The sequence below is a fragment of the Euprymna scolopes genome, chromosome 8 (assembly GCF_053919585.1).
Source record: "Euprymna scolopes isolate OS-2025 chromosome 8, ASM5391958v1, whole genome shotgun sequence".
Classification (NCBI taxonomy): Eukaryota; Metazoa; Mollusca; class Cephalopoda; order Sepiida; family Sepiolidae; genus Euprymna; species Euprymna scolopes.
Window position 1 is genome coordinate 77382658 of NC_136489.1, and position 144179 is coordinate 77526836.

Here is a 144179-nt window from a genome sequence, read left to right on the forward strand (position 1 = left end):
ACACAAACCTGCTTTCCAGGTCGGTAGTACTTCGTGAACAGTAGCCAAAGATGTCGGAAATTTTCTGTTTCTATATCTATCCTTATGGTGCTGGAGGTAAATGTTTCATCTGGGCTGGTGTTATCCGCCTGATAGCCAGGGACCCAAACTGGGCTGGCATTATCCGCCTAATAGCCAGGGACCCAAACCTTGTATTAACCACAATGGAGGGTGTCCTATCAGCAGGTGCAAAGTACCGAGGCTTTTGTATTACCATTTGGTGAATAGATTCTGGGCCATGCTGTAGTTTCTGGTAAGGCCTCTTGATGGCATACTAGTGGGTAATTGTCACGGCTTTATCTTATCATGTGCTACAAAAAATCCTGTCCTTTTCTCTCTCCCTCTCCCTCTCTGTCCTTCTCTAACCAAGTTTATCGACCTGTTACACAAATCCCAAAACCTACACATGACAAATCTCCAGAAAAAACACGAATAACGCTAGAACCCTATCTTCCAACGTAGACTCCTACTATTATGTCTCCTGCTCCAACACCAGGGGTTTACGTTCTAACCTTCCAGAGGCTGAAACACAATTATAGGAGACGAAAGTGGGAATATTATTTCTATGTGAAACTGGCATAGGTCCGACCATGCCCCTAGATGAGTTCATAATTCAGGGACACTCAAATTTAACATATAAATCTGACCCCCAAATCCCCATGGGCATGGAGTATGTGCCTACATAAAAATTGATTTCAATCCGTAGAGATATCTTCAGAGAAACCCCTAATTCACCTCATATGTGCTTCCGGTTTGCACTAGCTTACACAACTGCATATATATTTGCCCTCTACTGCCCCCACAACAGTGGGATTAATATCATTAAGAGTATATCTGATAAAAGTTACCACATCCTGTCTGCCTATCCTTCGGCTAACATTCACATTTGCGGTGACTTCAATGTCCATAATGTGGAATGGCTGACCGACTCAAATAAGACAGATGGCGAGGGGAGGTTCGGTCATGATTTTGCAATTACCTATGATCTCACTCAGATTGTTCACGAACCCACCCATGTGCCCGATACTACAGGTCAGTATGCAAGCCTTCTAGACCTTTTTTTCACAACTTCACCTGAGCTATGTTCATGTTCCGTTCTATCTCCTCTGGAATCCTCAGACTACTCGGTTGTATCAGTTAAGATAAAAATGAAATGTAATAAGTAGTCAGACGTACCTCTCCACCGTACTGTATATTGATACTCTATTGCTGACTGAGATAGCTTCCTTAGTTTTATATCTGATCTACCTCATCATTCTATGTTTAAAAAGGATGTGGCCTTTATAGAATCAAACCTGACCGAATAGTTAATTGTAGGCATAGACCGATTCATACCATCCACAAATTTCCAAAAAAAACTAACAGTCAGCCGTGGACTTCCCCAGAATGTTGCTGCCATCGCGCACAGAAATCACTTTTTCCAAAGCTACCAATGCAATAGATGTACTGAGACTAAAGCTGCTTTCAGGATTGCCCGTAACCACTGTAATAGAGTAATAAAAAATGTAAGATATCTAAATGCTCAGTCCATTCAATGTAAAGTAGCTGAGCAGCGGCTTGGTTTCCACTATTTCTGGCAAATAGCAAAAAGGATCCTGAATGTCATCTCAATGGACCTGAGGTAATCTCGTCAGCATCAGACAAGGTCAAGCTACTTGCCATGAACTTTGCAACTAATTCTACCCTAGTCGACGTAGGCCATCAACTCCCAGTATTTCATCCTATAACAGAAAAGAAGCTATGCAACATACAGTATCTGTGCATGAGGTCGCCAATTTAATCAAGTCCCTTGATTCCAGTAAAGCAACTACCCTGACGGCATTCCAGTTATAGTGCTGAAAACGCTCCAAGCAGAAATTGTCCCCATACTTATAAAACTGTGTAGGCGTTGTCTTAACTAGAAGTGCTTTCCAACACCATGGAAAACCTCATTAGTATGCTCTTTATTTAAGAATTCAGGCGAAAAGTCATCTCCCTCTCACTGCAGACAAATAGGTCTCCTGTGTGTCATGAGTAAGTTGTTGGAATCCATATTAAATATAGAAGTCTTCAACTACCTCAGTATAAACAACTTTTTTGTGACATGCAATATGGTTTCCGCTCCGCAAGTTCTACAGCCGCTGTGGTAACGGCTATATCTCATAGGATTAGTGAATCTCTTGACAAAGGCTTCCTTTCTAAGGCAATTGCTCTTGACATATCAAATGTCTTCGATAAGGTATGGCAAAAGGGCCTACTTCACAAGATTTCCAGCTAAGGTATTACTGGAAATGTTTTCTCAATCATTACATCATTTCTCTCTGATAGGTTAATAAGAGTAGTGGTTGATGGGCAGAAATAAGAGGGCAAGAGTAGTAATGCTGAAGTCCCTAAGAGTTTCTTACTGGGCGCAACTCTCTTCCTGATCTACATCAATGATTTCCCAAAACAGATACTTAAATCATTCGTTGACATCTATGCTGATCACACCACCCTCTATGGCAACACATCAAATACCGTAAATTACAAAGTTTTCTCTGATTCTCACTCCTCTGATCTCGAGCGTGTGGTACAGTGTGGAAGAGGTGGCTGGTTGCTTTTAATGCATACAAAACCAAACTCGTACCTTTACATCATCAACACTCTGATCCGCATCTGGCAACAAATGAAAGTAATTGCTTCTTTTGGGGAAGGGCCCATGTTTTAACAAGCTTCTGTGTTTAACCTTTACTCCTGATCTGAAATGGAACACGTATGTTAGGTCTGTTGCGCAGGGCGCTGGGAAAATAGTGGGCTCCATCTATGGCTCTAGAAGATATCTCAATGCTGATGCACTTCTCTATCTGTATGAACGCCAAGTACGTCCAAGGATGTAGTACTGCTGTCAAACCTGAGCAGCAGCTGCTAAAAGCAGTCTATCCTTCCTTGACAGATTACCAAATTGACTTCGTGGTTTAGTGTAGGTTGCTCTTTTCTCTTTTCTGCAGCCGCTCTCCCACAGAAGAGATGTTGCGAGCCTGTCTTTGTTTTATCGGTTTTTCCATGGCAAGTGGTCATGTGAGCTTCAATCTCTGGTCCCCCCACACCAATCTCTCACGAAAAACACACGTCTAGCCGAATTTACTGCCATTAATTTTCCAACTCTTTATCTGTGCCTAAATCCAAACGTAGATTCCATGAGCAGAGCTTCTTTCTTAGAAGTGCACGACTGTGTAACTCTCTTCCGTTTGCCTGGTTCCCACCTGACTACAACTTGGATGTCTTCAAGTCCAACATGAACATATTCCTGACAAACCACCCCTTAAGTAAGACACTCTATCAAATCTCAATTACTAATTATTACTACGATACTATCCTATTGATTACTATACACGCAATAATCCTTATCCCCGAGAGGCTTCCGCGACTTGATAATGGTGCCCTACAGGTAAAAACAAACAAAAACAAAGGCAGACAAGCTTGTCATCGAAGATTATTCACTGAACTGTATACTCTCAATTATCAGAACCATAGAAGCAAAGGCTTTCATACGATATTGAGTCAGGTATATGCTAAATAAAGAAAACAAATATATTTATCCTTATAAAAACTTCCGTGCATACTATTCACAAATGAATGTGAATGGCATAGGTTCGGAAAGTTAGGTCAAAGCAGAAAAAACCAACAGATCAAGAAAAATAGAAATAAGCACACAAAATTCAAGACGTTTGGATGTTTAATTTTTTACGTGCGTTTTTATATTTTCAATTTTGCTGTATAAAAATTAACAACTAAACAACGACGAAATAAAAAGATGTTACTGACAGAATAAACATAAGAACCTGTCTCAGCAAAGTCTTCTTCAATATGGGAAGGTGTGTTTGGGCTTAAAACACAGGATCTATTCAAGGTGAATGTTCCTTGGAAGACCAGTCCGAGCTTGAAACACAAGAAAGTCCGTTCGATGGAATGTGTTCCCGATCATCTAAAGGGAAGGCGATACACATGAATTTAAGGAAATAAGAAATATTGCGTGGGTGTATTATCACCAATTTCATTTATATCCAATTTATAGGAATCGGACGCAATGTTGGGTGTTTCCGATCATCGTGCTTTCTTGACGAATAGATAAAGCGAAGAATTGAACATAACAAACCTGAGCTTGAGTAGGCCAGAAATCAGGTTTTAGTCCAGGCATACATGCAGAAATTGTGTGTAGCAGGCAGACAGTATTTTGCATTTTTGTGTTCTCCTAGATCCATGATCTTAGTACTCTAAAATGATGGCTACTGTGATATTCAGTTAAAAAAGTCGACTTCTCCAATTCTTCAACACGTGCCCATTATAGTTTTGTTGCCAGCAAATTCGACCGGCACCTTGTTTTGGCGTTTACCGCAGTCGAACACGAATCAAACATGTTTCCATTATCTCATCCTTTCATTGTGTTGCATTATTAGGGATCCGTTTCTCAATATTACGCTCTAGGTTCCTTGCCACGCCGTTTGACCGACTCCGTTTCGCGTCCATTATCGTCGAACACATATCAAGCAGTTCCTAGAAATATTTTAGTTTCTCACTTAGGCCCCCAAGTGCGTGTGGCCATTTCGTCGGCGGGTCCTTGCCTACATTACGCAATTGTCTCTTGCTATAGTTGCCACAACCTTAAAACCTACGACGCTTCGCTTCCATTCGACCGTGATACCATGGGAATGCGCTATTATCTTGTTATGGCAAAAAATTAAATGAATTGTCTGACCAACTAGGTACCGAAATAGTATGAGTAAATTAACGCGAAGTGTGTGGATAATGAAAGGCCATGGACTGCCACAATAAATGGTCATGTCATATGGTCATGAATTAACAATGAATAATAAGATATTGGTACAGACGCCTTACCTTCGGTGCACTACTGGAATTAAATGGAAGCGAAAAACACCTAATGTTAATTGGAAAATTATTAGAAAGGCGGAAAAATTTAGCTCATTAATTTCACCGTGTCATTTATGTTTAAAAGAGAAACGTGAAGTGATCAGATTTAAGGACGGCGAAAAATGATTAAATGTTTAGTAGCTGCAAACACTTCAGAGCATATGCATTAAATAAGATAGAAAAAATAGCTATTCCCTTCATTTTGGTAATATTACAATCCATAATCATCACACCCCATATCTCAATTAACAAATGAAGCAATTGATAAAGCCGAAGGAATACGAAGTGATCCCAGTGCACATCTCATTAATAACTATACTAACAAAAAAGACGCACCAATATAGTAAGCCATTTTATCTAATCCGATTTATACTAAAATAGGCGAATGAAACCAAATAGGACATTGGCTGCACAAAATTACTATTTTTATATTTACTAATAAAATATCCGCCAAGAATTAACTATAATAAACTATGTTGCTAACATTCTACACATCGAATGTTTATATATATATATATATATATATATATATATATATATATATATATATATATATATATATATATATACCTGCGAGAATTATTATCATAAAGCAGCATTATAGAACCTTCACAATTTTTACATGCTTGAAAGATCACTGCTTATGTCAGAACATGGAACTTGATTATGAGACTTCATATGAAGCTAATTGAACTTCGTTGGGCACAATTATTGTTGACCTAAATGGTTTTCTTTGCCTTGCATTTAATTTTAACTACTTTTGGAAATAATCGTCGTGTTATTTGAAAGAAGCATAAGGTGGTTCTAGCAGCCCTTGCCGAGATGTAGCAACATGACTTCATATTAGAATGTACACCTAGAGAATTGCATCAGCAGAGACATATCTACGACAACGGTAGAATGATCCCATAATTTTTCAGCAACCTTGCCGAAGTATTTGATGCAAGTATTTCATTTCAAATCAGGAATAAATAACAAACCCAGAGGCTTGTCAAAATATAGGCCCCCCCATAGATCAGAGCCATTAATTTCAATTGCTTCCAGACGGGTGTAAAAGCAGATATGATGTGATACTAGGTTGGTTTTGTAGTTAGGTGTCTTTATATATTATTCGGAACCATTGCCCCATTAAAAACATTTAGTCGGACGCAGCATACAGCAAAGATGGAGTATGTGTATCGCCAATCCAGTAAATTCCAATATACAAGAAATCCTTACTATACACCGGTTCACTTTTTAAAAATGTATTTTTACAATAATTTTTGCAAATTCTCTTATTCCTTTAACAAACTTGTCGATAATTAAGTATAAAGTGAATCTAAAATTTAATAAACAACTAAACAGCTTCTATCCATTAATCATATATTTTTAACACATTTTCGTCATAAAACCTAAACTTACAATAACTAAATATGAACTTTTAAAAAAATCCGTTTATATTCTAAACAGCATACATATATTATATAAAGCCTACGTCAATAGTAACAATTTTTTATCGAGAAATTCAGAAGTAACATACAATTGAAAACTAACGATTTATTACATATACCTTTTTTCTTTGTATATCAAAGTATTAACATAGTGTAAGTATGCAACAATTTCTGAGTTAATATATAGATAGATATAGATATATGAGGGAGCGTACGTGTTTGCGCATAATATACATATATTGTGAGTGCAGTGTATAGTATATAATAATAGAAATATATTTATCATACATATGTATGATATTGACAGATAATATAATATGTGTGCGTGTGTGTGTGGGTGTGTGTGTGTGTAAGCTAACGAAGGAGGGGTTGAAAACAGACATTATGGCAGACAATAAGAGCGACTGGGCAATATAGCGATGGGTCTTCTGTTACATTTCTTGAAGACTACGTGCAATTAATAAGTGCAAGCGCCTAAACTATTTGCAGAATTATACTCATCCGATGCAATGCTTTTACCGCATTTGATCCTTTTCTCTTCAGAACGCCATAGTTCTCTGGAGTTGCTTTAATTAAGGTGGTATTCAGTTTATGTCTTATTAGTTTAAGGCTCTCGGACTTTATAACATAGTTTTATCTTTTTGGTTCATGAAATATTTTCACACATAAAAGTGCAAGATAAGAAAACATTATAAATGTATTAAGTGCTTTAATGCCTGCATTGTTAACTGCAGTCGAACGATAAACAAATGTGTTTCTAATACTTTGAATATTGCCTGCATAGATAAACATAAACTAATACGAGTAACGTGGGTAGAATAAAGATTGACCTGGGAAAACATGTGCATAGACTACACGGAATATAATATTTCAATATTTTTGATATATATTTAATATCTCATATAGAAACTCGTCTATGTAAAGCCTATACTTGGAGCATAACATATATGAGGCTATAGAATCATACTATAATAGCATGCGTTTTTTAGAGATGGTCCTTTTACAGTTATATTATAAGGCATCGTGTATAATCATTTTCTTTTAACCAAACGTAAAACGCCTAAGCACTAGTAATACTCTATAGACTTCTTACATGTTTCATTCATGTACGTGTAATTGCATATATGGTGATATAATACATATACATATATCCACATATATAGCCATATATATATATATATATATATATATCCATATATATATATCCATATATATATATATATATATATATATATATATATTTATATATATATATATAAACATAATTATTCTCTGGTTACACAGACGTAGCTGGAGGCACAACAAATAGCTTATCTATATCTCATTCCCTATCACGGTTGGTTAGATTTCCGACACGTTTCCCAGACCAGCAAGGTCAACATGCATCACTTCTAGCTCAATTCCTTACCACAGTTCCCGATGAGTGTACAAAAAATGCCCACATCCTACTCGGGAATACTGATCATGCTGAGATAATCGTAGAAATCGCCCTAAATATCATCCTACTACTTAACAGACACTCCTAAAAAGAACGATATATTACAAAAAGGCCGACTGGGAAGCAATCAGAGAACTCATCGAAGATGACCCATGGCGAAATATATTTTCATTTTCAACGGAGCAGTGCGTGAATGAAACCACCGAATGTTTCATACTGCAATTGAAGCACATAATCTCAACAGAAATTTTATAGCAAGCCCCACTCTCCTTAATAGTTGAATTTTACTCGTGCAACTGCCATTTCTCAAAGGCAGTATTCGTACTGCAGATTCAACCGACATAACCCAGTTCAAACAGACAGAAGTATATAGAATTGTAAGAGAGAAATCGCGCAGCTAATATAGAATACACTGAAACCAGCAGAAAACGCGTCGTAGCACAAAAATTAGGAACCCGTGATGTTTGGAAAATCTATAACAGTGTGGTAAATAATGGGCAATCAACGATTCCCCCACTATCAAACTATCAGGAGGTCGTTTGCACGGAAACCGACATGACTAACCTGCTTGTCAGTCGGTTGCCTCAAACTCCACACCCCTCCCTCACCGAGTGTCCTTTGCGGACAGACGCAACCTTAGATGAGTTGAAAATCACCCCTATCTCGGGTACATGGTATTATAAAAACATATACACCTCATGAGAAAGCGGACCCGATCACATCCCGGTGGTGCTATTAAGAAAATGATCTGTTGACGTTGCTCCAGTTTTCTCTAAACTTTACAATAAATGTCTACGAGTTTGCTTTTCCGACTGCTGGTAATTCGCTTCTGTGGTACCAGTCTTCAAGAACTCTGGTGAAAGAACTGACCCATTAAATTATTGCCTCATTAGCCTTCTTCCGCTTGTTCTCCAAAATATTTGAGTCCTTAATTAATAAACCCCTAGTCCAACGCCTTACTTCTGCTAAACTCCTGACCGACAAACTGTATGGATTAAGGCAATCCCGTTCCACAGCAGATATCTTTACTGTAATTTAATTTACAACATAAACGATTTCTGCACAACGACCTTACCTTCATAAACTCTTATCCTCGAGTAGTTTTCCTGCTTTAATAAATGGTAAATCTTAATGGAAATTCTAAAATATGTGTCCGAAAATTTTATAGAAATATGTATATATTCGTTTACATAGTCACATACACACGCATTATACTCACACACATACACATAGACATCTTTTTTTCCAAAACTGCAAATGTAAGCTAAATTTAATGTAACTATGTAAACCAACTATACCTCATGTGATTGGCCTTTTATTCTTCTATAGTGTTACCTGTTCCTATTTGACTTTTAATTGAAATATTCTTGTGTGTACGTCCATTTAAAAAATAACTTCAAATTGAGGAGGAAAATCTAAAGTCACCACAATGGAAAAGTGTTAGTTAAATGTAACTTTAGTATATAAATGCGACACAGTTACAGAAGAGAAATAATGAACTGGTTAATATTTAGTAGCATAGTCCTTCTGCATTTGTACAACCTGCAATATTTTGGGGATGCCTGTAATTAGAATGCAGCAATACTCCGGGGAAAAGACATCCTAGTTTTCTTTAATTTTTTTCAAAAGTTCTTTCAAATTTGAAATGTTATCATTGCCTAGCTGTTACTCGATGTAATGCCACACGTTTTCAATAGAATTGAGGTTTGTGGATTGTGCAGCGTAATCCAAACACCGAATATCATGCTCTTCCCGAAACCTCTTGGCATTATTAGCTGTGTGGATAGGAGCATTGTCCTGCATAAATATGGGATTATCATCGCAATTCCCACTAAATTAGGGTAGAAAATCCTCAGTCAACATAATAATGTACTTGGTCGAATTAATTCGACACTGCAAACAAACTACAAGCCCTGGACAATTGGTACTAACATTACCCCACACCAAATCCTAACCGCTACCACCTTGCAGCGTTTAAACTAAGCATCTAGGATTTAATTCTTTGTCTTTACTCTGACATAGCACCTACCATCAATGCCTAGCCTATTTAACTTGCTTTCGTAGCTTTAGACCAATATGAAGAGTCATTATCTTCACTGCATCTGACGAAGTCCATACGCCGCTTTTCATTCTTTACAGAAATCGTTAGCTTGCATCTTGCAACATATCCTCGTATATTAAATTCCTATAATATGTTGTTTACAGTAGAAAGATAGCACTTTGTACAAGAGTGCACTGTTGTTGAATTTGGGGAGTCTTAGGCTGCGGATCTTTATAACATTGTCTTCCCTCGTAGAAGTAACTCTAGTTAGACGAGGTTTATGGGCATCATATATATTAGATCTTACAGTATCACTGGTAGAATACTTAACATAATTAAATCCTTCTTAGATAAGAGAAAAATCCAGGTTGTCCTCGACGGTCGTACATCTAAACAATATGATATAAATGCGGGAGTGCCCCAGGGATATATCCTTGGACCTCTGCTGTTCCTGATATTCATAAATGACCTCCCAGACAAAATTGCCTCTGAGATGGGTTATATATGCTGATGACACCACACTCTATAGCAGGCACGACAGGAAAACAAATGAACATATATCTAAAGTAATGGCAGAAACACTAGAGAATGACCTCCAATCAGTAGTGGAATGGGGACAAAAATGGATGGTAACGTTCAATGCCACCAAGACAAAACTGGTTTCATTCAATAATTACAAGAAAAGTTCTCTACCACCTATAGCAATGGCCAACGACTCTTTAGCTGAGAGTACGTCTCTCAAGCTCCTTGGCCTAACGTTCACAGGAAACATGAGTTGGAACAATTACATAGAGGGCATTGCCAGGGCCGCTGCAAGGAAGGCGGGCTCTCTCTACCGTGCTAGAAAACTTCTAACACCCGAAAGTATCCTGTACCTCTATAAGGCCACTATTCGCCCATGTATGGAGTATTGCTGTAATATTTGGGCCGGTGCATCGGCTACTAGTCTCTCGCTCCTTGACAGGGATCAAAAGAGAGTCGCAAATCTGATAGGCCCAAAACTGACATCTAAACTTCAGCCTCTGTCCCATCGTCGAAATGTTGCATCCCTCTGCCTGTTCTACAAGTATTATAATGGTGAATGCTCTGAAGAACTGCACGCACTTGTGCCCCCACGACGTGAACACCCTCGTCAGACCCGACAAGCTGCAAAATCCCACCCCCACACTGTAGAAATCCCTAGATGTAAATGATCTTTCTACTCCAGTAGTTTCTTCCCCAGAACTGCTAGACTTTGGAATTCCATTCCAGGTCACTGCTTCCCCAACTGTACTGACATCCATAAGTTCAAGTGCAACGTAAACCAACATCTCGCTGCCCTAATCCCTACATAGTACCCAGTAGATGTTTCCCCTGATAGTAGCCCCCTACACCAAAGTGGCAATGTGCCTTGTTTTGGGTGAAAATGTAATAATAATAATAATAATAATATATATATAAGTCTGTGCAGGTTCATCCATTAAAGGCGTTTAGTAAAAATTGCAAAATAACAACGCGAATGTTTATTTTTTTAAGAGAGAGATATATTTCGGAGATGTACACTCTTTTTTCAATCCGTATATATATATATATATATATATATATATATATATATATATATATATATATATATATATATATATATCCTCTTATTCCTCGTCATGATGTTTAATGGAAGAATTTCAAGTAAAGTTCACTTGATGTTAGCTGTGGGGGTTCTGCATCCGGATACTTAGGTGTGGTCGCGCGTGATTTAAAAGTATGGGTAGATTTACTCATTTATTTTACAAAGGTTAAAAAATCGCGTTGTTATTTAGCTTTAAAGTGTTAAACGTAACATATCTCTTATTTTGATATATATATATATATATATATATATATATATATATATATATATCGTTTGTCTTTTGACTTTCTGAAATTGTGTAGTAATTAGTTTGTGTACGTATATATGTTTACATACATACATGCATATATATATATACATACATGCATATATATATATATATATATATATATATATATATATATATATATATATATATATATATATCGGCTGATCAATGACTCCTTCAGTGTGAAGAAACAAGGGGAATTTCTGTTAGGGTAGCATTGAATATAACTGTGAGGCTACTGTTGCGTAACCAGCAAAGGTATATCTACGGAATCAATAGTGTTTCCGACCAGTTGAAGTAGTGGCTGATGATTGACCGACGACAATGCCGAGATAAGCGGAGTTCATACAGCAGTTAAATGGCCTAAGTGTTACCCATTTGAGTACTGATTAGGTTTAAGATTCAGTATGTTCCATTATCTAACGAGAACTGCTGCTTCGACGTATGAAGTGTATATCTATCTATCTATCTATTTACCCATCTATCAATCTATCTATATATATACATACATATATAGATTATATATATATATATATATATATATATATATATATATATATATATATATATATATATACCATTGTATTCACGCCTGCCCGAAAATACACTTTGCTACCATTGAAAACAATACGCAATTTCACGCGCGCGAAAAAATCGAATTCACGGTCCAACGAAAACAACATTGCGACCAGTGAAAACAATACGGAATACATTGGATCATGACCATGTTTACATAAGACCCTTTGGATTAAATAAAAAAAATCTTTCATATAAGATTATGTACACCGTTGAAAATATTGAAACAAAAATAAAGCGAAAAAATATGTATAAGGTGGTAGTTTACATGTCTACCCTAATTTTTTTGTGCGTGTTTACATCTTTAAAAATGTTAGAGAATAGATCGAGAAAGAGAGAGGGGGGTGTAAATTATATTGTGGACACGTTGACCGGAAGTCAGTGTCAGTTGATCGGATTGCGCGTTGGTCACGTGATGAAGTACGCTGAATCGAGGAGATTTGGTTTGGACTTTGAAGGCGACAAACGGCTTATCATAGGTCTCCTCTCCTTCAATGGGGGAACGATGACATTTACCACGCAAGCCAGAGATTCCCTTTCCATTCTTCTTCTCGACATCTGGAAAGTGAAATAAAAACTATAAAACCAATTCATCGTTTAGAGTGAAATGAATCTTCGTCCCGAAACAGGTACCAGTCTCCCCTCCAAGACGAGAGGAATTCAGATGGATCAACATCGGTGACGCGCGAAGGTATGTTGTAAAATACATGTAACACACACACACAACTGCATATGAACATATCATTTAATAGACTGGAACACTAAACGATCCCACAATGTTAACCCTGATTAGTCGATCACACACGATCCCCTTTATGATCAAACAACACAACAGAAATACCAGGTAATAATAATTTACTAATGAAGTAATAGTTAATGGTAAAATATTTCCAAGCCAATCTTCAAAAAACAGAAATTTCCCCCAACATACCTTTTAGTGTGTTTCTCGTCATTTTTACAATGTTTGGAAGTTTTAACCCAACCCCACATCTTTTCCTTTTTTTGCCACCAAACTTGAAAACAAATCGTAACCATAACATGTTTTGCTACGTCTCCAACAACTGGTGTCTCATTTTGTTTTAAATTTTCATAGGAAAGTTATCCCCGACGCTAAAACTATAAATTGTAATTATTTAAAAACAAGTATTCTATTATATTCTCTTTAAAAACCGTTAACACGTATTGTCACAAAGAGTAGATTTTGACACGAAAATCGTGTTTTCTAATCTAGCTCTAGTTTTAATCTTGCACAACATGCGTCAACACAATGTTTATTTCAAAATATGTACGAAACCCCTTATTTTTTTTCCATTCGTCTGTTTTCAACTATTTCTTCGGATAATTGTACATTACACTACAAGATTATTTTAAAAACAATTGAAAAAAAAACAATATGTAAAAAGTTCAGTTTTACAAACAACGTTCTAGTAAACCGATCCCCCATTTTCAGAACCGATTTACAGCCTCCGATTTTACGGTGACTTTGTCAAACAAACCATCCATTATTATTATTTTATGTTATTTTTGTGACTTTCACTTTGAGAAAAGTTCGGTCTGCCCTCATCGTCATAATTTCATATTTATTTATTCACGATTTTTTAAATGTGTTTTTGCATTTAAATACTCGCGCTATTGTAAAGAGTCCTCCAACGCTCCACTGTTGGCACTTATGAAATAAAAAGACGCATAATGTTTCTTCCTCTTTCCTCACTTAAGAGAAAATACTTTTTAGTAAGGCCTGAAAACACACACATCATCCGAACTCGTAGTAACGCTAATAAAAGCAGCAAATATTGTAAAAATAATGTTATATATATATATATATATATATATATATATATATATATATATATATATATATATATATACTTACAAAAGTTTTTTTTTTTTAATTTTTACTCAGCGGGCATCAATTGCATTTATTTGTAAGGAAACGATGTCAAAATATGTTAAAACAAAAAAAAATGTCGTTGCATTTGTGTATGCTTTGACTAACAACCATTGATTTTAATAACGGATTTAAGACATGCGTCTATGAAATGGTTAAGCAGACAATCTTTGAAACCGAAAGTATGAAAGCAAATAGACCGTTTAAACACCTACACAAAGAAGCTGATCATAGTTTTATAATTATATATGTATATATATATATACATGTACATATATATACACATACATATACATATATATAGATAGATAGACAGATATAGATATATTTATATATGCATGATTGAAAAATGTTACCTAATTACAGTAATAATTATAATATATATATATATGTATATATATATATTCTTTTATATATATATATATATATATATATATATATATATATATATATATATATATATATATACGCCTCTCTTTCTCTGTATAGATAAATGTATTTGTGCGTGCGTGCCTGTTGGTATACACATCTACATATATCTTTTGAGTTTATCGATGTTAGAACGAACGTGCCTGTGATGTCCAAATTGATCTATTCATTATAATGACGCGCACATTTTTATTTTTCCCATTTCTCCTTCCGTTGAGCGTTTCATCAGTCGTAGTTGTGCATATACATATATTAATACTATTGCACGTGTTCGGATATCTTTGTGCTTTATGCCGTGTTTAAGCATTTAAGTTTGTGAACATGGATTTGTATTTCGGTTTCCTCTACTCTTTCTTTTCTTACTGAATTTGATTGATTTACTGCTATTTTCCTTTTAATTTCTCAGTCTCTTACATAATATTGTCCTTAATTTTTCCTATGTTTTAACTATATGTGCTTACATTGGTTTTCATCTACTCGACCGTTATTACAGTCATTTATTTTTTATGTTTTTCGATTCAGTTGTTTTTCTTACTAGTGTTCCATTGCCCATTTTTGGGATCATGTTCTTTTCTTTTTCTGTTCTCTTTTTCTAGTTTTTTTTTATATATATATTTTTTCATTATTAATTACAGCAATCAATTATTCACTTATTTGCTTGTAGTACACCTTTTCCTTTGTGCTTTCATATTTGGGGACGAGTATTTTTTTAGTAATTCTATATTAATTGTGACGTCTTATATTTTTAGTTTTATATATATATATTGATATATTTCCATTCATATATATATAAATATATATATATATATATATAAATTTTTCATCCGAATATATATAAAGTGTGTATTTTTCTAATCTGTTTTGTACTGTTTCATAGCATTTTCAAAAGTAAAAAAAAATATCGACCTCCAATAAAGCGATACACAGGGCGTGTATATATTTAATCAAGGTTGAAAACAATTCAAAAGATTAGAATCGTTGAATTACAACAAGAACTGGTCATAAAAGAGAGCAAATTATAATCTAATATGTTTTATTTTCTTTATGTAAATGTAGCCATATCTGATTATGATTTGCCACTGTTTCGATAATTATTTATCAATAAAGATTGAAAATTAAAAGAAATATATATATATATATATATATATATGTATATATATATATATATATATATATATGTGTGTTTGTGTATGCATATATATATATATATATATATATATATATATATATATATATATATATATATATATCCGATTAATTTTTTGTTTTGCGTTTTTCTCAAAATTGCTAAGGTTTGATCCATAAGTGTTTTAAGGGAGCGCTTTCAATTACAATACTTCCATCATCCTCAGCTATATTTTGTTGTAAAAATTACGTTTGCATATATATATATATATATATATATATATATATATATATATATATATATATATATATATATATATATACATATATATATATATATATATATATATATTGTAACGGTCGCGTAGTCGCTTATTACGACGTACGTTGGCGTACAATTTTTTATATACATATACACATCTATACACATTTTAAATTAAATATTTTCTACTCTAGGCATTTCTAAATATTTCGAGTGTACAGGTTATTAACATTATTGATCTGCCGCTTTTTTTCTTATGTTATAATGCTTCATATATTTTTAATCTATTAATATTATTTTCGTTGGAAACACCTTATTATCCTTTTTCATTATACTTTGGATTTAAGAATGATTGCAGCCATGTTGTCTCAGATTCTCCGATATTGAACCAGAGTCGGACAGGTGGAGACTTACTCTTCGCGAAAACGTGTTTCTGGTATAGTCTATGTTGTTAGTTGTATTAGAGATACACTATCCTAATGAGCATTTAAATTGATAAACCACATTGGTTTTTCTAACAATTATTTTTCTGCGATTTTTTTGCGGGGGGTGGGTTACGAGTCTAGTTGTCTGCAGTTTCTTTTTTTTTAATATAAAATGAAGTTTACTTTTTGTTATCACTGGAAATACCTATCGAATGATTATATTTTTTAGAATGTGGAAAATTCTCTTGATTGATATAATTAGTTTTCTTCAAGCTGCAGATAGCTTGTTTTTTTTTGTTTTTCTACAAAATGTTGTTGATTATTGACTAAAACATGTTATATATTTGTTTTAATTCGTTTAATATGTATAAGGTTTTTAATTATAGAGGTTTTATAACGGGAGGGGCGTTCACTTTTAAATTTTTAAATGCGGAAATTAACGTAGGTTCTTTAAAAACCACGGTGCTAAATTTCTTGCTAGTAGAATCAATGATAACGTCTTACAACAATATTTTATTTTCAGCATTTGGTTCGTATGTAAGGTAAGGCGGAGTTACTCTAAAATGCACCTTTTAACTCTATATTATGTGCAAGAATAAATACATCGTGCACATACCAAACATTAACAGAAGCCCCCTCTATTGAATTAAATACCTTGTCTTTCAGGTTGATCATATAAAAGTTACTAAATGTTGGTCCAAATACGAAATGCATAATTACGCTATACACCTGTGTATATATATTTGCCAGATGATCATAAAATGGAACTTTAGCTATGCACATTATTAATTACTTCTTTAGGATTTTTGAACTCATTTTAAATGGAGGAATGGTTGGATTGTATATACGTTTTGAACGTTAATGTCAGTTGTTTGATTTTATTGGTGTATTTGTAAAAAAATTTTCGACATCTAGAGCAGCGATGATTTTATTGTTGATTTTAGTGGATTGAAGAAACTACATGGGGGATTCTGTAGATTTTTCGCTGTATTGGCAAGGTAAGTACGGGGTAATATGTTCATTGATTGTTTTAGTTAAGTAATATATAAGGGTTTTCAATTGTGAGATTATAGGACGAAATGGCAAATCAGGTTTATGAGTTTTTCTGCTGCCGTATGAATATCGGAATTTCTAATCTAAAATTTGTAGGGGGAGGTTTACATTGTCTATTACATTATTCGCTGTGATGAGTTTATCTACTTAAGTTTTTAGATCATTAACAGAGTCTTTTATCTTTCTGAAATTTTCAAAGAAATGAAGTTTTAAAAATATTCAGTTTTAGTTAGTAGTACATACAATCATGTTGTCTCCTTTTCTAACAATATGCGGTGGTAGTTTCTCAGTTTATTGGCAACATTCTGTAAGTTATCGGATAATTAGTATTATATGTTTGGAATCTATTTTTGTGGTATTGGCAATCCCAGAGGTAATGCTATATATGAAGGTTTTAAAAATAGAAAGTTATGGAAGTATATTTTCATTTCCCATCAGCGAATTGGCAGGGTCAGAAAAAGGTCAGGTTTGACAGGTAACAACCTAGAGAGAATACACTGGAAATTAGGGGTGACACGAGGATTATGGTCGTAGGTTTCCGGCTGACAACATGGGGGAGAGTTGAATTTGAGCAGCAGATAACGAAGTTGCGAGATTCGTTTCTCCGATAACCAGGGTCCGAGATGATAGGCTTGCCTTGAAATAAAAGATTGAAGCTTCAAATCCATCTTGTTGTTTACCGATGCATCTGTCTTCAGTGACCACTTTCCAACGTGATGGCAGACCAGTGACCAGAAGATATCCTCCGCTGGCCAAGCAATCAGGTGTGTACGCATTATACATTGCACGTACACGTCTCGAAGACTTTAAACGCAAGAAACGGTGTAAGGATAAGAGCACACACCCACACACACATATAACAGTGAACTGCACGTAAGGTACGTAATAGCATACACACACCTATATATGGTAGAACACAGACACTTAAAAGCACCCTTAGTAGTAAAAGTACCCGTAAAATAAAAAGAAAACGAAGTAAAAGTAAACGATTAAATAATAGTAATACATAAGTAATAAACAGGACAGCAAACATTTACGGTAACATTTTCATGGCCACAGGTTTTAGTATATCTTTAATCCATGGATCTGTTGTGATTTTCTGTTCATTTTCAACGTTAACAAGATTTACATACAATAGTTATATTTCGGTCTTTTTTTTATTTTGGGGGTTGTAAGTGCGAGATAAATGAAAATTGGGTTCGAAAGCGAGAAACCCTTTTGGATGCTCAGTTAGTTCTCGGTTGGAAAGATTAATATAACGTTTCGTTTTTTGAGGGAGTAATATATTGCGTTTGTACAAGGCGTTCAATTTCTTCTGTAAAGTTTTTCTATGTGTAAGTTCAAATTGATTGATATGTTTGATACAGGTAAATTGATCAGAAGTAATCACATTTTTCGATAGTTTTCTAGATCGAGGACTTATGAGTTATATTTCGTGATAGTTTCATGGCCAATGGCAATTTGCTGCTTGATTAAGTTTATTCTGAAATTCCAAGCGTTGGTTTAATTCATTGGGTATATTTAGTTAAAATATGTTCATTGAGATAAGTGTTATTTAAAGCATGTAATTTTGTTTCACTATTTTTTTATCTTCTCCAATCTTCGAATAATTCTTTTTTGCGTTTTTGACAAAATTGTTTTGGATGGATCCATAAATGTTTTTAGCGAGGGCTTTCACTAGGAACACTTTCATCATCCTCAGGCAGGCTGTTTTGTAAATTATTTCTAATAATAACAATAATAATAATAATATATATATATACATATATATATATATATATATATATATATATATATATATATATACAATGCCACGCAAAATATTGGATACATTACATTTTTCTTTATAATTTGATCAGGGTTCAAGATTTTACCTGAAATTTGGTCAGTATATTACTATTACTATTCTTAATTATATTTAGAGTAGTACTTACAAAATCTTAGTTTAGAAAGTTTATATTTAAGGAAAAATATAAATTTACAAACGCAAGATATTGGATAGACTTAAAAAAAAAATTGTTCTGAAATAAATTCAATGACTTTTGCTTAGCGTGTTGCAATAATTCAAACGAGTTATCACTGACCAATCAGAATACGTTATATTAAAATATATTTATAAAATTCTTCCAGTTTGGCGCCACGCCTTCCAAGTCTACAGTTCCTTTATAAAATTGCCGAAAACTAAAGAATTGTAACTAGACATTCGTCAAAAATCATTGATAAGCAGAAAGAAAGAAAAGGGCGCCGAATAATATAAAGGGGACTTAATCTACTGCTAAGTAGAGTTGGAAACATGATAAAAAGGTTTTAAAATCCTGGTGAAGATGTTGCAAATCTTACTAAGATGTGGTCGGCCAAGGAAATTAAACGCAAAAAAAATCAAGGTGGACAAGCAGAAAGGTACAACATCCCCATTTCTTACTCATCTTGAAATTCAAACCGACCTCATAGAATCTGGGATTAATGTAAGCAAAGAAACAATAGGTAGAGTTCTAAATCGTGCAGGTTTTTTTTTTATCAAAGTCCCCAGGAAAATGTACATTATCGAAGCTTAAATATGTCAGATCACGTTTGAATTATGTTAAAACATATAGGGAATAACCCCAAGAATTTCGGAACAAGGTAATATGGTGAGACGAAACGGAAATCGAAATATTTTGAAGAAACACAGCAACACATATATGTCGTAAAATGACCCGGCCTATAACAAAAAGAATACCATTCCTACGGTAACGTTTGTGGGTGGTTCGATTATAGTTATTTTTGTTGTGCATCAAAAGGTACTGGGATACTAGAAATCGTCAATGGTAGAATGAATGTACGAATGTACACGGGAGATTTTGGATAAAAAGCTCCAGAAATCTGCTGATTTGTTGGCGTGTAATAGCAATTTCGCGTTTCAACAGGACAATAATCCCGAGCATACTGCCAAACTAACAAAGTAATGACTTAAAAATAACGGATTTTACGTTTTTTATTTGGCTCAGTCAGTCTCCGGTCTTCAACCTAATTGAAAATTTTTGGAAAATATCAAGGGTCAATATTCACAAGAGTAATCCACAAAATATTCAACAACTAGAACAGTTCTGCAAAGAAGAATGCGCGATATACCCGTATATCTGTGCAACTATTGAAAGCGAATGTATCAAATAATTTTGCTTTCGTTTATTTATATTTTTCCTTTAATATAAACTTTCTAAACTTTAATGTTGTAATTACTACACCAAATATTAGTTAGAATAGTAATATGAATATACTGACCAAATTTAAGGTAAAATCTTGAACCCTAATTAAAGTTATGAAGAAAAATTTTATGTATCACAAACTTTTGTGTGCCACTATATATATATATATATATATATATATATATATATATATATATATATATTGTTAAGGTCACGTGGTTGCTTTTTAAAGGTTAGGTGGGCAACCAATTTAAATATATATATATGTATATGTGTATACATATATATATATATATATATATATATATATATATATATATTAATACCCTAGGATTTTCAAACTATTTCGTCTGTAGTCGTAATAAATATTATTTATCTGAGATTAGATCTTTGAAAACTCTATCAAACTCCCCTGCCAAGTTTGGGTTGTAACACTTAAAATGTTAAATGTAGGTTACCTCCAAATGGACAAAACCTTTTATTTTTATTTCAACCAAATTAACGTAAAGGCGTAAAAATTCGTACCAAAATTAGAAAAAAAAATTGCCCTCTTTGGCCCCTACTAAATTACTTAGCCAATCTCTAGTCTAAATACTTGAAATTTAACATAAACGATATTTAAAGATATGGCAAGCTTATTAGTCCGTTTGGGTGAAAAATCTGAGCCGCCAACAAGGTCAAAAGAGTTGACCTTTGCGGTGTCTAGCAAACTACTCAGCCAATTGTGTGTGTATAAATATTGGAAGTTATATATAATGTGTGTTCACACATGCGGCAAGCATTTTAATCTGTTTTGGGGCAAAAATGTGGCTGCTAAAATCCCAAAGATTACAGAGTCCACCAATTTTGTATCTCAAGACTTGAAAGTTTAAATGTACGTAATTGGACATTCGTAAAATCTTGTATTTTGATTTGAGACCAAAAGTTATATTGGTAAGAGGGCATAGTTGGGGTAAATTGAAAATATTCACCTCTGCGGTCTCTACGAAATTACTAAGAACAATTTAGGTCTAAATATGAAATAAAATTACATTACTTACGTTATTACTAAATCTTACATTAGATTAAATCATTATTACTAAATCTTACATAAAATTTAATCCACACGTACGGCAAGTTATGAAAAGCACATAGTGCCTAAGCAAAGCCGGGCTGACCTGCAAGTAAAAAACCCGAGTATATATATATATATATATATATATATATATATATATATATATATATATATATGTATATATATGTATGTATATATGTATGTATATATATGTATGTGTATATATATGTATGTATATATATGTATGTATATATATATGTATGTATATATATGCATGTATATATATAAATGTATGCATATATATGTACGTATATATATATATATGTATGTATATATATGCATGTATATATATGTATGTATATATATGTATGTATATATATATGTATATATATATATATGTATATATAAATATGTATGTATATATATGTATGTATATTTATATATGTATATATATGTATGTGTATATATTTGTATGTATATATATGTATGTATATATATGTATGTGTATATATGTATATATATGTATGTGTATATATATGTATATATGTATGTATATATATGTATATATGTATGTATATATATGTATATATATATATGTATATATATATATGTATGTATATATATGTATGTATATATATATATATGTATATATATGTATGTATATATATGTATGTATATATATATGTATGTATATATATATGTATGTATATATATATGTATGTATATATATGTATGTATATATATATGTATATATATATATGTATGTATATATATATGTATATATATGTATGTGTATATATGTATGTATATATATGTATATATATATGTATGTATATATATATATGTATGTATATATGTGTATGTATATATATGTATGCATATATGTATGTATATATATGTATATATGTATATATATATGTATGTATATATATGTATATTTATGTATATATGTGTATATATGTATATATACATATGTATGTATATATATGCATATATATATGTATATATATATATTAATTTTATTTTTACAAACATTAATGGCTACATATGTGCATACATGTTTCTGTAATCACCCACGTTGGGGGATTACGTCTTCAGGCCAAGAATTACCTTCAAAAGTGGCATTTCCACCAAATACATTTTTCTATTTCGTTTATCAAGTTAAAATACAACCTGGGTGGGAGTCAAAAAAAAACAAAAACGGTAAAAGGATGAGTGAGGTCTTTGAAGATAATAAACATCTTTTTTCTTTTCCCCTTCCCCCATCCAACCTAACTTTTGGCTTTTTATTGCATAGGGTACTTGAGAGTTTAGTTTTCTTGTCTTAGAGTCTGTAAGTTAATAAGCTTAGCTATGGTCAACCAAGTACTGACCGGTGCCTTTTAATCTACCTCCACCCACACATACATGCAACACACATATAACACACACATACACAGACACCGCCAACACACACCTACACGCATTAATACATATATTCAAAAGCGAATCCATGCTGAACGCTCTTTGTTTTATTTACTGAAACTAGACAATAATTCTGAAACTACGTAGAAATAAAGTAAAAATTACATTAAGGTAAATAAAACAAAACAAAAACAAAAATAAAAAAATAAATAAATAAGAATAAAAAAAAATTAAAAATAAAATTGAATTAAAACAAATAAACCAACAAAATATGAATAAATATAAAACCCGAAAGTTATCTAAACCCCACATGTACCTATATGCGTGTATCAATTCACTTATAAATGTCTACATTTATCTACATCCGCGCATATATACACACACATTACAGACATACGGAGACAAATAATAGTATTTTTCTTTACTTATGTAGCGTGGTAACCTCTTCGTATATGCAATAGTATGCTGCCCGACTACAGACGGGTGTATATATATACATACATACACACATATATATGTATATATATATATATATATATATACACACATGTATATATATATATACATACATAAATACATATATATATATATATATATATATATATATGTATATATATATACATATACACATATATACATATAAACACACACACAACAGACATACACATATATATACATATATATACATACCCACACATACATACATACATAACATATATATAAGCAACATTCGGACATCCATACATTTTTGTAATCTATATTGCTACAACAATTCTATACGAGGCAGCCAATTCTAATAGTTCAGAAATATAGATGTATATACATACATCTACATACAATATACACAGAGATACATCCACATACAAACATACACACAGATATATAGATGCAGATATATATATATATATATATATATATATAAACATACAAACATACATGCATACATAAAATACACTTATACATACAAACTCACACAAATATAGACATATACATACATGTATACATGTACCGTGCCACCAAATGATCCATCTAAAGTAGAAACAGACATGAAAAAAATCACTTTTTCTATCAAATTCCACACGTCTAGTTATGTTTCATGGCCCCATCCGCTTGTTACACTTTCCTAAGTTGTAGGTTGTTTCCGTAAAAATTGACACTACGCAAAAATTTATATTGAATTCAGCCTGAAGTTCATAGGGTTATCATCATATTTAACAAACATTCTTTTCAGGGTAAGGCAGATATACATAAGATGTATCACGATACAATAATAATATATAATAACATATGACAGAAATCAGAGTATTTAGGTTATACAAACCGAGTATATAAGCTTATATATTGTAGTGCTTACCTTAATCTTTGTTTATTCACTCTAATACCCTTATTCCCTTCTCTTCCATTCACCCTTCATTCCTTACTTTCTTTCATCTATTTATTTCTTCATTTTTTTTTTATATTAATAAATTATTTTTCCTACCCGGGTATATAAAGATCATATATCCATACATGCACACACCCAAAAATATCCATATGCATACATTATTACGAGCTTCACTCAAAACGATCTATTACTCATTTGGTTCAAATATACCTTCAACAGGTACTTATTTCGGCTAGTAATACCATAACTGCTCGATGAAGTAGAATATTAAGTGACTTACGTAACCCATACGGGGATGATTATAGTTGCGACCTCACTTATCCTCTTTGTGGGGGGTTATTTGATGGGGGTTAGTTGTACTTATAGCAGTTCCAGTCTCCTAATTTAGAGTTCCTTAAGTGCGTGTATTCTGAAATGTTTGCAGGATATAGCAGTTTCTTGTTTAATATTTAATAATTTTTCTCTGTCTTTAAACCTAGTTATCTCAAGTTTTTCTGATAAGCATAATAGACATGGTGAGTTCAATGAGTGGCAAGTATTGGCCCTCCTAATAATCTTCCATTCTATACTAGGTGTTTTATTTTCTCTAACTAATTTCCAGTAATATAACGATAAGGAAGTGTCCTTTTCATATGTTTGATTATTCATCGAGCGTGTATGGCCATAGAATCTATTTTTGAAAGTCATTTGGGTACTCACTATGTAGAATCTTTCGTCCCTTGGGTTCTCGACCGGGAATATCCTTGCTTGGTATACCACCAATGAGGTCAGACATTAATTTTTAATGGGCATTCCTCAGGCTTTTTACAGTTACATTTATTTACCGCAGTGTTTGCGCTAGTATTCTCCCCTTTTCTATTAGTCGTCTTTAAAATTTTTCCATTATGCTTTTTTATAATCCTTTCCAAATTATCACTACAGCTATAACTTAATTTTAATGTATTTTATTAAATATTTTATGTAATATATTATTTGGTGGGAAATGCTTATTAATAAGTTGTAAAAATTTTGCACCAAGTTTTGTTTTTAACATAATGTTAAAAGGGGGTGTGAACCAAATAATTTTCCTACAACGATTTCTAGATCCATTTGTGCTAGTGTTATTTACTTTATATTTTATCTCTATGTCCTTATACCCACTATTTTTAAGTGCTGTATTATAAATAGCTTTGCAATCATTGAAAGTTACTTCATTAGATGAATTGTTACTTATTCTACTTTCAATAGATAACGGTATATGTTTAATAATGTATGGTGGATGGTTAGACTGCGGGTGTATATAAATAGGATTAGCATTATCCTTCATATATGGTTTATAAGCATTCAAATCAAGATCTAAAGTAACGTCAAGGAAACCAACCTGTTTTAAGTTAGCATTAACTTCTACTTTTAGGCCAAAATTTTTCATGTCCTTATGGATTGCTCTCCTAATCTGATCGCATTTAACATTTGTAGCATTCTTCACTATTATTAGCCCATCATCACGATATAAGCCCATGTCCCTTCTATCAATAATATTATCTTTCGTTAAATTATGAATGATATAAAGTCCAACAAGATCGGTTGCCTCTGCAGAGTCCAGCGATCCCATTGATACCCCGAAAAAGTTGTTTTGCCCATTTTTTGCCCATTGTTCCCCGTTATAGACAAGGACAGTTGTGCGGCATTTCATAATAATATCCAAATCATCCTCGGAGACTTTAGTATAGGTCTTGGCAAATTCAATTGCCTTTCCAAAGAGATCCTTTGTGATTGACGGGTAGTAATCCATAATGTCAAATTGCACAAAGGCACATTTTTTCTTGCTGGCAATGTTAAGAAACCATTTTACCGGATCCGCCGTATTTATCCACAGGTTCAGGTTGAATTGCCGTTTTAATTCTAGATTGATTGTTTCTAATATTATTTTACTAATCTTTCCAATTTCGGGTCTGGTTGGGTTAATCAATCTTGTTGTTGGTTTTGTGTTGAAGCTAGGGTTTATGATCCTTTAAAAGGATATACGCTTCGTTTTCTCTAAGTTTATTTACTCTATCGCTGATTTGTAATTCATCCGTGATTTTTTTACTGTCCTTATTTATCAAATCAATTACGTTGTTATTTTTTACCTTGTGATAGTCTTTTTTCAAATTCTTCTGGACTAGGTCATTATATTTCTCCCTGTCTAATTTGTAAAAGTTTCTGGTCTTATCAGCCTTAACAAGGATATGTTGTGACTTGTTGATCTCCTTTACAATATTGTCGAGTTTTTTTTTTTTAATTGATTTTTAGTTTTGTGGAATTCTAAATTTCTAATTAGTGAATAGATATCCTTCTCGAATAGCACTAATTGTGGAATTACTGGTGGTGATTTAATGCTTTTAAATCCATATCTCTCTTTCTTGGTGTTTTCATTTTTATCCAATAGAAAAAAAGTTAGCTTTCCATTTGATCTTTTTGAGTAAATCATCCATTTTCATTATTATGTTTAGTAAATAATCCTTGGTATTTGGTGTGGGGATGTTCTTTAGTGACGTATCGAAGTTAATTCTTTCCATGTTTGCGTTTTATGAAGACACGAAGTAAAGTGCTCAACTATGCAGGAGCGTTTATATATAGCCAGTAGAGTTTAGTTTCCTAGAAGTACATCCAATGAAACAACATGTGTCTACCAAAATAGTGCTCAATGAGTGAACAGAGCAGGTATATTAATTTTATTTATACAAAATTTAATGGCTACATATGTGCATACATGTTTCTGTAATCACCCCCGTTGGGGGATTACGTCTTCAGGCCAAGAATTACCTTAAAAAAATAATTTGCGGTGACGCTGTCGATGTCTTAATTGCAGGCCTCTTAAAATGTTGTTTTTTAGCTAAAATGCAATGTTTAATCATTCGAACTTTATTTTTTATTATATTTTTCTGTCAAAAAGTAATTAGAAATAACACATCCTAGGCACTAAGCATCAAATAAATTAATTATTTATCCACATATTCAGCATTTTTTAAATAACTTACAACAACCCTTTTTTTCACGGCGTAAGTCAATGTTTAATCTCAAAAAAGAGGTAAGGCTCTAGCAATATCAACTATGTTCTCAACAAGGCATCCTTTGCAGTTAATTGCTCCTAGCAAGTTAAGCATTACATTTTCAAAACATGACCTGCAATAAAGCGTCAAAGATTTTGTCGGTAAATATATCATAGAGTATTTCAAGTAATTTATATTCTTTGCCAAAAATTGCCGGGTAAAACCTGTTTCATCGCAGGACTCAGAGAGTAATCGTAAATGAAGAGAAATTGCATTGTTTTGTCTTTCGTAAAGTATGAAATGAATATTGCCTCATGTCCAATTTAGTGTTTCACAAATTAATCAACATTACTAATAAGAATTGTTTTGCCTTACAGATAATGTAAAGAAAATGAATCATCATTTATTTTTTGAACTACTTTACGTAAAACATGTATGAGCGATTATTATTCTTCGTATCTGCTTAATAGGTTAAAAGCATTTATATACAAACTTCTGACAATTATCAAAATAAATTATGCTTTTCAATGTCATTTTCTTCGAAGGTATGAACATCTTTCTAACCGAGACAATTCATCAATTAGTTTTAAGACTGCAAAAATTAAGTAAGCTGCTTTACTATTGTTTATAATTTATCTGTTTTTTTTATTCGACTTGCTCTCCTATAATATTACGGACAAAGAAATAAGTTAATATTTCAATAGGTCATTACTTATATATGGAAAAAAGTTTGCTTGGCTTTCGATGTAATTGTTTTGACGTTAACTTCAATTGTGTTGCAAGAATTTATAATGTTTTAAATTAATTGAATAACGTAAAATATTTTATTTTATCTCACCGCATGTAAATACTTTTTCCATCACTTTCAAGGAGAATTAAAATTTCAAACAGGATTTGCGAAGCATAGTACTTGTAATGTGAGGCGGCATTAAGAAAAACTCATCAACTTTTATGGGTCGAAATAAGGTAGCCGTTATTTTAGTCGAAATGTAAAACTCTAAGAAAGATAACTGTTAAAATGAAATATTCATTTCTAGATCGAATTTACATATTATCACGCGAAGAATGCAGGCAAACTTATTTTATATATTTAATTAATAAATTCAGATATATATTTAATTTATAATTCAATGATTGTTTAAATCCCATTTATAATTCACTATATTATAACTAGTAATACGTTTTGCTTATGTTCATGAAATTAGTTTTCCCATAAGCTTCATTAAAAAATGATACGATAGGCAAATTTTCGAGTTGAATTAATCCAAATTGATATAATATATTGATGCAGGAAATCTTTATTTCATTTCTAATAATATTTTAGAAACTAAAGATTTACCCAGAAAGAATGGCGAAAATTTTAAATAACAAATGAATGAACACAAACGAAATTATTGTTTTCCCATTAACAATTGTATCTATATCCAATAACATAAGTGAGTGGTATAGCTAATGATTGAACGCGTTTTATGGTAAACAAGTAGAATGCATAGTAAAACTGATATATTTTATCTTAAATCAGAGTAAACCAGAATAAACGAAGCAACACAACTGCAAATGTTAAACAAATTAGTATTGAATTCTCCTACACAATTATATTTAATTGCGAAAAATACTCAAATGACGCTTCTGCTTTCATAAAGTGTAGGAATTCCGCATATTTATCGAAATTATATTTATAGAAAATTATTTTGTAAAATTCAAAAAAACCCAAAAAACTTTTAATATATATGATACATCATATTTTTTGTCATTAGCTCTGTATATCAGAACCTATTGTGGAAAGGACGAAATACAGTGTATAGAATTCCATCAAAACCTGTTGGCAAATAAAAGTAGGGTAACAGGGGTGTTTTCTTATTCCAGTTGACATAAATGTAGCCAAGAAACAATTCAAATAGTTAAGTCCTCTATGTCTTTTATCAAACAGTTAAAAATTTACTAAGATGGAAGTAGTAGCATCAACACACCAGATCTTTTGTTCCACAGAGAATATGGTTGAAATAGTCATCACCACATCCAATCAGCTTTTGGCAGCACTGAACGATGTCTGTACAAGAGCATGAACGTAATAGATAGGCAGTGTGCTTACTGTTGAAAGACAACTCTATCCACAAGATAAAATTAAGGTAAATGGATATTATTGACATATAATAACACGAAGAAAATGAATTAAAAAACACGGAAAAGAAGAAAAATAACGGAGGAATATAACCTAAAGAAACACGCTCGAAAAATGCAATTAACACACATGCAAATAATCAAAACATAAGGTGCCGTTTTTCATAACGACCCTGATTTGAATAGAACAACTATTTTGCTATTTATATAAAATAATGAATTATCGAAAATCTAATATGTCAGTGTGTTAACACTTGTTATGCAACGCAATAAACAGCATATGGTGAAAGCGGATTCTTCCATAAGTAAAGTTCTTTTTTTCATTTTTTACTCTAAATATTGAAGAGCTATAAGGCCTTCAATAGTGCCATTGATACTAGCAATATTTCTTTTTGCTCCATGATATATTTTATTGATAGTCAGCACGAATCATAACGCACTTTTAACAGTGATGACTAATGGATGTGTATGGTCGTCCGAAGCGCGCCTTGTTGTACAAAGGTCATTACAAAAATAACGACTCCTATATATTTATTATTAAAAATATTGAACAGCTACGAATGTAACAGAACTAACTAAGAATCAGCAGCCATATGTTAATGCCTCGCGATGTTACGTCACAGCAAAATAAAAAGGATACATGTGTCCAAAATATCACACATTCCGGACGTTTTCGAGCATTAATCGGGACTGAGACGCGTTCGACACGATAGTACGTAACATGATGTATTCGAAACACGGGGCGCAGGAAAAGATGTGTTCGTGAAACAAATAATCGGAAAAGAACTTTTTGGGGACACAGATCTCCGGAGAAGTAATATCTAAGCCACGTGAATTGCGTAAGAGCATATGTGAGAAGTAACACGCGGTTGGGTAGAAAAGAAGTATGTAAATATTTGGAAATATGTGTTGTTGGTAATACTAACCATAAAGGCTTTTGTTAAAAAAAAAAAACAGTGCGTTTTGTTGTTTTTTCTTCCGTTACTTTGTCTTATAGATTTGTTGATCAAAAGAGAAACTATCGCTTATCTATCTACCTATCGGTATCCCTAGATATCTATCCTTGTATTTGTTTATCAATACATTAATCGATCTTTGTGTCTAGCTATCAATCGATCTATATGTTTCTCCAATTGGAAGTAAACAAGAGATAACATGTGAAGATGTGTTTTGATATATCAGGAAGAACATGTCAATATCACATCAAATACGGTGACTGATCAATTGCACCGTAAGAGTATCTGATCAACTGACCGGCAGTACGTGTCTGTTGTCAGGTGTTCTAGTAATCTGACAAAATTAATGCGTTGGAAATGGTGACGTAAATCAGAGTTGATGGTTCAACAGGTCGTTACCTGACAGGGGGCTGACGTGTTTCACAATGCAGACAAGAATCAGGCACCCAAGGAAATATATTCACTTCCAATTTTTTCTGGGATCGACAGCTGAGAAGTAATTAAAAACTATATAAAACTCGCCAACGTCTTGGAGTTGAAATCTCTTCATCCACTTGTTCCAGCTTCCATCAAATAACAGAATAAATTATAAGTGGACCAACAGAGAAACAACACAGTTGAAATGTTGATGAGGTATGTTGAAATACATTTATGTGTTTATGTATATATCTGACACACACGCACGCAAAACACTAAGAACACTACATAACGTAAATGGACTGCAACACAATAATTAGGGTTGAGATAGTGAAGAACCCCACAATAGACATTTAGTAACACGGCATAAAATAACACGATATATAAATGATCTCCCGCTATGCAATACTTGCAACCGAGTTTACAACGTGTGGGGCCTATTAAAATGCTACGACTCTGTTTTACAATGATGCACAATGTTAGGGGAAGACCGGATATTTACCATAAATTAAGCAACAACTTAAGCATTAAATTTATTTTTCCAGCTAGTAAATAACATTTTCTATAGATAAAATGCCGCATCTCTACTTCGACGCACATATCTGACAAGGGACGGGTTTGTAGAGTCTCACAACGTCAATAACTGCAACAGGAAAAAATAAACCTTTCAGGTCATGAATCGATAAGTAAGGTCATAATACCAATGCCATTTGCAATCTCCGAAGACCTAGGTTTGGAACGCTCCTCGCACTTTTTTTAATAAGTGAGAAATTCGTAGACCTTACTTAGATGTATATATATGTCATAAAAAATTAATTTCTAACGGTTGTTATGCCAAACTTGAATTTATAGAAGACGTGCCCAAATTCCTTTCATGATACATTTGTAATAACATTTTCGTGAATATTTTTAACTGACATATATAAAAATCACTTTGACCAGTCCTCAAAATATTCAACTATATTCATTCAAATGTAACATTTGTTTACAAAACGTTATTTCTGGATATAAATGTATTCTTTTCCACAAAAGTTTAGTTATATTTCAGAGAAGTATGCCCCATTTGTTTTACGTGAATCTTCGGTTTTAAGTGTTTATTTTAGTTGTATAATATCATAGCTGTATATTAATTAATATATACTTTAGATTATATATATACGATGACGCCATATGCACTCTTCAATAACTGTGTGTCGATTAAATCTATAAGTTTATCTGTTCCCAAATCGTCAAAAGAATAAACTTGTGAGAAGTGTATTTTTATTTAATAAATTCCGTCAGCTCCAGCTGTGTTAACAGTTGTTATTCAATTACATAATATACATTACATGGATTATATTACTCTTTGCCTTAAATTTGATATATTTTCGTACATGCAGTTTCCTTCTAGTTATTTAATATTGCTTACATTTTTAAACATTGTTGATTCGCCAGACATTTTTCATTTTTTAATAACATCAGTATTAGTTTGTTTTTTTATATCAGAGTTTTTATTCATTCATTCTTAAAAATCGTTTATTTTATTTATGACTGAAATTTTATTGGGCTCCTCTTTATATTACGAACATTCTTTTATTCCTACTTTTTTATCGCCAGATTTTTTATTATTATCATTTATTTAAACATGTGTATACAGTTATAAATTGGGAAAATGTTGTCCTTTTTTATTAATTCAATTCTACTTCTGGGTAAAAACCGATTGAATGGGCACTTGCTTGCTATTAAATTCAGTAGTTTTTTTTAGTATTTCAAATAGCCATTATAGTTTTTTTACCATTCGTATTATTTTATCGAAATTTACTGTTTAACATTGGCTAATATTTCTTTCAGCCATTTCTTTGTGCTTTTAATAAGTCTACATTTTTCTGTAAAGGAAGTTGCTATATTAATTTTATTGAAGTCGTCGTCGCCTCGAGGGAATTTGTGTCCAAATGTTGTGTACGCCTTATTAATTCACTTTTGTATAATATATTATAGTGTTTTACCAAATATTTTTAATGTTGGAAAATATCTTGTTTGTATAGATCTGATTTATGTTATAAGAGACGTATTACGATTTACAATATAATAATCATTGCGTGTTTGCGTTACCATGGCTGGTTACATAGATAGTATACTTCGTTGATGTATATTTTTTTTATTCACACAGAAATACCATCATTGACTCGAATTTGATAAACTCTATGCACAATATTGCATAACTGTCCAGTGATCTTATATTGTCATCATTTGCAGTTGGTTATACCTATTTAAAAGTTACCTTTCTGGAAAATATAAATCGGAGGCAGGTTTATAATATATGGAGCTTACAATAATTTTACGTATCCTAAAATATTTTTTTATCTTAAACAGCTACGCAATAAGTATAAGCCATTTTTACGTCCAAATGCAAGATAAAACGTAACGAAAATATTAAAACGAAAATTGTAATAGTTATTTAAAAAAGATTAATAAACGAAAATTGTTCAAACAGATTTCGTATGCTTAACTTTGTAGGGACAGTTAAACTTTAGTAATCGTATCTTGAAAAAGTGAAAAAAGTGCAAGGAAACAAAATAACGGATTTTTTTCCATGCGAAAATAAAGTAAAATATCGGATATCAAATTGTCAGTGTTTTAATAGTTATGTTTACACATCAGTTCATTTCCTTATCATAAACAAGCGGCATCAAGACTGACGAGGATTAGATAACAAATTCATACAAAACAAAATCATGAGAAACTGCTGTTTATGTTATTAAGGAACGGCAAAATAAGTTAATTTAATGTGATACGGCATATGCATTATGTTTGATAATTTAAATTACGAATCGCAATATAGATATTTGATCATATTTCAAAAGGTTGAATTATTGTTTAAAGCATAATGCTCAGTTTTAGTTTATTTACTTCTCTTAAAATAAGAAATAATCGACTATTAAACTTGTATATTGTACCTATTACTGTGATAATTTTGGTCTTTTCGTATTAAGCCCTTAAGATTAGAAATAGTTCGTTTATGTTTCCGACTGTGAAGTAAAAAATTGATAGAAACATTTAAAAAGGTGTTCTACATTAGTCTGAAAAATATAGACCCTTACCCTAACCCTGACACTTCGAACAATTGTAAGAATTGTGTGAGTTTCTGTGTGAGTCAATTATATGTATGTTTCCCTTGTTTGTATAGATTTTTTCAATATAAGTCATGCCCGCACATTTTATTTCAAAGTACAATAACAACATAGACGCTTACATACTATCTAAGTGTGCATACACACTTATAAGATCTTCATTGCCGTTGTTCTCCCCTTCTATGAAAGGTAAGTGTTATCGTGTGTGTATTTAAAATTTATAATTATTAATCCACAAAGCATTTCAATGTAGATTATCATGAAATACTGTCTTTGGCATGTCAAGAGACCATGTTCATGGCTAGCAAAAGACCCGACAGTTCTTTCGTGGATTACATAATGTGGTTTCCCGAAATATTGTTCAATTGTCAAAACAATTCACGACTTAAACACGATACAGCTAAAAGTTAGCCCGAGGTTCTATAGGCAAACGAATTAAAAGACATCTGAAAACGAGATTTGTTACGATTAAAAGAAATAAACATTTATTTAGCGCCATACATATGAACAGCATATATTTATACGGGCGCAAATCTACATAAAAGTTGTGCTTGTCAACCCACCTCTTTTTGAGCGAAAATTTAAAAAAAGGAGAAACCCGCTTATTAATTAGGAATACATATTATATTTTAATTCATGTATATATCTTATTTATTATTAGTCATATCTTAATTTTCATACAAGATAAATTAAAAATTTTAAAAGTTATAATAAAAAATCATTGTTTGGGTACCATCTGCTGAAAACTTAATCTGAACCTTGTAATTTGCATGTCAAGCAAATAAGTACAAAAGGGCAAAAATAATGTACATTTGACCTAGAAATGTTTTATTATGAGCACGCACAAAAAAGGAGCAAGCTTTTATTCGACTTATATAGCCATAGTATAATATGCTGTGTTTAATTATGATTAAGTGTTTGCGATTTAGCGGGTTAAATACTAAATCTAAAATGCCTACATGTCTAAATACTATATGCGTCCAAATTTGATTTAATATATCAAATCACAGAGAGGGGAATGTGGTAGTGATATTTCGCACACACATACACACATACACACACACACATAAACAAGCTCACTTATATATGTGTGAAAATAGTTTCTTGTTCTAGAACATTTTCATCTTAAATTCTAAGCACTTGTGCAGAATGTACGAATCATATCTTAAGAGAAACCAGAGAATGCCCCAGAGAATTTTGAGTATGCCCGAAAGACACATAATCTAATAAGAAGCTACTAAATTGAACAAAGGATAAATACACCTTTGTTTCTTCAAGGTATATATACATTTGTCCACATCCATGTGTTTGATCTCATATACACTACTGAGGATATTAGGAAAAACATTTTAATAATGTTTAATAGAAACCGTAATGTTTTAACCTTAATGTCAGTACTATACAAAAACGTAATATATGTATATATATAAATATATATATATATATATATATATATATATATATATATATATATATATATATATATTAGCAAAGTGCCCGTCGTTGACTGGATTTAAACACAGACTCTGGACTCTGATCTATGAAAATATGATAGGTTATGAAAAGGAAGGGTTGTAAATTTGGGTTGAATTTGGTGGTATCAAAATCAAATCAAAATATGATGAAAGTAAAAATAAAATAGATATACCACATAATTTATTATACCATACCTGTTCACACTGAAACACTTATCACAATATTCTGTGTATCTATATTAACAAAAAAAACTTGTTAAAACTTGTGACATATTTCCATTCTATGGGGACCAGGCGCGAACGAACACCCCATAATTTTATTATACAATATTTTTCAAACTGAAGCATAATTATCAAAGTATACATCCGCAAATAGATATGAAAAGTCTTTATTAAAGTGTGTGCCTATTTCCATTCTATGGAGGCCAGGCGCGAACGCCGACCCCACAATTTAATTATACCATACCTATTTAAGTTAAAACATACATATCAAACTATTCTTGTGTACATTTATATCCAAAACACTTGTTAAATTGTTTTTTTTAATTTTTTTTTTTTATTTCCATACTTTGTTGACCAGGTGCGAACACAGACCCCACAATTCTTATGAACCACCGTTCTGCCAGATGAAACATACCCATTCCTGTGTCTCGATACATCTTTTATCATTATATGTAATCGGCTTTTTTTTAAATAGTCAACCATATAGGAGCCTATTTGTGATACACACCCACACACACAAACACACACACACACTCACACACACATTCAGCTTTATATTGTGTGTGTATATATATATATATATATAAATATATATATTATATATATAAATATAATAAATTCCACAGCCAAACAACGTCGCAGCCCACAAGAGCCATGACAGTCAAAGCCATCTTTAGCCGATTACTTTTTGTATATAGGAGTCTCATTCCAAATAATACATACTATCTTTAAAGTAAAAAATAATAGAAGATTTACGAAGCAATGAGGTGGACTATTAAAACGAGCGACTTTTTATTCTTTTACACAATCACTGATATTCTTAAAACACTTTGCACACCGATGAAGTACTGGTTGTAAATACGTGTCCGCAGCGATCTTTAGCACTAAGCACTAATATGTCAGCCGCCCCTGTGAAATTGAGCAGCCCATTTTGTAACTTAGAAACATTAAATAATCGCTGGTGCCTTTTCCTTGATGTTTTTTCAATGACCTATTTCTATATTGGACGTACATCGATGATAGATATTGACTTCATAGAGGCTCACGGCATCAGTATCTACTACATAGAAGTGGAAGTCTCAGAATATTACTGCATAAGTTCTATCATAATATCGACGTAATTTGCAATCCCGTCGTATTAATTCGAGTGGAAAAAATAGGAAGCATTGCAATTTAACCTCCCTTCGAATTTAGTACTATTTGTTTTTGTTCTATTAGATTAAATTTGGATTTCAATTCTCCCAATACTAATGTTTTCTAAAAAAAAATTAAGTGCACTGATTATATCTTTTATGTCTCCAGTTCACAGCTTCGTTTATCGTTTAGAATATATTCAGTTACAGTGTAGAATAATCGCAACATTAAATCACGACATTAAGTTGATTGGCCAAATAATGTCCGTCTTTCAATTTAGTCATGGATATTATTTCGAAACGCCTGCTGTGAGAGTAATTAAATACACAAATACTTTCCGTTGTTCAGTACAATGACATCGATTCGGTTCTTCAGTTAAATCAACATTATTATAAATAAGTAAGACCTCCCGCGTAAAACTGACAAAAGGAACGCGAATAACTGCCGTAACGTAATTCGTGTATATGGTCACATTGATGCCGTGAAAGTCCTTTGTTCGACTTTGTCATTTTGATAAGAGATGCGGCGTAAGCATTTCTGTTCGCTTGCGGTTTCCCTCCGCCCCCAAACATCCGATTCCCACTCGTATGATATTTGATTGCAGTGATTCTTTATGGCTGTCCTGCTAATGATCGCACGCTAATATTCACTAAGATGGCGCCCGGGGAAAATGTTGATTTAAAGCAATCTTCTCAGATGCCGCCTTGTCGCCGTGAATGCGAGCTGGCAGCTAATAAGAATCATCATCTTTCCGCTAACCTGCTGAGGGATTAGAGCTTTTGAATGCTATTTATGTTGGTCTGAAGTGGCTTACTGACCTTGTCGCGGTATTTCTTTTAAACCATTCTACTGATGTTGCAAGACAACTTTCTTTAATGATCCTGTGAAGTAAGTGTATGAATACAGAACATGTTCTATCTAACTTTAAGTCTTCTTCTAGAAGATGGGAGAAAAGTCGTATAAGGGTTAAAAAAAAAGTCTTTACGCGGTATTATGTCACGTTTGTCTTAATTTCCTTAATTAAACTAGTTTATGACTTATATAAAATTATCATTCTGCAGATATATTAGTAGCTGGTTAAAATAATATGAAATATGTTCATTAGGTCCATTACTCCAGTAACTGAGATCATGTTTTTATGTAATCCCAAAAATGTAATGGCATTAAGTTCGGTAATCTACCAGACTATATATATATATATATTCCTGTCCTTAAGTTTGTAAGAATAAACTGCAAGAAAGAGATATAATAACATATTTGTTTACTGCTGAAGTCAGACAAATTAATTTATATTCATCATTTTACTCCTAGCTCAAAGTTTAAAGGGTTTAATTTTTTTGTTCCAACATGTTCGCAAAAGATATTGATTAATACGCATACATAGTAATGTAATTCGTATGGAGATCAAAAATTATAACGATAATGGAGCCTTTGGATTTTTGCACGCCCTGTATCCTGGCCAATCAAATCTCTTTACGCTATATTGATTGAATAAGTTTATAGACTAATTATATTTCATGGTTTAAATCAAAACAAACATACGTAATTTATACACTGTTTCGTTTTACGTCGAGATGAATTCTTAACAAATGCAGTACCGTATATATTTCATGGAATAATTTCTGTAATGAATAATTTTAAAAACTATTAGTGATTTACCATTAAAATACTACTTGGAAGTACACGTTGCTTGTTGGAAATATAGTCGCGTATTTTGCGTATCGTAAAAAAGGCCGTAATTTAAAACTATGAAAATGCTGTTTGTGTAAATTACGCTGGGCTCTAGTTAGTATATAAACAATTATAATATTATTGAAAAACACTTCTACTAGTCAATTGTATCATGTTTATTTACTAAAATAATGTGTCGTACAAGATTTTAGAAGTTAATATCCCTAATTTTCGAGAATAAGATACCTTTGCCAGGAGAGAAAACAAACGCCCGAATATGTTCGGCGACGCTGTACTTCTCTCTCTCTTTCCCTCTCTCTCTCTCTCTCTCTCTCTCTCTCGTTCTGTATATATATATATATATATATATATATATAAATAAATAGAGTGATTATTATAAAAATAAACAAACAAATAAATAGACAGATATTTTTTTTTTCTAAAAGTAATAAATATACGCATATGTATATGTGTGTAGGGATACGGTATGTACGTATATGTGTATGTCTATGTATGCATATATGTAGGCTTAGATATGCATGCATGCATGCGTGCACGCATATGCATATTTACGCATACACTTTATAAAGGGAACATATCTACTAACATGTAGATATTTAGCCAAGATAATTGTCATTATTCTAAAACAATAATCCAGCAAGTACTAGCACTCCTTAGTGCACACCTATAAACGAAACAGCCAGCAACTAAGATTTATACACACTAAACGAGATAAATATTTATATAAAAAATCCTTACAATACTTTCTAACTAATTGACTCCTGAGAATTGATTAGACGGCTCGTCTTAGTGACTACCATCTGGCTATCGATACAGAAACCCTGATTAAATAATACAGAGAAAGGAAAGTTTTACCTGAGGAGTTTTAATCCTTGATTTTCTCCCCACGACGAGGAGATCTCATATTAGACAATTCGGCATAAAAAACCTACCCTCGTACGACGTATTACGTTAGTAAATACACATGATATACTTGAAAATCTATCCATATTTTCATTTTTATATCCATTAACATATTGCTACAGTGTTCTTTACAAACACCATCGTCATCGCCTTTAAACACAACCTCTTTCAAGATATATAAACATCTGCGTCCGAGTTGGTTTATCAGCATACAAAAAGAACCTAAAATGGAGAACTGCACGAATACACAATTATGTATATATAGAACGGTAAATAAAAGAATAAGATCCTTTTAAAATATAGGGTTTACGTAAATATCCAGCTTTTGTGAACTATTCCTTTATTTTATATGTTTATTATTATTATTTAATCAAAATATTAACTATTGTTTGCATACATTATAAGCGGAATAGGACTACATGCGTTGGCGTACCATATCTCTAGAGACATGCAGTTCCTGTATGGAAATGTGCTTTCATCTATCTTATTAATTCTTTTATAATTCTGTCATGTTTTTTTTTCTTTATACCCTTTAATGATAAGTGTAAATTACATTTGTACGATTCCTTTGGCTCTGAGAACTCTTGATAGATGATATAATTTTACACTATTCCAAAGGCTATCATTGACAAAAATACACCTTCTGTATGAGATGTTTTTACTCTCCGATACGTTCTTACTTAGAATCTCTCATGGGAAATCATTTAGGAATTCTTCCATTTTAATCGATCGTCATGTTGAATGTATTCTTTTTCATTACGTTCTATACAAATAATGATACGATTTTTTCTACGGATATAAAACTTTATACAGTGTGTATACCGACATGTAAAAGCACATTTGGTTTGTTTAGGCAAAAAATACGAACTAAAAGAGCAAAATACTCTACCCTAAAATACATTTATACGTTTATCTGAGTTTATTAATCAAGTTTAATATACATATGCTAGTAGCGCAGATGGTAGGAAATGCAGTAAGTTAGCTGAATGTTTAATTCCGATTCCACCTTAGGTGTCAAGCCATATTACAGAAAAAACTTTTGAAAGTTCTATTATATACTGGACACAATATAATAATAACCTGAATATTGGACTATAAACATACACACCGACCAATACATGGAACAATTAAACTATTAGAGTTATACATATTTTACGGCCCGGAAATGCCAGGCTGCATGCTGATAACAATAAGAAGAACAGAAAAATAGCATAAGAAGAAGGATAGAAAGGAGGAGGAAAAAACTTGCCCAGATGCACAGAAAACTCATGACTATGCGCGATGCCCTACACTCATAGACTGATACTGACCGACCATGTAAAAAGGTAAGTCGATCGAGTTGGACTGGTTTTAATACATATTTATTTATAAGTAAAATACATAATGTAAAATACATAATTATCGCAGCAAATCTTATGGAAAAAACAAAAGACAGAAAAACAAGAGACAAGAGATGAGACTAGAAAAATGTGAAGAGAAACAGTTACACGGGGGATTCATAAGAATGACAGGAGATCAGATTAAGGAAAACACTTGGATATTGCTACACTAAGGAAATCAAAACAAAGCAAACGAATCACTATTTGCAGGCACAGAAGAAATCGATCTCGGAATAAAGCATATCAAAAATGATCGCCAAGATACAATACAAAAGTAGATGAGACTTCTGTGGATAAACTCACAACACAATAGACCACACAAAATGAATGAAGCAACATAGCCCAAAAACAATATAGGAGTAGATCAAAGTAAATAGGAAACACCATACGCTAGGAATTATACACGCAATTATATCTGGAACATATTGAAACATGCTACAAATAATAACCGGTAGAATATACAAACAAATAAATCTAGGCAAGAAAGAAAACCGAATGCAGAAGTACACATTTCTCCGTTCTAGCAGGTTACAAAGTGAATATCAAGAGGACGGAGAAGCTGACTTTAGAACTCAAAGAGATGTGAAAAATGACAAAGTAAAATACTAACACTGATAGTAGGAGCACTTAGAATAATCCCGAAAAGCTTTTAAAATATATTTGGGGAGATTGTAATCAGAAAGATGGCAGAGAAGAGTCAACATATATACATAACTAGCAGGACCCGTTAACCGGGTCCTGCTAGAGGGAAGCATGTTCCCTCTCGTAAAATAATAATATATGGTTGGTAGTGGTTGGGGGCCATCACAAACGTTCTAATGGTAAGACAAATTTCGGAATAGACACCCCTTAACCTCCTCGTGTGTAGAATGGTCTATGTTATAGACACAACCAACCCCGTCGTGGAAAGAACGGCTTTCGGAATAGACCCTCACAGTTCAACATTGATATATGTTGTCAGCATACTCACTTGCACACCAAAAAGAAATTGGGGTGAGTGACAGTGTCTTGCTAAAGGAAGTGCCCTTATATTTATCTTGTGTGTGAAATCTATTTAGACATAATTCAGGCTTAGATTGTATAAATGTGTTTTATATAAAATGAAATAGTTTTTTTTATGATTTCGAAAGTCATAACTATATATATATATATATATATATATATATATATATATATATATATATATATATATATATTGCTTAATCACCCCAATCTCGGCCCAGGTCCACTTTGATGTAGGGGGCTACTACAACTGCAACTTTCTTTTATTAAGACGTTCGACGAGCGTTTATGTAACTCCCCCTCTTGTGGGGGATAAGTTATCAATTATAAAGTTTTACTAAATTGAACACATACTTTGTGAGCTACCCCGAGGAATGTATAATATTTTAGCATTATCACCCAAATCTAGGCTTGTCATACTTGGATATAGTGGCTACTACAACTCTCTTTTAAGAGATTCGGCGAACGTTTATTTAATTACCCCTCTCTAAATTCTACAATTTACATTTTTTTTATTGTTTGACGTTAATCTCATTGATTACCAACTGAACTTTCAGCAAAAAAAAAATCTAAAAAAAACTTTATACTAAATTGTACATGTACTTTGTGAACATCATCGAGAAAAGTGTTGTCGCAATATTTTTCTCGGTTACGATCACAAAGTACATGTTCACTTCAATAGAACGTTATAATTGAAAACTAATCCCCGACGATAAAGGTCATGGATCTTTTTAAACCTGAATAAAGGGTAAAGTGTGAAATTTATGGGAGTGGGTTTAATATTCTGGACGTACGTAAGAGATTCATTCGTCTTTTCACATAATAAGAGTTAACGATTAATCCGACGATATTTTCTATTAAATTAAAGTATAAAAGGAAGAGAGCTTGGACGGTTTATTTTGTTTTGTTTATGCAGAAACAAATGTTTTATAAAAGATGTCATGGCATGTACTGGCCAAAAGATAAAATAATAATAGGTTGCGGCGGATTGTTATTAAAATGTTTGTATCGACTAGAAGTATTGTTGCTTCGTTAATTTTTGTAGGGGTATTTTCTTCAAATGAAAACATCATAAGAAGTAGCTGCTCTTTCTTATCTATATATCAGTTAAAACATTTTTGATTTATGTAACTATAAAGTAAATTATAATTGGTGTAAATAATGCGTGGTGATTTAGCGACCATCTTGAATAATGACTGATGTGTTCGTTTTTATATGATCCGGAATTTTAATGGTGCAGCAAATAAAAATATGTGAAATTTGACTGGTGAGAATCATTATTTTCGAATGATGAAGTGTAATTGTAGTGGTATATGTATGAGTGTTTAATCCAGTTTTTAAGGATGTCAGGTCAATATAGTTATAATGATTATATATTTACCGGGTCGTTAACTGCCGATTCGAGAACATCAATTAGAGGGGAAAATACGAATTGCATCGTTTATACATCAGAACAATAGTGATGAGGCCTCTAGAAGAATCTAATATAAGATTTAATGATAACGAATAAATGTGTATAAAACGACGCAGTGCAGTTACATAAGACAGGGCTTGAAGGTTTTAGACATTACTGTTTTATGTGGTATCTATTGACGAGAACCTACGGAAATTTCTGCAATCAACATATTATATACATGATGAAACTGATTAAAATATTAAGTAACATTCTTGAATTTGGAGACTTATGCACATGAGTCGGGCATATAAAAACTGATATAGATGTAAAACACAAAGAAACCAGGATATGAAATCTTGAACACAGAAACTATATAAGTTAGAATAAGTCGCAATAAAAGGCAAACACATGCAGTATACGTATAAACCGGCTTTACAGCAAATAACGCAGAAAGTTTTAAGAGGACACAAAGACCCAAGTGACAGCGAAGAGAACATGGAACATTGGCGAAGTTTAGTGCCAGCCATAATCTTCCGAAGATCAATATTCAATACCAACAAAAAATCAATGGTTAACAGGTAGTGTTATAAAGTAAATTAATTTGTAAATGTTATCAAAACTTGTGGTTAGCATTGCAAATCTGAACAAACTTGTCACCAAGACGTTAAATAATGATATATATATATATATATACATATATATATATATATATATATATATATATATATATATATATATATATATATATATATATATATATATATATATACTATTATTGTCGGCTCACAACGAGCTTTCACACAGGTCACTAAATATCTCGCATTGTTAAACAACCCGTGGGGTTCCCCGGGAGCTGAGTGACAACAACTCTTCCCGGGTTTTCAGTACTCTCCACCTCTTTTGATAACATTTGCAAATATATTTTCAGGATCGCAAGAGCTGCTTGCAGTTGGTGTCTCGTTGGCAGCGGCTATTGGTTTCACTGGAATTGGAATGGCAATAAGCCTTCCCACGGTCCTAGTTCTCTTTGCAATTATCCGGCGTAGGTCTGGTCAGTTTCTCGATTGTTCCTTTCTTTCATGATTCTACATGTTTATTTGGTCTCAATTTACATTGGGGAGAGGAGGCAGTGATGCGGTAATGAGTGGATTGGGTTGCACTTAAAGAATTTATAAATATGCAAGTTTAGAGTTCTTGGTTCAATCTAGCGATCATGTTTTGCCTTTAAGCAGTTTGTCTGGCCTGCGCTTGTTGTTCCTGTGCGTTTTTTCCACATTCAAGGGGTTTGCTTATTATTTCAACAGTTTTCATTATTTGTATTCGTTCATTATTACTGCCATTCCTGTTATTCCAATTTCTCCCATTGTTTTCTTTTTTAGTGTTTCGGGATTCTTTCTAGCGCCAATACTATTAAATACACCATTTGTATGTACTTCATCCTTAATATCCATTTCAGCTCTATGGCTAACTCAGTGTATTTGCTCCGTTTCTCTTTTTTTTTGTATTCAACCTGTGCTCAGCTGGAACAGCAAAGTCTACGATTTGACAGGACTTTTTTCCTGTAAGTTATTATGACAACCGCCATTCTTGCTTGAATGAGTTTATCAGTTTGTATCTCCATGCCCTATAGTCATATGTGATTCTCGTTTTCAAGTACTGTTGCCGGCTTATGTTTGCACCTCTTGTCTGTGCGTTCGAGATGAAGTTGTTTGCAAGATTCCCAGTGTGCTACCCTTTCCACTTGGTTGTGTGTGTTCTTGTTTTCATTTGGGCCAATTTACTGCATTCACTTATTATATGATTTATCTTCTCCTCTGTTTGTCGACTGAGTCTTCATTTGCTGTTTTCGCGTGTTTTGTCGATCTTTGCTTTGATGTGGTAGGTTCTCCTCGAGTTGTCTTGTGCTACAATTATTGCGGATTCAGTTTCTCGGTGTATGTGTCCTTTTCGCATCATAATCCAAGTGTTTTCGATTGTTTAATCTTTTGTTATCATTATGAAATTTGTGAGTAGTTGTTACTCGTTCCACTTTTCTTCATTGTCTTATCCTTTGTCGATCTGTTTTTTTTGTTTTATTTTCTCTCGCTGTTATGATTATTCTTTCAGTGTTTTGCATGGTGTATTTTAATGCTTTTTTGGTATAATTCACACAGTCTTCTATACAAACCAGTCCCCCCGCAGTCTTTCCTTTTTACGTAAAGTCGGTCAACATCGGATGTAGTGCGTAGGGCATAATCACGAGTTTCCTAGTTTTCTGGTCGCGTTGTCTCTAGTCGTCTGTAGTCCGCCCAAGTAACAGTTCAGAGTATCTTACTTGTAATAATGCCCATGTATTTATGTTTTTTATTAAAGAATCTGCTATATAATTGTTTTCGAGAAGTTTTCTTGTTCTCTTGAGGCATTCCTTTCCAATTCTCTATTTCATTTCTGTTGATTTGATAGTGTCTGCTTCCAGTATTCCAAGGTATTTATAGGCGCCTTGTTCCTCTTGTGCCCTGATCTCCGTTTGGAAGGGTAGGTTCATGTCTTCTGTCGTCTCTATGTTCCCTTTTATTATAACTAGTAGTGTGCACTCTTTTATACCAAACTGTATTTGAATATCCTGGCTAAGATCCTGGCGGTATTTATTAATGCTCTTTTTCATATTCGGTCTTTGCCAAAAGTTTCAGATTGTCCATGTACATTAAGTGGTTCATTTTTTCCTTCGTGTTGGAGAACTTTTATCCTGTTTGGCACTTTTTCAGTATAGGGTTCAGGGGCATCATGGCTATGATTAATAAAAATAGTGATAGGCAATATCCTAGGAAGATGCAGCTTTGTATGTAAATTTATGTAATGTGTTGTCCATCAGCTGTTAATTCCAATGCCCATGTTCTCATTACATTTGCAAGTACGGTTAAGAATCCTGCTTGGTAGTGGTGGTATTATTATTATTATTATTATTATTATTATTATTATTATTATTATTATTATTATTATTATTGTGGTGGTGGTGGTGGTTGTGGTGTTATGGTTGTTGCTGTTGCTGTTGTTATAATAATAATAATAATAATAATAATAATAATAATAATAATAATAATAATACCAATAAGAATGATGATGGCGGTGTTGATGACAATAATAGAACATACCACCCTCGCGAGGTCCTTATATCTCTCTTGTGGTTAATGTTAGTCCTTAATGAGGTCTTGATTTCAGAACATATTTTTCGTGGAAAGCAATGGCATTGCCTTAATTCAATTCTATTCGTTTATATATAAATAGTTTTGTCTTTACATATAAATGTTTGGGTTTTCAGTATATGAATGATTTTACAACTCTTTTAAATAATATAACTATCATTTAAAAAAAAAGTTTTGCCAGAGCGACAGTTTGGGTAGAAATCAGTATCGGTCACTGTTTTTTACTACAAATATTATTATTTGTTTTTGTCGAACATGAGTTCGTTTTCTATGCACCCGCCTAAGAAGGGTGGATCTCACGGTGCGCCCAATCATCACCTCTACGGGTGATAAATTTTGAACTCTATGACTATTTGGTTATATGTTTTCAAAATTTCGGAATATTTAATTGTCAGTATTCATGTTTCTATTTATATTTTAAGATCTCTCGAACGTATGAAAAACCACAGTCTCACTCACATATATGTAAACAACTGTTTTTGCGTTTCTGTTTGTGTCTGTTAGCCTGTGCGCTCCATATGACGTTTTTAAATGGGTAAAAGACGACGCCACGGGCATAAACTATATTGAGAAGAAATCCTAAGCACTTAACTTTGGGGACGGCGAGTTGTCGCTTCGGACACGTGGTGTCACATTGGGTGTTCTATACGAGAGTATGCCTAGGCAACCTCGAATATAAAACATATATAAACAAGAAATGTAGCACAAACAGTGGCAGATATCATACCATGGAATTAGAACGATAAAAATGAAAACTTATCGGAGGACCTGAAGGGAAACGCTAAAAGAAAAACAACACGCTAAGTGATTGTTAAAGTGGGAAATAAAACATAATAACTGGAAGCGATATGGACGATGAAGCCAGTTAAGATACCGAAAATAATAGTAGAAACACTGAGATTACCTCGAAAATTCATTTTAAAAATACTGGTAGAGAATGGAAAAGGCCAAGAGAAAAGCTCAAAAGTAAGTGAAATCTGTTTCCTTTCATTTCACGTTTTGTACTACGATTAGACTCAGCTTTAACATTTTTTTAATATTTTGTGAAAGATAGTTTATTCCTATTATTTTGTTTTCTATTTACGTTCAAATATAGGTGTTTTTGTTTTCGAAAGGGATAATACTCGATTGAGGCATAATGACACAGCAACTCACACATTGTGAAATGTGTCATAGCTGTGCAAGATTTTTCTCACTGGTTTTGTGTGCGTATGGTATATGACCAACTGCACCAAGTCCACATGGACAAATTGCGTATTCTCGTTGTACGGTTTTGATTGTGGAGCATATCAATGCTGTTTCTTTACTATGGGGAAAAGATATCCACGAGGTGAATTGCTGAAAATTCAATTTTTATTCACATAGCAATCCTTCACAATTGTGTAGGCGTTCGATCGCATGTCTCTTCAACATGGAATAACAGAGATTTATGGGATCATGACATGTTTTCTGATACAGATATGATGTGATTAAAGCATTCTCATAAGTGCGTTTTACCCTAATAAGGTCAGGATTTATTCGTGCTTCAGGTAACAGAGGATTGCAGTTAAGGAAAGGATGTTACATCAGCGGGGAATTTAATATAAACGAGACGAGTTCTTGTAGGATTGAAGAAGAGAAGCATCCGGGAATTTTGTATATTTTGATATGACACAGTGGAAAATTGGCGATGGAGGCGTGCCCTTCATTTGAGATTTGGTATGTGAGATAGGTACTACGAACCAATTACAGACGGAAATTGATAAAACATATTGGTTAAAATAGAGGTTCAGATGTGTTGCTTCTATCAAAAATGTTTCTGTGTGAAAGTTTTATCTTTCCAAAAACTAGGTGAATTGTGCACAGTCAGTGAAATTGTAGTTGAAGCTGTGCAAGATAGATCGAGAACTTTAGGATTTTTATGCTGTGAGATCTTTTAATATTATTTTTAAAAAAGGGCTAAGATAAACATAGAGGAAAGGTGAATTTAAGACATCGAGACCGATAAATTGTGCAGAGCGCGGGGAGAAATATTTAACTAAAACAAAACAGAATGAAAAGTCTTGACTTATAATAAATTAGGATTATCTGGTTTTAAAAGTGGGCAACTAAATTATTGCGTTTTTATGTACTTGCTTCTGTGAAAAGTACTACGGTTGTTTCTATGTAAAATCGGGTAATGATTTCATTTTGATCTATTGTCAACAATTAGAAAAATCAATCATAAAGAATAAGAGACCTGACATTTTAAATGTTGTAATTGTATTTTCAGAGTGCATGTTTTAATGTGTTTAAATATGGAGAGGTAAAAGAAGAGCATAGCAACCGCTAGTTAAATTGATGTGACGTATAATAACAATGTATTAACGACAAATCTTGTTTGTTTTCTTTTTTTCTTCGAATATCTATTATTTTCCAACAATAATTACAATTGCAATCAGCAAATATGCTCTTACTATAATTAATATTTCGAGAATTAAATCTCATTTTCAAAAATGAATGGCACAAAGTAAAAATCGAAAATATTTTAAAACAGAACTTGGCACAAGATTCGTTGAACTATCAACCATATATCAACATTATATTCACCATTATTATAATATTTCCGCATATACTTTTGAAATAGTTATTTGTTTATTCAAGTATTTCTGTTTATTTTTCCTACATTTCTGCTTCGTTTAATTGAAGCGGATCATTCATTTATTTATGAAAATAAATTAAAATTACCCTATAGAAATGTAAGTGAATTGAAAAACCCTTTTTATTTTTGTTCGGGCCTGAATAAAGTGAGAACAGCGCTCGATAAATCTCCCATACGTCGACATTGAAACAGTGTTTATATTAAATTTATTTTAGTGTTTCTAAAGATGTTTCTCTTTGTGCATCTATTAGATCTCCTGATCTTATATACATGCATACACACACACACACACATATATATATATATATATATATATATATATTAAGTTATGTGATTTATAATTTAAAAATTAAAAAAAAAAATTAAAATTGAAAAATCAAATTTTAATTAAATTAAAAATCAGTTTCATAAGAAGGAACAACAACAAAGTCAATTATCTGTACGATCGTTTCGGAAATCCGTGCTTTTTATGTGTGGTATACATGAAGTCACGTAGAACAATTATACATAGTTTTTTTGGTAAGCACGGTCTCCTCATCAGCAAATTTAGGAGGATTTCTATTGAATTGAAAGGACACCAAACATACACCTAGCATTAAAAGTAAGGCAGATGAATCTGAAAAATTGAAATAAAAGGTTTGGATTTAAAATTTATAAGAAAATTAGTATAGGTTAGAGATATAAATGAGTAGAAAAAAAATATATATTTTTTTAATTTACATAATAAATTTGATTTAAAAATATATAGAGATAGTTACCTTTTAGTTTTTCTTTTTTGGAAATCAGGAACTGTGTTTAAAGTAGTCATTTAGATGTTTGCTATAGCTTTTTATTTTATTGAATGATGAATTTTAAAAGGGCGACGCTCGTGCAGTAAATGTATATATATAAACTAAATAAAAATTACAATTTTACTTTGAGAATGGAAATTTAACTACCATTCTTGGATTTGCATTTTTGGATTTTATCGTCATTGCCTACTTTACCTTTCACCAGACTATGCGTTCACGTGAAATTACTTTTTTTTCTTTCACTCTATTCCCTCTGCTTCCCTTTTTGATATCAAGTAAGATCTTTGACTTACATGTAGTTTCCTCAAATACTTTAGCAAGACAAAATCCGTTCCCGCATTTTGCTTAATCCAATGCTCTGATGAGAGGGAATTATTGATACAAAACTCCGTGGATATAGGGCTACCCACTTATTTACTGTTTCCTCTTCAAATAAAATATGGTTTTAACTTTTTTTCAAAGTGTTTTTTTAATGTTTTCTTAACTATTTGCTCGTCTCTCTCTCTCTCTCTCTTTCTCTCTCTCTCTATATATATATATATATATGTATGTATGTGTGTGTATGTGTGTTGATATGTTTATGCATATGTATATATATATATATACATATAGTTGCATGTATGTATGTGTGTATGTGTGTTGATATGTTTATGCATACATATATATATATACACATACATATAACGAGAGAGAAAGGGAAAACTCAGAGAGACCACACACACAGGCACACCCACAGGCACAAACACACACACACATACACACACACACATATATATATATATATATTATTTAAATAGGATTGTTTATATATTTGTATATATTTTCATCAATTTTTTTTAATTTTTACTTTTCCTTTTTCCGTCTCGCTCCTTTTTTCTCGTTTTTACTTTGTTGAAATTATATATTATAACATTTTATGTATATGTTCTTCTTGTATTTTATTGTGTTATCCATATTTTTATATAAGCGTTAGTATTTATGTATATTTACCCTATTTAATGCAAATATGTGTGGGTATTATTCATAGCTTTTAATCATGTTATTGTTAATTTATTTTTGTTTATTTATAATAGGTTTTTCGTTATTAAAAAATAATTTAATATACATTGTTTATTTATATGTATTATTTATATGCTAAATATTGGTAGTTAATTTAAAAATTATTTTTTATTATATTTGTTTTTTGTTTATACAGTTATAATTTTATAATGTGTGTATATATATATACATATGTATATATATATATATATATATATATATATATTTATTTTATCAGAAAACCACCGAGGTAATCTATAGATATTGTAGCAATGTATTAAGCTTATAAAAATTTGTACTTGTGCAAATATATATATATATATATATATATATATATATATATATATAAGTACACACTTATGTAAGCTTAATACATTGTCATAATGTATTAAGCTTATATATACATATATATATACACACATATATATATACATATATATATATATATATATATATATATATATATATATATATATATATATATATGAACGGAAACCAAATAATGATATTCTGGTGGGTATGGATTTTTAAATGATTTCAGAAAGGAATATGGGCCAAAAGAGTTTGCAAGCACTCATTTAACCGCAGTAAAACCATTTTCATACATGATATAATTCGAAAAATTGTGTTATCATTATTATAGCACCATATATTGATAACATATTACTAGAAAACAACAGTTATTACTCAAATAACAATTAACAGAACAATACGAATTTAGGAAACTATTTAACCCTTAATTCGCTTTTCTCCATATTTATTCAAATCAATCTGCATTCTATTAACAGAGGATGTTAATATATGTAGTTGCTGAGGTATGATGTCAAAAGATATCTTCTTGATTCTCTCGCAAATGTCTTTTTTACTATCAAATTGATGCCCGTTTTCATAAACCTTCCTCTTCAGAATCGATCAGAGGTTTTCTATCGGATCTAAATCCGGACTCTGTGGTGGCCAGTCAATCAGACGTTCACCAGATATCCCCTTGTCTGAAAGCCAAGCTTTTGTGAACCGAGAAGCATGGCTGGGTCCATTGTCTTGGTGGATAATTAGATTCTGTTTGAGAGCATCATTTTGTGAATTCAACCAGGGCAATACATTCGCTTCCAAAAACTTGCAATAGTTCACAGAATTCATTTTGACACAGTCAGTGACAAGAAATGGACCAACAATCTCTCTTCCAATAATACCAGCTCAAATCATCACTCCTCCTCCCTGTTGATGTCTGAATCGCAAGCGCGGGTTATTGCCTTTAGAAGCCATCCCTTGGCCCAATCATCGGGGCCGTCGAGGGTTGCTCTGTCCTCGTCAGTCTAGAGAACATTGGTTTTCAAATATTAAGTGGGTCATGCTAGTCGCTACTGACAGTTTATATTACTCAAAGGAGAGCATTTTGTCTTTGTTCTCTGGTCAGCTATCTTTTTCAAAATCCGATTTCAGGTCCTCTTAGTGATTCCAGACACTCCTGCATGGTCGAAAATAGCTTTGCTTGTGTTGTGTGGGTTTGCTAGCAAACTCCTTTTGATTTTTCTATTATCTCGTTGTGAAGTCAGCTTTGGTCTGCAACTTTTATGCTTTTTTCCATCTTTGTCGTCAATGACGAAACGTTTCACAGTTCGATGATCTCGTTTCAAAATTTTCGAAATTTCCAATGTAGACTTCTTTGCAGCAAGAAATTTAACAATTTCACCCTTCTCCTTATCAGTCAACACCTTTCATTTAGCCATTATCAAACAAATAAACGTTTTGCTCACATAAAAAGTAGAAAATGTCGAACTATTATTAAATTCTGGCTTATATCGTAAAATGTACTAATTGAACGAACCAGAATGACAACCAAAAAATGATGAAAGAGTCCGAAATGAAAAATAAAGCAACATTAATAAAGAAATTGAGAAAAAATAGGTCTGCAAAAATAAAACTATACAGCTTCTTTATTTACTTTTACAGTAAGAATAAGGGATGTCATTTCTATTATAAACTAGTTAAATGTATTTTTGTTAAGCGTAGTGAAATATTCTCATGTCTTTGGATGAAGAAAAATAGTAGCGTGCCTGTTTATAATCCGAAAGAAATCCGCGCCTGTATTTTTTCAAAAACTGCAAATTAAAGCTACATTGCATGTAACTGTTTAAACAAACTATACTTCATTTGATTAATATTTTATTCTTCTATTATTTTGCCTATTCGTTTTTTACTTTTAATTGAAACTTTCTAGTATTTACGTCAATTTAACAAAAAAAAAAACTTCAAATCGAGGTGGAAAAGAAGGTGAAAAAATTGTGACGACGTCGCTGTTTTTTTGTATTTTTTTTTTGCAAAATAGTTCCGAACATTGCCAAACGAGAAGTGGCAAAGGTTTAAAAGGCTAGTCAATTGAAAGGAGACGATGACTTTCGAAAATATCGGCGAAAAAAGCTACCCCTCCTTGTAAAAAATGCCAAGTTGAAGGTGATGGAATAAATGTTTTTAGCCAATATTTCGATATTTGCTGCTTATATGACCAAGCTTTAAAACGATACCAGTTTGGTGAAAATCCGTTACCTCTGTCTAAAGTCTAAGGTATGCATTCATACATACATGAATACATACATGATGGCAGCAAATTCGCATTCGAACATTGCTATCACTCAATATAGCACAACATAAAATAAAAAAAGTTGTATAGAAACACGAAAACATTCAGTGATGGGTTGCACGAATATGACTTTTAAACCCTGCTAAACTCTGATATTCCTTAGCACACATTGTAAAGACATGTGCCCCACTCAGAGCAAGTTATTGCTGTTCTTTTCTATGCAGGAGAAAATGCCGTTTCAAACCGCCTGTCGTTTTGTACATTCGCCCGCAGTGTACACAGGTCAATTCTGGCAACTCAAGACTGATTTGTGGCTCGCTGCGCCGATGAGTAGACTGGTGACTCATCAGCTCAGCTCTGCTAAGACATATTCTTCCGCACACCTCACACTCCAGACCAATTTGGCTCCCCCTCTCATCCACGGCTCCTTTCACTCACCCTTTCCGGATATCACGCTTCAGCCGCTCATACTGGGTTCGATCCACCTCAAACTTGCCCACACCTCCCCGCAAGACTCTCCCAGGTTCTTTCATCAGTCTCACATTTTTAAGGCGGATCATAAACAATCCTTAAATCTCAATTTAGACTTTCGAGCCCGACGTCTTCCCTCGGCGATCTCACAATAAAGTAGTTGTTTGGGAAGTCGACTGTCTCACATCGTCACCACATGTCCACTCCATCTCAGTCTATGCTTAATAACGTGAGCCTCAAGGCATTGGGTTCGATCGTGCACCTCCACATCACTAACATACATCTGCCAACCCACATCTACGATTCGCCGTAGGCACATCTGGTGAAACCGCTCGAGACGTCTCAAATGCTCCCTGTTTGTTGTCCAAGTTTCACAATCATAGAGAAGAGTAGAGAGAACGCATGCGGTATAAACCTTAATCTTAGTTGGCAGCAAGGTCCCATGACATCACACACGCCCGTCCAACCGTCCGAAAGCATCACTTGCCCTGCTGATCCGTAACGATACCTCATCATCTAGGGCACCAGACATACTCAGTGTGCTATCAAAGTCCACAAACTTGGAGACAACCCCTATTCTTGACCCACAGATATAAACTTGTGTCTCATAGTATGGCATGCCCGGAACAGGCTGATACATTAAGGCAGTTTATTTCAAATTGATGGGCAGGCCACATGCGCTGCGGACTACCGCAACAGCGTCCACAAGATGATGCATATCAGTCACCGTATGAGCCACAGATCACAGTCATCCGCATAGTGGAAGTCACGAATCGTGTTGGTGAGTACCTTTGTACTTGCATTGAAGCGCCTAATGTTGAACAACCCCCCACTAGTTCAATAACGAATATAGACACCATCAGAGCACCCTCCAAACGCAATCCGAAAGACCATGGTGAAATACAACGCAAAATAATGGAATAAATGTTTTTAGCCAATGTTTCGATATTTGCTTCTTATATGACCGGGCTTTAAAACGATACCAGTTTGGTAAAAATCCGTTGCCTCTGTCTAAAGTTTAAGGCATACATATATGCATACATACATACATTTAAACAAAATATGAGATTTATATTATAGATCACTCTCTTTTTATGTTTCGATTCCTGCTGCTTAAAATCACTATGAAATAAGCATTCTTTTCATTAGTAAATTCTTCAATAAGAATTTATGTGTTATACAGGTATATTTTTTCTGGCAACTTCTTCCGAAATTCTTTATGCGCAAGCGCCGCCCGATTGAAACGCGGAAAGCTGCAGAAGCCATCAAACAGACCACACCTTTTCCACGATGCGAGAAAAAAAACCGACACTAAAAACAAGAATCTGTAAAATAAAAGTAAAAATAAATAAATGTTTAAAATGACGGCAAATATATTAATATCCCTATACTTTCGATTAAGTTGTGACGTGAAGCAATATGTTTTAATACATTTTCCCTGTGTACTTTTACATGTATTGAAGCATCTGTCCGTCGTTCTCTCTAAATATATGGTCGTAACCGCCTTACTTAATTCGATACGTGTCTCTATTTCCAAGAGCCTGTTTAAATTTTAGGATTCTTAAAACCATTCTTGTAAATAAGAATATCTGCCTTTCAGATATCTCTTCGATTAAACGGTCTGCCATTCTTTTTATATTAATTATTCCCATAGTAAAAATGACGTATTAATTACACAAGTAAATGAGCGTTCTAGACGATCAAAAGGAGGAGGGCATATAAAACAATAATTTGGATGTTAATATTTTATAATTTACAAGAACGATGACAGATACGGCATAAATGTTTTCCTTTTTATGTGTGAATCAAACTTACTGCGTTATAATTTGCGAATAATAATACATTGTATAAATTACATTATACTTCAATTTCAGTTACATGCAAAACAATTAAACACACGAAAATATAATCATTATGAGTTCTACAGTGCCAAAAAGAACAAAGAAAAATCGTTACATTTTTCCTATACGCAAAATTTCTAAGAGTGTAACAATGCTAATTCTGTGAAATTCATTGATAGATTAATAAAAAACAACCGCTTTAAAATTACAAAGTTACGATTTAAATACGTTTCTCTTGTTCCCTCACGAATAAAGCAGTATTATATTTCATTTCTTTATCTAAGTAAAGATTGGTTGTGCATTTAAAAAGGCGACTAATTAACAATGTGTTTTTTACATAAATACATCTTTGGTTTATGTACGTGTCCATCATTAGTGTTCGTTTTTCTAAGCAGTTTATATATGTTTATTCTCTTTTGATGTATTTTATGTAGGTTTCGTGTTTTTCTATTTCTTTCCTTATTTGCAGTTTTACAACAGGCATGTAACATTTACAACATAAAAGATAAATAACAGTTTGCTTCGGTCCAGTCGGAGAAAAATACTTTGTTCATCTTTGGTCTTTATTGTCAGATCCTCAGAAACCTACAATTAAGGAGTTTCACAACACAAAGTTATAGTGATAATTACAGCCGCTTTATTTGCAGAACATTCCCCAATTGGAAGGCTTCAAAGTTGGACCTAGATTATTTCAATTTCTTATCCACTCTATTGGCAGTCATCACGATCTGCATATTGCCTCTGTCGCCCCTTTCACTCCGACTTTCTCTGGTCTTTCTCTTTCCTAACTCTTGACTAAAATAATTGTCTTTCAAGCTCTCGGTTCTCAAGTCGATCTCACATGTAGAGAGATAACTGTAACGCTAGGGAAGATTGTAAAGTTCAATCTATTCTCGTGCATTCTTAATTCCTGTAGAATGTTTAAAGCAAATTCGCAGCTAAAAACAAATACAGACAAGTACATCCCGTCGTGATTTAATAATGTTTTAATCTGTAACTTGTGATTCCGGCTTAAACATAACGCATATCTTATGTGCAACTACCCGAACTCTGACAGCTTGAAAGAAAAATGTCTGGCTGAAAACCGATTAAAAATATTTTCCAAAATCTCAATACTCCTTATGTCAACTCTCGAGTTTGTAGACTGAAAACTGAAAGATTCGTTTAGTAGACAAATGTACACACAGCTACACACAGACAATTTCACTTTTATATATACTAGATGTGTAGCCCAGCTTTACTCGAAGCTGTGTACTGTTTCTAAGTTTCTGTGCATAATAATATATATTAAAAGGTTTGAATCTTGTTCAACTAAGCTCCATCCGAAATTTAAAGTGTTTAGACACAAAGTTTGCGGAGGATTTTGGAAGAGTCTACAAAGATCAAAGGTTTTTACGTTGACCTTTTGAAAGCCAACAACTGATTAAAAAGCTTGCGGGATATCTGAATACCTATTATGTACAATTTCACATATTAAGACCCCAAATCTGCTGAATCGTTTTGTAGAGATCGCAAAGTTCAGATATTTCGAACTATGACTCCTTGGTAGTCAAATTTTCGGCCAAATATCTTGCCCTATGTCTGAATACACTTATGTAAAGTTTCAAATGCTTAGAAAAAAACTTAGCTGAGAGGTTTAATTTTTCAAAACTTTCACCCTTATTTTCACCCTAAACATTTATTGCTTTTTGCTCAAATCACATATAAAACATTGATCCCTCTCCAAATAACCTACATCTATAATTTCTAGTGTTTAGATTAAAAATTGGGGGAGGAGTTTAGTAAACTATTTCAAAGGACAAACCGTAGAATGTTGACTCTTTGATAGCAAAACTTCTGGCAGAAAATTAATTAACCAGATATTCATAATCACAATATATGTTATGTCAATTCGCCACTCTGTAGACTGACAATTGACAGAGGTATTTGATAGGGTAATGTACACACAGATATACATAGACAGAGAAAATGTCCCTTTTATATATATATATATATATATATATATATATATATATAGTAGTGTATCAAAATATATACAAATAAACGAGTCTTCAGCGTGTCATCATTTTAAATAATCGGCAGGATAGAATTCATTGAACACCTATTGCATTGTTTGTTTTATATTTCTACTTGATATTTCGTTAAATTGAACCAATTGTTACTTCGTATATACTCATATATATGTATATATATATGTGTATATATATGTATATATATATATATATATATATATATATATATATATATATATATATATATATATATACGCACATATATTCAATAGTAATTGTTTTTATTTCGACACGGATTAATATTTTGTGATTATTCAATCATTAGTGCAGGAAGGGACGAATTGTCACTACTTGAAGGATTCGAACCCTGCCACGAAACCGCCTTTGATTTCAATAGCAAATAACGTTACATATATGTCACTGTCAGTTTTTAGGATAATAAATAGAAATTTAACATTTTCAATGCTTAATAGAGACATAACCTTATTAAGGGCATCTAAAGATAATGAGCCATTGCAACTAACGATCGGGAAAAATACCAGGCAACCGCTATTTGTCCAGATGGCGCTAAACTTTAATAACTTACTTCTTAAAGCTACGAATTTTTTGTTTGTTTTGCCTTATGTCTACATTATAAATTGACACTTTGAACACACTCGGCCCTCTACAACAATTTCTTTATTATTTGTTAGTTGAGGATAGATATCCTGGTTGCCAGACATATAGATGTTAGGTGATGTATTTCTACCGAGATATATTTTAAAGATTCTAACCGTCCCTTTAATTTCAATTTTATTTTATCTGTTTTGCATTTGATGTACCGGATATATTTACTATATAATTAAAAAAAAATGTTTTTGATGATCCCGTTCGCTATCTAATAAATGGAATGATATTGAATCGCGTTTTTGTGTATCTACTCGTATTATATACAACTTCAATAATTTTCATGGGTTATAGTCTTATAAAACAACATTTGGAACGTTTTATTCTTTTAAAATATATAGAACGCGCAAATGAAATAACGTCTTATGACAGATATGTGTACACTACGCTTCATTAAGTCCCCATATGTCATATGTTAATGTAAATTTTCTTTCAATCAGATTATTCATTTTTTCAAGTTTCTGCAGCCAAACACAAAAATCCCCCGCATATTTAAGAATGAACCACTTCTGAATTTTTGCTGAATTTCCTAATTTTGATAGATATTAAAGTGCATTAAACATGAATATTGATATTTGTAAATTTGCCGATATGCAGGTCAGGTCATAGTGGCCACAAACAATCCAAACGCACTTAATATTTATGACATTGAATATGCCACTTTTGTTCTCTTTCGTTTGAGATCGACAAATAGCTTTCTTACTCAAACAGTCCTTTCTATTTCTAAGTGTCTATTTAACTTCACGACGTGACAATATATAATCTGATATCATACCGTAATGTATTATTAAATTCGGACAGTGTATATGTATAGATATTTGCCTCATGCTATTCACAATGTTTAGTATAGTGAAAACATAAAATAATGTACTATATATATATATATATATATATATATTATTTATCTATATCAGATATCTAATATTTCAACGAAATCGTATCAAAAAATCGAGTACCTACTTTCTTGTTTAAAATTAAAACTTACATGTTTTAATTGAATAATTCGCGATACCTGATACTCCACTGTATATATATACATATATATATATATGTACATTTATATATATATATATATATATATATATATATAAGATAAATGCGTGCCTCACAAAACACCGCTATGACTAGTAAGCTTCGCTTCTTTTACGCAACATGAACGAACCATTTCTCAACTGGGCTGAAAATGGGGTCTTTACTATAACCTGGCGAAGATGTATTGATTGAACGTAGTAAAAATTACTTTCTTACTACCGTTTATCGGAAACCCATATTAACCGGCCTTTAGTTGGATTGGCGCTAATTTGTGCCAACATCTAAAAAAGATACGGTTATAAAGAAATTAGAATTTGGTCTGCCTTCTTACTCGAACACGAATTGAATGCTGTAAAAGACATTTACATTGAGAATGGATATCCGAATTTGATTAATTAAATGATTATTAATAAAGTAGAACAAATACTATACTCTTATGGCCCTGGGCCCGTTCCAGTCGCTGGTGTATTTTAAACTACCTTGGATTGGAAATCCTCGTCAGTGTTTAGGCAGATGAATTACATTTGTTTCAAATTGTTTTTTGTCTGTTGTATTACGTTGATTTTTTTTTGGCCTTTTTGGTCAAGATCAAAGTGTAGTATCTGTTCTTCAGATGATGCACTTCCATTTCTTGTTCTCTTTCGGTGGAGGAGAAATCCTTCACGACTGAGACAATTTTTATTTTTGTACCTTTTCTCCACGTTAAAAAACGATTCTGGTGTTTAACTTTGTCCCGTGGGGAGGCATAGTAAATAAGTACGTTGATTTTCGATGTAAGATTTGTATACTCCTTGTCATGAAGGATATTTGTCACACATCACGCAAAGTAAGGTTTTATTAATTTAATTGCCAGTGCGCTGCTGACTATGGTGGTCGAAACTTCTTAAACTTTCTAATCAGCATCAACCAAGAATTAAGCAAGCCATGTCGTTTTCGTCAATCTTCTGCTTTGGAATCTGCCATTGGCATACATGTAATGTTAAATCCGTATGTGACACTGCCTATAAAATAAATTATTTCAGAATATTTCCCGGGGTGACATTTAAATTCTCATAAATATTTTGGAGCTAGAAACATGTTTTTTTTTTTATTTAACTCGTAGTTTGTCGACAGAAAATTTTTTAACTTATTAGACTTGCTCGAATATATAATTCAATCGTTCTAATACATCCTTTATCTTTACTGTACATGTATATACTATATATGTACTGTACATATATATATATATATATATATATATATATATATATATATATATGTTTTCTTATATCGTGATATTTCCTTGCGGAATTAATATACGAATTTTAGATTATAATCGTATCTAGATTATAATAGGCACCGCCAAAACTTGGGGGGGCAGGTCAGTACTTTTTGACGGACCGTCTTTTTCAAAATCTACCAAAAATCAGGTAATTATCAGATCAATACGAAATTTTCAGCGATTATTGGGAGAAGAATGAACTTTATAAAAGTCTACTTATTTTTCATGAACGATATTATATATATATATATGTATTTTTTTGCTTGCAAACCCCCCTTGTTTTGAAGTGGGAACAAATATGCTTAAAATAATCATCTGAAACTGAACAAAACATTTTCTGTTGTTGTAAGGGATAGAATTATAGATTAAAAAAAATTGTTTGCATACCTTATTTTGACGTCTGAATATCAGAACTTCGATTGTGCTTAATTATCCCGCTTTTGGGTTTTGAAGTGTGAAATTCGGTGAATATGTTAACTAAAATAATTAATTTAAGTTAAGCAAAAAAAAAAATTAATATTCATACGAAAAAAGCCATTTTAAAATTTTTGATAAAAAAATTAACAATTTTTTTTAGCGAGCCGAATAATGCATGGCCATTATTAAACAGGGCATGCTTTGAATAATCGATACAAAAAAAAATTCGAAAAATATTGTGCCCTTTGTGTTAAAAATAGCATCATTTTTTTTCGATCCCGTTTGAAAACGTTTGCCGCCTTTCGACTACGGTGGACCAAACGCGCTGAAATAATTTTTTTTTTATTCTGCTTTAAATTGCCCCCCCCATTTTGGGGAGCCTGGCCCCCACACACATACACATTAAAAACCAAACTCATACAAATGGTCACCCATCTGGTACTGGCCAGCCTCAGCTTAATAATACATTGAAATTTTCATCACTGAAAAATAAGTTTTTTTGGCCTGTTTGGTCTTCCATAGTTTTCGTCTTATAAAACGCAAACGTAAACAGTGTCGATCTAGACTCTACATTGACGCGAAATATCTAATTACCTATATGAATAAGTGGAATTATTTGAAATTCAGGTACTTATATTATAATATGTTTGCATATTCTCTTATAAAATAACCCTAAATCTTAGTTAGACAATAAATAAATAAATTAATTAATTATTTAAAAAAACTTTGTTTTTAAATATTTAAGTACGTTTTTTGTGCAAGACAAAAAATGTCAATTGTTAACTTTTTGCGAAAATTTAACATTTAAAATTTAATTAAAAATAGTAGAAAAAGATTTACATTATTCTATTTTCTATATGATAAAATTCAGGGTTTTATCTTTCTGGAAAAAAAGTTACTCAGAAATAATGGATTTTAATAAATGTAATTTAGTTTAAAAAAAACAACAACAACTTGATTTTGCGGCAATTTTTGGCGGTGCCTAGATTATAATAATATGACAATAAAATGACAGATGATCATATAATGCACTCCATATAATTTAATATCGCCAAGTGATGATGAGAGTTATATCTATTTTCCAGAACCTATTGATTTAAAAACCCAGAATAAAACCTATATGTGAATCATTTCTGCTTATGCATTTCTATGTATATTCAGCATAGTATATACAAAAAATATTTACAGTGAAATAGCATTGTAATCTTTTAGGCGAATAATTCATATATCATGCAGCTTATTCGTCGAAAAACACGATAAAAACCTATCATTCCTATACAAGAAAATAGCAGGTATTGAATCCATGGGATTTATGTTGAAGATGTTTGTATCTTATTAAATAGTCCCCCTCGCCAATCTTTCACGAAAAACACCCGTCTAGCTGAATACGCTGTGAAAAATTTCCCCCACTCTATATCTCTGCCTAAATCAAAACGCGGATTTCATGAACAAAGCTTCTTTCTTAGAACTGCACGCCTGTGGAACTCTGTTCCGTCTGCCTGCTTCCCTCCGGACTACAACTTGGATGTCTTCAAATCCAATGTTAACAAATTCCTAATGAACCGCCCCCTTAATTAAACACTTCATAAAATCTCCACACTAACGTAATTTACTTGCAATAACCCTTATCCTTGAGTGGCTTCCGGGCCTTGATAAGTGGGGATCAATGTGTAAAAAAAAAATTGATACATGAGTAAATCCAATTTTAACAATGCTCCCGAAACTATCGAATATTCTGAAAGTAGTACACGCTAAAATATACAGAAGCCCATATATATATATATATATATATATATATATATATATATATATATATATATATATATAAATATATATATATATATATATATGAAATAAAATGGAGGTGGAAGGACCTAGATACTCAACGTTTCGCCCGATTTATGCGGGCTTCTTCAAGAGGGATGAAGAAGCCCGCATAAATCGGGCGAAACGTTGAGTATCCAGGTGCTTCCACCTCCATTTTATTTCATATCGTCCGATTTAATCCAGCTCAACAATCACACACACACACACACACACACACACACACACACACACACACACACACACACACACACACCCACACACACACACACACACACCCATATATATATATATAATCAATTAACATTGTGTTTATATTTACTCTTGTTTCTTTTGTGTAAAATTTAAGTCGTAATTATCGTACCAGTTTGTGTAATAGATACACTTATCTGAACTTAAAATATATTGTAATCGCAAAAAACGCAGTAAATACAAAGTAAAAATACCACCATTTAGCAAGTTTTTTTTCTGTATGCTAACATTTGTATTAGTGTGTAACAAAAATAATCGCCGTCTAAAATGATGGGTTTTAAAAAGTCATTTGTAGTTAATTTAGGGTTCTACACTAATTAATATTTATATATTTATTCATTTTCAGGCACAACAATTTGTTTAGAACCATACAGGGATCTCAATGATGAATCACCCTAAACGTTACTTTCGCTACCTTATGTTGCATGAGTTAAAACTTGAGTACAATGTCTCTGAATCTTCTGCTAATATCAAACGAATATAAGTAGAGGGTCATTAAAGTTGAACAGGGTAAAATTTCAAGCGGTTCTTGGGCAGAATACTTGTCTACGTGTCAGAGGAATGTCTCAGATACTCACCATCAGTAGTGTAACAGTTTTATGCCATTTACAGAGCATTAGACAGGTGTAAAAACTCGATAAAGTGATCACTCATGAGTTCAATGAGAATACAAACTTAGGAGATTTGAAGGCTTTTAAATGCTGTTTCTGGCTAATAACAATGCGAATAAGTGTAATAGGCCGTAAATAAGTACAAAGAAAAGATATAACCATATATATTTTCAGAGGTGAATGTATGTGGGATATCGTTGTTTTGCGACCTTTGACGCTCTGATGGGAAAAAGGAAAACCCACCGAAATCCTTGGCATTGTCAGAATTCAGTGCGCAAGTAGGAATTTTGGCGCAGACGATAGGGGGTTGTTTAGTTAAGGCTGATGTGTTTAATGTCTTTGTCGAGTACTAAGAAGCTAAGCAAGGACATCCGATTGAATCAGCATGATAAAAAGGCATATCTTAATAATTAGAATCCAACCACAAAGAGTAAAGTAAAGGATGTGATATATTTCACACAGAAAAAATAGTTAGAAACTGAGACAAAGCTCTAATTAGTAGAACAACCATTCGAAACAAAAGGTCAGAGAAATATTTGGACGAACAGTCGTTGATTTGGTGAAGAGGTAATATGGGGGCTCAGTTTCTGGCAAAAGGGTGGCTGGATAAAGCAGCTGACAGTAATCATAGGGGGTACAATCCTACACCCAAAAGGAATGCGCCAGGGAGATCGGAAACAGATGCTGGTCCAAAAAACAAAGAAGTCAGTTGGAAAAGAGCTGACCAAAATGTTTTTTTATGGTGTCTGATCTTTCTTAGCCGAGTGGTTGTACCGATATAAAGATAACATGCACTGGAATTTTAAAATGCTACATTTTTTTGGAAAAATATGAAGGGGAGGAGTGCTAGATAAGGACTGTCCCCTTCTCATATGAGTAAAAAGGCAGGCTAGATAAGTAAAATAATATTTTAAAGAGGCTAGAATCGAGGCCTGTAGGTCAGTGTTAAAGATAATGGATAATTGGAATCTAAGGAATTTAGTCAATTATTAATTCGATGAGAAATGACAAAATATTATTTATCGCAAAAAAAGAGTCGAATGTCCATTCTTTTAGAAATCTGGATATAAAATATGCAAAGAAAAGAATGGGCAAGTGGAGTTATAAATATTGTTTAAAAATAGGTTAGATATTAAACAATTCGAATTAGGAATTCTATGTTTGCCAAAGGTTTGTTTGGACTGACATCCACGTGAAAGTTAGTCACGTTGGGAACAACACTTCTGATGTCATAAAGATAGGAGTTTTCTCAATATATTGAATTGGCCTTCGCAGTAAGAGAGTTTTAGTAGAGTTGTTGCGGGGAGGCCAGAAGGTGGTTAGCCAACTGACCGTGCAACTAAATATATATCAGACACAAGGACAAGGAAGAAAACAACAGGACAAAGAAGAATGGCAAACTCGGGTGGTTTAGTTTAAAGACGAAGATTCGCCTTTTATTTAAGCAAACGAAAGGGTGGCAAATGCGAATTTTCTCACTGGGCGACGTTGGTCCGGGATCCGTCGCCGGTGTATTCTGTCAGGGGGATGCTTGTCGGTTCGCCGTAAGCTGGAATGACGTCGGAGGAATCGGCGTGGTAACTGATGCGGGTGATTGGTTGACTTGGGTCCGACTGGGATAGTACTGATACGTTATCCTCAGGTTATGAGAGGAACGGACGGACAATTGGCAACACTGAGGTTTCAGCATTCATTAGGTACGGACGGGCGCTCGGGTCGGGCAGTCACTGAGGAAGAAGTCAGTGTATGAGAGGTACGGACGAACGAATTAGCAACACTGAGGGTTCAGTGTTCATCAAGTACGGACGGGCGCTCGGATCGCACTGTCACTGAGAAAGATGTCAGTGTATGAGAGGTACGGACGAACGAATTGGCAACGCTGAGGGTTCAGTGTTCATCAGGTACGGACGGGCGCTCGGATCGAACTGACACTGAGGGAGGAGTCAGTGTATGAGAGGTACGGACGAACGAATTGGCAACACTGAGGGTTCAGTGTTCATCATGTACGGACGGGCGCTCGGATCGAACTGACACTGAGGGAGGAGTCAGTGTATGAGAGGTACGGACGAACGAATTGGCAACACTGAGGGTTCAGTGTTCATCATGTACGGACGGGCGCTCGGATCGAACTGACACTGAGGGAGGAGTCAGTGTATGAGAGGTACGGACGAACGAATTGGCAACACTGAGGTTTCAGTGTTCATCAGGTACGGACGGGCGCTCGGATCGAACTGACACTGAGGGAGGAGTCAGTGTATGAGAGGTACGGACGAACGAATTGGCAACACTGAGGGTTCAGTGTTCATCATGTACGGACGGGCGCTCGGATCGGACTGACAGAGGGAGGAGTCAGTGTATGAGAGGTACGGACGACATGGAGGACGGAGTCGTGGTGATGAGGTGGACTTCTACGGCGTGGAGACCGGAGCCACGGTTGTGGTGGTGGACTTCTACGGCGTGAAGACCGGAGCCACGGTAGTGGTGGTGGACTTCTACGGTGTGGAGACCGGAGCCACGGTAGTGGTGGTGGACTTCTACGGTGTGGAGACCGGAGCCACGGTAGTGGTGGTGGACTTCTACGGTGTGGAGACCGGAGCCACGGTAGTGGTGGTGGACTTCTACGGTGTGGAGACCGGAGCCACTGTAGTGGGGGTGGACTTCTACGGTGTGGAGACCGGAGCCACTGTAGTGGTCGTGGACTGGACTGCTACAGTGGTGAGACTGGAGTCACAGTGATTGCGCGAGCGTCGAACGGTTAGGGAACTGTGAGCAAGTGCAGAGCTTTGCCGAAAACAAAGCCGCCGAGCGGTGAAATATCGCCGAAAATATTCAGAGGGCTGCTAGATACCGGGGGCGGGCAGGAAGTTGTTTCTATTTCTAAACAACAGTTAATATTAATTCCCGGATGTGTTCTTTACGAACAGTCGATGCTGAAGGATTTCGTTGTTTGTATTTCACGAAGTTTTTCCAGGAAATTAAAGTTTGTTGTTTTTGTTTTTGTTGTAGAAAAGATGTTTTTTTTTTAATTTCTTTTCTACAACGGGGCCCTGAAATCACGTGACAGCCGCCGACATTTCTGCTACTGCTGATTTTGGGTAAGGCCGTCAATTGCTTGTCGTCTGTTGCGCTGTTGTTGTTGTTGTTGTTTACTTGCTACTGCTGATTTCGGCGGAGGCTGTTAATTGCTGGTCGTCTGTAGTGCTGTTGTTGTTGTTGTTGTTGTTGTTTACTTGCTACTGCTGATTTCGGCGGAGTCTGTTAATTGCTGGTCGTCTGTAGTGCTGTCGTTGTTGTTGTTGTTGTTGTTTGTTAGCGGCCAAGCGTCGACAAGGCCCCCTTCCTGGATAATTGCTCGTTATCAATTAAAGTAAATGCAGGATTTGTATTTTTCTGGGAAGGATACCTTCCTTCCGACACGGGTTTTTCTTGGTGAAATGGTGTGTGCTTCACGATCCGCTGCTGGCTCTGGTGGAGCAGGTTGTACCCGGATGCTTTCTGGTGCAGATGGGGGATCTCTATGGATTGAGCTGCGTTCAGGCTCGTCTATGGATTTCTCTAGTCGAGCAGGTTTTACTCTATCGATCGAGACGGTGTCTGTTCGATTTCCTCGCTCGATGGTGAGGTGCTTGTCCGAGCGTTTCTGGACTCTAAAGGGACCCTGGTATGTCGGTGTCAGGGGCTTCTTGACCGCGTCATTACGGATGAAAATAAATTCGCAATCCCGGAGCTGTTGTGGAACGTGGGTGTTTGGTGTGGGTTGCCTTGGCGGTGAGTACTTTAACTGGGCCATTTTATGGCGTAGTTCTTGGGTGAAGGAGTTTGTAGCAGTGAGGTCAAGCTTCGTATCATCGAAAAATTGACCGGGCAAGGAGATTGGTGTGCCAAATACTATTTCCGCTGGTGAACATTCCAAATCCTCTTTGAGGGAGTTCCAGATAGATAGGAGTATTAGGGGGAGTTCATCTACCCAGTTGTTAGTGGGGTGTTTCGTAGATAGAGAAACTTTGAGTGTTCGATGAAATCGTTCGACGAGACCGTTGGCGCATGGATGATAGGCGGTGGTTTTTATATGTTTAACGCCGAGCATCTGCGTAAATCCCTGGAAAAGTGAGGATTGGAACTGCGCACCTCGGTCTGTGGTAATGATACCGGGTACGCCGAAGATGGCTATCCATTCTCGCAGTACTGTCTTTGCTACGGTGTTAGCAGAGGTGTCACTGATGGGTGCTGCTACTGGCCACCTGGAGAATCGGTCGACTATGGTGAGGAGGTATTGAAAGTCTTTGCACATCGGGAGGGGTCCGACGATGTCGACATGAATATGGCTAAACCGTGCGTCAGGGTTGTTGAATGTGCCTGGTGGAGATTTCGTGTGTCGTTGGACCTTGCATTTCTGACACTCAAGGCAAGTCGCTACCCAGTTCCGGACATCGAAGTTCATGTTAGGCCAGACGAAACGGTCAGCGATAAGTTTAACGGTTGCCCGTTTGCTGGGGTGTGATAATCCATGAAAGTGGTCGAAGATTTGTTTCCTCAGTGCCGGTTATACGTAGGGCCTGGGATTGCTCAACTTTGTGTCGCAGTACAAGGTCTGACTGCTGAACGGTGCCGGAAATTCCTTTAGTTGCAGAGATGTGTTTTCTAAGGCCTCAGGGAGGGTTGTGTCGGATCCCTGAGCTGTCGCTATCATCTCTTGGCTGAGTGGGCCGTCTTCAATAGAGTTGACGTCAGAGCGGGACAGGGCGTCGGCAACAGCATTGACTCTTCCTTTCACGTATTGGATATCGGAGGTGAACTGCGAAATGTAGTCCAAATGCCTGATTTCGCGTGTCGAATACTTGTCAGAGTTGTTTGACAAAGAGGTTGTTAACGGTTTGTGATCTGTAAGAACCGTGAAATGTCTTCCTTCCAATAGGGGCCGGAAGTGTTTGATGGCAAGGTATATTGCCAGGAGTTCTTTTGAGAAGGTGCTGTACCTCGACTGTGCCGACGATAATTTAGCTGAGAAGAATGCGATTGGACTTCGCTGATTATCGATCTCTTGTTCTACGACGGCCCCGACTCCAGTGTCTGAAGCGTCTGTCGTGAGGAATATCCGCGTTCGGACGTCCTGGTCAAGGTGTGCTAATTTCGTGAAGTCAGCCAGTGATGCTTTTGCTGTGTGGAAGGACTTCAGCTGGTCGCCTTCCAGAGAGATGGGTTTGTTTTTTCTCTGTATGATATTCGTCAGAGGGGTGAGGAGACTTGAGCATCCTGGGATGAATCTTCGGTAAAAATTTATCATTCCCAGGAAACGTCGCAGCTGCTTGATTGATGTGGGTACCGGAAAATTCTGGATAGCTTCTACTTTCTCTGGCAGAGGGGTGATTCCACGAGCGTCGGTGTGATGGCCTAAAAAGTCAATGTGGTGTGCTCCGAATTCACATTTGTCTGGGTTGATCCGGAGGCCGTAATGTGCTAGGCGGCGGAACACTTCATCCAGATGTTTCTCGTGTAGGTCAGCATCTCTGCTAGCCACCAGGATGTCGTCAATGTAAGCATAGACGTAAGGTAGTCCACGCAAGACTTCGTCTATGAGTCTCTGAAATGTTTGGGCTGCGTTGCGTAATCCGAAAGGCATTTTGGTAAACTCAAAGAGTCCAAAGGGAGTTGTCACTGCTGTCTTTGGGATTTCCTCTGGGGCCACTGGGACCTGATAGTAGGCCTTAGTCAGGTCTATTTTCGAAAAAATTCTAGCTCCCTGTAGGCCGGCGGCGAAGTCATGGATGTGAGGAACGGGGTACCGGTCGGGGACCGTGGATGAATTTAGTTTCCGATAGTCCACGCATATACGGGACTCGCCGTTCGGTTTGGGTACCAGGTGCAGTGGTGAAGCATATGGGCTGTCCGATGGGCGGATGGTGTTGTCCGCCAACATCTCTTCAAATGCTTTCTTGGCGTAAGCTAGTTTGTGTGGAGGTAGTCTTCTGGGTCGGGAAAATGCTGGTTGTCCGGTCGTCTTAATGTGGTGTTGCGTCTGGTGTTCCCCTGCATCGGTAGATTTAATGGGCTGAGTTAGGTCCTTGTACCGGTGCAGGATGGTTGCGTACCGTGGATCGTGTTGCCACGCTGATTCCCGTCGTGTTGAGGCTTGAAGGGGTTCCTATGATTTTTATCGAGGTCACGCCGTCAGACAGGGTCCTTGTCCTCATGTGGACGGACAGGTTGTAGTGGGCCAGGAAATCGGCACCGAGTAATGGTGTTTTCACATCGGCCAATGTAAATGACCATTTTAAGTCCCGCCTGAGGTTGAGGTTGAGGGTGAGTTCCTTGTTGCCGAAGGTTTGTATGGTTGATCCATTTGCTGCTCGAAGTTGAAAGGAGGTGGGTTTCAGGGTGGGTCTGTTGGTGGGTGGTATAACACTGATAGCGGCGCCGGTGTCCACTAAGAAGTTGAGACCGTTATTACGGTCCCACACATAGAAAAGACGACTGTGTGGATGTGTCCCGACAGGAGTAGTCGTCGCTGTCTGTCGGTTTATTCGTTTCCCTGGGCCTTATTGTAATTGCAAGGAGGTTGGCATTTTTGGGCCCGGTCACCGAAGGATTGGTGGTACCAACATGTGCCTGGGAGGTTCCTTCGTCCTCGGCTTGGGGAGCGGGTACGGCTTCGGTTCCGGGTGTGGGGTATTAGGCTACGTTGTCTCTGGCGTAGGGAGAGTTTGAGCTCTCTCAGCTCTGCTCGCAGTCGAGTAAGTTCGTCTTCCAATCGTCGTGAGCGGTGCCCGGGGTCACTCTCGACATGATGTATCCGTTGGTGGGCCTGTGAGTATACTTTGTCGGCCGAGTCTGCCACTATTTCCAGGGGGGTCTCTACGGGTACCAGTGACAGGACCTGGGTAATGTTTTGCGGAAGCCGATCCAACCAAAGACCGCGGAAAATGGGCTCTGCCATGCTGTTGTTGCCGAGTCGGCTCTTCATCAGTCGCAGGAGCTGGGATGGGGTTCTGTCCCCGAGAGTCACATTTGAAAATAGGTCTCTGATGAGATCTCGTCTGAACGGCCGGTTCGCTTGAGGATTGCTTCCTTTAGGCAGGTATATGGGAGTTGCTCTGGTGTGTTGAGGAGGATGTCCTCTACTTCCTCTACCATAGATGGAGGTAGTGCCTGCACCACTGAGGCGTATTTCGAGTCCTGGCGAACGACCCTCCGGGCTGCAAAAATTGCTTCGAGCTGGATGAACCAACTCCTGGGGTTCACTGAGTTGTAAGGCGGTAACTGGACCAGCGGGACAGAAAAGTTAATCTCCGGCTCTGGGCTTTCTGCCATCTTCTCTGCCTGACTGTTTTTCCAAGCCTGTGTCTGTAGATCACGTCGGGGTCACCACTTGTTGCGGGGAGGCCAGAAGGTGGTTAGCCAACTGATCGTGCAACTAAATATATATCAGACACAAGGACAAGGAAGAAAACAACAGGACAAAGAAGAATGACACACTCGGGTGGTTTATTTTAAAGACGAAGATTCGCCTTTTATTTAAGCAAACGAAAGGGTGGCAAATGCGAATTTTCTCACTGGGCGACGTTGGTCCGGGATCCGTCGCTGGTGTATTCTGTCAGGGGGATGCTTGTCGGTTCGCCGTAAGCTGAAATGACGTCGGAGGAATCGGCGTGGTAACTGATGCGGGTGATTGGTTGACTAGGGTCCGACTGGGATAGTACTGATACGTTATCCTCAGGTTATGAGAGGAACGGACGGACAATTGGCAACACTGAGGTTTCAGCATTCATTAGGTACGGACGGGCGCTCGGGTCGGGCAGTCACTGAGGAAGAAGTCAGTGTATAAGAGGTACGGACGAACGAATTAGCAACACTGAGGGTTCAGTGTTCATCAAGTACGGACGGGCGCTCGGATCGCACTGTCACTGAGAAAGATGTCAGTGTATGAGAGGTACGGACGAACGAATTGGCAACACTGAGGGTTCAGTGTTCATCAGGTACGGACGGGCGCTCGGATCGAACTGACACTGAGGGAGGAGTCAGTGTATGAGAGGTACGGACGAACGAATTGGCAACACTGAGGGTTCAGTGTTCATCATGTACGGACGGGCGCTCGGATCGAACTGACACTGAGGGAGGAGTCAGTGTATGAGAGGTACGGACGAACGAATTGGCAACACTGAGGGTTCAGTGTTCATCATGTACGGACGGGCGCTCGGATCGAACTGACACTGAGGGAGGAGTCAGTGTATGAGAGGTACGGACGAACGAATTGGCAACACTGAGGGTTCAGTGTTCATCAGGTACGGACGGGCGCTCGGATCGAACTGACACTGAGGGAGGAGTCAGTGTATGAGAGGTACGGACGAACGAATTGGCAACACTGAGGGTTCAGTGTTCATCATGTACGGACGGGCGCTCGGATCGGACTGACAGAGGGAGGAGTCAGTGTATGAGAGGTACGGACGACATGGAGGACGGAGTCGTGGTTATGAGGTGGACTTCTACGGCGTGGAGACCGGAGCCACGGTAGTGGTGGTGGACTTCTACGGCGTGAAGACCGGAGCCACGGTAGTGGTGGTGGACTTCTACGGTGTGGAGACCGGAGCCACGGTAGTGGTGGTGGACTTCTACGGTGTGGAGACCGGAGCCACAGTAGTGGTGGTGGACTTCTACGGTGTGGAGACCGGAGCCACGGTAGTGGTGGTGGACTTCTACGGTGTGGAGACCGGAGCCACTGTAGTGGTGGTGGACTTCTACGGTGTGGAGACCGGAGCCACTGTAGTGGTGGTGGACTGGACTGCTACAGTGGTGAGACTGGAGTCACAGTGATTGCGCAAGCGTCTAACGGTTAGGGAACTGTGAGCAAGTGCAGAGCTTTGCCGAAAACCAAGCCTTTATTTAGTCGTTACGGCCCCGACCTTGGCATTATCTACTGCCAAGGCCTTATTTGGGGTCCGTAACAACTTAGGCACCAGGGCCAGTAGCGGGAAGTGGGGAAAATAGGGGTCTTTGCTAGTCCTAGGCTAGACTTGCGTTTGATAGCAAGTACTTTATTAAGTAAAACCTATACTAGAGTTTCTATCACGCAGTATTTTCATAACCGCCTTACATTCTTACCAGGACCTACTTAAAATAACAGCTCCCCAGCTTACACGGATGGCGGGCGACATTCACGCTGAAAACATTTTAAAACAAATATGTACAGGAACAAAACACAACTTATTTATATACAAAATAAAGTATTTTTTTTTTTAAATAGGGCTGAAATGATGGGGAGGGGGGCAAACCAGAAAACACCCAAAAAGAAAGAAAAAGAAAGCAAATAAACAAAATGCCTATGGGGGCAGGTTAGTAAGGGACCCTCCCTACCTAATAGCTGGTCTGTCGTGTGAAACGCCCACTGTCTTCCGCTCCTCTCCCCCGGGGGGAAGAGGTGAAAGCAAGCAGGTCCTTCCCTAGAGGGGAGTGGAGGACCTAAGGGTATGTGTGAAAAATAACTTGGGGTTGGGGTAAACCGGGGTGGATGGCGTCTTCCAAGATAAAAGTGCGTAATGGGCAAAAATAGGCCGGGGACAAAATAAACAAGTGGACTGGGCATCTTTGGAAGCTCTCTTAGTGTCAATCTAACGAAAAAAATAAAAGACTACGGGAACAGGATAACATGCATACTACCCTAGTCTAGGCCCTAATAAAGCATAAGCTATCCACCCTTGGTGGTTAAACACCTACCTAGCCTACTCCTACCCATCGTATAAGGGTAACCTTATATTACTTTACATAAGGGGCTGGGTTCCGAGAAAACCAAACCTCAGCACCTTAGGAACAATACCACTAGGGTGGAAACACGAACTCGAACCTGGCTCCTCGTCGGATGCACAAACTAGTGTTGTGCACCCATCTCCTATCAAAGTCGATGCGGGGCAATCTTTTCCAATCACATCTGATTCTTATTTTAAGTTGATGCTTAAAATAAAGGACCAGATCCTGATCGGAAATAGATTGCCCCTCATAGACAATGCTCAGACGTGTAACCCACGTCACTAACCTAGCTACAGCCAGTATCGCCAGAAACACCGCCCGTTTCTCCCTGATAAACGGCGGGTCCACATTGTCAACCACGTACGCCAAATCAAGTGGCACCGACCGCTCGGGGTCGATTACAGCCGCTACCCATTCGACATACCTCCAGAGACTCCGCACCCCACTGCAAAGAAAGAACGCGTGTTCACGCGTTTCGTCCTCGTTCTCATCGTTGCAGCGTAGGCACGGGGGAAAATAATACTCAGGATCCCTGAAATCCCTGGCAAGTCGGTCGAAGAGAGGCTACGCATCCCGGACTAGCCTGCACGTTACCGAAAATTCTGCATTATTAATGTAGCTACTGGCAGGCGCCCATTCCAAAGCGAGAGAACCTCCCCCCTCGACAGATGTAGCCGCTCCACCAGCGGATCGTTCGCGGTACCCTCCACTAACTCCTCATATAGCCTCCACCAAGGCCGTGCAAGGTCACTGGACCCCGGCAATGCCCTAAGGGCGGCTCGGCATTCGGTCAGGAAGCGCCCTACCCCCGCTGGTCGACGGCGACCTTCGGCGGCGGGGTTGGTTAACAGCCGTGGGAAAGCGTGCTCCACGGCCGGAACCCAGGGTGCCTCCTCTATCAGTGTCCGACTCAGGAACGCCAGTTTTACTGCGTGTTGATGGCTGCGCAGATCAGGCATCCCCAAGCCTCCCTCGCTAAGCTTCTGCGTACAGACCTGTCTACGGACATACGGCTTTCCTCCCTTCCAGAGCAGTTTGAAAAGGAGTCGCTCTAAAGCCTTACAGCGGTCCGCAGGCAGGGGAAGAACAGATAAACGGTAAAGGATCAACGGAAACACGTAAGTGGCGCATGCCTCCGCACGACCCTTCAAGGACAATCTCCTCCGAATCCAAGTCACGACAGACGATTCGACCTTAGTCTGTACCTCCGACCAATTCTTGTCCAGCTGGAGATCCGGCCCGAACCACACACCGAGGATCTTAACCGGGCCATCAGTCCAGCCGAACGCACCTGGAAGCGAGTTTACCCCGATCCAGGCGCTCAACCGCAGGCCGACGGACCTGCTGCGATTGATCACGGCCCCTGTGACAACTTCGTACTCAGCGATCGCCTCTATCACCGCTTCGATGTCGTTACGACTGGCTGCGAAAACGGTGACGTCATCGGCGTACGCGGACACCCTGGCAAATCGGCCGCCAGGTAGAGCAATGCCGCGTAGGACTGGTCTCGCCGCCTCGTCCCTTAATTTGCGAAGGAAGGGCTCCAACGCCAGGACATAGAGCAGAGGCGACAGCGGACAACCCTGCCACACCGACCGGGAGACCCCAAAGGACTCCGACAACCTACCATTGACTTGCACCACCACCGCGGGGTCACGATACAGGGCGGAGATCCACTTGCGGAAGTCCGGACCAAAGCCGGCGGCCTCCACAACAGCCCTCAGGAACCCATGGTCCACCCTATCGAACGCCTTGGACTGATCTAAATTGATCAGCGCGGCTTCTGTGCCGTCTTCTAAACCCTCTATTATCGTGCGCACCAAGTGCCGTTTTTTTTTAATTGTTCGACCCTTCACAGCGTAGTTCTGATCCGGTTCGACCAACTCGTCGATTACAACCTGCAGTCGGTTTGCAAGAATACGGGCCAAAATCTTAAAATCTGCGTTAAGCAGAGTTATGGGCCCATAATCGTCTAAGTTCCCCCCTCCATGTTGGTTTCCCTTCTTCAGAAGCGTGACCACTCCTTTGGTTACCTGCCTCGAGATCGAGTCCTGGGCAAACCAGTGGTTAAACACGCCCGTCAAAAGGGGCACAAACATGGGCGACAGCCTCAAGTACAATTCGTAGTGCAAACCATCGAGCCCCGGAGATTTGTTGTGGCCAACCTGCTTCAACGCAGTAATGACCTCACGCTCCGTAACCACCCCCTCGCAACTAGCCGCTTGGGCCGCAGTAAGGCGGGGCGAGCCAGCTAAATAGCTGCCAAACTCCTGGCCGCGGAGTCTGGGTAGTTTGGTGAAGCGCTCCTCCAAATGTTGCCGAAACCCATTGCAGATCTCCCGCGTCGACACGAGAGAACGTCCTTCCAGGTTTTTCACCTCCCGAATGTACCCATCCGAGCCGCGTCTTAAAGCGGCCCCACGCTCAACAGCGTCAACGTTCACGGCTTCGTTGGAGACTCTATTTAACCTTGCCCTAACTACTTGACCGTCATATCGCTCGCTAGCCAAGCGACTGAGGTCCCCCTTAATTTGTGCTAGATCTAGGGAATCCCCCCCTGCCACCGCCCGGGTCAATCTATCCTCTAGGTGCTTTTTGGTCCGAGCCCTAGTTAACGCGAGGCTTTGGCTATATTGGACACAAAAAATGCCTAATGGTGACCTTAAGATTAACCCACCATCTACTCCCGGTAACCGCCCCCACTAACTCCCTCTGAATTAGTGTCGTCAGCTGCTCCCGGAAGTCGACCGACTCCAACAAGGAGGCGTTCATCTTCCAGTAGCCAGCCAACCTAGGCCTATTACCTAACTTCAAACGGGCCAACACAAGTTTGTGGTCCGAATGACCTAACCAGTGGAACGTGGGACAAGATAGAAAATCTACGTCGCCCCTTCTAATTAACATCCTGTCCAAGTATGTACTTGGACTGGCGGCCGCACTAGTATGCCACGTCCACATCTCCCTCCCGGGGTGATCCAAACGGAAGCTGTCGACCAGATCGCACGAGGTCATCAGGTCAGACAGGCTGCTTTCACACCTACCCGTCCCTCTAGGCCCCCCGACCTTATCTAACTTGGGGTCCAGGATGGCATTCCAGTCCCCCATTAATACTACTCGCTCGTGACCCGAAGAGAGAAACCCCTCCACCCGCCGAAAAAAGGAAACCCTCCTGCTTTGGATGTTGGGCGCATAAACTGCCATGATCCGGAATGCGCTGCTGCTCACGGCAACATCGACCACGACCAGCCTCCCATGAGCGTCCGCATGAACAAGTGTAACCGTCGCAGATAGGGTGCGACTTACTAACACAGAAACACCCCGGCTCTGGAAACTGCCATATGCTGAGTAAACATCAAAATCGTTCACCAGCACATCGCAGTCCCCTGCCCCAACAAAGTGGGTCTCCTGTATTGCAGCTATGTCTACCTCAAGGGCCATGAGGTCACTCAGCACGCGAGCAGCCTTGCTTCGAGACCTCATGCCCCTCGCATTTAAGCTAGCTAGGTTCAAGGTCATGTTTCCCTAACTAGAAATATTCTTCAACTAAGGGTCTAAAGTCCTCGGGAGTGAGGACGTCGAAGGCCTGACCAAGACTGCCCGTGAGCAGGTCGGACGTAAGCCGTCCGTCTCGAGCCAGGCCCCCCACGTCCAAGGGGAACGTCATTTTCAGTGCCCTATAGAGGGAGGGGTGAACATAAAGCGGGACCCTCCCCTCGCATTGGGTATTTATCTTACTTAGTGATGGGTGCTCCCCGTCTACTAGTTTGAGGCCTTTAAACGCTGTTTTTGCCTCCTCCACCATTCTCCAGAGCGCTTTCGCTCTACCTCCTCTATTCACTCGGACGAATGTAATTAATGACGGAGCGTCCGGAAAGATTCTTGGGTCAGTGACCTCCTTTTTATCGACCTTTGAGAGGCTTTCTAGTTCTTTCAGGTACCTCCTCTGCCTTCCGTTGAGGTCACTGACCTTGTTGCTGATGTCGGCTTCACAAACTCTTTCCCCGGGCCAGAAAGGGAACTTTCTGGGTTTTTTTTTCCGCTCTTACTGCCGACTTTTCTACTTTCTTTCCCGGGGCTTCTTTTTCTGCCGTCATTTCGACTGGTTCGGGTGTTTCGACTGGTTCGGACGTTTCCGCTGGAGCCTCCGAATGCTCCGTTTCGCTTGCTGGTGTGGTGAATAGGGGAGGGGTTGGCTGAACGTCCTCTTGGGGGGGTTGGAGATTCAGTAGGCTGGTCTTTCTTTTCTCTTTTTTCTTGCTGTTTGTCATCCCCTCCGTCGCTCTCTGATTCGGATGACCTGCTACTGATCTTTCTCTTTGTAGCCGTTACTATTGTCCTTGCTTCTGCTCGTGGAGCCGGTTCCACTTTTCTCCCCTTCTTTGATACCACCGTACTCCATATTGTAGTGGTATCTACCTCCATCGGGGGCTCCTTAGTCTGGCTCTGAGCTGGTCCTTGTTTACTGGTCTCTGCTGTTTTCCTTTGAGGGCAGAATCTGGCCACGTGCCCTGGTTTTTGGCATTGCCAACATTGTGGTCTTCTGCCCTCCACGATGACCACCATGGACCAACCCTCGCATGTCAATTGGGCGGGAATTTCATGGAACTCCTTCCTTGACAGCCGCATCAGCAATTTATATTCCCCTGTTCTAATATTACGGGGGCCTTTCACAGCTTCCACTTCTTCGACTTCCCCGTACTGGGACATGATGGCCCCCAGCTGGTCTTCCCCTAAGAAACAGGGGACTCCTGAAATTGTCACCGCTGTTCTCCTTTTGGACAAATATTCTGGTCTGATGCGGATGTCCCGCCATGTGAGAACCCCTCTTGCCAGTTTCTTTGCCTCTCCTTTTGTCGGCAAGAGGACCTCCCACATGGCATTAAATCTTCTGACGGCGTATTGGGCCGGGATCTTGAGTTCGCCCAGGAGTTCCATCATTCTTTCTTTCGGGACGCCTTTAAGTCCCTTCCCTTTGGCATCCAATGTTAGTAGGGAGACAGAGCGCTCCCTTATTCCTTCCAATGTTTGTGGGACCACTTTGATGTTATTCCCGTCCACGACCTCTTTATATTTTGTTTCAAACAGCTGTTTGTAGTAAGCTGGGGACTTTGCCTTCCTCTCCTTTGGTCCCCAGCTCAGCTGTTCACCCGTGGACTGGACTCCTGCCGCTGCTACTACTGCTTCTGCCACCGTCCTTGCCTGCGGTGTTCTCTGGCCTGCTGGGATAGGTGACTCCGACAATACGAGGGCTGGCCATTCCTCCTTTTCCACCGGCTCCACGCTAGTGTATCCCCCCGTCCCCGGGGAGCACCCTTCTAACATGAACACCTCCATGGATCTCGCCTTCCTCATCCCTTCCACCGATCTATCCCTTGGGCTGCTTCTCTAGGACCGTGACCATTGCCTGGCTCGTCTCCTTCTATTTTTCACCTTCCACGGCCCGCCTGGAATCACCTGAACAAACTTTCGCCAGGCCTCCACCTCCTCCTTCCTGGACGTTGCTGTTCCCGTTACCGCTGCAGGGATGTCCTCCTGGGAGGTCATCCCAGCGCCCGAAGACCAACCGAGCGCACCTGCACTGGGGGTGCCCTGCACGGCGCCTGCAACCCTGCCAGACGCTACCGACCGCGACGCAACCGAACACGACCCTTCTGAGTTGGGGGTGGCGACCCCCGGAACCGCACCGGCACTCGACACTTCCGAACTGGGGGTGGCGACCCCCGAGACCCTTCTCGACACGAAACCCTTCACGGCACCTACACCTGGGGCGTCCCCCAAGGTGGCAGGAGCAGAGGCCTGCTCCATCTACTTTGTTGGCTTAGTGCCCTTCCCCGACCCGCCGATTTGGAAGCTAGAGGGCCTTCGCCGCAAAAGGGCACGTCGGTAACCTCTAGTCCTGCCGGCTTCTTAAGTCGGATCCAGACACTGAACAATCTGCAAAGGAATAGAAAACGTCAACAGTTAGTATGCCAAAAGTACCATACGCCCAAAAGGGGTCGGTTCTATTGGCCAAAAAAGAGCTTTGCCGAACACCAAGCCGTTTATTTAGTGGTCTGCCCCGGACTTGGCATTATCTACTGCCAGACCCTCATTTGGGGTCCAGAGACACTTAGCCATGAAGCCAGTAGGGGGAAAGGGGGGTCGAGGGTCATTCTAAACTAAAGCTAGGTCTTTGAAGACTTTATTAAAATCCCTATGATAAGACACTATTTTTTATATTATCATTCTTACCATGGAGTGTATCTACTTAAAATCTCCCCAGCGTATGGTTTTGGCGTTTAAATGAAAGAAATAACACAACAAAACAAAACAAAAATTATATGTACAAACAAAACAAAATCATATGTACAAACAAAAAGAAAATATTTTTTTGGAAATAAAATATTTACTTAAATGAGGGATGAGATGATGGGGAGGGGGGCAAACTAAGATACACCCAAAAAGAAAGAAAAAACAAATTAACAAAATGCCTATGGGGTCGGGTTAGTAAGGGATCCCCCCAACCTATTTCTAAATATGGAGCGCCTACTGTCTTTCGGTCCCGAAGGTCGAAAGCAAGCAGGTCGTTCCCTAGCGGGGAGTGGGGGACCTAGGGACGATATTTGAAAAATAAATTAGATAGGGATGGGTAACATAGGGACTGGACGGCGTCTTCCAAGATAAATGTACGTATAGGGGCAACAGACCGGGGACAAAACAAAGGGTGGACTGGGCATCTTTTGGAAGCTCTCCTATTGCCGATAAAAATAAAATCAGGGGCGGGATCAACTTTCATACTTGCCCTAGTCTAGTATTTAATAAAGAATTTTCCACTCGTGGTGGTTAGGACCTAACTATCCCTACTCTGTTACTTTGTTTGGGGCTGGGTTCCGTAGAACCTTAGCACTGCCTGACAGATACCACTAGGGTGGGAAAACAAACTTAAACCTAGCGCCTCGTCGGATGCACAAACTAGTGTTGTGCACCCATCTCCTATCAAAGTCTATGCGGTGCAATCTTTTCCAATCGCATCTGATCTTTACTTTAAGTTGATGTTTAAAGCGACCAACCAGATCCCGATCCGAAACAGATTGCTCCTCATAGACAATGTCAAGACGTGAAATCCACGTTACTAATCTAGCTACTGCTAGGATCGCTAGAAACACCAATCGTCTCTCCCCAGTAAACGGCGGATCCATGTTGTCGACGATGTACGCCAAATCAAGTGGCACCAACCGCTCGGGGTCGATGCGAGCCGTTACCCTTCCGACGTACTCCCAGAGCCTCCGAACTCCGCTGCAAAGAAAAAAGGCATGCTCCCTCGTTTCATCTTCGTCTTCCTCGCAGCGGGGGCAGAAAGGAACGTATTCATCCTCTCTGCAGTCTCCGGCAAGTACGCCGAAAAGTGGGAGCGCATTCCGGACTAGCCTCCATGTGATTGAAAACTATTAATCAATTCCACTGAGAGAGGACCTCCTCCATCGACATGTGCAGCCGCTCAACCAGCGGATCTTTTGCGGTCCCCACTACTAAATCCCGATACAGTCTCCTCCTAGGCCGTGCAAGGTCACTGGACCTCGGCAATGCCCTAAGGGCGGCTCGGCATTCGGAGAGGAACCGCCGTTCCCCCGCCGGTCTTCTGCGACCTTCGGCGGCAGGGGAGGGTATGAGCTGTGGGAAAGCGTGCTCCACAACTGGTACCCAGTGCAATTCCTCAAGCAGTGTCCGACTTAGGAACGCCAATCTTTCGGCGTGCTTATGACTTAACAAGTCAGGCATTCCCAAGCCTCCATCGCTGAGTTTCTGTGTACAGACCCGTCTACGGACATACGGCTTTCCCCCTTTCCAGAGGAGTCTGAAAAGGAGTCGCTCCAAAGCCTTACAGCGGTCCGCAGGCAGAGGAAGTACTGACAAGTGGTAAAGGATCAACGGAAAGACGTAAGTTTGGCACGCCTCCGCACGACCCTTCAGGGACAAACCCATGCGAATCCAAGTCCCCACTGACGATTCGACCTTTGTCTGTACCTCCGACCAATTTTTGTCCAGCTGGAGCCCAGGCCCGAACCAGATTCCAAGAATCTTTACCGGGCCATCTGTCCAGCCGAACTCACCTGGAAGCGAGTTTACCCCGGTCCAAGTGCCCAACCGCAGGCCAACGGACTTGCTGCGGTTGACTATGGCCCCTGTAACACTTTCATACTCATCGACCGCCTCTATCACCGCTTTAATATCGATCCTTCGCCCTACATAAACGGTGTTGTCATCGGCGTACGCGGAAACCCTGGCAAACTGGCCGCCAGGTAGAGCTATCCCGCGCAGGACTGGTCTCGTCGTCTCGTCCCTTAACTTGCGAAGGAAGGGCTCCAACGCCGGGACATAAAGCAGAGGCGACAGCGGACACCCCTGGCGCACCGACCGAGAGACCCCAAAGGACTCCGACAACCTACCATTTACTTGTACCGCTACCGTGGGGTCACGATACAAAACGGAAATCCACTTGCGGAAGTCCGGACCAAAACCGGCGGTCTCCAAAACAGACTCCAAGAAACCATGGTCGACCCTATCGAAAGCTTTGGACTGATCTAAATTGATCAGCGCGGCTCCTGTGTCGTCTTCTAACCCCTCTATGATCGTGCGCACCAAGTGCAAGTTGTCTTTAATCGTTCTCCCCTTCACAGAACAAGTCTGATCCGGTTCGACCAAATCACCGATGACAACCTGCAGCCGGTTTGCAAGAACGCGGGCCAAAATCTTCAACTCTGTGTTTAGCAGAGTGATGGGCCTGTAATCATCTAAGTCCTCCCCACCATGCCGCTCTTTCTTCTTCAGTAGTGTGACCACTCCTTTGGTTACCTGCCCAGGGATAGATCCCTGGGAAAACCAGTGGTTAAACACACCCGTCAGAAGAGGAACAAACATGGGCGACAGCCTCAAATACAATTCGTAGGGCAGACCATCGAGCCCTGGAGATCTGTTCTGGCCAACCTGCTTCAACGCAGTAATGACTTCACGCTCCGTAACCACCCCATCACAGCTAGCTGCTCGGTCCGCAGTAAGGCGGGGCGAGCCGGCTAAATAGCTGCCAAACTCCTGGCCGCGGAGTCTGGGTAGTTGGGTAAAGCGTTCCTTCAAATGTTGACGAAACCCATTGCAAATCTCTCGAGTCGATACGAGGGTATGTCCTTCCAGGTTTTTCACCTTCCGAATGTACCCGTCCGAACCACGTCTTAAGGCAGCCTTACGCTCAACAGCGTCAACGTTCACGGCTTCGTTAGAGACTCTTTTTAACCTAGCCCTAACTACTTGCCCTTCGTAACGCTCGCTAGCCAAGCGCTGAAGGTCCCCCTTAACTATGTTTATCTCTAGGGGATCCCCACCAGCCACCGCCCGGGTCAATCTATCTTCTAGCTGCCTTTTGGTCCGTGCCCTAGTTAACGCGAGGCGTTGGCTATATTGGCCACAAAAGAGCCTAATGGTAGCCTTAAGTCTAACCCACCAGCTACTCCCGGTAACCGCCCCCACTAACTCCCGCTGAATTAGTGTTGTCAGCTGTTCCCGAAAGTCGTTCGTCTCCAACAAGGAGGCGTTCAACTTCCAGTAGCCAGCCAACCTAGGCCTATTACCTAATCTCAAACGGGCCATTACTAATTTATGGTCCGAATGACCTAACCAGTGGAACGTGGCACACGATAAGAAATCTATGTCGCCTCTTCTAATTAACATCCTGTCCAAGTAGGGACTTGGACAGGCGGCCACGCTACTTTGCCACGTCCACATCTCCCTCCCTGGGTGATCCAGACGGAACCTGTCGACAAGATCGCACGAGACCATCAGGTCAGACAGGCTGCTTTCACACCGATCCGACCCTCTATTCCCCCCGACCTTATCTATCTTGGGGTCCAGGATGGCATTCCAGTCCCCCATTAAAACTACTCGCTCTGGACCCGCAGAAAGGAACACCTCCACCTGCCGAAAAAATGAAACCCTCTCCCCAGCGATATTGGGCGCGTAAACTGCCAAAATCCGGAACTTATTGCTTTTAACGGCAACATCGACCACGACCAGCCTTCCATGAGCGCACGCGTGAACTACAGTAACCGCCGCCATAGGGTGCGACTCACTAACACAGAAACCCCACGGCTAACGGAATTGCCGTATGCTGAATAAACGTCAAAGTCGTTCACCAGCACACTGCAATCCCCGGTCCCAACAAAGTGGGTCTCCTTAATTGTAGCTATATCTACCTCCAGGGCTATGAGATCCCTCAGCACGCGAGCAGCCTTGCTTCGAGATCTCATGCCCCTCGCATTTAAACTAGCTAGGTTCAAGTTTGCCATAATTGCCCTAACTAGAAGTATCCCTCGAAAGCGGGTCTAAAGTCCTCGGGTGTTAGTACGCCGAAAGACTGACCGATGCTGCCAGTTAGCAACTCTGTTGTGAACTGACCTCCTCGGACCAGTCCCCCCACGTCCAAGGGAAAGGTTATTTTCAAGGCTCTATAAAGGGATGGGTGAACATAAATGGGGACCCTCCCTTCGCATTTGACTGCTATTTGCATTAAGGACGGGTGTTCTTCGTCCACAATCTTCAGCCCCGGAAAAGCCAGTTTTGCTTCGGCAACCATCCTCCATAGTGCTTTTACTCTGGCCCCCTTTTCCTTTCTCAGGAACGTGATGAGCATCGGTGCTTCACTGAAGTTGGTTGGCCTCTCCACTTCCTTCCCATCCACCTCGGTGAGCTTTTCCAGCTTTCTCACGTGTTTCCTCTGGCCTGCGCTGAGGTCCACCGGTCCCTGGCTCACATCCACCTCGCATATCCTCTCCCCGGGTAAGAAAGGCCGCTTCCGTGTCCGTTCAGTCCGGATCGGGGCTACCGGGGTGGTGGTGGTGCTGATCGTCTCTTCTCTTTCTCTGTTCTCTTCTGCTTCCATGTCCTCTGAGGACTCGGCTTCTATGTCCTCGGAAGTCTTGGCTTCTGAGGTCTCCTCGTTGGTAGTAGGAGTAGTAGTGGTAGGGGAGGGGTATTCTGCTCATCCATGGGGTCTGACGGTTGGGCAGGGTTTTCTTGGTCTTCTTCGTCGTCTTCCTGGTCTTCCTTAACCTTCTTGTTTGTGGCTGCCAGGCTTCTATTTTCTGTCTTCTTTTCTTCTTCTTCCTCTTCTGATTCGGGGGCCAACTTTCGTTTCACTCCCGACTTTTCATCCTTTTGCTTCTGGTCTTTTGGCTTTTCCGGGGCCACTGTCTTATGCTTTCCCTTCTTGGCTACAGTACTCCAGCTGTTTGATGTCTCCGCTGTTGGTGTGACTGCTTTCTCTGTCACTTTCACCGGGGGCACCGCTGTCGGCGGGGGCACTGGATCCCTCTTCGGGCAGAATTTCGCCATGTGGCCCGGCATCCTGCAGCTCCAACAGTGTGGCCTTCTGCCCTCGACGAGTATGGACATTGTCCATTTCTCCCATGTCAGTTGGGCGGGGATTGCGTCGAAGCCAGCTCTGTTGACCCTCATCTTGAGCTTGTAGTCTCCAGTCATTATATTTTGGGGCCACGCGCTGCAGTCACTGCCTCCACGTCCCCATATTGTGACAAGATGGCTCCGACCTGTTCCTCTTCAAAACACCATGGGACTCCCAGAATGGTCATTGTTGTTCGTCTTTTCTCTAGGTATTCTGGCTTACACCGGATCCCCTTCCATACTGTGTCGCTTTTCGAAGTTTTGATGGCGTCTTCTTCTGTGGGTAGCAGAACATGCCACATTGCGTAACTTCTACGCACTATATAAGTTGCTGGGATGTTTGTTTCAACCAACAGGCTTATCAACTTCTCTTTGCTCAATCCGGTGAGCCCCTTCTGTTTTTCGTCGAAAGTTACTAGGGACACAATTCTTCTTCTGAGGCTTTCGAGCTTCCCGGGGACTGGCTTGATTTCATTTCCGTCCGTCAGGTACCGGTACTTTTCCTGGAAGAGTCTTCGGTATGCTTCCGGGCTTCTTTGCTCCTTCGGGCCCCAGGTCTTCTCTGGACTTCTTTGCTTTGATCCCCAGCTGCTTCCTGCTTCCGGACTTTTTCCTGGGCTCCGCTGCCGTGGTCCCTCGTGACTCGTCTTCTCCGGCCTTGCTTCTGGGCTTTTTCCCGGATTCTGCTTCTTCTCCTCGTGAGTCATAGGTTGCCGTGCGGTAGCTTTCTCAAACTCTAGAGAGTGCCATCTCATTAATGCTGGTTCCTTCTTTTTCGGGCTGTTGTTCGCCGACCTGACCGCTCTGTTCGCTCCTTCTGCGGAAGGGTGTGATTTTCTGATGGGCCTTTGTGGTATGGCCCAGCCTGTCTTGTTTGCTCTTTTCTCTTCCCGTGTCCGTGGTTTTCCCCCGACAACTACCCATGGGTTGAGAAAATCTGTGTCGCTGTCCTCCCTTGGTTCAGCGCCCCCGGGCCTAGAGGTTCCCGTCTTGTCTTTTCCCTCTACTAGGTATACTGGAGGTGATGGTGGATACCCTGCGGTTAGAGACTCTATTTCGACCATGAACGCTGCAGGTGATAGTGGGATGTCACTGGGTGTGGCATCCCCTGACAACGACGACGGCACTGAGACTCCACCGGGTGTGGTATCTCTCGACAACGACGGCACTGGGATTCCACTGGGCGTGGCATCCCCCGACAGCGGTACTGTAACGTCACTCGACGGCACTGTAACGTTACCCGTCAACGGCACTGGAACGTCACCGAATGTGACGCTCCCCCTTCTCGGCACTGGAACGTCACCGAATGTGACGCTCCCCCTTCTCGGCACTGGGGTGTCACCGGATGTGACACCCCCCGTTCTCGGCACTGGGGTGTCACCGGGTGTGACACCCCCCTTCTCGGCACTGGGGTGTCACCGGATGTGACACCCCCCCTTCTCGGCACAACACCAGGGGCGTCCCCCATGGTGTTAGAGGCAGAGGCCTGCCTCTTGATTTGTTCGCCCAGTGCCCTTCCCCGACCCGCCGATTTGGAAGCTAGAGGGCCTTCACCACAAAAGGGTACGTGGGTAACCTCTAGTCCTGCCGGCTGCTTAAGTCGGTTCCAGACACTGAACAATCTGCAAAAAGAATAGAAAACGTGAACAATTAGTAAGAGCTTTGCCGAGACCAAGCCGCCGAGCGGTGAAATATCGCCGAAAATATTCAGAGGGCTGCTAGGTACCGGGGGCGGGCAGGAAGTGGTTTCTATTTCTAAACAACAGTTAATATTAATTCCCGGATGTGTTCTTTACGAACAGACGATGCTGAAGAATTTCGTTGTTTGTATTTCACGAAGTTTTTCCAGGAAATTAAAGTTTGTTGTTTTTGTTTTTGTTGTAGAAAAGATGTTTTTTTTTAAATTTCTTTTCTACAACGGGGCCCTGAAATCACGTGACAGCCGCCGACATTACTGCTACTGCTGATTTTGGCGAAGGCCGTCAATTGCTTGTCGTCTGTTGCGCTGTTGTTGTTGTTGTTGTTGTTGTTGTTGTTGTTTACTTGCTACTGCTGATTTCGGCGGAGGCTGTTAATTGCTGGTCGTCTGTAGTGCTGTCGTTGTTGTTGTTGTTGTTTGTTAGCGGCCAAGCCGCGACAGAGTGTTAGTTAGAGAGTCCATTCGGAGGAGAGAGGAGATAGGTTAGAGAGAGAAAGAGCATCAGCTCTCTAACTTATTTCCTCTCTCTCTCTCTCTCTCTTAGAAGCAAAGGGGGGATACCATGTAATCGAAAAAGCTTGGATTCCTGAAATCATCATCCACCAGTTTGATGAATAACGACATCAACATCTATGCCTGTAACTGTTTGTTTTCGTGTCATCTTTTCACCAAGTTGCAAAGTAAATGCGTTTTGATTATCATCATCTTTAATGAACAGTGTGTAACCCTTTTCAAGTAATATGCCTCCTCCATCATCAATAATGTCTCTCCTCTTTCTGTGTTTAGAACTATTCCAGCATTTCTCCAAGTCTTTATTAATAACTAGCGGGGGTACCCGGCGTTTCCCGAGTGTTTGTTTCCGGGACGGGGGGTGGAGAGTTTTTTAAAATGTTATGGAAGGTAAGTAGGAAAGATCACACCCGGAGTCATGAGTAAAAGTAGGAACATAGTGTGAAAAAATAACATCTGCAACGTTAACAGTTCGGCCACCAAGAAAAGTCCATTCCAGTAGTTTAGGAAAAAAAAACGAATACGGTAGGTCGGCGCGAACGTGAAACTATAATGTGAATTGTCCAGCACGCTAACCACTACGGCACAGAGCACTGCAGCTTAGTTTAGTGATTTTAAATAACTTCACATGAAAGAACTACGAAGCCAAACCGGTGTTTTCTTCTCAACTGTTCCTTGTGAACGATCCCCAAACGGTGTTAAGTGGTAGCAGGGGGAGGAGGAATTTATTAGAGAGAAAATATTTTACCACTTCCATTGATCTTAACCGATTTTGGCCGTGACTTCTCAGCAGAAAAAGTATAGAAATCTAAGATTATCGAGGAATTTGAGAAATAATAGTCCCATAACACACCTCAGATATTGTTCTGCCGTTTGTGCATATTATATTTGCAAGAAATATCTTGATTTTAATCCTATTAAGGTCAAAATCAGGCGGGAAAAATGAGTTCATTTTATTTATATAGAGAGAGAGAATAGAAGAGATAGGAAGTCCACAAACATTATCATCACAGTCGTCATGATGTACAAAGAACTGTTATAAATGCCTCCCTCTCGGAATTGTTATCAACATCGTTATTTGTGTATTATGAACCCCCGTTATATATGTCCTCAATCTGAGCTAAAACTCATGTTTCATCAAAGCTAACAAGTTTTTATCAACTTTTTATCAACGAGGAATAATCGACCTTGTAGACCAATGCAATGATGCATCGCTGTGTAACGCCCGTTTCCTGAGTAATTTTACCGTTTCTATTGTTCATTTTTACAGAATAAATTATTGTTTCTAATCGGCTATTATTTTTGTCACAACCTAGTAGAATATAAATATGTGTGCGAGGTTCGTTCTAAAAATACTGTCGAATCTCTAAAGTATTTCCTATATTTTGAACTATAATTGTAAATCGTTGAAGGGCTACAAAATAAAAAGCACCCCGTGTACTGTTTTTTACAAAGGTGTAACCAATTATCAAGGCAGGGGCCACTCAAGGATTAAGGTTCAAGTATTGAACAGTAGTCCATAGGACAATATTGTAGTAATCGTATTTAGGTAAAATTTGGAAAATTGGATTACTTAAGGACACGGCTCATAAAGAACTAGCGAACGTAACATTTGAAAACGTCTGCTTTGTAGTAGGTAGGCAAGCAAGGAAACGGAACAGAGTTCCATAGTCATGCAATATTAAACACAACTTTTTCATGGAATCAAGGTTTAGGTTTAGGCACAGTAAATTGGGGGAAAGTGTTGATATTGATTTAAGCAAGACGAGTGTTTTTCATGAATGTTTTGCAAGGGGGACCAAGATTGAAACTGAAATCGGCACGTGCCATGAAAATAAAAATAAAGCAAAGACCGATTCACAACATTTTCGTCGTGGAAAGCCATTACAGCAAAGAGAAAATTGCATCATTTCATTAGTATAGGAAGTATATGTTGAATTCTATCAAAACATGTGACTAAAACATACTTGGCTCTTGCACATGGTAGAGAATTGCATCAGCAGTGAAATATTTACGGGGGCGGTAGAATGATCTCACGATTTCCCCAAATATCTTGGTAACGGATTGACGTACACGTTCTATTTAGATCAGGAGTAAATATCCAATTAACAATTTGTCAAAACATGGAGTAACCCCAAGACCAGAGCCATTCATTTCCATTGATGTCAAATGGGGTTGAGACCATTTATAATATAAAGATAGCAGCTCGGTTGTAAATGCCCTAAAATTAACCAACGAAAATTTCCCCATTTCAAAACGAGCACAAGATCAAGAAAAAAAGAGAATCAGAGAGAATTTGGTCATTTACGCCCATTGAAGTGCTGTCATGTATTATAAATGTCTGCGAATGATCTTAGGATGTGATTTGGGGGATAATTTATGTAGATCAGGAAGAGAGATTGGCAAAGGATGAACCCCTGAGATACTGTAGCATTAATACTTGTAGTTTCTGATTTCTAAATTTCAATCTCTACTCTTCTGAATATATCAGAAGAAAAGCATTTCTAATTTAAAAGACTATTCCAACTATAACGTAGCTTGAGATTTTGTGAAGTATATCTTTATGCCATACCCAATCAAATGCCTTTCATATGTAAAGAGCAATTGCCCTATAAATCAGTTTCCGTCGAAAGATTCGCCCATCTTATTAGATATAAATGTTAGCACCATATTTTATGCAACTGAGAGGGTTATTTTTGATGACCTGGCCGACTATTTATTTCTTCACAAAGATTGCGGCAATTTGCTCATGACGCACGGTATATTTATTGGTCTTTATTAAGAGGGAGATGTCTGATTACCTAAAATCTTGCATACAGAGAATACTGATAAGGAGTTGTTCTATAGTACGCAGAATTTATTTCCCATATAGTCACCACTATTATCAATTCACGTGTGTTAGTCTTTTTTGAAAGCCTCCGTCTGTAGTGCGCTTTGTCAATCAAATCCCTGTCGCCTCTATGCAATCGATGGGCCCATCTCCTAACTTTTTACACTAAGTAGACGTTAAATAGAAGCCGGTCATTATTCATCGCTCCAATTTTTTTCTGCATGGATGGGTTCTAAACACGCATTTATGCCAAAAACAAAGGTTGATTTTCAAAGTCTTACACCGTAAATATTTGCAGAGGAGAGGTTTACTTCAGTTTATAAAGCTATAAGTTCAATCATCATTCGAATGCATTTTTTAATCGCTTCTTAACCATTTGGGCAGTGTAGATATGTAAGCATTACTTTAGGAATATTCGACATATATAAACAATTTGGCACATAATTTGTTCAATAAATGATGAGGCAAAATATTAGATGAGCAATATATTTATAATCAGCATGCACCCAGTTAGATATCAATCTGAACTATTTATTGATCGGTGTAAATAACGTGTTACATGTACTTGCTAAGAAATAAAGAGAGTTACTTGAAAATGGATGCACTAATTAATCTATGTCGATTAATATCTATCTATTTATCTATCTATCTATCTATCTATCTATCTATCTATCTATCTATATATATATATATATATATATATATATATATATATATATATATATATATATATATATATAGATTACTATTAATTAAGGGTTACAAAGTCCTAGAGGTTTGATTGACAGTTGGTCGCTTAATGAGGTCATCGTGGTATCATTGTATTTTAATTACTGCGGGGCATTTTTTGGCGCTTGATTACTTTGCGGATCAGTTTTGGCTTCCCGAATATGATATGGGTTGGAAACCAGCTCCCCCATTTAAAGGAGGTATTCCAATCGGACGTTCGCAGTGATCGCGCCGTGAACGATGCCTAGCTATATTTATTCACCTCCCCCCCTCTGAACTAAAGCTGAAGTGAATTCCCATCGGATCGGGCGAGACCGGCAACCATGCGTGTCAGCCGAGCAGCGGCGTAACAGACGCAGAGTACTTGTACAAACAAAACAAAACAAAACACACCGAAAAATATCCCAACGCAAATAAACCCCAAAAAGAAACTTGAAGAAACCTACTTTGTAAAAGTCCAATATGTTTCATATACTTTAGTATGTAATTTTTCGGATATACATATTTTTTTGTCAAATAGTTACCCGTAGTATCTTTTGTGTTTTTATTAAAAGTCTATCGTTTCGTTTCGTAGATTATAAATATAGGTTACAGACGGTATTTATCGCTGTCATAATAGCTTTCCAGTTACGGAAATAAATAATGAATAAGTAACTAATCTAATAAGAATTCGCCGCCCTACACTTAGAATCACCTTAAAAGTAACTGTGAACGTAGCTGACGGAAAGAAATATAACTAAAATAAGAAAAATATAAAGTCGAATTTCTCCTTAACAATAAATGTAAACATAACCGTAGGGAAAAAGAAAATTAATAAAAGAAGGAAACTATAAAGTGTAGTATCTCCTTAAAATAACTGTAAAAATAACCTAAGGGGAAAAGGCAATAAATAAAATAATGAAACTATAAAGTGGGGTAATCGTATAAACATATGAAAAACGATCGATGGTTAGACCGAATATCGCCGGTGTCGCCCAATCCATGGCTGACTACAAATCAGTCACAGTTGGTGAAGGGAAAAACACTCACGAAACAAAGAAAATAAAACTCCATGGTAAAAAAGGAACGTTGCAAAAATACGCAAGGAGTAGTTGTCGACTGTAAGAGGGTGTTATAAAACATGGAATCCATTGTTAGTTCATTTCGCTTGTTCTTTTTAATAAAGGCGATTTTCTCTGTGTGAAGTGTAAACGATAATGAGAGAGAAAAAACAATCAAATAAGAACCAAAAAATGGAAGGATGGCTTAAGTACCCATTGAATTTGGTAATAAATTAAAAATTAAAATAAGTAAATTAGAAAATGTAAAAAAAGAAAAGAAAATGAAATAAGTAACCGTTAGAATAGCTGTATGCCAATCCACCTTTTTAAGCAAGCGCGAACGGAAACCGATGTCTCTTGTAATTTTCTACTGTGAACGGCCAAGTCCGGTGTAAATTGGTGGCGGTGGAAGGAGGAATCTTATAAAGAGAGAAAAGTTTACCACTTCCATTGATCCTGAGCGATTTTTTCTACAAGCTCTCTACAGATGAAATATAGCAATCTCCGATCAGCGATGTTATGGAAAGCTAATATGCCTATAACACACCTCAGATATTGTGCTGCAGCTTGTGTGTAATAGATTTGCATATAATATCTCGATTTTAAACCCTAGTAAGGTCTAACTCGGACGGGAACAATGAGTTCATGTCATAAATATATATATATATATATATATATATATATATATATATATATATATATATATATATATATATATATATATAATAAAATGCTGAACGTCTGTGTGTGAATGTGTGTGTGTCTGGTCACGAATAGGCTCCTATATGGTGGACTATTTAAAAAAAAAAATGATGACATATAATGATAGAAGATGTATCGAGGATCAGGAGTGGGTATGTTTGATCTGGCAGAACGGTTGTTCATAAAAATTGCGGGTCTGCGTCCGCACCTGGCCCATAAATTATGGAAATAAAAAATGAAAAAAAAAATGTTTACAAAGGTTTTCATATGGATGTACATAAGATTACTTCGATAAGTTTGTTTCAACTAAAATTGGCTGTATAATAAAATTGTGGGGTCTGCGTTCGGGCCTGCACTCCATGGAAATATGCCACAAACTTTAATAAATACTCTTCGTATCTATTTCCGTAAGTATATTTGATAATTATGTTTCAGTTTAAAGAAATATGGTATGATAAAATTATTGGGCATTCGTTCGCGCCTGACCTACATAGAAAGTAAATATGTCACAAAATTTAATAAGGTTCTTTAAAAGGGTTGAGGGTCCACAATAACACATTAACGTTAATCTTAATTCATGTTAGCTTTTTTTTTAGTTGAATCATATTATGTCGAATAAATTCACTTCATAAATTCACGTTCTTATTAACGTGAAAGCAAAAAAAAAAAGTTGGAACATTGGACAATTCTCGACAAAAAGTTTGCATAACTCTGTTTTTATCCTTCTCCACTTGAACGTGGCACTCTTTCGAAAATAGATAAATATATAAATAATAAAAAATAAGAGCGTTAGTTGCTATCATGTAAAAAGAAGGACCATATCCTGCTCACATGATTACGTGTCTTTTTAAAAAAAATATGCATAACATTTTTATTTTTATTTATATATCTGTCTAAGTTTTTTTTTGTCAGTGTACTAGAAATAATTCAGTTGATTAAACCCTTTCTGCGTGTTCTTTACATTACAATAGTACAACGCTGAACCCGACAGCGCAATACTACACCGTTAAATACTGTAAAACTAACCGAAGCTGGTCTGCTTGAAATGACCGTTATTTTCTTCCTATTCATATGTATATCGATCCTTTGCCTTAAAGAACTAAAGTAATTACCTGTTCACTTTTCAATATCTCATTTTGCTGTTTCGGGTTATTTTAATAGTGTAAGTAAAGCTTCATTATTTTAAAACTGTTTTTGTTCCTTTTTTTCGATATTTCGTCGATATTAGTGTTTAGCAGAAAAGCCAACAAACGACTACTCGAAAAAATAAATATAAAAGAAATAAATGTTATCATAGTATATAAAATTCAGTTCATGTTTTTTTTTGCAGCTTTTGTTCACCGATATTGTCGAAACTCGTACCTTCTTTTCGATTGTCTAGTCTTAAGTTAAACCAAGGTCACATCTGCTTTTGCGGTGGTCGTAAGCAACGCAGTCACGTTTTTTTCACGTTATTTTCCTCTTTCGCGGGCGGTTTCGAGCCTGCCTTCCCACTACCACCTTACTTTTGCTCAACATACACCCCCAAACCTCCAGGCAAAGCCGGGATAAAATGCTAGTATATATATATATATATATATATATATATATATATATATATATGTGTGTGTGTGTGTGTGTGTGTGCGGGTGTGTGTGTGTGTGTGTGGGTGTGTGTGTGTTCAGTCCTGGTCAAAATCATAAGACGACTTAAGGAAGTAAGCGTTTACGCATATTATTGAATTTTTAATCAAACAAATGGTTGAAACCATTGCCAAAAAGGAAAATATGATGAAAAAATGGAATCTGATTCATTGGAAACCTTAACCCTGATCTAATAATTATTTTTTTAAAAAACAAACATTTTCACCTGCTCAAAATAATAAGACAACTTTAATAAGATCGGCTTGTTTTGAAAACATGAATACGAAAAGCTTTTTTATGTTACTAAAAGCAACGTATTAGTGGATAAAAAACATCTTACTAAATTATAAATGGCAAAAGGGAAACCATTATCAGAGTTTGAGAGAGGAAGGATATTTGAGCTAAATAGGGGTGGACTCTCTCATAAATCCATTGCAAATAAAGTGAATCGTAGCAAAACGGTCAACACAATTTTTTTAAAAAGAAATCCAGATTAATATGTGCAAAAAAAGAGTCCAGGCCGACCAAAAAAAAAAAATAACCCCAGCACTGGATCGCCGTATCAGAAGAAGTTTAAACAAAACTCCATTATGAGCTCAAGTCGATTGAAAAGCCAAACAGAAGCAGAATGTAGTCCTAAAACCATCAGAAGGCATCTGAAAATGACGGGCTTCAATCATAAAAAGCGACTGCAGAAAACACGTCTTCTTGGACAGCACAAAACTAACCGACTTAAATATTCCGCCAAATACAGGACTTGTGATGGAAAGAAGTGGAGAAATGTAATTTTCTCCGATGAGTAACAGTTTAATCTATACGGTCCAGATAGATTTCAAAACTACTGTCAGGATAAAAAATTGCCCAAAGAGATTTTTTCAAGTCGGCATAGTAGAGGATGGTGTTTAATGATCTGGGGGTCTTTCTCGTCAGCTGGGGTCTTAAAGTTGCAAGTAGTGAAAGGCCGGCAAACATCATTGAAGTACATTTCAATGCTTGAAAATACTTCTATCAGGACTGAACGTCCAGGTCAGTGTGGAAGAAATTGGATTTTCCAGCAAGACAATGCTGCGACACACACTTCTCGAAAAGCATGTGAATACTTTTCTTCAAATTTATAAAATTGTTAGATCATCCAGCATGTTCTCCGGACCACAATCCCATTGAAAATATTTGGGGATGGATGGCAAAAAAATTTTCAAGGATGGAACACAGTATGATTCGATAAAGGAACTTTCTGATCCAGTTTTCAGTACATGGGATGAATTTTTTTTCGCAACTGATAAAAAAATTAGTCGCAAGCATGCATTTGAAGTAATTCGTAATAATGGAGGGTATGCTAAATACTGAAACTCTTTTTAGTTGTTTATAATTGCCTTTTGTTAGATAAATTATCAGTGGTCTCATCATTTTGACCAGGTAAAAATGATTGTTTTTAAAAATAATTATTAGATCCGGGTTAAGGTTTCGATTTCATTTTTTCTATCACATTTAATTAAAACAGTTAATGAAACATGTTAAAAGCACTTTGAAATGAGTAAACACATTTAATCTGAAAAGGAAACACTAGATAAGTAGACAATCCTTGATCCGCGGAGTTTCGAGGAAATACTTTCCTTCTCATCAGAGCGTAGGATAGCGAAATGCGGGATCGGATTTTGCATGAAAAAGTATTTGATGAAACAAATTTTATATATATATATATATATATATATATATATATATATATATATATATAAGCTGAACGTCCATGTTTGTGTTTGCTCACTAATAGGCTCCTATATAGTTGACTATTATCGAATACTGACCACACACACACACACACACACACATATATATATATATATATATATATATATATATATATATATATGTATCGAGACACAGGAATGGGTATGTTTGATCAGGCATAATGATAATTCATTAAAAATGCGGGGTCTGCGTACGCGCCTGGTCCACATATTATGGAAATAAAAAAATTACAAAAAAAGTTTACAAGTGTTTTTGATATAGATATGCATAACAATACTTTGATGAGTATGTTTTTACTTAAATTGAGATGGTACAATAAAATTGTGGCTCTGCATTCTCGCCTTGTCTCCATAAAATGGAAATAGGTACAAACTTTAATAAAGGCGTTTCATATCTATCTGTGTAAGTAAACTTTGATAATTATGTTCAGTGTGAAGAAATATGATACAATAAAATTATGGGATGTTCGTTCGTGCCTGACCTCTATAGAATGGAAATATGTCACAAAGTTTAGCAAGGTTTTTTAATATAGATCCACAGGATATTTTGATAAGCGTGTCAGTGTGAACAGGTATGGTGTAATAAATTATCAGGTTTATATAATTTATTTTTCTTTAATCATATTTTTCTTTGGATTTGATAGCCCCAAATTCGAAGCTATCTCTTTACAACCCTTCCTTTTCATGACCTATCATACTTTCATAAATCAGAGTCCCTTTTCTGTAAGCTGTTTTTGAACCCAGTCAACAACGAGCACTTTTGCTAGTATATATATATATATATATATATATATATATATATATATATATATATATATATATATATATATATATATATATATATTTAAGTTTTGTGGTTAAATTTTAAATTCTGAAAAAAAAAATATATATAAACATATATTCGATGAAAGAATTTATTGTTTGACTAAAGGAATATATAGAAGGGGTTACTTTACTTTTATTAATCCATGGATTTTTAACAATGGCTCATATCATCGGAGGAAATGAAATGCAGTTAGCAAAATATTCAGCTACGAAGGGACGCTATTATGCTTTTCAGCACAATAATGGAAAATAGTTTTTGGAGTGGTTGTGAACAATTATATGGAGAAAAGTATACGAAATTTTAAGTATAGATTCCTTGGGCATTGATATAAGTTAATAACTTGATTTGAGCCCAGAACAATAACTATTAGGGGGTCATAATAGAAAGCAATTTTAACAAAAAAATTGACCTCTGCGGTCTTTACCAATTTACTCAGACAATTTCTGGTCTAAACATTTGAAAATTTTAATAAAATGTATTCAAAGATAGAGCAAGCGTTTTAATCGGTTTGGGTCGAACATTTGAACTACCAATATAAAAAATGTGTGCATGTATGCATGCATGTCTGTCTTAAACTTTGAACAGGGGCGACGGATTTTCACAGGATGAGTATTGTTTTGAAGGTCGACCATTCAGACGACAAATATCAAATAATTGACTAAAAACTTTAATTTCTTCACCCTTAACTCGACACTTTTTTACAGGGGGGACGCGCTTTATTCACCCATATTGTTGCAAGCCATCCCCTAATTCCGATGATCTAGCCTTAATTTTAACCTATGTCACTTCCGGCTTGGCGATGGTCGTAAAAACGTCACGTTTTCCCCGTTATTTTCCTCCTACGCGGTATGGGTTCGAGGCTCCTTCCTTCTACCACATTTTTTTTTTTTGCTTAACACACATCTCCAAACACCCAGGCACCCGTGCTAGTATATATATATATATATATATATATATATATATATATATATATATATATATATATATATATATATATATATATATATATATATACACTATTTATTATGGCACTATATATACATTTTTCAAAGTCGTACCGTTGGTTTAGTTACGCCGAATCAACCATAAGAGGTTTGAAAAAACAGCGGATGTTCATTAGCGAGAAGGAAAAAAGTATTATGGTTGAATTGGCGTAACAAAATCAACGGTACGACCTGAAATATGTATATATAGTGTCATAATAAATATTGAATCTTTCCTTCTCACATCCACGATCGAGCACTTTATTAGGTTTTTGCATCACCTCCTGGCACACACACTATATATATATATATATATATATATATATATATATATATATATATATATATATATATATGAACATGTTTGTATGGCTGTGTACATTTTCCTACGCAATAACTCTGTCATTTTTAAGTGTAGACTCGAAATTTGATATACAGGGTACTGAGATTTCAGCCAGAAATTTGGGTTTTAACGGTTCAAAGTTAAATGATTTTACCTTTGAGAACTCTACTAAACTCCTTCGACAATTTTGGTTCTAAACACTTGACAGTTTAGATATCGGTTCCTCGGACATTAATCTAGCTTAATAACTTGATTTCAGCCCAAGGCAATACATGCGAAGGGGGAGAAGTTTTAAAAAATTACCGCGCGTTTTGTTTTTTTGGGTTTTTTTTGCTCAACATACACCCCCAAACGCCCGATATATATATATATATATATATATATATATATATATATATATATATATATATATATATATATATATATATATATATATATATACATATATATATATATATATCCTGGTTATATTATTGTTTTTATTACTCGTACATTAAGTGTCATTGTTTTCCTAACCATTTATCTGATTACTTATTCTTTTTAAAGTATATTATTTACGTATATCGAAATCTACGATATAAACTCTGTATTTATTTACGTACTGATGACAAGTATCTCTCCCTTGAGACATTGACTTTCTGACCCCTGCCTAAAAATTACTGTAACTGCTGTGAATGTATAATTCTATTTTAGATTTGCAGCTTTGTTGGAAGTTGCACCGTGTGTAGTCAGTGGTGTTAATGGTTGAAGTGAGAGAATGTTTATAAATAGAATACTTGTAAATAGGGTGTTTATAGGATTAATTAGATTAAAGAAATTAAATCCTGAATTGAAGCAATGACTTAAAAAGTATAAAAATGAAACAGCAACCTCAGAAAATTAGGCTTGGAGCGTACTTAGATTAACAAGTTTTGAAATAAATCAGAAACCCAACAGAGATTTACGTAATAACTTAACGTCTGGACATAAAAGGGTAAAATTAAACGGGGATCGTTAATTAATAACTAAATGATAACCCCATAATATGAATAAATTAACATTAAAAATGGCTAAATGATTGAAATTTAGCAAGTAGTTTCTTCTTTTACAACGTCGAAATTTACAACTAAACGTAAATTAAAACAGATTGGAAAAAATAAAAAATAAAAGAAAAATATAGACTCAAACTTAAAAAACAGGCTTAGATAGCATTAATTAGAAATAGATCTAACTCAATTCGTGTTCTTTCTGTAATGAACGTAAACCACAAGCCATTTTATGAAATTACAAAAAAATGTATGTAGATATAATAAGTGGAAATCCTCAATACAAAGATTGGCTAAGAATCAAAACAGAATCAATACAATAAAACAGAAACCTAGAATATCAGGTCCCGAGTTAGGAAGATAAGTAGAGCATTGCAGAAAATGATAAAAAATGTATTTAATAAATAATTAAGAGAAAATACTAACTTAAATTAAGAGTATACAGGAAATTGGTTGCTAGGTTAAATTGATAATCGAAAATGTTAATATGTATAAATAGAGGATCGAAAAAATAATATATATATATAAAAACACCATAACGAGCAGAGAACAGTAAAAAAAAAACACACACACACTAAATCGAGAAGTGAAATTTTTTACAGTGCCTTATTTCCCATATACTTTAAGGAACATGGGCTCCATATTTTTTTAGTAAATACTGTTTTATTAACGTCTGAAGAGAGACCGTTTTGTGAATATTTTTAAATGATATAAGGTTTAAAATAATCCAAAATGTCACGAAACAATTATAACGTTTCATAATACAAACTCTGTTGCTATCAATTCGATCTTTGTTGTCTTGGTTTTATGAAAACAATATATGAATGTCCTATTAAAACACTGATAATTTTTAAGCTTGCAGATGAAGTCGCCTTTTATTGAATTAAACTGATGTTGTATATGAACGATTACCGAATACTCACTTTCAATTATATAAAACACCATAATATTATAAATAATATATATGCATATATATTTATATATACATATATATATATATATACATATTTATATATATATATATATATATATATAAATGTATTATATATATGTATATATAAATGTATTATATATATGTATATATAAATGTATTATATATATATGTGTGTGTAAATGTATTATATATATATGTGTATAAATGTATTGTATATATATATATATATATATATATATATATATATATATATATATATATATATATATACGAGATTGAGCGGTGACGAGTTCGATCCTTGTCAACTAAGTGTAGACATGCTTATGAGAAGTGAGACTTCGACACATGCATGTTTATGCATAACTAATTTAATGCGCGTACTAATATTTACATATAAATATATAATAAATTAATAATTACAAAAATACGTCCTAAAATATGTCCGTCGACTATCATGAAAAAAGGGCAGATAACTATTTCCTTTACAAGCCTTCAGAGAGCGAAAATATAAATAAATAAATAAAAAAATACTACGAAATTGCTAACAAAAATGTATTAATGAACAGTATTTTATATCTATATATATATATATGTGTATATATATATTTATATATATTTGTGTGTATGAGTGTGTGCGTGTATGTATGTATATATGTATATTTATATACGTATTTGCATGTTTTATTCGAAAGATGTTCCAATTTAAGTGCCAAAACGCACAAGAGATTAAATATCCTATCTTCTCAAACTCTGTTTTAAGACCAAATATACATAGTGACTAAATTTCAAAATGTGATACCATCTGTCATTATTGTTTATACGAGGTGAAAATAAAATGACCGTTTAAAGAATAATACCAACGGTTATTATGTTAATTGAATCGGAAAACACTGTCTGTCTACGATAGTTAACATTAAATTCTAACCTGTTCCCTTTATTTCATTTTTATTTGTCGTCCTGATTGGTAAGAGGTATATATTTGATTTCCTCGTACTTTGTGTAAATATTTTTAAGGCTCGAAGCATGCTTGATGCCACGGTTTATAAAAATTCTGTTTATAAATAATTTATATTCAGTTACAAATTTTACATTGAAATATGATACACAGATATCAAATACTCGAGAAGGGTCGGGTGTGACAGGTAGATCAAGAAGAGAGATCTGACCAAACCTCCAGTGGGCAAGTGCGAAGATAACTAGGACCATGGTGAGGTTTATTGCCACTCAAATTCCAGTGGAGACCAATGACTGCTGTCAGTGAGGAATCAATGGTAAACGGCAGTTGCAATAATGCAAATTCATTTGGGAATGCAACCGAAAGATGTGAACATTACTGGAAATCTAAGGTAAGTAATAGTCACCCACCAGGGAACACCACAGGTTGTCTTCACCGTGAAATCCTTGATGACATATGTGAACGCCTCTTATGAGCTAATAATAATAATAATAATAATAATAATAATAATAATAATAATATGAAATGCTAATTCAGCAAATGAAAAGATGCATCCACGAAGCACATGTACCAGAATGAATGGCCAAAGGTAGATCTACACGAGTGCAAAAAGACAAAGAAAAAGTGACCATCCCCAACAAATGCAGGCGTCTGTCTACTTACAATGTTGAAAATACTTACTGCACAACTGAGAGAACCAATTTATCAGTCACTTCATGACCGCAGACTACTCTCAGAAGAGCAGAAGCGCTGCCAAAAAAGGAAAAAGAGAAACCCGCGGTATATTATATATAGACCAAACGATTCTGAAGGAAGCCAAAAGTAGAAAAAGAACATAGCCATGGCATGGATAGTGTATAGGAAATCATATGATAGAATCCTACAATCATGGATAATAGAATGCCTGAGAATGTACAAAATACGAGGAAATATAACCAACCTTATAAAATATGCAATGATAAAAGGGAGACTTGACAATACATAACTGAAATCACCACGCACAAAGAGAAATCTTCCAAGGCGATTCCTTATCATCGTTACTGTTCATTATAGCTATGATGCCCTTGAACTACCTTTTTAAGAAAATGCCAATCCCGGTATATGTTCACGAACACGGAAGAAAGAATGAACCACCTAATGTAAATGGATGACCTTAAACTGTGTGCAAAATCAACGACAAACTAGAAATACTGATAAATACGACCAGCATCTTTAGACAGAATATCCAAACGGAATTCGACATGGATAATTGCGCACTGCTGACCATGAGAATGGGGAAAAAAACTAGAAGAACAGAAGATATAGTACTGCCCAATCACACAGAAATGGGGACACTAGGCGAAGATGATAACTAAAATACCTGGGAGTCCTGAAAGCAGACACCAATAAAGTAACGGAAATGAAAGAGAAAATTAGAAAGTAAGGAAAGGAACACATCGGAAGGACAAGAATACTCCTCGAAACCAAACTAAATAGTAGACACTTAATAAACGTAATAAACATGTACACACTGTCATTAATAACATATTCTTGACTTTTTTAAACTGGGCCAAATAAGAACTAAGGAATTGCAACCAGAAGGTCAGAAAACTAATGAGGATACACAATGCAATACACCCGAAGTATGGTACTGGACCGACTATATGTCAAAAGGAAAGACTGAGGAACAGGACTGGCCTCTAGAAGGTTGTGTAAATAACAAGAAAAATATTTAGCAAACTACATAACACAGAACACGAAAAGAATAATTACTGCAGCCAGAGACACGGAAGAAACAAACTAAATAAAAAAGGAGACGAGGAGTAGAACGAGGAAAGAAAAATGGGAAGATAAACATCTTCACGTATGATTCATATGGATTACAAAAGAAATGAAAAACTAAAGGAGGCCTTAATATGGAAAATGTATCACTAATAACAGCTGCGCAAGAGAATGCAATTAAAACCAACCTATGAAAGTTAGGATCGACAAGACACAAGAAAACAGCAAATGTACGCCCTGCGGATATAGAGACAACACACTACATCACATAATAAGTTTATGCAGCAAACTATCCCACAAAGAATATCAAAATAAGCACGATAACGTGGGGAAGGCGGTGCATCAGCAATTGTGCAAATAAATGATTTTTGAACAGAAGAATGCTAGACACACAGACCGGTTCAGTAATTGAAAATGAAAGTCAAAAGTTCCTTTTCGACATGAATATACAAATGGATACCCTTATTAAAGCAAGAATACTGGATGGCATAATTGTTAACAGAATGAACAGGCCTGCAAGATAGTAGATTTTGCCTGCTAGCAAACCACAGTGTGAAAATAAATGAGAATGAGAAGCGGGGCAAATACGCGGCCCTGGTCATAGAGCTCAAAAGGGTCCGTAAAATAGAGAAAGACAAAATACACTATTGATAGTAAGAGCGCTAGGAACGACACCAAAAAACTTTGAAAAAAGATTGGGAGAGATAGTAATAAGAGGGAGGGTCGAGATAATACAACGCATTTCAATAATAAAACTCGAAATATAAAGGAAACCCCATGAATCTGGAGATTACCACCACACAAAAACTACACAGAAATTGCATACAGGAACGGCTAAAGATGCAAAACACAAAGTAACATCACATTAATTCATGAAAACTGAAACTGTAAAAAATGAAGAAACCTCACCCACCTCTTTTCCTGTGAGTACCATCATAAACACGCAGCATACCAAATAATGACGGTCAAAGAGAATGGGAAGACTGGAGAATGAACCACTAACCAGGCCTCCGCTGGAGATTTACAAAAAGAACTGGGAACTTGGGGAGTATTAATCCTCCCTAAGTTTCAGTAAAGACCAATGGCCGTCGACAAGGAGAAATCAATGGTAAACGGTTGTTTCGATAATGCAAATTAATTAGCAAATATCATCGAAAGAGTTGGAGAGTGCTGGAAATCTGGGGAGATTTGTTGTCAGTCAGACCTCAGGGAATACAACAAATTGTTCTTAACTAACATTTTAAACAATGGTTTATGTAAATACTCCCAGTGAGTAAATAATAATAATAATAATAATAATAATAATAATAATAATAATAATAATAATACCTTTATTAAGCAATCAAGAAGGCAACAGAATGTATTTCAAAGCAACGAAAGAAATACCCAGAGATAGCCAGTGAGTTAAAGGGACGTGGACGGTAACAAAATAGAGATGGTTAAAGGATACGAAGGGACAAATAATGGAAGCAGTTTAAATACTAAGTAAAACTTGAATGTTAAGACACTTACACAAGAGGAACAGGCGTAAGCCTTACAGAGAAACTGCGACAACATGAAAAACAAAGAAGCATCACATGGAATCAAGGAAAGTGAAATAATTGTAAGTATACCCTTCCAAAAAAGTATATTCTTGTATAAACTGGCACCCCACGGAATAGTCGTGGAATGTCAGAATGTATATTAAGACCGAGGATTGAATACCAAACCTCAACTGGATGTAAGCAAAGAAGCCTCTCTCCATCACCCGAATCTCTTTGAAGGCTAATACTCGGAACCAATGAGGAATATATTGTAAAATGTTCATGCGATTTCACAGAATCATCTGCAAATGTAATCGAAATACGTTCAAATTATTGGGTATCTGGAGAAAGTTGTTGACACTTAGACTTTATGAAACACTACCGGTTGTTTTCAAAGAGAAATCGTTGCTAATGGTTGTGTGTTAATTCATAGTTAGTGAATACAATTTCTATTTACTTACTTAGACAGTTTAATAAAAGCGAGATCGAAAGATTCAGAAGATTCTGCTTTGTTTCTCTAGTTCACAACTATTACGCGATGCGTCCGACTATCTGTTGAAGCGTCGCTGTTGTCTCTCGGCCATTAGGTCAGTCGGGCGTTTTTTTTTTCCTTTCAGTTTTAAATATCACGTTGCTCGATGCACTCGCGGACTGTCAGGCTCAATAAGTGTAGTCCAATGATTTCACAAAGCGACTGAAAACGTGACTGTTTATCAACTTTTGTATTTCTCGGATAAGTTCAAGCTTGGCACATTTATTCCTCACCCATCATGAGAACTGTGACACAATGATTAGACAATGGGATTAAAAAAATACTGTTAACATCGGGGCACTCATATCCTGTAAAAATACGGAAGCATCAGTTGGTTAGCAATAAACTAAAACCTTTTCAAAGAGAGAAGGCAAACACTGGAACGTGGGATTTCCTAGAACTGAATAGCACTAAGTTTTTAACATATCAACAGAGAAAAAAAAGGGAGTTTATCGATATTGTTATTTTAGGGAAATAGGAAGCGTCCAGGTTTCGTATAACGTTTCCTTGTGCCGTATTACTTCAGGATTGACATAGAATTGTGTTTGTACTGCCTCACTAAATTTGGAAATAATGTCACACTTAAAATTACGAAATAATTGTCCTCGTTAAATTTTCATATTGAAGGGAGGCACCTTATAAATATTTGTTCTTTCTGTTGTATTTTATGTGTTTTCGTTTTTACTTTGGAATTTTGTTCTATTTTTGTATGTTCTGTCCGCGAAATACTTCTATGTGATGCAAGTTGAATACATGAATTAGTTGATTCAAAAACCCCACAAAAATATTTTCATTGATATTATTCATTGGTTAATCAAATTGTACAAACTCAGGAGGGTTGATTTAGGCCTGAAAAAGGAATTGCTGACTAGAATTGTCACTCAAAGAGATTTCTTTCGTTTTGTTATATTATTTGAAGTTTTTTTTTTGGGGGGGGTCTAGGTTTTATTCAGCAATATCGGACATTTTGTGACTTCAATTCCGTGATTTTTCCTCTGTTGTCCAACTGATTTGGAACTAACAATCTCGAAGTATTTGTAATTCTTGCTTTTTTGTTTGTTTTTCTAACTTTTAAAAAATCTATTTGTCATTCAGAACTCGTTCCCGCTTTCCTCATTAAATTATTTTTTGTTAGTTGTTTTCAAATTTAACTCACCCTTCCCGGCTATTTTGTTTCCCTTAGTTTTTGATGCTTAATGTTTTTTCGAGATGGATAACGAAATCATTTTTACAATATTTTTACTTCTCTCTTTCATTCTGTTTTATGATTTGCCAGTAAATTCTCTTTGCCGTTTCCTTTCGCAATTTATTATTTTAAATTCATTTCTATTCTGATTTGTTTTTCTTTAATTTTTCTGGATCTCAAATCAGAAACTGATAATTATTTGTGTATTCCTTTTCATATATTGTTTTTTGGATACTATGATTTTTTTTTAAATAATTTGTTTTCATATTCGGCTTTTCTATTTTTCTTCAACATTGTAGTTGTCATTTTACTGTTATACATTTCTTGCAAAATATGTACTAGAAGTTTCAAATGAAGCTATGTCTGTCAATAGATTCATCGACACTAAACGCGAATTTAAAATTGAATTTTCGATGAGTCCAAACATAGTTACATGAGATTATTCCGTATATAACCTACTAATTTTCAGCAAGACTAAAAATTTAAAATATAATTCTCATAGATCTTTCTGGACAAAGGTTGATATATTATTTATTTGGTATGTAACGATTTATTGAAAATAGTATATGTATTGTCTGTGCGGATAATGTATCAATTAGAACGCTCTTCAATAAAATTGTATATTAAATAAACGTATTAAAAATATTAGTGCTGTTTGTTACTTTACTAATTTCGATTTTATGGTTGGTTTTAGATATTTGTTTCCATTGACATTATTTTGTATTTTACTTTGTGTTATTTCTCTTATATTCTGCTATTCTCAGTAGTCCTTTTTAAGTGTGAGTTATTTAAAATTCTATTATTAACATATTTAAGTTGCACATTTTTTAAATATTTTTTCGTTAATTATAATGTTACAGTGACACCAATAATTACAGCGCACAATTTTAATAGCTTCTGAACACCACTACACATTTTTAATCAAAATCACGCGAAAAAGAACGAACATCAATCTATAACTACCAACAGAATATAATTATAATAATACTAAATCTTCATCATTGCTGATCATCTTTATGATATCCTTTCGAAAATTCGATCTACATATATAAGCATAAAAACTAATTTGTCATAACAACGTGCAGATACGTTCATACAGAAAATTCAATAATCTATTTCATAAACGTTATTTAACGTTTAGATTTAGTTTATGTCGTCGAGTTTTTGTTTTTGTTATTGTTTGTTGTCGTGCAATATTCATGCATTTCCTATGAATCAGATGCTTTTTGTTAGCATTCGTTTATATATATGTTCATGAATAATTCTATCTAGAAAGACATCGCGTGCTTACGTAACGAAATAAATTGTCCGTTGTCAATATTTCCAAGTGTAATGCTTTCTGCTTGAATTTAGCACATCCATGTTGTCAGTCTGTATTTTTAACCACTTAGTAAGCGTCACTTTCCTCATGATGATGGGGACGTTGATGATGATGGTGCTGCTGCTGATGATGATGTATAATAATCAGATTTTTGAATGCATTTAAGAAGGTTTTCCGGATAATCGGGAAAATCAGTAAAGTGCAAAGAAAGAACAATAATAAAGTAACACTCACTTATGCGCTTATTCTCGCGTTTGGAATGTAGCCGAATTTGTTTTAATTATCGACAGGTTTAGGCGGAAGTTAACGTGTAAAACAAGTTTCATATTCATACTCAGATTCGAAATACATTTACAGGTGTAAATTACCTTACAGCGGTTGCTAAATGATGGGAATAGGTAAAAAGTGTGAATGGAAGCAAGAGTTCTCGTTTAATGGAAGCATAGGGTTAAAATATACCTGTAAATTTTTGTTTTGATTGAATTTGTAGGTAATCTCATTCATTCATGTATAATAAGAAATAAACGATCGGCCGATTATTAAAAACAGATACAGCATACATGCTTGGCGACTCACGGGATCGTAAACTTGAGTGTAAGCCTCAGAACATTTGGTTTAATGAATAACGGCATTCTATATACATTAAATTGAATGTTCTCTAATAAATTCTATTCGTGTTGTATTTCTGCATTTCTAAATAAAACAGTTTGTAAAGAGCAAACAGTCTATGTAGTCCAAGCACAATTATTGTCCTGTCTGAGATTAATATATTTTACATGAAAAACTGGAGCATGATGTTCCTATAGTCTTGATTTTAACAAAAACACTGTTAGCCTAATGCCGTTAATATGTCAAGTTGCCACCGTCGCTGCAACGGATAAATTGCCTGGACATTGGCTGTAATTTATACTTAGGTGTCTCCTTAATATAACAAGCAGAGGGATATTCATATATTCATAGAAATATGAAAATAGACACAACGCAATTGATTTGATATTGCTTCCATTTTATTCTCACCAATTTCATCTAGAATAAATGCATTTATTATAATCACTGAGAATGAAATTTTATCGTATATAGTTTCTTACCATGCCGATTACGGTATACGCGTGTTTACTGAATGGCCAGTTAAGACGCATTACATGTAATAAAACATGAATATTTCAGTACATGTGTGTCCTAGCATTCTGCTATACCTGTACATTCAATTACAAAGAGAACACATCCAATTGCATGTACACCCATCCACATCCACACCTACGCCCACGCACAGATCAAAACATAAGTTACTCAAATATTAAATAAGCAAAATACATTTTTCTCCGATCATACCATTATAATTTTTTGATGTACGAAACAGACAAATAACTAGAACGTAAGACCACCTTTTTGTAAATAATATGCCCATTGAAATATATTTCGGAAGTAAATCTACGATTCTCTAATTAAATGCAAACGGTGAGAATATGCTCCGTGTGTCAATAAATATAATACCAATAAGTATATATATATATATATATATATATATATATATATATGCATATATATGTATGTTTATATATATATATATATATACATATACATATATCTATCTATATTGTATATATATTGTGTATATATATATATATATTTATATATATATATATATATATATATACCCGTGCCAGAATTATATGCAAATCGATATTTATGTGTGAACTCCGATAGTTTTCAATGAAAACTTGTGGGATTTAGCACGTTATATGACAATACCAACTCTAGCGCAGATATAAAATTTAAAGCTTATCTGCACAGTAATAAACAATTGGCAGCTATATTTTGGTGGTTTGCATTTTTTCAGCGTGCCAACTTTATATGAAAACCAATGCTCAAATATTACGAAGTGGTAAAATATCATCGAAACATTGATTATTTTAGGAATTTGTAAATGAGAGCAACAACAATAAACAACAAACGACTTAACTATGGTTTCATAGTACAATAAATATCTTATATAATTGACATTTTTATTGACAAGAGCAAAAATCTTTTGTTTCATTGAAGATGCCAAACTTGCGATTTCATCTGATTAAATATTTTTGGCAAGAGTCAGAATACCATTCCAGAGGTCATCCTTTGAATTGTACTGCTTTCCTCCGAATTAAATATTTTGTTTCAAGATGATCTACAGATTTTCGATGGGATTCAAATTTTGAGAACAGGCTGGCCATCTCATTATTTTTTAGGTTTGGCAAAACTCTCTCCAAATATTCAGTGGCTATCCTTGCAGAGTTAGACAGTGCATTATTAAATATCGATATTATATTTTTCAGAATGATCAATTCATCTTCTTATTCGAGGGTCCCAAGTGTTCCTTAATGAAGTCAATGTAGAGTTTGGCGATAATTTTAACTCCATCTGAAATTCTAAATAGTCCTACCAGCTCATTGCCAATGAATGCATCCCAGAACATCACATTCCCACCTCCTTGTGTACGCCTAATCAATTGGGGAGGTAGACTATAATTATGCTTCCATCCTCCCGTCCATCAATCGGACCCATCAAGGGTCGCTCGACACTCATCGGTGAACACAACAGTTTGAAAATTATCTTTCATGTAATCTCCTGTCCACTCAATCATCTTTTTCTTGTGGATATTCTTCAATTTAGGGCGGACCCTTCATTTTCCAAAAATTACAATTCTTCTCCGGATATTACAACGAGTTATTTTGAGCACACCAGGAACGCCAGATTTTCCAATACTGTTTGTCTAGTTTCAAGTGGGCTACGTCGAACTTTTCTCTTGATCTTGCTCATTGTTCGGCGTGAAAGGTACGGTTTCTTACAAAGTTTCCCTTTGTCAGAACGTCCGTTGCAAAGTTGAGGCTTGGTACAATTTTTTTTTTTATTGTACGATGATCACTGTGTAAGTCTTTGACAATTTCCAAGGTGGAAACCTTATTATGGAGCCTTTGAACACTTTTAGAAGTCTCAGCTTGACTTAAAGCACAGTTAGGTCCCATCTTGCATATGAATTTGGCACGCAGAAAAAAAACTGAAAGTCACCGAAATGGCTGTCGTTTGCTCGTTATTGAGCAGATCAGCTTAAAATTTTATATCTGCCCAAGCGATAGTGTTGCCGAATAATATGCGTAGTTTCACGTCTTTTCATTGGAAACGATCGGAGTTAGAACCAAAATATCAATTTGCATATAATTCTGGCACGAGGTATACATATGCGTGCACACACACGCACACACACACGCACACACACACACACACAAAAACACAAACTCACACACACACACACACACACACACACATATATATATATATATATATATATATATATATATATATATATATATATAAAGAGAGAGAGAGCGGGAGAGAGAGTGAGTGTGTGTGGGGAGCGTGTGGGTGTGGGTGTAATAATTCAATTCTCTAAGTGCAACGAGTATTGCAGTTATTAAAAGTTCAGTAGGCGTTGTTAGCTAGAGCAATATATAGAAAAGTTGAGGGGTTAATAATTGTGAATTTATCAAGAATTTAAAGGAAGATACAGCGAACACTAATTTCTTCAGGTATGATCTGTTCGGAAACGTTTACTTTTTATTTATTCAATACTTAGGAATAAATGTATAGAGAAATAATCTAAATATTTCTGGATAGCGTCTCTTCATCATATTAATGTAAAAACTAAATTGGTGTCCTTTCACCACCTAGCTTTATCCTTATGAGGACACGATGTCAAGAAATATTTTAATTAGTTTTTAATACTTTATTTGTAAGTATTGTATGAATAAAACAATATCGTTTCCGAAGCGATCGTATATGAAAAAATGGAATTCTTTTTATGTACCTCCTATGTAAACTTGATAATTAAACAATTATTAATCGCTCAGATATATATATATATATATATATACATATATATATATATATATATATATATATATATATATACATATAGTATTGGAAGTGTTTAACCTTTGAAACTATACAAAACAAAATTATATTTTATCATTCATTAGAAAACTATTAAGTCAGTAAGTCATTCAATCGCCTACAATCACTGCATCAACTTTCTCTCTCGAATTTACTATAGTACCAGTATATATATATATATATATATATATATATATATATATATATATATATATATATATACATATATATATATATATATATTTATGATGTTATATAAATATTTTCTGTCATGCATCTAAATATAGAGTGTGTAAATATATATATATATATATATAAATAAATATATATATATATATATATATATACGTGCATATATTTGTGATGTAATATAAATATTTTCTCTTGTGTATCTAAGTAGGGAGTGTGTAGAATTTAGTATCTATGCTAAAGTGATATTGAATCCGTAGATCCGCAGGCATTGATGAAAGTAAGTGTTATATTCAATTCAGAATTGTGGGTATATGTTTTTTTTTTAATTTACAAGGGAGGCTTCAAACCTCTATGTAAGGAGGCAATATATGAGACGATTTTCTCAGACGCAGAGCGTGAACCGCAATAGAGAATCAGTCAAAAGGAATAATCTCATAAAGCATATTATATTTTAGAAAAGATTGGTAATAAGGGTATTTACTATATGCAATGTAGGGAAACTATTATTGTCATCAGCAATGTATCTGTGCCAGTACTAGTTGCATATGTAGTAGTTGTAGTAGTAGTAGTAGTAGTAGTAGTAGTAGTAGAAGTAGTAGTGACAGAATCGTAGTAGTAGCGATGTTATATATTTATTAGTACATTAATGGATATTTAAGTGCGGCGAAATAAGCTTCCACCATTTTCTACGGTTTCCGTTTGACTTGCATGCCTTGAGGATTCATTAATGGACTCTTTCCATTTATTCTGTTGTAAATGCCTTTAAACAATGACTACAATTAATTGGAAGCCTTCAAACTTAATTGCTCTAAATTGCTCTAAGAATAACTCGTGATTTCCTTCGAGAGCAAACTTGATGACAATCAGTTCACGAACACTTTGTGCAAGTTAGACGAGGATTCCTTATAGGTAAGTCCCATATCCCCATAACGTGTTTGATTCTCTATATTGATTTCCAATAATAAATGATCGCGAAAATAATAATAACCAATAGTAATAATAATAATAATAATAATAATAATAATAATAATAATAATAATAGCAGTATTAATAATAATAATAAAAATAATAATAATAATAATAATAATTATTATTATTATTATTATTATTATTATTATTATTATTATTATTATTAATATTTTACTATTATTATTACTAAAATATTATAATATTCTCACGGTCATAATTATCATAATACTCCTATAAATATCATCAGTCTTGACTAATGTAAAATTTTCCACGAATTATTATAATTGATAGTTCGCTGGTTACAACTCAATTTCTACCAGGAAGCAAGTTCCTTTAAGCGTCTTCCGATTTTATTTCTAATGAATTGTCGATTTCACACGAAGCTTTTACTATTCGACTTTTTTTCAAATTAAAGAACACCGGCATTTACAAATTAGAGTCACAATAATTTAACTGATGATCCTAATATTCAATTATTATTGGAGCTGTATTACGATTCAATTGGGACCGATTCATACAATAGAGTGGGTTTTCAAACACACGAAGTGTGTGTCCGATTATGTATTTATCGTGTGCATGTCTCTGCGATAGGAATTTTCGTTGATTCGTATTAGTAAATTTCATTTATATAACTTTTATTGTTTAAGTCATACTTAAAATGCAATTGTCTCTAGTTGTGCAGCGTCAATTAGATATAAGTATTCCTATCGCAATCAAAATTTTTACTTAAAACCTCGTATTATGTAGAAGCCTTTGCAACAGTATTGAATATTCTTGTTATTAATATCATCATTACTGAATGGGGTTACTCTTCCACATATTTTCACCTCTCGGATAATGTTTTTATGTCGGCGTCCTTATTAATAAATCTATTGTTAAGTAGTTATCATTCCCCATGTCGATTATTATTATTCCCTGGCTTTTTATCCTTGAATCAGTGTGTTTGCTTTATGAGCACTCTCATTGCAATTATTATTTCATAGTAGAAAGAAATCTATCGTTATTTTTTTCGGTGCTACACTGAGCTTAATTCTATGTAAGAAATTTCCGGTAAAAATCGAGGAAATACAACCACTTTCAGAAATTCCTGTTACTCTCTATGAGTGCCTAAATCTATAAAAAAATATTATAATCATAGTTTCTTTAATATAACTGCACGTATGTAAAACAAAAGACCGTGAGGCTACTTGCAACTTTATAAAATATACTGGACCTAAAATATAACGTGAGCAGATTATTCAAAACTATTCTCCTACAAGAAAATTATCTTATTTCACAATAATGGTACTAATTAACCCTTGTCTTTAAGAGGTTGTTATCCGGGTCTTGATTAGCATTGGCTATACGTGAAAATAGTAGCCATCCCTTTGGCGTAGGCTTAATGTGTTTACATTTAAAATAATGCTATTTGCTTCGTGTACACACACATACCCATATATATATATTTATATATATATATATATATATATATATATATATATATATATATATATATATAGTCTTTGAAGTTTTTAACATTTGAAACCATACAAAAAGTTACTTTTATCATTCGTTAAAAGAAAAGAAAAATCTATTCAGTAAGTCATTTAATCACCTGCAATCACTGCATGCACTCTCTCGAATTTTCTATAATACCAATTTTATTTTTTTTTATTTTTCAAGGGATATATATATATATATATATATATATTAAGGGATATATATATATATATATATATATATATATATATATATATTAAGGGATATATATATATATATATATATATATATATATATATATATATATATATATATTAGACCTCTTCAAAATTGACCTTTTTCTTCAAACATATGGAAACTGATATTATTCCTATTCTCTAAGGTCTAGATTAGCTAAATATACCAGTTATTGTGATCTGGGACCTTGCCTATGCCTGCCTAAAGAGTCATGTAATTTTATTGTTGACGTTTTTCAAAAACGCTGCAAAATATGGGATATTATGTCCTAATTTTCATTGTAGCTTTCAAGAGGTTGATACTATAGCATTGAAAATGGTACCAAATAAAAGCTAATAAAATGTTCTTGCATATGGAAGGAAACACATGAACACCTGTGCTAATTTAAATTAATTTTAATGCACAAACATGTATATTTGTTATGCTTGGAAAGGATGCCATCATATAATGCATAACTTTATCTCAAAAATGTTACTCTTAATGCATGTATATAATTTATTATCGCTAAGTATGTTTTATCTCTTCATTTCAGATTGTAAGTTAAATCTGATTTGTTAGGATTTGTTAACTGCTGACAACATTGCACATGGAAGACAACTACGCTGTGGGAAAGTGGTCAGCGATACAAGTGAACGGGATGAACCAACTGAAAATAGAAGAAAGGTGACAACTCCTGCCACAAGGTCATTCAGTGATGTATATCTCATTAGGCAACCAAATTGGTCAATTTTGAAGAGGTAAATATATATATATATAGATATAGATAGATATATATATATAGAGAGATATAGATATATATATGAAGGATCTCGTATAATTCCCAGACAAAGCAGAGAAACACGTGCACGTGAATAATACTATTTTCAACATAATACATATGCCGCTCCCCATTTGGGGTACGAAATTGGTCAAACGAAACATTATTCCCAAACCGCATTTAGTTATCAATGCACTTTTGTATAAATAATTGAATTTATTCAAAGACTATCCCAAATAAAAATGAATAAAACAAAATCTACATAAACACGCGGTCACAATGCAGTCTTTCAAGATGGTTAGGTGGAAGCGGTTTAGACTTCTTATCATGGGGGCCCGATTTCGAATCTCACTAGGTTTAGCCAATCTCATGAAATACCATCATGAAATCTATATATGGGTGTGCTTTGAATTTTTTTATATAGATCTATACACGCAAACACAAATATTATATATGTACACGCATATAAATGTGTGTATGTATATACACACACACATATTTATATAATATAATTAATTAAATAATATATTAATAGCTATTCTTAAGCGGCGCAATAAAATGCATTATATAAATAAAGACGAATAATATTGCAAATAAGAGCATTGCACCATCAAATCTATTAGGAAACAAAATTAATATAGAATTCTTCTTTATTTCTTTTCGTTATTGATGTGCTGATATCATAACTTATATATAACTTTGTATTATCTTTTATTTAACGCACATGCACACAGGCACACAAACACCCACACAGACACACACACACACACACACACACACACATATATATATATATATATATATATATATATACATTTTCTATGCAAAAAAATGTGAAACAGAATTCTACCAAATCTTACATAAACGAGTAAATAAATGACGTACAAATTACAAAGGGATCCCAACTCAATATTCATGAAACTACTGAGATGATACTTCCAAAGATATTTTCAAACGAACATAACTACTTCACCAACTGTCAAACATGTCCATTACAATAGATCATATATATTTAATTAATTCTATGTAGAACACGATATTGTGGATTTAAATATATTTCATATTTAGTTTTATGTTAAATATATTTATATATATATATATATATATATATATATATATATATATATATATATATATATGTATATATCACATGATCCTTTCACATATGAAGGAATACTAAGTAGACTATGTCGAAAAATGTGTTGCTAAGCATTGGTATGGATAAATGCATTTCCAAAATTTTATAAATTTACATGCGAGTTTAATTACAAATCTGTCGCTACAAAAATACGTCGCATTTCTCATTGATTTTGTCAGGCCTACACTGGAAAATTGCCGATAACAATTTCAACAGGTGCTTCTGTGAGTGCTTTAGTATTCATATTCTAAACATTGTGTCATTGCAAAATAATCTATTTTAATGATTTAAAGCAGACCTAGGTTTACAGGGAAATTGGCACCGAATCGTTCATTGGCATCCTAGTGCATTCGTTTAATTAAAGACACGCTACTGTTTGGAACATACAATAAATTCCACCATCATATATATATAATATATATATATATATATATATATATATATATATATATATATATATATATATTTCACATTTATCATGTATATGCTTATATCATATTTATATATATATGTATATATATATATATATATATATATATATATATATATATATATATATATATATATATATATATATATATATATATATATATATATATACCCGGTCCAATTTGGATCTGCAGAGTAAAACGCAAAGCAATAATATCAAACTTTTACAAGTTTTAGTTAGACCATTTCAAATGTGTATCAAAATAATGCTTGATTAAATAATGAGTTTTAATTTAAAGCACGTATATACATATATATATATATATATATTTATATATATATATATATATATATATATATATATATATATATATATGTGTGTGTGTGCGTGTGTGTGTATGGGTGTGTTTTGCTTGTATGTATACAGGGGTATATATATTGTATATAATTTGTGTTTTTAATAATTAATTTATATATATTTTGTGTGTAAGTGCTACTATGTATGTAGCAGTAATACAAGAAGTATAATACACAAGTCTTGCTTACTGCAAATTTTCCAACTGGTTTCTATAAGTTGTATTAATTCTGTTTGAAAAGTCCGCATTGTATCTTTACTTTCAGGTTTATGAACATATATCTATATTTACATATATTTTTTGTTAATTTCACTAACGCTGTGTGGAATAGGGGATTATTAAAGGATTTAACAGACGTAGCAGGGGTATAGTAATTGTCGGGAAAAGATTGTTTATTTTAAAACAAATTAAAATGATTTACAACACATTATTCTTTATGAACTATTGCTTTTTAGAACGATAATATCCTGACTTTATCATATAAAAAAATGGAACGATTTAAAATTTTTCCACTATTTTTAGTAGAGTTTTGACTATTAATTTTTCACCCTAAATATCATTCATGGATAGATAAAACATTTAAATATTTTTAAAAATTTTTGGAAAAAATTAATTGTTAATTTGGCTACTTGAGATTTAGAACGATTTGTTATGAAAATATTTTCACATAATACATGACTTTCAAGTAATTTTAACATTTACTGTCACTACACATCTCGCCTGGCGAAATAAAAACTGGAAACCTAATATCATAGTATATGGTAGTTTAGAATAAACTACGGCAGCTTTGAGTGTACTGACTAAGCTTTCTTTACTCTGGTAAATTTTCATTTAACGTTTGATTTGACGATTAAGTGAAGGATAGAATTTTCTTAATATATATATATATATATATATATATATATATATATATATATATATATATATATATATATTATGGGTGTTGCCCAATTCACCCTCCAAGTTTAACAACAGTTATGCTGTCCAGTATGAGATCGGTGGCCATTTTTGGAATATTAGGTACCGTATGTGTCGGAGACAACTCCTGCATCAAATATCGCGCTTGGTCTATCATAGGTAAGTAACAACAAATTGCCGGAAAAGTATCGTACTTTTTAGCAAAATGAGCAGTTATTTATCGATTTCTTCTTTTTAAAAGGTATTCCTCGGTGCATTTACTATTTAATGGAACATTAGCAATGTTTTGCTCACTAAATGTAAATTATTATTTTATTTCTCAAAGATTTAAAAGTAGTGTTTTTCGTAACAAAAGAAATATGTATTTTTTCTTTTGCTAATGTGATAGATAAAAAAATATATTCATATATATATATACATATATATATATGTATATATATATATATATATATATATATATATATATATATATATATATATAACTGATTTCACAAATCAAAACGCAAAGTAGGACGGATTTAACACAGTCGCAACTCAGATTCAAAATCTTAAAATCTGATACAGTCGTAGTTTTTTTTTCCACAATCTTAACAATCAACACAAAACAATATATTTGGTTAAGTTTTTGTCGATTATTTTTAGGCATGTACCCACTAATTAAAAAAAAATTGTAGACAAACATATATATATATATATATATATATATATATATTGATTATAAGAAAACTTACACTATTTTTTGTTCATTCTGTACGTAAAAATCAGTGGAAATGTCGTATTTATTGGATTATTACTAGATTTTTGATAGGTTTAAAGAGAGACGCCGTCACAAAACTCTTACTCACTCATTCCATTTTTGCCTCTGCTTATTCTAATCCTAATTTATATAATTGTAATGATGTATGTGCATTTAATAAACGAATTAATAAATGTTAATATTATTTTTCTCTACCCACTCTCTCTCTATCTTCATAAATATACATACATACATCAATATATATATATATATATATATGATGATTGCAACGTCTTGTCAGACGAGTGCAACTCCCTCAGACATTTAAAACCCATGAGCCCAAATGCCCGAGGGAGTAGCTATACAAATATGATGTTACAGAGTCTTAGCTTTGTACGACAGCTAAATCTCTCTCTCTCTCGGTTAAAAATGTTGAGATCCAGCAACAAGCAAGAGCAAAATAGGCAGCAACAAATTAAACTGCAGACCAGCTTAATGCGGGTAATGGTCTTCCGCTTTGTTTTTTTTTAATCAGAGATTTGCTTCTCTTAGAAAGGTGTGTGTGTGTATATATATATATATATTGTAAAAGATATATATATATATATATATATATATATATATATATATATATATATATATATATACGTAATCATGGTAGTTTAATGTGTGAGTGTCTACTACTCAACTATTAACAGAAATGTAACAAAATAAATCTAAATCCTAAAAAAGTACACTGCTGGATTATGTAACTGAAAGTTTTACCGAATTTCTTAGTGTAAAGATAGCATACTCTCATTAAATTTGAATAATGCAAAGATTTAATCAATTTTAATAATACATTTTCATATATATATATATATATATATATATATATATATATATATGTGTGTGTGTGTGTATATATATACATACATACATATTTTTGAAGGATAAAATATTAACACTTATATACAATACTTACTTTATGATTATTATTTTAATGTCAACTTTCTCATATCTAATTTGTTAAATTGTTACGCGTCTGACTGAAAACATTTTGTACAAAAATATTTTTCAATGGATTTTATGCAATCAAAGAATATCTATTTTTTATTAATACATGTAATTGTTCTTACATCTTTTTTATGTGTATGTATGCTTCTATTCAACTATGTCTGCTTTTCTACTGTATCTCTCGTTTTAGCTTTCTCCAAAAGTATATTTATGTGAATAGCCTATATTGATATATTTTTAATTCAATATTTTAGTAGTATATTTATATAATAGGAGGAATTATTACAGCAAACGAAAGCATGTTAAATGTAAAAGAGAATACAATGCATTTAAAGATATTTAAATGTTCTGCTAGTGTCCATAAAAGCCTGCTTTAATTAAAATATATTACAAATCCTATGATGTGCCAAATCTAAAGCAAATATAACCTTATCCTGGAAACTATAAATATATTCATAATTTTAATATCGTTTCTTTACATGTTTTAAAGTAAATATATATTTATAATTTGTAATAGAAAATATGTGCGGAAATTTATAAGGGACAACAATAGAAGTGATTCCAAATCTGTTACTGCCCTTTGTACTCATCCTCGCCTTTTTATAAATTACGTGGATGAACATCCGACAGAGAACGTTATCAAAATATGAAGATATATACACGTTTACAAATTTATAGGAATAAGTACGTGTGGCAATCTATGGCATTCTTAAGAAATTTCTGATGATTTTCATATACATTGCGTTTCTTTGTAAAATGTATGTAACCGAATGTAAGAAACGCTCATTTGAGTATATATTAGACAAGAAAAATCGTAGCGACAGCTTCGTAACTTTATGTAATAAATATAAAATAAAATGAAATATGAGCCAATAATACTGGTATATTTGTACCCACCTCTGTGGTCTTGTTCAGTTTTTCGCTCGCGATATATATCTCATCACTATATGTCTCCATATAACAAGCGTTTTCATATATTTCGTTGTACCTGCTGTTCTACTATTTCTCTTCCTTTCCTGCAAACATGTTATCTCATTGCCTATCATAATCGGTTACATTTCCGACAGGTTTTCAAGACCAGCAAGATCAAATGCCTCACTTCTAGATCTATTTCTGACCACAGTTCTAGATGATCTTTGAACGAATGCCCAACGATCACGCAGGAATGCTAATCACGCTGTAATAATCGTAGAAATCGGCCTAAATTCACGACCTAAAACTGAAAAGCGATAACCCAAAACAATGAGTTTTTACAAAAAGACTGACTGGGAAGCCATCAGGATCTCATCGATATCACAAAAAAACAATACCCTTCAAATGCATGTGGATCATATCTCATCCCGCTGGTGCTATTAAAAAAATGGTCCGTTGAGGTTGTTCTACATTCCTCTAAACTTACTAAAATATGGCAAAAAATGTGGATGCATAAATAATCAAGCGCTAATCCATCACCTTACGGCTCCTCGATTCATGACTTACAATCAATATGAATTTAGGCAAGCCCATTCTATAGCAGATATGGCAACTATAATCTCTTAACGTATATACCGTTTACTGGACAAAGCAGGGAAGGGTAGAGCGGTAGCCTTCGATATGTATAATACATTTGACAGGGTATGGCAAGATGGTCTTCTAAGGAAAATAAGATCATATGGTATAACTAGAATACCACATAATGGAATTAAATTAACAGAGATAAAAATCCAGGTTGTCCTCGGTGGTCGTATATCCGAACAATATGATATAAATGCGGGGGTACTTGATGGGGTCTATCGTGGGACGTTTATTATTCCCAATATTCATAAATTACCTCCATGATGAAATTGTTTCTGGGATGGATATATTTGCCGATGACACCACTCACTATAACAGGCACGACGGGAAAACAAATGAACATATATTTGAACAAATGTCAAGAACACAAGAGGAAGACCTCCAATCTTTAGTGGAATGGCGACAAAAAGTCATAATCACATTCAATGCTGCCAGGACTAAACTTGTTTCCTTCAATAATTACAAATAACCTTCTCCACAACCAATAGCAATAGGCAAGGCCTCCTTACCTGAAGGTATTTCCTTTAAACACATCAGCCTAACATTCATAGGGAACACGAACTGGAATAGATACATAGAGAGCATTGCCAAGACTGCTGTGAAGAAGGTGGCTCTCTGTAACATGCAAGAAAACTACTTGCGCCTGAAAGTATCCTGTACCTCTATAAGGTCCCCATTCGTCCATGTATGGAGTACTGTCTTCCCAGTTGGGCTGATGCATCTGCTAGCTGCCTCTTACTCCTGGAAAGGGTTCAAAACAGAGCCGCCAATCTTATAGGTTCTGAATTGTCATCAAGGAATCAGCCTCTGTCACATTGATGAAAAGTTGCATCCCTCTGCCCCTTCTATCAGTACTTGAATGGTGAATCCTCTGACGAACTACACGCAATTGTACCCCTCAATATTAATACCCCCGACAAACTCGACAAACAACTAAATCCCCCTACATCACAGTAGAGATCCCTAGGTTAAGAAAGTTTTCTATGTCAATAGTTTCTTCCGTAAAACTGCTGTATATTGTGCAAAGTTTTGTTGAAAATTAAAAGACTCGCGTTTTCTTTTTATAAGCGTTGTTTATTTCCATTACAGCTGTTTCATTAATGAGTGGCAATTTTACAGTTTATGTTTCTTATCCATTAGATTTTTACAACTAATGGTATATTTTAACATGCTGGACATCGTATTCAAGTAAAATATTTCCACAGCAATGCTTCCTCACTTCCTCCATCTTTCGATGTTATGTAAAGATAGTTTTCCGTTTTAACCCGTACTTTCGTATTTTTTATTGTTTATTTATTAATTATTTAGTTTTGTTTTAATTTCCCCTGTTTTTCTTATTTGTGTTTTTCACTTATCATAAACTTTTATATACTTTTATTCCTATATTTATGCGTGTTTATTTTAATATTGTTTTTTGCTTAGTGTTTGAATACGTATTATATTACCCGATGCAGAGGAGGTCACTCTCGTGGTACCATTTTATCTAAGATTAACTCTCTTGGATTTTTTTCCTGATCTGCTCTAGTGCGTGAAATTTTTCTTTTGATATTAATATATGGTAACATTCTAATATACATAGGTTGCATCTTTTCGATTTGCTAAGTTTATATTTTTCCCCTCATCAATGATTGACCATCTTAATTCAGTTTTATATTTCTTTAATTCCTTAATCCATGCCGCTATAGTGGTGTAGTTTATCTTTGTTTTGTTCGGTTGTTTTCGCCATTACTATTGGTTATGTTTCTATTTTCGTTATAGTAGTTGTGGTTGTCACTATTGATATGATCCTTTCTTCCGCTGTTTTTATTTTTATTTACATTATTTTTGTTTTCGTTATTTTTGGTGTTCTTTTCTTTTTTCAGTTTCATTTTTAAACAATACTAGGTGATTACGATGTCTGTTCTTAAAGCAAGTTTCGGTGCTCCCAAGATATACTTTAGTTTCATTATGTGTTAAAAATTCACATTTGTATAATACGTTTGAAGTTAAACAGTTCCCCCTCATTGGACATTCATTAGGGTCCCGGCAGTTACATTCTTTTAGATTCTTAGATTAATGTTTGGTCCTATTTCTGTTTTTTCAAAGATGTGTTTTATTTTGTGTTATTTGAGCCAATCATGGTATTTGGGAAGTTAGCGTCGTTGAGAAGGATAGCTGAACAGTGTTTTTATTAATTATCTTACTTAGTTTACTATTTTGCGGAAATTGTTTTCTATAATTTGGTAAAATTTCCCTTGGGATGTTATTTTTTATATGCTGGCTGAACTACGTCTGGCTCTTCCTTCTATTTTTCTTTTTAACTTCTCTTTAAGTTTTATTATGATCTATCTTGTCATTTTCTTTTTCGTGGTTATTGTATGTTCTATTTTTTAATTTGATTTGTTCTCTTTTTTTCCTTTTTATATTTCCTCATCGACATGTTGCAAGATATTACATTTGCATTGTTTATTGTTCTTTCTGTACGTATGTTACTGTTTTGAGTTTCCTTTGCAAATTTACTTGAACTTTATATCCTGATCGTGCTAAGCTTGGTTGGAATATTCCTTGTTTTTATTGAATAATTCTTCATTGTGTGATATTTTGGATATATATATATATATATGTATATATATATATGTATATATATATATACATATATAACAATATAATTTTTGGTTCGTTCAAAGTCTATAGAACCATATTTCTACATTACCAATTTAATTAGAATTTTCAGAAAATCTATCTTTAAAGTCAAAGAATATCTGCATGTTATTAAAATAATGTAACATTGCGAATTATAAAACTAATAAATTATAAATGAAAATATTTTTCGTAACTGCGAGATTGTCCTCATTTCATTTCCCGTAGAAATGAGGGTTTCACTTATTGAGATAAGTATTATTTGTATTAATTTTTATGATACTCACGAAGAGAGTGATCCGTGCTGAAATAATAACGTTATTATTTAAAAAGCCATACTTAACATGGGGTGTGGAGAGTGTTTTGTACCTAATCTGTACTTTAACCTTGAATGAAAAAAAAAAACATATCGTAAAACTTTAATTAACCGTGGAAATACGATTTAAAAAATAGCGCGGACCACTCTCTGCATTTTTCCTTTTATTATTCTTTAAGAGTAAAACATTTCTTATTCATGAAAAGACTTACGTCTACGTAAATAGATAAATAAATGTTTGTACACGTGATAAATTATCAATAAATGGTTTAGTTACTTAAAAAAAAACAATTTATGAAAAGAGTTAACGTAAATAATCTTTGTAAAAGTAAGTGCGAAAGTGCCGTAGTTGTACTCTCATGCGTAAGTTCTATGCTTATAGGTTTTTGGAATTTTTTTTCACTAGATTATTATTGATTGGACACTAATTAAACAAATTATTAAAAACATAAAAAAATAATCATTATTTCGACATTTGAAAGTGGTGCTCACTTTTTAGTTACAACGTTCTGATAAATCAGTCACCCATTTTGTAACCAATAAAAACGCGGTATATCAAAACCATAGAAAGTAAAAATAATATGAGTGTCTACCGCATTTGTAAGTCAGAAATATATTTGTTTCTCAAAGAAAAAAATAGATTGAACATGGCTTTTTTATTGTTTTTATGAAAACTAAGTTTCGAGTTTTTAATTTTTTTTTTCTACTTAAGTAGTTTGAAGTCAGTTTGTGGGTGTTTATTTGTTTTTTTTTAATAATTTGTTTTTACGGAAGTTTTTCAAAACTTTTGTTTTTTTTTAATTTTTTTTAAGTATTATAAATTTCACTAACATGCTGGAGAAATGTTAATGCAGAGAGTTATCTTCGCTATTTTTAAATCGTATTTCAGCGTTTAATTAAAGTTTTATGATATGTTTTTAATTCAATTGACAGGTTAAAGTACGGAATTGGTACAAAACACCCTCCCCTCCCCATGTTAAGAATGACTTTTAAAATAATAACATTATTATTTCAGCACGGATCACTCTCTGCATGAGTACTGAAATGTTTAATAATTTGGTATTTTTTTTTTAGATTAGGTCCACCTCCACAATTTTCCTTTAAATGACGACATGTACAAGTTTTCGAGTATGCTGAATACGGAAATCGCAGTGAAATTTTGCGGAAATCAGTAGTTATCAAGATATAAAAAGTCATATTATGCATTGCATTCTTTGGCGGTCATCTTTTTACGCGCGCACGCGCCATAAACAAATGCACGTACGTAAAAAAGATGGCCTCCAAAGATTACAATGCATAATACAACTTTTTATATCTTCATAACTACTTATTTCTGCAAAATTTCAATGCGATTTTCGTATTTAGCATAGTCGAAAACCATTACAAGTCGTAATTTAAAAGAAAATTGGGGAGGTGGATCTAATCTAAAAAAATACCGATAATTTTCCATCCCGTACGCCTCCCGATACATTGCTTCGTCAATATGCGACCATTTAATATCTCCCGAAGACACTTCCGTATTTAGAAAAAAAAAAAAATGGTGACCGATTTACCAGAACGTGGTAACTAAAAAGTGAGTACCCTGTTTTTTTTTTCAATTTTTTTTCATAATCGGGTTAGTGTTCGATCAATAATAATCCAGTGAAAAAATTTCCAAAAAATTATCAGTATAGAAACTCGCATGGGAGTGATGGTTGTATAACTCTGCCACGTAAGTAAAAAAATAAAAGAAATGTTACGTGCACATGCGTTAGCCCTGACTAGGGGGGACTAAGGAAACGACCATTAAATAATTCTGCGAGTCGCCATGGAGATCAACGCCCAATAAGTACAAAAATAGTTTTCATGATATGAAGAATTATTTTTTCGAAAAGTGGGTGATGACTTTTCCATTTAAATTTAACTTCAAATAAGCACCCACTTTCTGGCAACCCGGGAAAGGGGCATTTATTTTCGTGTTTATTGGCTTAAAGGCTTTTTGACAAGACACTTTGGTACGCGAGTGCATATTTTACAGTTTTCGTTTATGCTCACGCGTATCATAAACAAAGGCTACGTCTGTGAAATGGAAAATAGCCCCAGAGTTCAGGGGTTATTACTATGCAAAAGAAATCAAACAAAACACTTTTCAGCCGAGAAACACACAGAAAAATAAAAAATAAAAACATAGCATCCATTTTTTCTATCGAATTCATTTGCTGTTTTTATTGAAAACTGTTTTCCCCCGGATTTTTTATATAATTTTCCATTAAGGGCCGTGCGTCTCACGTTCGTAAATAACAATATTTTTTATAGACTTCGGTGTGCTAAAAACGAATCTGCAAACCGTTTACGTTGCAAAAAATAGGTTTTATGATATGAAGAAACTAGTTTTTTCGAAAAGTGGGGTATCACTTTCCATGTAAATTTAACTTAAAATGAGCAGCCGCTTTCTAGCCACATGAGAGAGGGTTTTTTTCCCATTTTTATTGGCTAAACAGCATTCGTTGATGCTCATGCATAGCGTAAACGAAGGCTACGGCTGTGAAATGGAGAATAGTCCCAGAGTTCAGGTGTAATTACCAAGCAAAAGAAATCAAACAAAAACTTTTTTAGCAAAGAAACACACAGAAAAATGCCCCTCTCTCAGGCGGCTTGATAGTGGGTGCTCATTCTAAGTTAAATTTACATTGAAAAGTGATCACCCACTTTTCGAAAAAGTAATTTCATGAATATCATGAAACCTTTCTTTTTGCTACGGAAACGGTTTGCAGATTTGTTTTTAGCACACAAAAATCTAAAATAAAATATTTCGTTATATACGAACATGAAACGGGCCTTAAAGTAAAATAATACCGGAGTTTTTGGAGCAGATTTGCCGTTTAGTTGTACAAATATCCTCAAAGCAGGTAATCACTAAAAGGGGCTTTTAAAAGCCGATTATATGCCAGGCTACGTAATGATAACATATATTGAGTGAGTTCCTAACAGTATTTTGTATAGTTTTTGTAGTTTAAACTCATTTTCTCAAAATTTCCCCAAACTTAACGTGTTCGATACAGTCTGCCGCCATTTGTATTTTTCAGATATACCAATTAACATTGAATGTTTTTGAACCGATTATACATAACATAAAAACACTAAAATCTTATCCAGTTAGGTAGAACATTTACTTTTCTTGCCTTTGATAACATTTATTTGTTATATATTTATATTTTGACAACTTTTTTGTATCTGTGTTTAGTAATATGAACCCTGTTAATTTAATGTAACGTTTAGTCGGCTTGAAAAACAGTGTTTATCGGTGTATTTGAAAGCTAAAAATGGTGGCGGACACTGTTGATTACTTTGTTAGAGAAAGTGAGTTAAAACTAAAAAATCTATATAAAATAGTGTCAGAAACCCACCGATTATGCCAGTCTATGTCATGATAACCTATTTGTGGGGTTTCAGACACTGTTTTGTATAGTTTTTAGTTTTCAACTTACTTTCCCAAACTTAACGTATTCAACAGAGTCTGCAACCATTTCTGTTTTTCGAGCCGATTAAACATTTTACATTGCATAAAAACACTAAATAATTATCCAGTTAGGTAAAAACGTAACTTACCTTTCCTTTGCTTTCATTTATTTGTTTTTGGACAACTTTTTTCGAATCTGTGTATAGTAACCCCTCCACATCAACCAACTATTAATTACTAACTCACATTTTTGAATACAGAAAACAACAACAACAAAAAACCATTTAACGTTTCAACATTTTTGCTACGTTCGGCTTCATCCACTGGTTGTTGGTCGAGTCCAAACAATGAATGATTGACAGAAACTCCCGAGGATCCACGTCAAATTTTGCGAGCGTACCATTGTTTTTCATTTTCGCCTTCTTTTTCACTTTTTGGAGTGGATTGCTGTACTAAGAATATAAGAAACATGCATTCGTTTCTCTTTTTATTACATTTTTACATTACACCAAATTGAGCCACTGCAACGTGTGGCAGGGTACAGCTAGTGTATATATATATATATATAAATGTAAAGATCGTACTTTTACATGTACTTTTCCTCAATACGAATGCATTCAGGGAAGGCTATTTAAATTGTAAGTGCATTGACTTTTATTATTTGCACTGAGTTATACATGGATAGGGCATTATCAACGCTTTTAAATAAAATATCAGTACACTGCTATTGCATATACTGTTATACAACAAGACACTCAGCAAAATTACATACTTCTCTTGTACGGAGTTAAATCATTAAAGAAAAAGGAGTGATCTATAATTTTCTGCGTTAATTTTCTACGTTAGCCATAAGAGCTTTTGACAATCAGCGATAATCTTTAAATTTTGATCCTTTTATTTTTTTTTCTGCATTGAAGAGATATCTTACAGCGAAACAAGTTGCGTACCGATTAATATCCATAGCCACATTCTCGGGTAAATCTCATTCGTTAAATGATCTGTTGATTACTATGCATTAAACATGTGTTTGTTTGGTTGGTTGGTTGTTTTCGTTTCACGGCATCTCAACCCTTTTCAGGTTATTTAATGCCGAATCCAAAGATTTTGAAGAAAAACAATTTTTAATAGAATATATTTGTTGTTTTCGCGTCGGTTTCTATTTAAACCATAGTTGGGACCCTAACAGGTACTACCACTCCGGGTCAGAGTGGACCTGGGAGCAATGGTAATTTAAGAGTGGCTCCACACTCCACAAAGCCCACAAGCTCGGGCCTCATCACTGGATATAGTTTAAGTTCATATCCAGGACCCCCATTGAGGGACTTTTACCCTCTGACGGGGGGCAGTCGGCGTATTCTAATGCCCCACTGACAGGACCTGTGTTTGTTTGGAAAAGACGCCGTAAACAGTAACTCAGCACTTTGGAAACATCAATCGTCAGTCTATATGTAAGTGATATCAAACTAACCCGACTATCAACTCAATGGTTAAATGTTCAATGCCTTCAATTGGGATAGGTGCGAGTCTTTTCCTATTGAAGAGTTCTTATACAACGAAATAACTTGCCTAATGAATAAATAAAAACACACACACGCATATATATATATATAAAAATATAGCTAAATAAACATGCATATACATATATACAAGTGAAATTGTATGTGTGCTTGCGTTAGTGTGTGTACAGTTCTCTTACAAAAACTACTTTGTCAATCTTCAATCTACAGACTTGAGATTTGATATGACCATCCTTTTAATTTGAGAAGATCTATTTAAGCGGTTTTCGGCCACAAAATTTGATTTTGACAGGGTCACATATCAACGAATTGACCTTTGAAAAATCCTCCGCCACTTTTGGGTCCAAACACTCGAAATAGTTGATGTTGGTTACATGACAGAAATCCAACATTTTAAGTTGATTTGAGGTCAAAAAAATAAATGTTTAGGATAAAAATTGGGGTCAAATTAAAACAAAAATTGACTTCCGCAGTCCCTAACAGATTACTCAAGCAATGTTTGGTTTAAACATGTGTAAATGTTACGTGAATCATAATCAGGACAGACTTTTTAATCGGTGTTGGGTCAATTTTGCTTCCAAGGGCTCAAAGTTCAACATAATTAACTTTTGCGGTCTCTAGCAAACTATTACGCCAATTTTGGGTTAAACGTTTGGAATATAACATAAACGATATTCAGAACTGCAGCCAGTTTTTTAATCATTTTTTGGGGGAAAATGTGGCTGCAAATATGACGAAATTGAAACAGTTGACTTTTGCAACTCCTTAATATTGGAAATTTAATATGTAGGTTAACAGGGCATGAGTGAAGCTTTTAATATATATATATATATATATATATATATATATATATATATATATACATATATAAAGGTAAAATAAAGTGCATTTGTCCAATAAAAACCGGACTGAATTGATAATATATATATATATATATATATATATATATATATATATATATATATATATGTATATATAAATATATATATATGTTCTTTTTTTTACAGAAATATTTTGGTATCGCTACACAATCATAAGTTTTAGCTACCTTATTATAGATAACTAGAGACTTCATCAGAGAATGTTCTTTTTTTTTAAATTCAGTCCTCAGTTTGTCAGGATATACCATTTGTGAAACACAATTTCTCAAAATGAAGTTCAAACTTAGCTAATCTAACGGATTAAACCATACAGATGATTGTGTAATGATACCTAGTCTTTTGTGTAAAATAAAATGAAAAGTATAGTTTGCCTTATTTCCTATCGAGCACTTCCGTATAAACCTGGTTATTATTTATTTTCTGAATATCCTTAAATTTGAACAAATTTATGTATATATATATATATATATATATATATATATATAAACACTCACACACACACACACACACACATATATATATATATATATATATATATATATGTGTGTGTGTGTGTTTTATGATTTTGATCATAATTTCCTCAGAGTTCTGTTTCCTCCTCCTACATTTGCTCGAGGGGTTATTGTTTTATTATTATGTTACTTACATATACATAAACATTTATTTAAATTAGATTATCTTTTTATCTTATTAAACCATTGCTAAGTGCAATTGCTTTTGGTAATCACTACCTGACGTATAGTTTCATTGATAGAAACAGTGACATTTCTTTTATTGTAGAAAACGTAAATGAACTGTTACTAATAATTCCATTTCCCTAAGGTAAAATAAAATTAAATGAAAAGAAAAACGAGGCAATTTTTCTTTAAGTATACAATATTTATATGGTGTTTAATCACCCTCATCCGCAGGAGAATATGTCAACTAACTGCTTATATCAGGCATCAGCAATTTACGTGGCTTCCCCTGGTAATGACTTTCAAGTCACAACGGAAACATATGCCTATAACATTGACGCGTCTCACTTCAATTCTTCAATGGTTTACGGATGAAATTATTTCAACAAAGTTTCTAGGTGATGTCCATCATTATAATGAGAAGTGGAGCGACTTAAACGCCATTGATTGGCTGCCAATATATTACTTTGGTTAACACCTAACTGTCTGTACTGGGATACACAAGCGGCTTCTTGGCATGGGCTCAATTCTATAGGTAAACCTACGTGCAACAATCCTTATTAAACACATACTTATTCGAAGAATGCAACTGAAATTGTAAATATAGTCGTTTATGTTCTGTACACACGTAGATATTTAAACATTCACAGTCTTTAACACAAATTATACAGACACATACAGATGCACCCACACGTATATATATATATGTATATATATATATATATATATATATATATATATATATATATATATATATATATAGATGCTCTATCATTATGTGAGATAAGTTTTCTATAATAGTCAACCATAAAAGATCCTATTCGTGACCAGACGCACACACAGACCTTACGCTTTATATATATATATATATATATATATATATATATATATATATATATATATATATAGGGTGACCAAAAAACGGGTGCCGTGTACACTTTATTAATTAGAGTTGGGACCCGTTTTTCTGGGTCACCTTATATATATATATATATATATATATATATATATATATATATATATATATATATATATATATATATATATATGTGTGTGTATAGATATATATATTATATTTGTTTTCCCGCATGCTGGAAAACCGCCCCTGTGGTACCAGTCTTCAAGAATTCTGGTGAAAGAACTGACCCACTAAATTATCGCCCCATTAGCATCCTCCCGCTTTTCGCCAAAATATTTGAGTCCTTAGTTAATCAAGTCCTAGTCCAGCACCTAACACCTGCTAAACTCCTGACTGACAAACAATATGGATTCAGGCAAGCCCGTTCAACAGCAGATATCTTAACTGTAGTTTCTGAACGTATATACCGTTCATTGGATAAAACAGGGGAGAGTAGAGCGGTGGCCCTTGATATATCTAAGGCTTTTGACAGGGTATGGCACGATGGTCTTCTAAGGAAAATTAGATCATATGGAATCACTGGAAGAATTCATAACGTAATTAAATCCTTCTTAAGTAATAGAAAAATCAAAGTTGTCCTCGACGGACGTACATCCAAACAATATGACATAAATGCGGGAGTGCCTCAGAGGTCTATCCTTGGATCTCTATTGTTCCTGATATTCATAAATGACCTCCCTGATAATATTGTTTCGGAGATGGGTATATTTGCCGATGACACCACTCTCTATAACAGATATTAGGGGAAAACAAATGAACACATATCCAAGAAAATGGCAGAAACACTAGAGGATGACCTCCAATCCGTAGTGGAATGGGGACAAAAATGGTTGGTCTCATTCAATGCTGCTAAGACTAAGCTTGTTTCCTTCAATAACTACAAGAAACCTTCTCTACCACCAATAGCAATGGCCAAGAACACATTGCCTGAAAGTACTTCTTTTAAACTCCTCGGCCTAACGTTTACAGGGAATATGAACTGGAATAGATACATTGAGAGCATTGCCAAGGCTGCTGCAAGGAAGCTTGGCTCCCTCTACCGTGCTAGAAAACTACTTACGCCTGCCAGTATCCTATACCTATATAAGGCAACCATTCGCCCATGTATGGAGTACTGTTGTCACATCTGGGCTGGTGCATCTGCTGCTTGTCTCTCGCTCCTGGACAGGGTTCAAAAAAGAGTCGCCAACCTGATAGGTCCTGAACTGTCATCTAGGCTTCAACCTCTGTCCCATCGACGAGATGTTGCATCCCTCTGCCTGTTCTACAAATACTTTAATGGTGAATGCTCTGACGAACTGCAAACACTTGTACCTCCCCGACGTAACTACCCCCGACAAACCCGACAAGCTACTAAGTCTCATCCCTTTACAATGGAGATCCCTAGGTGCAAGAAAGGCTTTTACTCCTAGTTTCTTCCCCAGAACTGCGGGTCTTTGGAACTCCCTTCCGGGATTCTGCATTCCCAACTGCAATGATATGCAGAAGTTCAAGTGTAATGTTAACAAACATCTTTCTACTCTTCTCCCTTCATAATGACCCCGCTAATTTATTCCCTAATAGTAGCCCCCTGCTTCAAAGTGGCACTGTGCCTTGTTTGGGGTGAAAATTGAATAATAAAAAATAAAAAATTTATTTATGTCTGATATAATCAAAGGGTAATATAATGAATGAATGGCTAAATGCTCTTTCAAAAAAATATGTTGACCACTTTACAATTGCAGTTGACATCGATAATTCTTGACAGTATCTGTTTTGTAGCACAAAATCTATCACTTAATTATAATATCACTTAGTGAATCTATTTCCCTCCTAATACATCAGAAAAACGAGAAACAGCCAATCCATCCACAGGAGATTAAATGCGTTTTGCCAGGATTTAATATCCGAACTTCGTAAGAGAAGCCGTAAATACGTTATGATATGTTTACATTATGCAGTTTTGAATTTAAAAATGGGCTTTGTCTTCTAACACGTTCTTTTTATTTAGGTATATCTTGCGAGAAATATTATATTTATGAATTATTAAAGTCAATATTTATCAAATAAGATATCTATATATACCCAAACTACATGAATAATTATAATATATTACACATGTTTGCTCATACGAAACTACAAAAAACAATTTTATCCCAATTTCCAGTAATATTAAATTTGTTATATATCTGAATTCCAAACTGTAATAAACTAAGCTATTTTTACTGTCATAATTTTTTTGTGTAATTTAGGCATCGAATGTTTCATTGAATGCTGTTCTTTTGGGATTGAAATCAATGAGTAACGCTAATATATATATATATATATATATATATATATATATATATATATATATATATATATATATATATATATATATATGTATACACTCAGCCATCCCCTCTAACTAATTTAACATGCCTGGCTATCTCCCACTCTGCTGTAAAGACCCTAACAGACATATATATATATATATATATATATATATATATATATATATATATATATATATATATATATAGACTACCGACCATAGTTTAGGACTACCAAGATGTGTTTCACATGTAGATACGCTATTATTATTATTTGCAGAACCAACTTCGCCAATTTTGTATTTTTGTTATCTCTTGCAAATATTATTTTTGTTATCTATTGCAAATATTACGCAAAGGATTATTCATTTCCAACTTTAACTTAACAATTTACAAGATTTCTAATTGACTTATTTTATTTTGAGCAAGTTTTCTACCGAAAATTCATATCCATTCATATATCATACGTACAGTATATATGTTTTTAAAACCACAATATTACGATATTATTATACGGTATATATGATAAATAATAAATATTCTTATATTGAAAAAAAATCCTAGTTGCAATCAATTCAAATAATTACATTGTAGACGCGTTAGAAAAATGTAAAATAAGATCATTCAACCATGGCCTGCATTGTTGCCTTTAACTGAGTTAAATATTGACAGAGAAGATCTGGTAGGGCCGGAATAATATATATTGTAAGCACTTAATCATATCAAGCACAAAGTATAAAATAGAAACTGCTTTCGATTTACCATTAAAAATGTATTCTACTTGCCAATATCCAGCATGTGTAACTAAAATATTAATTCGTTCTGGGCTTTAAAACTTTGTATCAGTTCAGAAACCAATATTAAAGAAGGCTAATAAGTTGAATCGTTACACTGAGAATAACGGCACCATAGATAGATTTTATATGATTGGAAACATCAAATGTAGCAAAATTTCATATGTTTAGATGAAAACTAAATGTGCTTTTTTCGGAACAAATGAGTGAAAATTATATTGTTCCAACTGTAAAGCATGGACGTGGATCTCTAAACGGCTTTGGTATATGCAGAGAAGAGATATCGGTAAACTTAAAAGAGATCAAATGCGTAAAGCGAAAGGAATAATATAATTAAAAATTACTTAGGCATGCAATCTATTCTGAATTCCGCAATATTACATAGATTGTTTTTCCAATAGGATAACGCGCGTAAATGAAGATTAAAATCATGATAAACTTGTCTGAAATGAAGAGAAAATAATAGAATTTTTGAAAGTTTGGATTTGTCCGTTCTCAGTTTTGAGATCTCTCTTCAGTCGAATCAGTCGAATCAGTCTTGAATGAAAGTATTCGTACAGTTTTCCTTGAACTTCCTAAAGATTGCGGGATACTATAATTTTAGGTGACTCTGGCCAGGCGGTGTTACCATGGAGCAATTAAGGAAATGAAAAATGAAGACAATATTGCGTAAATAATATATGCTCTCTGCATTTTATTTTGCCTTGTTTTTAGTTCCTATACGATTTTATAATTTTACAGACGCATTGCAGTGCACCAGAAAATAATTTGGAGCTATCTTCAATTCAAAATATTCTTTTGATTGTATGATTTTCTTAGCTGAAATTTATATCTTTAATTTTTTGTGAGTTCAAAGATTATTTTTCATTGTTACGTAAAGATTGTGTTATATTAAGCAGTAAAAAAAATAAACACTATGATAATATGTTGATTAATATGATAAAGAACACTATTAGTGAGATTGGAGTGTAACCAAACTAGCCCCACTGTGTGCGGGCATGTTATGGGTAACTTTGGCCATACAGTTTTGCATACAATTTAAAATTGGATATTTTGTATTTACAAGATATGTAGTCTTTTAATCTTTATTTGTCTGTTTAAAATGGCACTAATGTTTGCCCAATGATTATTTCTGTGTCTAGCCAGCAAAATGCCAACATCATATCGACCAGTAGAATGATGAAATCATACAACTCAACTGCACCTGAAACTTTGGAAAAAGCTGTTGCAGACTTGCAAGATGTCAAATGTAAAAGCAAGATCTGCAAAAAAGATTAAATACAAGGTCATGATTTCAAAACAGACTGCCTAGAGTGTCAGGTGGTCAGACAGTGCTACGACCGATTAAGGAAAATTCATTGCTCAATAGTTGTGCGGTCAGGTTGGGGGTTCCGTTTCTATACCATTGAACTTAGGAGTACAGTGAAAAGTTACCTCTATAAGCAGGGAAAACTGTCGAACGTTTTCAAGATAACCTTCTCGGTAGAGGCTGTTGTTACAGTTTCATGAACATACATAAAGATCAAATAAAAACTTTGTTAAAATATTCCAAGGAAGAGTACAGGAATCAGCAGATAAACTGTGTTAAATTATTCTCAGAATTTAAATATCAGTCGGGAAGGAATTCCAACAACTAACACTATTATGATGAAAGAATCTTTACTAATTTTCCTCGAAGGAAAAAATAATCTTCAAGAAGGATTTTCGGTATCCAGAAATCATTGTGAACAGTACAAAAAATTCTACAAGTCTTATCATAGCAGCAACAGCAACAGGACAGACACTGTCATTGTACACTGTGTAAAAATCTAAATAACTGTGGTTAACATGGATCATATAATCGTTCTAAATCTGGATGCGTCGACCACGTAACTTTCAAAGATTGGTTTGACTCGGTGGCACTTCCATACTGTAGGAAACTACAAGAAAAAAAGGTTCTCATTTTTGACAACTTGTTATAACACTTCAGTTAAGACATTTTAAGGCAACGTGAAAAGAATGACATTAAGTTCCTTTACCTTCCATCAAATGCAACACACTTCTGCCAGCCACCAAATGCTGCTTTCTTTGCTCCAATGAATAGAGCCCAAAAGTCGCAAAGCACTATGTCAAACAACTTGTTCTCCAGTCTTTAATAACCCCTCATGGAAGAAAAACTAACAAACCAAAAATATCTACTTGTGGCAGGTTTCGAGAAATGTGGAATATTTCCACTTGATGAGCGTCAAGTTTTGAAACGTCTTCCACAAATTCCATCTGCTACTTATTGGAAACGTTGTTGAAAAAACAAGAGACATTAGGCGGTTTAATTGATTATTTAAATTAAATATTGAAATAGACGTGTAATTCTTATTTAAAAATAACATAAAAAGTATGTAATTGGGAAAAAATACATATTAGCTGGCATAAATCCGTAGAGAGCTCCAGTTTTAGTCGCAGTGTGCGCCCGTCATATAATAATAATAATAATAATAATAATAATAATAATAATAATAATAATAATAATAATAATGATAATGATAATGATAATAATAATAATAATAATAATAATAATAATATGTCAACTATTAGTTTTTTGAAAACAATCGGAACCAATGTCTCAAACAGACTGTGGTTGAGAAGGCGTGTGAAGGTGACTACGTACTGCCGTTTGCAATGGCTATGTGTAACAATTTTCATGAAATGGTAGTGGGGTTATAATGGAACACTTGGTTTTTCCTTCACCCTTTTTGCTTTCTTCAAGTACTATTGGAAAATAAAATTTTAAAAATTATGTTTAAAGAAACATTGTTTATGAAAAAATGCTTAAATTGCATCCGAAATTTTTAATATTTTTAAAGAAATTTTGTCGTTGGAATACTGATTAAACGGATTTCTGAATATTAAATCATATTTTTTACAAAAATCATTTGTGGAATAATGATTAGTCGGCTTTCTGAAACGTCAAAAATTATTAATGAAAAGCTATTCATGGAATAATGATTAAGCAGCTTCCGATTTTTAATGATTTTTAAAGGAAAATAATGTACGAAGAAAAGACTTAAAATTGCCTTTCATTCTTTAAAATTTTTAAAGATGCATTATTTGTTGACATAATTGTTAAACGATCCTGACTTTTATAATTTGTGAGAAAATGATCTTATTTGGAATAATGTTTGGTGATATTCCATTTAATAAAATCAGAATGTTGCCATTTAATAATTTTTAAAACACAAAATGTTATTCAAATAATAAAAATTATTTGACAATCACGAAAATAAAAATAAAGGCTCAAATTTTAAATTATTTTATTATTGGTGTTTTATGTTGGGCGTTTGTGTGTGTGTTTTTATTTTATTTTGCAATTTGTATAGGCCGGCGTTACTATCTAGTCTAGCCTGGAAAAATGCTAGAGAAAGTGTGGATGGTCAGAACTCTATGCGGTAGTAACGAACCTCCGGCCCAACTATTAAATATTAATGAAATGAGTTAAAACCAACAAAACCGTGTTGCTTAACGGACGAAATTTTAGCGGTAATGTCAAATCTATATTGTATGGCTATTATTGCCATACAATTTAGCTTTGAGGTAGTAAGGGAGTTTCAATCCAGTGAAAAAAACATCCTAACTCATCATAAAAAGACATAGTGTTTTGAGGTCTTAAAAAGCGGAATAGAGCAGTATCAAATCAACACTCACTGGCAGCTGAGTGTTATGCTACTCACGAACATGTAGGGAATTCGAGAATTCATAAATTGTCATAAATTGCAGATCCGAATGGGAAGGAAATGTCGCACTAGTTGTTTAGGTGCTACTCTCGGCGCAGTGGCATATATATTCTTGCTGGTTGAGGAAGCCTGTCGCGTAAAAGTTTAGTCAATAGATTCCAAATAACCTTATACTTACACACGCATATCTTGGTGTCTCCGTGGGCTAGGAAGGGGGCACTCCTTCCTCCTGCGCAAAGATTTAGCTAAGATATCCTATCTAGGTTAAAAACGTTAGTTGTAATTTTATTAATCTATAATGTATAACATTGTAACATAAATAGTTAAGTTATTTGCTTCTACAAACATGTATTGTGTGGCATTAATCATTACCCAAGAAGACATCACAGCCAGTAATCAAGAGCTAGCAGACAACAAAGCAATAACGACTCAACAAGAATCAGCTGAAATAGACATCAACCAAGCAGAAGAAGTATGCACCGCGAAGGCAGGTCTTATTGGTTTTGTAATATTGTAAGCTAACCCCAGAGGGGTCTGATGTTGTTCACATACCGAAGCAAGTAACTCTCCACGTGAAATGATCGTTTATTAACACCGGCGGAACAAGAAAATCCAAATGACGATCACGTAACATTTCACTTGAAAAGTAAATGGATGATAACTTGGTGTCTATCGTTTGAACATGTGTAACACCCGGGGCGCTGGGTTCTGTTTCAAGTACTTTTTCGAAACAAGTAACAACTTCGGCAAAAGAATAGTGTCATAAAGTTACTCCAAACTAAAAGGCACTTTTTTTGTAAATTTCCTGTGCTGTTTCTTTTTTCTTTCTGTTTGCAACCACTAGACAACCCACCACATTTCTTTTTTCTTCATGTGCCCCCTTCCTCGACATCAACGGTATACATTTCCTGTTCCATTTTATTTCGAACGTATGCAGTTTTAGCTTTCTTTAACGCCTTTATTTCCATACCCTCGTTTGTGTTATTGTGTAAAGTTTTAATTTGTTGGTTGTTTTTTCAGTTTTTACGTTTTCTCTTTAAATAAATATACTTGTGGATAATGTACTAGTGTTGATAGTGGTTATTTTTATAATTATTATATTACTGACTGCGAAGTGTAGGTTCATACCACGAGAGTACATTAGGCGTGTTTCTCTCTTTATATATATATATATATATATATATATATATATATATATATATATATATATATATATATATATATAGTTGTACGCAGGCAACTTTTAAAGAAAGATTCTATGGGCACAAAAGTTCTTTTACTAATCAAAAATACGAAAAAGACACATCATTATCACTTCAATATTGGAAATTAATAAAGGAGAATAAAACTCCAAAGTTAGAATGGCGGATCATAAGAAGATCGAAAGTATATAATTCATTACATGCACCGTGCTTTTTATGCCTTCATGAAAAATTAGAAAAAAATAATTTTAAATACCGGGAGAAACTATTGAACATTAACCAGGAAAGAGCAATTTCCTGTAAACATTTCCAAATACATTCAGTAAAAATTTTTTTAAGAATATTAACGAATTAATTATACCATCGACTTATACATTGTAATATGCTTTATTATTTATATCAGGATTTTAAACGCTTAATCTTATTTACTTATTTTTTTAAACGCCAAATCTATTTCAAACGCTAAATTTTTAACGAAGAATCTATTAAATATTATAAAAATAATTTTTAGTGAAAGTTTTACCGTGAATAATATAATTAGACTTAATTGCTAATATACTTAACCATATTATAAGAGTAATTTGTATATATATATATATATATATATATATACATTTTCACGTTTGTTTGTATATATGCCGGTACTTTTGTATTATCTGGAGAAATAGCGCTAAATTTATAATTTAGTAATATATGTATATATTTATATCTCGATTTAAAGTGGAAAAAAAAACTTAGTTAAATTTATGAATTCCTCTGATATTGGAGTAATAGTTCTAAAAATCTGTATTAAAAAAACAAACGAAACACAATTATAATTATAATGGTTGGAGCTAGAAAATTTTATGCAAACTTATAATAAATCTGCTTCAGAATTATACCTTGAAAAACCTAACATTATTTTGTGAATAGGTTATATTCGTTTTGATATAGGTTGTTAGTACCCCTCTTTATTTTAGAATGGTTCAACCCTGTAAAGTTGACTTTAAGATAAAGAGATGGTCTTTATTGAAAGTTTCGTGGATGCTTTTTGGCCTGATGAGGTGATTTTCCCTGCTAGGGGGTCATTGAAACACGTTTGCTAATGTGTAGCCAATAGCTCTCCAACAATCAATATATTGTTCTCTTTCATGCATTGAGCACTCTTTGGAATGACATATTGTGTTGTTGTTATGAGTTACTAAAAAATTCTACCAACAGTATAATAATATATATATATATATATATATATATATATATATATATATATATATGTATATATATATATGTTTGTGTGTGTGTGTGTGTATGTATGGGGGTATATTCTATCGTCATAGTTACAATTGTATGTTATCATTGTATGTTATATTTTCTTTTATGTTATTTGAGTATGACATATCAAACATTTAAGTAAAAGTCAAATACAAAGAGGTATGTATTTGGCAAGAAGGGGTATGTGTATAAACATATTAGATAATAGCCGTGTAGAAGCATTGACTTTCTGTTATCTGTTCATGTATCTATTAATCTTATTAATCTTTCTCTTTCTTTCTCACTCCCTGTCTCTTTATATATATATATATATATATATATATATATATATATATATATATTTGAGTGAGCGTGTCTGTCTTTGTGTGTATGTGTGTTGGTGTACATTAACCTACGTAATAGCTCTGTCAATTTTACATCTACATACTCAAAATGTGTTATAGAGAGTACTGGGATTTGAAAAAGTCTTAGTAATCCGTTTTCGGCCAGATAGTTGGCTATTAAGGCGTCAAAGTTCAATGATTTGACATTTGAGAAGGCTAGAAGTCTCCTCCGACAATTTTAGCCCAAAACACTTGAAATAATATATATATATATATATATATATATATATATATATATATATATATATATATATATATATATATAGGGTCCCTGGACATAGGTCTAACTTGCTAACTTAATTTGAGCCCAAAACAATAAATATTAAGTCGTCAAAATAGGGGTCAAATTTAAAAAATTGGTCTGTGCGGTCTCTACAAAATCACTCAGACAATTTCTGGTCAAACATTTGAAATTTTACAAAGAGGGTGTTCCGAGACAGGGCAAGCGTTTTAATCGGTTTGGGCCGAAAATTTGAGCTATCAATATAAAAATGTATTATGTGTGTGTGTTTGCATGTCTGCCTAAAACTTTCGACAGATGTGACGGATTTTCGCAAGATCAGTATCGTTTGAAGCTCCACCCTTCAAAATAAAAATACCGAAAAATTGGCTATAAACACAAATTTCTCCACACTCAACACGACACTTTTCTTCGGAGAGGGGACGCTCTTTTCGTCGGTATTTTCGAAATTATTCCCCTCTTTTCGATTCTGTAGCTTTAATTAAAACCCAAGTCACTCCCGGCTTTTTGGTGGTCGTATCAGCGAGGATGTCACGTTGTTCCCGTTTTTGCCCCCTTTACGGTATGGGTTTGAGCCTGCCTTCCCACTACCACTCTTTTTTGCTCAAATACACCTCCAAATACACGGGCAACGCCGGATTGAATTGCTAGTATATATATATATATATATATATATATATATATATATATATATATATATATATATATATATATATATATAAATAAATCTATCTAATGAGTTTTCAACAGATATTTTAATCGTCAGGTTTTGAGAAGTTGTCAAAGCATAGTGGTTAGCCAGGTTCAGGATGAGGAGAAAGACAAAGGGACTAAACACGTCTCCCCTCAATACTGAGATAAAGAAAAACTCACAAGCTGAAATCCCCGTGATCAGTACCTTCCCTTGTGACAAATACCAGTGAGTGAATAAAATAAAAAAAAAATAACCATACACCGTGTTGGTCTGTGTCTTGGGAAGAATCGTTCTTAAAATAGGTCGGCTCTCCAAGGGTTTTGAAGAATCCCCCAGGCGCGAATAACATCAGAAACGGTTATGTCGTCATGTATATAGGTTAATAGGCAAGAACGGAACTATAAAAATAGACGAGTAACAGCCGGTAAGATCGACATTAAGTGAAAACAACATTCCATTATACTACAAAACAACGTACATTATATAATCTGTTACATACTTAAAAATATAATTATATCGCTTAAGACCGACGCTCTGCAAAATAAGTATGCCTACCGATTGAGCCATTTTCTATTGATTTATGGGTCAAAGTAGGCGTTATTCTTTTAATTTAGGAATTGTCTTCAAAATTAGACAGTAATTATTTTACTTTACTTATAAAATTGTGAAGCAAAAATTAAACATAACTACATCATCTTCTTTACGGTGTTTTTTAAACAATCTAAATTTGCGTAGCTTTATTTGCGAGAAAAATACGTTGAACTCCACCAGTAAAGAGATCAAGGAATTATGTAGTGAGCTTATTTTGCTTACTTCAAAGTAATGTGGGGCGATCAAGGTAAAGCATAGGCAGTTCATATTGTATGCAAACAATATGTTTAGAATTTATGAGAGTGGATAAAAAGGATAAAAAGTATCTGCGTTTTGATATTTTAATGGTCTAACGTGAACCGAAAAACCATTTCAGCAAACTACTATCTCTGTGCAGTCATAAACATAAAGAAAATGAATTTGTTGGTGTATCCAAACGTCAAGTGTGAAATTAGGGCAATTCAACATAGCAATGTAATTACGTTTCCAGTGTATACTGGCTTGTCCTCATTAGAATTGTCTGGTTCTGAAGAAAACCAAGCCTCTGTCTTGTCCACTGAAAATAGAAAAACCACTACAAAAAATACCACTGTTCTAGATGTCGGCTTTACTACTTTTCCACTATCACAGCTTTTTTTCTCAATGAAAATCTAATGATGCCTAGAGATATCAACATTTCCAAATAATCTTCTTAACTTTAAGAATCAAGATGGTTGCGTTTCCAACCCAGCAGGAACAACACACTTCACTTCTTGATCCGTTTCTGACCAGAGTTTCCGATATTTGTATAACGAATACCCACAGTCCACTTGGGAACGCTGATCATGCATTGATACTGGTCGAAATCACTCTAAACTCTAGAGCCCAAACTATAAAGTCATTGCTCAAAACAACGAGATATTATTAAATCGATGACTGGGAAGCCATCGGAGATCTCATCAGTGGTGCGACATGGGGAAATAACTTTTCTTTTCCTGCTGAACAGTGCGCAAATGAAACCAGTGAAAAGTGCAAAACGGCAATTGAAGCACATGTTCCCACGCGGAATTTTTATTGCAAGCCACACTCTCCCCAAGTGTTTACTTCTACTTGTGCAACTGATTTTCGCAAAGGTAGCATGCGGACCGCAGATTTAACCGACATAAGTCAAGTTCAAACAGAGAGAAGTGTATAGGTGCTAGAAGTAATTGTAAGAAAGAAATAGCGACAGCTAAGAGAATATTTTCTGAAAGGACCAAACCATTCCTCAAAACACAGAATTAGGAACCCGTGATTTCTTGAAAATCTATACAAGTGTTGTAAATAATCGGCAATCAAAAATGTCCTCAATAACCTACAATCACGAGGTCGTTTGCTCAACAACCGTGAAGACTAACATGCTTGCCAGTTGGTTTGCCTACAACTGCTAACCACCCTCTTTCTGATTTTCCTTTTCGGACAGACGCCACGCTAGACGATCTGAAAATCACCTCTGCTCAGGAGCATGCTATCAAAAAAAAACGTTGGTACTTCAAAAGCATGTGGACCTGATCTCATCCCGTTGATGCTATTTAAAAAAAATACTCCGCCGAAGTAGCTCCAGTTTTCTCCAAACTTTCAACAAATTCCTTAATGGATCTTACTT